Source organism: Camelina sativa, chromosome 7 (assembly GCF_030686135.1).
Source record: "Camelina sativa cultivar CO46 ecotype springtype chromosome 7, ASM3068613v1".
NCBI lineage: Eukaryota > Viridiplantae > Streptophyta > Magnoliopsida > Brassicales > Brassicaceae > Camelina > Camelina sativa.
In genome coordinates, this window is record NC_141886.1 from 11110805 (window position 1) to 11254983 (window position 144179).

A 144179-nucleotide genomic window follows, 5' to 3' on the forward strand; every position below is an offset into this window, starting at 1 on the left:
TTTTAGTGTCAAAATGTGTGACAATCCAGTGCAGTTAACTAATTGTAAGAGTTCGAGAGGAATTTGGAGTGTTTAGACAACAATTATACCCATTTTGTCCCAAAACAGGCTAAACCTGAGAAAACATTGATTTAAAGTAGTAAACAGCTATGCTACTGTTTCTAGGGTGAAAATATGCAACAATCTAATGCGTTTGATTAATTATAAGAGTTCGGGTTTAATTTGGAGTGTTTAGACAACACTTATACCTATTTTGTTCCAAAACAGGCTTAAAACGAGAAAACATGCTAAAACCGCGAAAACATTGATTAAAAGCAGGAAACAGCTTTGTTTGTTATTCTGGGGTCAACATGTGTGACAATCGAATGCATTTGACTAATTGTCAGAGTTCGGGATGAATTTGGAGTGTTTAGACAACAATTATAACCATTTTGTCCCGAAACAGGCTAAACCCGAGAAAACATTGATTTAAAGCAGTAAACAGCTATGTTAAACTTTCTAGGGTGAAAATATGTAACAATCTAATGCGTTTGACTAATTATAAGAGTTTGGGTTTAATTTGGAGTGTTTAGACAACACTTATACCTATTTTGTTCCAAAATAGGCTTAAAACGAGAAAATAGGTTAAAACCGCGAAATCATTGATTAAAAGCAGTAAACAGCTTTGTTTGTGTTTCTGGGGTAAACATGTGTGACAATCGAATGCATTTGACTAATTGTAAGAGTTCGGGATGAATTTGGAGTGTTTAGACAACAATTATACCCATTTTGTCCCGAAACAGGCTAAACCCGAGAAAACATTGATTTAAAGCAGTAAACAGCTTTGTTACTGTTCCTAGGGTCAAAATATGTGATAATCTAATGCATTTGACAAATTAAAAGAGCTCAGGATGAATTTGGAGTGTTTAGACAACACTTATACCCATTTTGTCCCAAAACAGGCTAAACCTGAGAAAACATTGATTTAAAGTAGTAAACAGCTATGTTACTGTTTCTAGGGTAAAAATATGCAACAATCTAATGCGTTTGATTAATTATAAGAGTTCGGGTTTAATTGGAGTGTTTAGACAACACTTATACCTATTTCGTTCCAAAACAGGCTTAAAACGAGAAAACAGGCTAAAACCTCGAAAACATTGATTAAAAGCAGGAAACAACTTTGTTTATGTTTCTGGGGTCAACATGTGTGACAATCGAATGCATTTGACTAATTGTAAGAGTTCGGGATGAATTTGGTATTGATCTAAGGGAAGAAGGACATGAGATCAAGGCCGGCCGTACGAGTGTCCGTACAAACGGCCGTACAAGTGTCCGTACAGCCAAGATCAATAGGCCATGGACCGGTTAGCAAAATAAAGAAGAGGCTTGGGGTTGTTAAGGCCCAAGGAGAAGAAGGATCGAGAAGATGGAGGATAAATATCTAAGTGAAGAGAAGAGTCACATGTTTACCTTGGTGTGCAAGTGGTAGGCGAGTCAACCAAGGGAAGGGCAGGTCGCTTTCACCATTAATAAGGACCAAGACATGCCCACACAAGTCTCTATCCTCCTTCCTTTGTATCTAACGGCTATATGCCCCTTGTCTCTCTATATTAAGCCATGTAACAAACCTAAGAATAAGCCAATTAAGTCTTTTTGAATATACATTCTCTTTTACCTCTTATTCTCTCATTTCTCTCCATTCTACTCTTGTTCATTCCGCAATCGTAACATGGTATCAGAGCCAGGTTGTTGTTTTTGACAAACTGACCCTTATTCTCTATTCTTTGTTCCAAAATCTCAACTCTTGTTCGCTATTCTATTGTGCTATTTCACTATTACCTGCCGGACAAACGGTTTACCCAACGGTCCATAACATTTGGCCATGGAAAACAACAAGCCGCTTGTCTTGCCTACAGTTCTCAAAGGAGGAAACTACCTCTTATGGTCAAGGACCACCAAAACCGCACTATGTGGCCGCGGACTTTGGAGCCATATCGAAGGAAGCACGGTTCTAAAGAAAGCCACAGAAGACGGTGGAAAAGAAACCACCAAAGAAGAAGGAGAGGAGGCCAAACCTGATGAAGAGGCCAAATGGTTTCATGAAGATCAAACTGTCCTCTCTATACTCCAGAACTCACTTGAAGGCCCCATACTCGAAGCATACTCATATTGCGAGACGGCAAGGGAACTATGGGAGACCCTCAAAAATGTCTTTGGCAATGTCTCCAACCTCACTCGAGTCTTTGAAGTTAGGAAGGCTATCAACGACTTGAGCCAAGAAGACATGGAGTTTAACAAACATTTTGGCAAGTTCAGGTCACTTTGGGCCGAATTCGAAATGCTTAGGCCAAACACCATGGACCCGGCGGTTCTTAATGAGCGAAGGGAACAAGACAAAGTTTTTGCCCTGCTCCTCACACTCAACCCCACCTTCAACGACCTCATAAAACACATCCTAAGATCGGATAAGCTCCCTAGCCTAGATGACGTGTGTTCGCAGATCCAAAAGGAGCAAGGCTCTCTTGGTCTCTTCAGTGGTAAGGGGGAGCTCATTACGGCTAATAAAGGAGTGTACAAGCAGGAGGACAGAAGGTCTAAGGGAGGATGTGAGCATTGCAAGAGGAAGAGCCACACCAAAGAAAAATGCTGGTTTCTCCACCCACACTTACGGCCAAGTCACAACCATACAACCAAGGACCCAAGGGCTAACCTAACTCACTCCAAAGAAGAACAAGGCCAGGCCGGTGCATCTAAGAGTGGAGAGGAGACAATGTCCGGGGAGTATGTGAAGAAATCTGACTTGGAAGCCTTCATCAAGTCTTTGGCCCTTAAAGAGTCTGGTAAAACTTTCTTAACCCTTAAACCTAATAGTTCACTTGTTGTTGATTCGGGTGCATCACATCACATGATTAGCAATTCGAATCTTCTAAACAATATTGAACCGGTTAAGGGTAATGTTATGATAGCTAATGGAGATAAAATCCCAATTCAAGGGATTGGTAACCTTAGACTATTTAATAAAGAGTCCAAGGCGTTTTATATGCCAAAGTTCACCTCTAACCTTTTGTCGGTAAAAAGGACTACTAATGATCTGAATTGCTATGCTATATTTGGGCCTAATGATGTTTACTTTCAGGATATTGAGACTGGAAAACTGATTGGTGAAGGTGGAACCAAAGATGACCTTTATATTCTTCAAGAGAGTTCACCAAGCTCACCTAAATCATGTTCCCTTAGTTCTTATCTTGGTGTTTCTTTTAATGTGTTGTGGCATGCTAGACTAGGACACCCTCACTCTAGAGCTCTTGAGTTGATGATACCTAATGCTATGTTTGATCATTCTAGTTGTGAAGCTTGTATTCTTGGGAAGCATTGTAAAACTGTTTTCTCTAAGTCTACTACCTTTTATGAAAATTGTTTTGACTTGGTTCATTCAGATGTTTGGACCTCCCCATGTGTCTCTAGAGACAATAATAGATATTTTGTGACCTTTATTGATGAAAAGTCCAAGTATACATGGGTTACATTGCTTCCATCTAAGGATCGTGTGATTGATGCCTTTACAAACTTTCAGAATTATGTTACTAATCAATTTAATGCTAAGATTAAAGTGTTTAGAACAGATAATGGAGGTGAGTACACAAGTAATAGGTTCAAAGAACATCTAGCTAAACATGGCATTATCCATCAAACAAGTTGCCCATACACACCTCAACAAAATGGTGTGGCCGAAAGGAAAAACCGACATCTCATGGAAGTGGCTAAATCAATGATGTTTCACACCAATGTACCTAAGAGATACTGGGGAGATGCAGTGATGATGGCTTGCTATCTCATAAACAGGATTCCAACTAAGATCTTGGAAGACCGATCACCATTTGAGGTATTGAACAAATTTAAACCATCCATTAGTTATTTGAAAGTGTTTGGGTGTGTTTGTTTTGTCTTAGTACCCGGTGAGATGAGGAACAAGTTAGAGGCTAAGAGTACCAAGTGTATGTTCCTTGGTTACTCCACCACACAAAAGGGCTACAAATGCTTTGACCCCATCCAACATCGCACATTTGTCTCCCGTGATGTCAAATTCCTTGAAGGATAAGGCTACTTCGACAAAAGAGATTGGGCCGACCTTGAAGACTTGGCCACTCCAACTAATAAAGCTACCAGTCTCAAGTTCCTCCTCGACCACCTTGGAGTTTCATCAGGCCTGCCTCATGTTGTGACCCAGGATACTTCACCTGACTTATCTGACCGGACCGGCCCACCCGCACCATCTCAGCCGCCGCCTATGGCCGAACGTCCTAGTGATCAAACGGACATTGTGGTTCCGGAGCCGGAGGGGGAGAACAGCACGGTACACGAGGAACCATCAGAGGCACAAGTCGAATCAGTGGCCACTAATCCGTCTCCAGCTCAGTTGCGTCGGAGTACGCGGGTTCGGACACATCCATCCACTTGGAAGGACAAACGCGTCTACTATAACCATCAAGCCATAGCTCACCCAATACAAGCTGTGTGTTCACTTGCTAACCTACCGGTTGATCATCAAGCGTTTCTTGGAAAGATAGATGAACATTCTATACCAAACACTTATGATGAAGCAAAAGAAAGCAAAGTATGGCTTGGAGCGATAGACGATGAAGTTGAGGCCATGACACGCAACCACACTTGGGATGAAGCTGACCTTCCACCAGGAAAGAGAGCCGTAAGCTCCAAATGGGTGTTCACAATCAAGTACTTGAGCAATGGAAACATTGAACGATACAAGGCTCGACTTGTAGCTCGCGGTTTCACTCAAACATACGGCCAAGACTACAAAGACACATTCGCACCAGTAGCCAAACTTCACACGGTAAGGGTAGTTCTCTCCTTGGCTACTAACCTAGCTTGGGAGTTGTGGCAGATGGATGTCAAAAATGCCTTCTTACAAGGAGAGTTGAAAGAAGAGGTGTACATGACGCCACCACCGGGCCTTGAAAACACCATTGCTCCGGGAAAGGTACTAAGACTAAGAAAGGCTATCTCTGGCCTAAAGCAATCCCCAAGAGCCTGGTATCACAAGCTGAGCACTACACTCATAGAATATGGGTTTAGAAAGTCTCAGTCGGATACCACTCTCTTCACTCTTCAAAGCGACAAAGGTATAGTGGTTGTTCTTATCTATGTAGATGATCTTATCATCTCTGGAGACAACCAAGGAGGTATTAAGGATATAAAGACACATTTAAATTCAGTATTTGATATCAAAGACCTTGGTGAACTTAAGTACTTCCTTGGAATCGAAGTATGTCGCTCTCCGGAGGGCTTATTTCTTTCACAAAGGAAGTACACTCTTGATTTACTTTGTGAAACAGGAAAACTAGGAGCTAAACCAGTAGACACTCCACTTCCAGATGGATACCAGGTCGAACGAAAGGGGGAGAGAAGGGATCCATTATATGAAGATCCTTCTCGCTATCGCCGTCTAGTAGGTAAGCTAATATACTTGACACTTACTCGACCTGATATATGCTTTGCTGTGAATCAGGTCAGCCAGTACATGAATGCCCCTACAACATTCCACTGGAGCATTTTGGAGAGGATCCTTCATTACCTCAAGAAGAGTCCTGGCCAAGGCATATGGATGGGCATGAACTCCAACACCGATCTTGTGGGATATTGTGACGCAGATTGGGCCGGTGATAGGACAGATAGGCGATCTACGACTGGCTACTGCACATTCATAGGAGGGAACCTAGTGGCTTGGAAAACCAAGAAGCAAAAAGTAGTGTCGATGTCAAGTGCCGAATCAGAATACCGAGCAATGAGGAAGCTAACTACCGAACTCACATGGCTCAAGGCATTACTAGAAGATTTAGGCATCAAGTCATCAACACCAATTCCTATGCATTGTGACAATGAAGCTGCTATACACATAGCCACAAACTCAGTGTTCCATGAAAGAACCAAACACATTGAGTTGGATTGTCACAAGGTCCGAGAAAAGATTGAAGAGGGTGTCACGCTCCCATACCACACACCAAGTGTAGATCAGCTCGCCGACATCTTTACCAAGGCTGCAAGGCGCCAAGTTTGTGATCACATTTACAACAAACTTGGACTTGTGGACTTAACACAACCTTGATCTCTAGTCCTCCACCCATGACCATCACACTCTTTTTCCCTCAAGAAAGTTTTGTCCCATGAGGTTTTCTATTCTTGAGGTTTTTAACGAGGTGATGGCTATGGGCCGCCAAGCTTAGCTGTTATACTAAGCTAAGCTTGAGGGGGAGTATTGATCTAAGGGAAGAAGGACATGAGATCAAGGTCGGCCTTACGAGTGTCCGTACAAATGGCCGTACAAGTGTCCGTACAGCCAAGATCAATAGGCCATGGACCGGTTAGCAAAATAAAGAAGAGGCTTGGGGTTGTTAAGGCCCAAGGAGAAGAAGGATCGAGAAGATGGAGGATAAATATCTAAGTGAAGAGAAGAGTCACATGTTTACCTTGGTGTGCAAGTGGTAGGCGAGTCAACCAAGGGAAGGGCAGGTCGCTTTCACCATTAATAAGGACCAAGACATGCCCACACAAGTCTCTATCCTCCTTCCTTTGTATCTAACGGCTATATGCCCTTTGTCTCTCTATATTAAGCCATGTAACAAACCTAAGAATAAGCCAATTAAGTCTTTTTGAATATACATTCTCTTTTACCTCTTATTCTCTCATTTCTCTCCATTCTACTCTTGTTCATTCCGCAATCCTAACATTTGGAGTGTTTAGACAACAATTATAACTATTTTGTCCCGTAACAGGCTAAACCCGAGAAAACATTGATTTAAAGCAGTAAACAGCTTTGTTACTGTTCCTAGAGTCAAAATATGTAACAATCTAATGCGTTTGACTAATTATAAGAGTTTGGGTTTAATTTGGAGTGTTTAGACAACACTTATACCTATTTTGTTCCAAAATAGGCTTAAAACGAGAAAACAGGCTAAAACCGAGAAAACATTAATTCGAAGCAGTAAACAGTTTTGTTTGTGTTTCTAGTGTCAAAATGTGTGACAATCCAATGCATTTAACTAATTGTAAGAGTTCGGGTTGAATTTGGAGTGTTTAGACAACACTTATACCTATTTTGTTCCAAAACAGGCATAAAACGAGAAAACAGGCTAACACTGAGAAAACATTAATTCGAAGCAGTAAACAGCTTTGTTTGTGTTTTTAGTGTCAAAATGTGTGACAATCCAGTGCAGTTAACTAATTGTAAGAGTTCGAGAGGAATTTGGAGTGTTTAGACAACAATTATACCCATTTTGTCGCAAAACAGGCTAAACCTGAGAAAACATTGATTAAAAGTAGTAAACAGCTATGCTACTGTTTCTAGGGTGAAAATATGCAACAATCTAATGCGTTTGATTAATTATAAGAGTTCGGGTTTAATTTGGAGTGTTTAGACAACACTTATACCTATTTTGTTCCAAAACAGGCTTAAAACGAGAAAACAGGCTAAAACCGCGAAAACATTGATTAAAAGCAGGAAACAGCTTTGTTTGTGTTTCTGGGGTCAACATGTGTGACAATCGAATGCATTTGACTAATTGTAAGAGTTCGGGATGAATATGGAGTGTTTAGAGAACAATTATAACCATTTTGTCCCGAAACAGGCTAAACCCGAGAAAACATTGATTTAAAGCAGTAAACAGCTATGTTAAACTTTCTAGGGTGAAAATATGTAACAATCTAATGCGTTTGACTAATTATAAGAGTTTGGGTTTAATTTGGAGTGTTTAGACAACACTTATACCTATTTTGTTCCAAAATAGGCTTAAAACGAGAAAACAGGTTAAAACCGCGAAAACATTGATTAAAAGCAGTAAACAGCTTTGTTTGTGTTCTGGGGTAAACATGTGTGACAATCGAATGCATTTGACTAATTGTAAGAGTTCGGGATGAATTTGGAGTGTTTAGACAACAATTATACCCATTTTGTCCCGAAACAGGCTAAACCCGAGAAAACATTGATTTAAAGCAGTAAACAGCTTTGTTACTGTTCCTAGGGTCAAAATACGTAATAATCCAATGCATTTGACTAATTGTAAGAGCTCAGGATGAATTTGGAGTGTTTAGACAACACTTATACCCATTTTGTCCCAAAAAAAGCTAAACCTGAGAAAACATTGATTTAAAGTAGTAAACAGCTATGTTACTGTTTCTAGGGTAAAAATATGCAACAATCTAATGCGTTTGATTAATTATAAGAGTTCGGGTTTAATTTGGAGTGTTTAGACAACACTTATACCTATTTTGTTCCAAAACAAGCTTAAAACGAGAAAACATGCTAAAACCGCGAAAACATTGATTAAAAGCAGGAAACAGCTTTGATTGTGTTTCTGGGGTAAACATGTGTGACAATCGAATGCATTTGACTAATTGTAAGAGTTCGGGATGAATTTGGAGTGTTTAGACAACAATTATACCCATTTTGTCCCGAAACAGCCTAACCCGAGAAAACATTGATTTAAAGCAGTAAACAGCTTTGTTATTGTTCCTAGGGTCAAAATATGTAATAATCCAATGCATTTGACTAATTGTAAGAGTTCGGGATGAATTTGGAGTGTTTAGACAACACTTATACCTATTTTGTTCCAAAATAGGCTTAAAACGAGAAAACAGGCTAAAACCGAGAAAACATTAATTCGAAGCAGTAAACAGTTTTGTTTGTGTTTCTAGTGTCAAAATGTGTGACAATCCAATGCATTTAACTAATTGTAAGAGTTCGGGTTAAATTTGGAGTGTTTAGACAACACTTATACCTATTTTGTTCCAAAACAGGCATAAAACGAGAAAACAGGCTAACACCGAGAAAATATTAATTCGAAGCAGTAAACAGCTTTGTTTGTGTTTTTAGTGTCAAAATGTGTGACAATCCAGTGCAGTTAACTAATTGTAAGAGTTCGAGAGGAATTTGGAGTGTTTAGACAACAATTATACCCATTTTGTCCCAAAACAGGCTAAACCTAAGAAAACATTGATTTAAAGTAGTAAACAGCTATGCTACTGTTTCTAGGGTGAAAATATGCAACAATCTAATGCGTTTGATTAATTATAAGAGTTCGGGTTTAATTTGGAGTGTTTAGACAACACTTATACCTATTTTGTTCCAAAACAGGCTTAAAACGACAAAACAGGCTAAAACCGCGAAAACATTGATTAAAAGCAGGAAACAGCTTTGTTTGTGTTTCTGGGGTCAACATGTGTGACAATCGAATGCATTTGACTAATTGTAAGAGTTCGGGATGAATTTGGAGTGTTTAGACAACAATTATACCCATTTTGTCCCGAAACAGGCTAAACCCGAGAAAACATTGATTTAAAGCATTAAACAGCTTTGTTATTGTTCCTAGGGTCAAAATATGTAATAATCCAATGCATTTGACTAATTGTAAGAGCTCAGGGTGAATTTGGAGTGTTTAGACAGCACTTATAACTATTTTGTCCCGAAACAGGCTAAACCCGAGAAAACATTGATTTAAAGCAGTAAACAGCTATGTTACTCTTTCTAGGGTGAAAATATGTATCAATCTAATGCGTTTGACTAATTATAAGAGTTTGGGATTAATTTGGAGTGTTTAGACAACACTTATACCTATTTTGTTCCAAAATAGGCTTAAAACGAGAAAACAGGCTAAAACCGCGAAAACATTGATTAAAAGCAGTAAACAGCTTTGTTTGTGTTTCTGGGGTAAACATGTGTGACAATCGAATGCATTTGACTAATTGTAAGAGTTCGGGATGAATTTGGAGTGTTTAGACAACAATTATACCCATTTTGTCCCGAAACAGGCTAAACCCGAGAAAACATTGATTTAAAGCAGTAAACAGCTATGTTACTCTTTCTAGGGTGAAAATATGCAACAATCTAATGCGTTTGACTAATTATAAGAGTTCGGGTTTTGGAGTGTTTAGACAACACTTATACCTATTTTGTTCCAAAATAGGCTTAAAACTAAAAAACAGGCTAAAACCGAGAAAACATTAATTCGAAGCAGAAAACTATGAGAACTCACACACACACACCATCCGTACCACACCGTCCGTACAAGCACTGTCCGTACGACCAATGCGAGATGGGTCGTCCGTACAACCAATGCAAGATGAGTTGAATTTGGAGTGTTTTGACAACACTTATACCTATTTTGTTCCAAAACAGGCATAAAACGAGAAAACAGGCTAACACTGAGAAAACATTAATTCGAAGCAGTAAACAGCTTTGTTTGTGTTTTTACTGTCAAAATGTGTGACAATCCAGTGCAGTTCACTAATTGTAAGAGTTCGAGAGGAATTTTGAGTGTTTAGACAACAATTATACCCATTTTGTCCCAAAACAGGCTAAACCTAAGAAAACATTGATTTAAAGTAGTAAACAGCTATGCTACTGTTTCTAGGGTGAAAATATGCAACAATCTAATGCGTTTGATTAATTATAAGAGTTCGGGTTTAATTTGGAGTGTTTAGACAACACTTATACCTATTTTGTTCCAAAACAGGCTTAACACGAGAAAACAGGCTAAAACCGTGAAAACATTGATTAAAAGCAGGAAACAGCTTTGATTGTGTTTCTGGGGTAAACATGTGTGACAATCGAATGCATTTGACTAATTGTAAGAGTTCGGGATGAATTTGGAGTGTTTAGACAACAATTATACCCATTTTGTCCCGAAACAGGCTAAACCCGAGAAAACATTGATTTAAAGCAGTAAACAGCTTTGTTATTGTTCCTAGGGTCAAAATATGTAATAATCCAATGCATTTGACTAATTGTAAGAGCTCAGGATGAATTTGGAGTGTTTAGACAGCACTTATAACTATTTTGTCCCGAAACAGGCTAAACCCGAGAAAACATTGATTTAAAGCAGTAAACAGCTATGTTACTCTTTCTAGGGTGAAAATATGTATCAATCTAATGCGTTTGACTAATTATAAGAGTTTGGGATTAATTTGGAGTGTTTAGACAACACTTATACCTATTTTGTTCCAAAATAGGCTTAAAACTAGAAAACAGGCTAAACCCGAGAAAACATTAATTCGAAGCAGAAAACTATGAGAACTCACACACACACACCATCCGTACCACACCGTCCGTACAAGCACTGTCCGTACGACCAATGCGAGATGGGTCGTCCGTACAACCAATGCAAGATGGGTTGAATTTGGAGTGTTTAGACAACACTTATACCTATTTTGTTCCAAAACAGGCATAAAACGAGAAAACAGGCTAACACTGAGAAAACATTAATTAGAAGCAATAAACAGCTTTGTTTGTGTTTTTAGTGTCAAAATGTGTGACAATCCAGTGCAGTTAACTAATTGTAAGAGTTCGAGAGGAATTTGGAGTGTTTAGACAACAATTATACCCATTTTGTCCCAAAACAAGCTAAACCTGAGAAAACATTGATTTAAAGTAGTAAACAGCTATGCTACTGTTTCTAGGGTGAAAATATGCAACAATCTAATGCGTTTGATTAATTATAAGAGTTCGGGTTTAATTTGGAGTGTTTAGACAACACTTATACCTATTTTGTTCCAAAACAGGCTTAAAACGAGAAAACAGGCTAAAACCGCAAAAACATTGATTAAAAGCAGGAAACAGCTTTGTTTGTGTTTCTGGGGTCAACATGTGTGACAATCGAATGCATTTGACTAATTGTAAGAGTTCGGGATGAATTTGGAATGTTTAGACAACAATTATAACCATTTTGTCCCGAAACAGGCTAAACCCGAGAAAACATTGATTTAAAGCAGTAAACAGCTATGTTACTCTTTCTAGGGTAAAAAAATGTAGCAATCTAATGCGTTTGACTAATTATAAGAGTTTGGGTTTAATTAGGAGTGTTTAGACCACACTTATACCTATTTTGTTCCAAAATAGGCTGAAAACGAGAAAACAGGCTAAAACCGCAAAAACATTGATTAAAAGCAGGAAACAGCTTTGTTTGTGTTTCTGGGGTCAACATGTGTGACAATCGAATGCATTTGACTAATTGTAAGAGTTCGGGATGAATTTGGAGTGTTTAGACAACAATTATAACCATTTTGTCCCGAAACAGGCTAAACCCGAGAAAACATTGATTTAAAGCAGTAAACAGCAATGTTAAACTTTCTAGGGTGAAAATATGTAACAATTTAATGCATTTGACTAATTATAAGAGTTTGGGTTTAATTTGGAGTGTTTAGACAACACTTATACCTATTTTGTTCCAAAACAGGCTTAAAACGAGAAAACAGGTTAAAACCGCGAAAACATTGATTAAAAGCAGTAAACAGCTTTGTTTGTGTTCTGGGGTAAACATGTGTGACAATCGAATGCATTTGACTAATTGTAAGAGTTCGGGATGAATTTGGAGTGTTTAGACAACAATTATACCCATTTTGTCCCGAAACAGGCTAAACCCGAGAAAACATTGATTTAAAGCAGTAAACAGCTTTGTTACTGTTCCTAGGGTCAAAATATGTAATAATCCAATGCATTTGACTAATTGTAAGAGCTCAGGATGAATTTGGAGTGTTTAGACAACACTTATACCCATTTTGTCCCAAAACAGGCTAAACCTGAGAAAACATTGATTTAAAGTAGTAAACAGCTATGTTACTGTTTCTAGGGTAAAAATATGCAACAATCTAATGCGTTTGATTAATTATAAGAGTTCGGGTTTAATTTGGAGTGTTTAGACAACACTTATACCTGTTTTGTTCCAAAACAGGCTTAAAACGAGAAAACAGGCTAAAACCGCGAAAACATTGATTAAAAGCAGGAAACAGCTTTGATTGTGTTTCTGGGGTAAACATGTGTGACAATCGAATGCATTTGACTAATTGTAAGAGTTCGGGATGAATTTGGAGTGTTTAGACAACAATTATACCCATTTTGTCCCGAAACAGGCTAAACCCGAGAAAACATTGATTTAAAGCAGTAAACAGCTTTGTTATTGTTCCTAGGGTCAAAATATGTAATAATCCAATGCATTTGACTAATTGTAAGAGCTCAGGATGAATTTGGAGTGTTTAGACAGCACTTATAACTATTTTGTCCCGAAACAGGCTAAACCCGAGAAAACATTGATTTAAAGCAGTAAACAGCTATGTTACTCTTTCTAGGGTGAAAAGATGTATCAATCTAATGCGTTTGACTAATTATAAGAGTTTGGGATTAATTTGGAGTGTTTAGACAACACTTATACCTATTTTGTTCCAAAATAGGCTTAAAACGAGAAAACAGGCTAAAACCGCGAAAACATTGATTTAAAGCAGTAAACAGCTTTGTTTGTGTTTCAGGAGTAAACATGTGTGACAATCGAATGCATTTGACTAATTGTAAGAGTTCGGGATGAATTTGGAGTGTTTAGACAACAATTATACCCATTTTGTCCCTAAACAGGCTAAACCCGAGAAAACATTGATTTAAAGCAGTAAACAGCTTTGTTACTGTTCCTAGGGTCAAAATATGTAATAATCCAATGCATTTGACTAATTGTAAGATCTCAGGATGAATTTGGAGTGTTTAGACAACAGTTATACCTATTTTGTTCCAAAATAGGCTTAAAACGAGAAAACAGGCTAAAACCGAGAAAACATTAATTCGAAGCAGTAAACAGTTTTGTTTGTGTTTCTAGTGTCAAAATGTGTGACAATCCAATGCATTTAACTAATTGTAAGAGTTCGGGTTAAATTTGGAGTGTTTAGACAACACTTATACCTATTTTGTTCTAAAACAGGCATAAAACGAGAAAACAGGCTAACACCGAGAAAATATTATTTCGAAGCAGTAAACAGCTTTGTTTGTGTTTTGGGTGTCAAAATGTTTGACAATCCAGTGCAGTTAACTAATTGTAAGAGTTCGGGAGGAATTTGGAGTGTTTAGACAACAATTATACCCATTTTGTCCCAAAACAAGCTAAAACCGAGAAAACATTGATTTAAAGCAGTAAACAGCTATGTTACTCTTTCTAGGGTGAAAATATGCAACAATCTAATGCGTTTGACTAATTATAAGAGTTCGGGTTTAATTTGGAGTGTTTAGACAACACTTATACCTATTTTGTTCCAAAATAAGCTTAAAACTAGAAAACAGGCTAAACCCGAGAAAACATTAATTCGAAGCAGAAAACTATGAGAACTCACACACACACACCATCCGTACCACACCGTCCGTACAAGCACTGTCCGTACGACCAATGCGAGATGGGTCGTCCGTACAACCAATGCAAGATGGGTTGAATTTGGAGTGTTTAGACAACACTTATACCTATTTTGTTCCAAAACAGGCATAAAACGAGAAAACAGGCTAACACTGAGAAAACATTAATTCGAAGCAGTAAACAGCTTTGTTTGTTTTTTTAGTGTCAAAATGTGTGACAATCCAGTGCAGTTAACTAATTGTAAGAGTTCGAGAGGAATTTGGAGTGTTTAGACAACAATTATACCCATTTTGTCCCAAAACAGGCTAAACCTAAGAAAACATTGATTTAAAGTAGTAAACAGCTATGCTACTGTCTCTAGGGTGAAAATATGCAACAATCTAATGCGTTTGATTAATTATAAGAGTTCGGGTTTAATTTGGAGTGTTTAGACAACACTTATACCTATTTTGTTCCAAAACAGGCTTAAAACCAGAAAACAGGCTAAAACCGCAAAAACATTGATTAAAAGCAGGAAACAGCTTTGTTTGTGTTTCTGGGGTCAACATGTGTGACAATCGAATGCATTTGACTAATTGTAAGAGTTCGGGATCAATTTGGAGTGTTTAGACAACAATTATAACCATTTTGTCCCGAAACAGGCTAAACCCGAGAAAACATTGATTTAAAGCAGTAAACAGCTATGTTACTCTTTCTAGGGTAAAAAAATGTAGCAATCTAATGCGTTTGACTAATTATAAGAGTCTGGGTTTAATTTGGAGTGTTTAGACAACACTTATACCTATTTTGTTCCAAAATAGGCTTAAAACGAGAAAACAGGCTAAAACCGCGAAAACATTGATTAAAAGCAGGAAACAGCTTTGTTTGTGTTTCTGGGGTAAACATGTGTGACAATCGAATGCATTTGACTAATTGTAAGAGTTCGGGATGAATTTGGAGTGTTTAGACAACAATTATACCCATTTTGTCCCGAAACAGGCTAAACCCGAGAAAACATTGATTTAAAGCAGTAAACAGCTATGTTACTCTTTCTAGGGTAAAAAAATGTAGCAATCTAATGCGTTTGACTAATTATAAGAGTTTGGGTTTAATTTGGAGTGTTTAGACAACACTTATACCTATTTTGTTCCAAAATAGGCTTAAAACGAGAAAACAGGCTAAAACCGAGAAAACATTAATTCGAAGCAGTAAACAGTTTTGTTTGTGTTTCTAGTGTCAAAATGTGTGACAATCCAATGCATTTAACTAATTGTAAGAGTTCGGGTTGAATTTGGAGTGTTTAGACAACACTTATACCTATTTTGTTCTAAAACAGGCATAAAACGAGAAAACAGGCTAACACCGAGAAAACATTAATTCGAAGCAGTAAACAGCTTTGTTTGTGTTTTTAGTGTCAAAATGTGTGACAATCCAGTGCAGTTAACTAATTGTAAGAGTTCGAGAGGAATTTGGAGTGTTTAGACAACAATTATACCCATTTTGTCCCAAAACAGGCTAAACCTAAGAAAACATTGATTTAAAGTAGTAAACAGCTATGCTACTGTCTCTAGGGTGAAAATATGCAACAATCTAATGCGTTTGATTAATTATAAGAGTTCGGGTTTAATTTGGAGTGTTTAGACAACACTTATACCTATTTTGTTCCAAAACAGGCTTAAAACGAGAAAACAGGCTAAAACCGCAAAAACATTGATTAAAAGCAGGAAACAGCTTTGTTTGTGTTTCTGGGGTCAACATGTGTGACAATCGAATGCATTTGACTAATTGTAAGAGTTCGGGATGAATTTGGAGTGTTTAGACAACAATTATAACCATTTTGTCCCGAAACAGGCTAAACCCGAGAAAACATTGATTTAAAGCAGTAAACAGCTATGTTAGTCTTTCTAGGGTAAAAAAATGTAGCAATCTAATGCGTTTGACTAATTATAAGAGTTTGGGTTTAATTTGGAGTCTTTAGACAACACTTATACCTATTTTGTTCCAAAATAGGCTTAAAACGAGAAAACAGGCTAAAACCGCGAAAACATTGATTAAAAGCAGGAAACAGCTTTGTTTGTGTTTCTGGGGTAAACATGTGTGACAATCGAATGCATTTGACTAATTGTAAGAGTTCGGGATGAATTTGGAGTGTTTAGACAACAATTATACCCATTTTGTCCCGAAACAGGCTAAACCCGAGAAAACATTGATTTAAAGCAGTAAACAGCTTTGTTACTGTTCCTAGGGTCAAAATATGTAGTAATCCAATGCATTTGACTAATTGTAAGATCTCAGGATGAATTTGGAGTGTTTAGACAACACTTATACCTATTTTGTTCCAAAATAGGCTTAAAACGAGAAAACAGGCTAAAACCGAGAAAACATTAATTCGAAGCAGTAAACAGTTTTGTTTGTGTTTCTAGTGTCAAAATGTGTGACAATCCAATGCATTTAACTAATTGTAAGAGTTCGGGTTAAATTTGGAGTGTTTAGACAACACTTATACCTATTTTGTTCCAAAACAGGCATAAAACGAGAAAACAGGCTAACACCGAGAAAATATTATTTCGAAGCAGTAAACAGCTTTGTTTGTGTTTTGGGTGTCAAAATGTTTGACAATCCAGTGCAGTTAACTAATTGTAAGAGTTCGGGAGGAATTTGGAGTGTTTAGACAACAATTATACCCATTTTGTCCCAAAACAAGCTAAAACCAAGAAAACATTGATTTAAAGCAGTAAACAGCTATGTTACTCTTTCTAGGGTGAAAATATGCAACAATCAAATGCGTTTGACTAATTATAAGAGTTCGGGTTTAATTTGGAGTGTTTAGACAACACTTATACCTATTTTGTTCCAAAACAGTCTTAAAACGAGAAAACATGCTAAAACCGCGAAAACATTGATTAAAAGCAGGAAACAGCTTTGTTTGTGTTTCTGGAGTCAACATGTGTGACAATCGAATGCATTTGACTAATTGTAAGAGTTCGGGATGAATTTGGAGTGTTTAGACAACAATTATACCCATTTTGTCCCGAAACAGGCTAAACCCGAGAAAACATTGATTTAAAGCAGTAAACAGCTTTGTTACTGTTCCTAGGGTCAAAATATGTAATAATCCAATGCATTTGACTAATTGTAAGATCTCAGGATGAATTTGGAGTGTTTAGACAACACTTATACCTATTTTGTTCCAAAATAGGCTTAAAACGAGAAAACAGGCTAAAACCGAGAAAACATTAATTCGAAGCAGTAAACAGTTTTGTTTGTGTTTCTAGTGTCAAAATGTGTGACAATCCAATGCATTTAACTAATTGTAAGAGTTCGGGTTAAATTTGGAGTGTTTAGACAACACTTATACCTATTTTGTTCCAAAACAGGCATAAAACGAGAAAACAGGCTAACACCGAGAAAATATTATTTCGAAGCAGTAAACAGCTTTGTTTGTGTTTTGGGTGTCAAAATGTTTGACAATACAGTGCAGTTAACTAATTGTAAGAGTTCGGGAGGAATTTGGAGTGTTTAGACAACAATTATACCCATTTTGTCCCAAAACAAGCTAAAACCAAGAAAACATTGATTTAAAGCAGTAAACAGCTATGTTACTCTTTCTAGGGTGAAAATATGCAACAATCAAATGCGTTTGACTAATTATAAGAGTTCGGGTTTAATTTGGAGTGTTTAGACAACACTTATACCTATTTTGTTCCAAAATAAGCTTAAAACTAGAAAACAGGCTAAACCCGAGAAAACATTAATTCGAAGCAGAAAACTATGAGAACTCACACACACACACCATCCGTACCACACCGTCCGTACAAGCACTGTCCGAACGACCAATGCGAGATGGGTCGTCCGTACAACCAATGCAAGATGGGTTGAATTTGGAGTGTTTAGACAACACTTATACCTATTTTGTTCCAAAACAGGCATAAAACGAGAAAACAGGCTAACACTGAGAAAACATTAATTCGAGGCAGTAAACAGCTTTGTTTGTGTTTTTAGTGTCAAAATGTGTGACAATCCAGTGCAGTTAACTAATTGTAAGAGTTCGAGAGGAATTTGGAGTGTTTAGACAACAATTATACCCATTTTGTCCCAAAACAGGCTAAACCTAAGAAAACATTGATTTAAAGTAGTAAACAGCTATGCTACTGTCTCTAGGGTGAAAATATGCAACAATCTAATGCGTTTGATTAATTATAAGAGTTCGGGTTTAATTTGGAGTGTTTAGACAACACTTATACCTATTTTGTTCCAAAACAGGCTTAAAACGAGAAAACAGGCTAAAACCGCAAAAACATTGATTAAAAGCAGGAAACAGCTTTGTTTGTGTTTCTGGGGTCAACATGTGTGACAATCGAATGCATTTGACTAATTGTAAGAGTTCGGGATGAATTTGGAGTGTTTAGACAACAATTATAACCATTTTGTCCCGAAACAGGCTAAACCCGAGAAAACATTGATTTAAAGCAGTAAACAGCTATGTTACTCTTTCTAGGGTAAAAAAATGTAGCAATCTAATGCGTTTGACTAATTATAAGAGTTTGGGTTTAATTTGGAGTGTTTAGACAACACTTATACCTATTTTGTTCCAAAATAGGCTTAAAACGAGAAAACAGGCTAAAACCGCGAAAACATTGATTAAAAGCAGGAAACAGCTTTGTTTGTGTTTCTGGGGTAAACATGTGTGACAATCGAATGCATTTGACTAATTGTAAGAGTTCGGGATGAATTTGGAGTGTTTAGACAACAATTATACCCATTTTGTCCCGAAACAGGCTAAACCCGAGAAAACATTGATTTAAAGCAGTAAACAGCTTTGTTACTGTTCCTAGGGTCAAAATATGTAATAATCCAATGCATTTGACTAGTTGTAAGATCTCAGGATGAATTTGGAGTGTTTAGACAACACTTATACCTATTTTGTTCCAAAATAGGCTTAAAACGAGAAAACAGGCTAAAACCGAGAAAACATTAATTCGAAGCAGTAAACAGTTTTGTTTGTGTTTCTAGTGTCAAAATGTGTGACAATCCAATGCATTTAACTAATTGTAAGAGTTCGGGTTAAATTTGGAGTGTTTAGACAACACTTATACCTATTTTGTTCCAAAACAGGCATAAAACGAGAAAACAGGCTAACACCGAGAAAATATTATTTCGAAGCAGTAAACAGCTTTGTTTGTGTTTTGGGTGTCAAAATGTTTGACAATCCAGTGCAGTTAACTAATTGTAAGAGTTCGGGAGGAATTTGGAGTGTTTAGACAACAATTATACCCATTTTGTCCCAAAACAAGCTAAAACCAAGAAAACATTGATTTAAAGCAGTAAACAGCTATGTTACTCTTTCTAGGGTGAAAATATGCAACAATCAAATGCGTTTGACTAATTATAAGAGTTCGGGTTTAATTTGGAGTGTTTAGACAACACTTATACCTATTTTGTTCCAAAATAAGCTTAAAACTAGAAAACAGGCTAAACCCGAGAAAACATTAATTCGAAGCAGAAAACTATGAGAACTCACACACACACACCATCCGTACCACACCGTCCGTACAAGCACTGTCCGTACGACCAATGCGAGATGGGTCGTCCGTACAACCAATGCAAGATGGGTTGAATTTGGAGTGTTTAGACAACACTTATACCTATTTTGTTCCAAAACAGGCAAAAAACGAGAAAACAGGCTAACACTGAGAAAACATTAATTCGAGGCAGTAAACAGCTTTGTTTGTGTTTTTAGTGTCAAAATGTGTGACAATCCAGTGCAGTTAACTAATTGTAAGAGTTCGAGAGGAATTTGGAGTGTTTAGACAACAATTATACCCATTTTGTCCCAAAACAGGCTAAACCTAAGAAAACATTGATTTAAAGTAGTAAACAGCTATGCTACTGTCTCTAGGGTGAAAATATGCAACAATCTAATGCGTTTGATTAATTATAAGAGTTCGGGTTTAATTTGGAGTGTTTAGACAACACTTATACCTATTTTGTTCCAAAACAGGCTTAAAACGAGAAAACAGGCTAAAACCGCAAAAACATTGATTAAAAGCAGGAAACAGCTTTGTTTGTGTTTCTGGGGTCAACATGTGTGACAATCGAATGCATTTGACTAATTGTAAGAGTTCGGGATGAATTTGGAGTGTTTAGACAACAATTATAACCATTTTGTCCCGAAACAGGCTAAACCCGAGAAAACATTGATTTAAAGCAGTAAACAGCTATGTTACTCTTTCTAGGGTAAAAAAATGTAGCAATCTAATGCGTTTGACTAATTATAAGAGTTTGGGTTTAATTTGGAGTGTTTAGACAACACTTATACCTATTTTGTTCCAAAATAGGCTTAAAACGAGAAAACAGGCTAAAACCGCGAAAACATTGATTAAAAGCAGGAAATAGCTTTGTTTGTGTTTCTGGGGTAAACATGTGTGACAATCGAATGCATTTGACTAATTGTAAGAGTTCGGGATGAATTTGGAGTGTTTAGACAACAATTATACCCATTTTGTCCCGAAACAGGCTAAACCCGAGAAAACATTGATTTAAAGCAGTAAACAGCTTTGTTACTGTTCCTAGGGTCAAAATATGTAGTAATCCAATGCATTTGACTAATTGTAAGATCTCAGGATGAATTTGGAGTGTTTAGACAACACTTATACCTATTTTGTTCCAAAATAGGTTTAAAACGAGAAAACAGGCTAAAACCGAGAAAACATTAATTCGAAGCAGTAAACAGTTTTGTTTGTGTTTCTAGTGTCAAAATGTGTGACAATCCAATGCATTTAACTAATTGTAAGAGTTCGGGTTAAATTTGGAGTGTTTAGACAACACTTATACCTATTTTGTTCCAAAACAGGCATAAAACGAGAAAACAGGCTAACACCGAGAAAATATTATTTCGAAGCAGTAAACAGCTTTGTTTGTGTTTTGGGTGTCAAAATGTTTGACAATCCAGTGCAGTTAACTAATTGTAAGAGTTCGGGAGGAATTTGGAGTGTTTAGACAACAATTATACCCATTTTGTCCCAAAACAAGCTAAAACCAAGAAAACATTGATTTAAAGCAGTAAACAGCTATGTTACTCTTTCTAGGGTGAAAATATGCAACAAACAAATGCGTTTGACTAATTATAAGAGTTCGGGTTTAATTTGGAGTGTTTAGACAACACTTATACCTATTTTGTTCCAAAATAAGCTTAAAACTAGAAAACAGGCTAAACCCGAGAAAACATTAATTCGAAGCAGAAAACTATGAGAACTCACACACACACACCATCCGTACCACACCGTCCGTACAAGCACTGTCCGTACGACCAATGCGAGATGGGTCGTCCGTACAACCAATGCAAGATGGGTTGAATTTGGAGTGTTTAGACAACACTTATACCTATTTTGTTCCAAAACAGGCATAAAACGAGAAAACAGGCTAACACTGAGAAAACATTAATTCGAAGCAGTAAACAGCTTTGTTTGTGTTTTTAGTGTCAAAATGTGTGACAATCCAGTGCAGTTAACTAATTGTAAGAGTTCGAGAGGAATTTGGAGTGTTTAGACAACAATTATACCCATTTTGTCCCAAAACAGGCTAAACCTAAGAAAACATTGATTTAAAGTAGTAAACAGCTATGCTACTGTCTCTAGGGTGAAAATATGCAACAATCTAATGCGTTTGATTAATTATAAGAGTTCGGGTTTAATTTGGAGTGTTTAGACAACACTTATACCTATTTTGTTCCAAAACAGGCTTAAAACGAGAAACCAGGCTAAAACCGCAAAAACATTGATTAAAAGCAGGAAACAGCTTTGTTTGTGTTTCTGGGGTCAACATGTGTGACAATCGAATGCATTTGACTAATTGTAAGAGTTCGGGATGAATTTGGAGTGTTTAGACAACAATTATAACCATTTTGTCCCGAAACAGGCTAAACCCGAGAAAACATTGATTTAAAGCAGTAAACAGCTATGTTACTCTTTCTAGGGTAAAAAAATGTAGCAATCTAATGCGTTTGACTAATTATAAGAGTTTGGGTTTAATTTGGAGTGTTTAGACAACACTTATACCTATTTTGTTCCAAAATAGGCTTAAAACGAGAAAACAGGCTAAAACCGCGAAAACATTGATTAAAAGCAGGAAACAGCTTTGATTGTGTTTCTGGGGTAAACATGTGTGACAATCGAATGCATTTGACTAATTGTAAGAGTTCGGGATGAATTTGGAGTGTTTAGACAACAATTATACCCATTTTGTCCCGAAACAGGCTAAACCCGAGAAAACATTGATTTAAAGCAGTAAACAGCTTTGTTACTGTTCCTAGGGTCAAAATATGTAATAATCCAATGCATTTGACTAATTGTAAGAGCTCAGGATGAATTTGGAGTGTTTAGACAGCACTTATAACTATTTTGTCCCGAAACAGGCTAAACCCGAGAAAACATTGATTTAAAGCAGTAAACAGCTATGTTACTCTTTCTAGGGTGAAAAGATGTATCAATCTAATGCGTTTGACTAATTATAAGAGTTTGGGATTAATTTGGAGTGTTTAGACAACACTTATACCTATTTTGTTCCAAAATAGGCTTAAAACGAGAAAACAGGCTAAAACCGCGAAAACATTGATTAAAAGCAGTAAACAGCTTTGTTTGTGTTTCTGGGGTAAACATGTGTGACAATCGAATGCATTTGACTAATTGTAAGAGTTCGGGATGAATTTGGAGTGTTTAGACAACAATTATACCCATTTTGTCCCGAAACAGGCTAAACCCGAGAAAACATTGATTTAAAGCAGTAAACAGCTTTGTTACTGTTCCTAGGGTCAAAATATGTAATAATCCAATGCATTTGACTAATTGTAAGATCTCAGGATGAATTTGGAGTGTTTAGACAACACTTATACCTATTTTGTTCCAAAATAGGCTTAAAACGAGAAAACAGGCTAAAACCGAGAAAACATTAATTCGAAGCAGTAAACAGTTTTGTTTGTGTTTCTAGTGTCAAAATGTGTGACAATCCAATGCATTTAACTAATTGTAAGAGTTCGGGTTAAATTTGGAGTGTTTAGACAACACTTATACCTATTTTGTTCCAAAACAGGCATAAAACGAGAAAACAGGCTAACACCGAGAAAATATTATTTCGAAGCAGTAAACAGCTTTGTTTGTGTTTTGGGTGTCAAAATGTTTGACAATCCAGTGCAGTTAACTAATTGTAAGAGTTTGGGAGGAATTTGGAGTGTTTAGACAACAATTATACCCATTTTGTCCCAAAACAAGCTAAAACCAAGAAAACATTGATTTAAAGCAGTAAACAGCTATGTTACTCTTTCTAGGGTGAAAATATGCAACAATCAAATGCGTTTGACTAATTATAAGAGTTCGGGTTTAATTTGGAGTGTTTAGACAACACTTATACCTATTTTGTTCCAAAATAAGCTTAAAACTAGAAAACAGGCTAAACCCGAGAAAACATTAATTCGAAGCAGAAAACTATGAGAACTCACACACACACACCATCCGTACCACACCGTCCGTACAAGCACTGTCCGTACGACCAATGCGAGATGGGTCGTCCGTACAACCAATGCAAGATGGGTTGAATTTGGAGTGTTTAGACAACACTTATACCTATTTTGTTCCAAAACAGGCATAAAACGAGAAAACAGGCTAACACTGAGAAAACATTAATTCGAGGCAGTAAACAGCTTTGTTTGTGTTTTTAGTGTCAAAATGTGTGACAATCCAGTGCAGTTAACTAATTGTAAGAGTTCGAGAGGAATTTGGAGTGTTTAGACAACAATTATACCCATTTTGTCCCAAAACAGGCTAAACCTAAGAAAACATTGATTTAAAGTAGTAAACAGCTATGCTACTGTCTCTAGGGTGAAAATATGCAACAATCTAATGCGTTTGATTAATTGTAAGAGTTCGGGTTAAATTTGGAGTGTTTAGACAACACTTATACCTATTTTGTTCCAAAACAGGCATAAAACGAGAAAACAGGCTAACACCGAGAAAATATTATTTCGAAGCAGTAAACAGCTTTGTTTGTGTTTTGGGTGTCAAAATGTTTGACAATCCAGTGCAGTTAACTAATTGTAAGAGTTTGGGAGGAATTTGGAGTGTTTAGACAACAATTATACCCATTTTGTCCCAAAACAAGCTAAAACCAAGAAAACATTGATTTAAAGCAGTAAACAGCTATGTTACTCTTTCTAGGGTGAAAATATGCAACAATCAAATGCGTTTGACTAATTATAAGAGTTCGGGTTTAATTTGGAGTGTTTAGACAACACTTATACCTATTTTGTTCCAAAATAAGCTTAAAACTAGAAAACAGGCTAAACCCGAGAAAACATTAATTCGAAGCAGAAAACTATGAGAACTCACACACACACACCATCCGTACCACACCGTCCGTACAAGCACTGTCCGTACGACCAATGCGAGATGGGTCGTCCGTACAACCAATGCAAGATGGGTTGAATTTGGAGTGTTTAGACAACACTTATACCTATTTTGTTCCAAAACAGGCATAAAACGAGAAAACAGGCTAACACTGAGAAAACATTAATTCGAGGCAGTAAACAGCTTTGTTTGTGTTTTTAGTGTCAAAATGTGTGACAATCCAGTGCAGTTAACTAATTGTAAGAGTTCGAGAGGAATTTGGAGTGTTTAGACAACAATTATACCCATTTTGTCCCAAAACAGGCTAAACCTAAGAAAACATTGATTTAAAGTAGTAAACAGCTATGTTACTCTTTCTAGGGTGAAAAGATGTATCAATCTAATGCGTTTGACTAATTATAAGAGTTCGGGTTTAATTTGGAGTGTTTAGACAACACTTATACCTATTTTGTTCCAAAATAAGCTTAAAACTAGAAAACAGGCTAAACCCGAGAAAACATTAATTCGAAGCAGAAAACTATGAGAACTCACACACACACACCATCCGTACCACACCGTCCGTACAAGCACTGTCCGTACGACCAATGCGAGATGGGTTGAATTTGGAGTGTTTAGACAACACTTATACCTATTTTGTTCCAAAACAGGCATAAAACGAGAAAACAGGCTAACACTGAGAAAACATTAATTCGAAGCAGTAAACAGCTTTGTTTGTGTTTTTAGTGTCAAAATGTGTGACAATCCAGTGCAGTTAACTAATTGTAAGAGTTCGAGAGGAATTTGGAGTGTTTAGACAACAATTATACCCATTTTGTCCCAAAACAGGCTAAACCTAAGAAAACATTGATTTAAAGTAGTAAACAGCTATGCTACTGTCTCTAGGGTGAAAATATGCAACAATCTAATGCGTTTGATTAATTATAAGAGTTCGGGTTTAATTTGGAGTGTTTAGACAACACTTATACCTATTTTGTTCCAAAACAGGCTTAAAACGAGAAAACAGGCTAAAACCGCAAAAACATTGATTAAAAGCAGGAAACAGCTTTGTTTGTGTTTCTGGGGTCAACATGTGTGACCATCGAATGCATTTGACTAATTGTAAGAGTTCGGGATGAATTTGGAGTGTTTAGACAACAATTATAACCATTTTGTCCCGAAACAGGCTAAACCCGAGAAAACATTGATTTAAAGCAGTAAACAGCTATGTTACTCTTTCTAGGGTAAAAAAATGTAGCAATCTAATGCGTTTGACTAATTATAAGAGTTTGGGTTTAATTTGGAGTGTTTAGACAACACTTATACCTATTTTGTTCCAAAATAGGCTTAAAACAAGAAAACAGGCTAAAACCGCGAAAACATTGATTAAAAGCAGGAAACAGCTTTGATTGTGTTTCTGGGGTAAACATGTGTGACAATCGAATGCATTTGACTAATTGTAAGAGTTCGGGATGAATTTGGAGTGTTTAGACAACAATTATACCCATTTTGTCCAGAAACAGGCTAAACCCGAGAAAACATTGATTTAAAGCAGTAAACAGCTTTGTTACTGTTCCTAGGGTCAAAATATGTAATAATCCAATGCATTTGACTAATTGTAAGAGCTCAGGATGAATTTGGAGTGTTTAGACAGCACTTATAACTATTTTGTCCCGAAACAGGCTAAACCCGAGAAAACATTGATTTAAAGCAGTAAACAGCTATGTTACTCTTTCTAGGGTGAAAAGATGTATCAATCTAATGCGTTTGACTAATTATAAGAGTTTGGGATTAATTTGGAGTGTTTAGACAACACTTATACCTATTTTGTTCTAAAATAGGCTTAAAACGAGAAAACAGGCTAAAACCGCGAAAACATTGATTAAAAGCAGTAAACAGCTTTGTTTGTGTTTCTGGGGTAAACATGTGTGACAATCGAATGCATTTGACTAATTGTAAGAGTTCGGGATGAATTTGGAGTGTTTAGACAACAATTATACCCATTTTGTCCCGAAACAGGCTAAACCCGAGAAAACATTGATTTAAAGCAGTAAACAGCTTTGTTACTGTTCCTAGGGTCAAAATATGTAATAATCCAATGCATTTGACTAATTGTAAGATCTCAGGATGAATTTGGAGTGTTTAGACAACACTTATACCTATTTTGTTCCAAAATAGGCTTAAAACGAGAAAACAGGCTAAAACCGAGAAAACATTAATTCGAAGCAGTAAACAGTTTTGTTTGTGTTTCTAGTGTCAAAATGTGTGACAATCCAATGCATTTAACTAATTGTAAGAGTTCGGGTTAAATTTGGAGTGTTTAGACAACACTTATACCTATTTTGTTCCAAAACAGGCATAAAACGAGAAAACAGGCTAACACCGAGAAAATATTATTTCGAAGCAGTAAACAGCTTTGTTTGTGTTTTGGGTGTCAAAATGTTTGACAATCCAGTGCAGTTAACTAATTGTAAGAGTTTGGGAGGAATTTGGAGTGTTTAGACAACAATTATACCCATTTTGTCCCAAAACAAGCTAAAACCAAGAAAACATTGATTTAAAGCAGTAAACAGCTATGTTACTCTTTCTAGGGTGAAAATATGCAACAATCAAATGCGTTTGACTAATTATAAGAGTTCGGGTTTAATTTGGAGTGTTTAGACAACACTTATACCTATTTTGTTCCAAAATAAGCTTAAAACTAGAAAACAGGCTAAACCCGAGAAAACATTAATTCGAAGCAGAAAACTATGAGAACTCACACACACACACCATCCGTACCACACCGTCCGTACAAGCACTGTCCGTACGACCAATGCAAGATGGGTCGTCCGTACAACCAATGCAAGATGGGTTGAATTTGGAGTGTTTAGACAACACTTATACCTATTTTGTTCCAAAACAGGCATAAAACGAGAAAACAGGCTAACACTGAGAAAACATTAATTCGAGGCAGTAAACAGCTTTGTTTGTGTTTTTAGTGTCAAAATGTGTGACAATCCAGTGCAGTTAACTAATTGTAAGAGTTCGAGAGGAATTTGGAGTGTTTAGACAACAATTATACCCATTTTGTCCCAAAACAGGCTAAACCTAAGAAAACATTGATTTAAAGTAGTAAACAGCTATGCTACTGTCTCTAGGGTGAAAATATGCAACAATCTAATGCGTTTGATTAATTATAAGAGTTCGGGTTTAATTTGGAGTGTTTAGACAACACTTATACCTATTTTGTTCCAAAACAGGCTTAAAACGAGAAAACAGGCTAAAACCGCAAAAACATTGATTAAAAGCAGGAAACAGCTTTGTTTGTGTTTCTGGGGTCAACATGTGTGACAATCGAATGCATTTGACTAATTGTAAGAGTTCGGGATGAATTTGGAGTGTTTAGACAACAATTATAACCATTTTGTCCCGAAACAGGCTAAACCCGAGAAAACATTGATTTAAAGCAGTAAACAGCTATGTTACTCTTTCTAGGGTAAAAAAATGTAGCAATCTAATGCGTTTGACTAATTATAAGAGTTTGGGTTTAATTTGGAGTGTTTAGACAACACTTATACCTATTTTGTTCCAAAATAGGCTTAAAACAAGAAAACAGGCTAAAACCGCGAAAACATTGATTAAAAGCAGGAAACAGCTTTGATTGTGTTTCTGGGGTAAACATGTGTGACAATCGAATGCATTTGACTAATTGTAAGAGTTCAGGATGAATTTGGAGTGTTTAGACAACAATTATACCCATTTTGTCCCGAAACAGGCTAAACCCGAGAAAACATTGATTTAAAGCAGTAAACAGCTTTGTTACTGTTCCTAGGGTCAAAATATGTAATAATCCAATGCATTTGACTAATTGTAAGAGCTCAGGATGAATTTGGAGTGTTTAGACAGCACTTATAACTATTTTGTCCCGAAACAGGCTAAACCCGAGAAAACATTGATTTAAAGCAGTAAACAGCTATGTTACTCTTTCTAGGGTGAAAAGATGTATCAATCTAATGCGTTTGACTAATTATAAGAGTTTGGGATTAATTTGGAGTGTTTAGACAACACTTATACCTATTTTGTTCCAAAATAGGCTTAAAACGAGAAAACAGGCTAAAACCGCGAAAACATTGATTAAAAGCAGTAAACAGCTTTGTTTGTGTTTCTGGGGTAAACATGTGTGACAATCGAATGCATTTGACTAATTGTAAGAGTTCGGGATGAATTTGGAGTGTTTAGACAACAATTATACCCATTTTGTCCCGAAACAGGCTAAACCCGAGAAAACATTGATTTAAAGCAGTAAACAGCTTTGTTACTGTTCCTAGGGTCAAAATATGTAATAATCCAATGCATTTGACTAATTGTAAGATCTCAGGATGAATTTGGAGTGTTTAGACAACACTTATACCTATTTTGTTCCAAAATAGGCTTAAAACGAGAAAACAGGCTAAAACCGAGAAAACATTAATTCGAAGCAGTAAACAGTTTTGGTTGTGTTTCTAGTGTCAAAATGTGTGACAATCCAATGCATTTAACTAATTGTAAGAGTTCGGGTTAAATTTGGAGTGTTTAGACAACACTTATACCTATTTTGTTCCAAAACAGGCATAAAACGAGAAAACAGGCTAACACCGAGAAAATATTATTTCGAAGCAGTAAACAGCTTTGTTTGTGTTTTGGGTGTCAAAATGTTTGACAATCCAGTGCAGTTAACTAATTGTAAGAGTTTGGGAGGAATTTGGAGTGTTTAGACAACAATTATACCCATTTTGTCCCAAAACAAGCTAAAACCAAGAAAACATTGATTTAAAGCAGTAAACAGCTATGTTACTCTTTCTAGGGTGAAAATATGCAACAATCAAATGCGTTTGACTAATTATAAGAGTTCGGGTTTAATTTGGAGTGTTTAGACAACACTTATACCTATTTTGTTCCAAAATAAGCTTAAAACTAGAAAACAGGCTAAACCCGAGAAAACATTAATTCGAAGCAGAAAACTATGAGAACTCACACACACACACCATCCGTACCACATCGTCCGTACAAGCACTGTCCGTACGACCAATGCGAGATGGGTCGTCCGTACAACCAATGCAAGATGGGTTGAATTTGGAGTGTTTAGACAACACTTATACCTATTTTGTTCCAAAACAGGCATAAAACGAGAAAACAGGCTAACACTGAGAAAACATTAATTCGAGGCAGTAAACAGCTTTGTTTGTGTTTTTAGTGTCAAAATGTGTGACAATCCAGTGCAGTTAACTAATTGTAAGAGTTCGAGAGGAATTTGGAGTGTTTAGACAACAATTATACCCATTTTGACCCAAAACAGGGTAAACCTAAGAAAACATTGATTTAACGTAGTAAACAGCTATGCTACTGTCTCTAGGGTGAAAATATGCAACAATCTAATGCGTTTGATTAATTATAAGAGTTCGGGTTTAATTTGGAGTGTTTAGACAACACTTATACCTATTTTGTTCCAAAATAGGCTTAAAACGAGAAAACAGGCTAAAACCGCAAAAACATTGATTAAAAGCAGGAAACAGCTTTGTTTGTGTTTCTGGGGTCAACATGTGTGACAATCGAATGCATTTGACTAATTGTAAGAGTTCGGGATGAATTTGGAGTGTTTAGACAACAATTATAACCATTTTGTCCCGAAACAGGCTAAACCCGAGAAAACATCGATTTAAAGCAGTAAACAGCTATGTTACTCTTTCTAGGGTAAAAAAATGTAGCAATCTAATGCGTTTGACTAATTATAAGAGTTTGGGTTTAATTTGGAGTGTTTAGACAACACTTATACCTATTTTGTTCCAAAATAGGCTTAAAACGAGAAAACAGGCTAAAACAGCGAAAACATTGATTAAAAGCAGGAAACAGCTTTGATTGTATTTCTGGGGTAAACATGTGTGACAATCGAATGCATTTGACTAATTGTAAGAGTTCGGGATGAATTTGGAGTGTTTAGACAACAATTATACCCATTTTGTCCCGAAACAGGCTAAACCCGAGAAAACATTGATTTAAAGCAGTAAACAGCTTTGTTACTGTTCCTAGGGTCAAAATATGTAATAATCCAATGCATTTGACTAATTGTAAGAGCTTAGGATGAATTTGGAGTGTTTAGACAGCACTTATAACTATTTTGTCCCGAAACAGGCTAAACCCGAGAAAACATTGATTTAAAGCAGTAAACAGCTATGTTACTCTTTCTAGGGTGAAAAGATGTATCAATCTAATGCGTTTGACTAATTATAAGAGTTTGGGATTAATTTGGAGTGTTTAGACAACACTTATACCTATTTTGTTCTAAAATAGGCTTAAAACGAGAAAACAGGCTAAAACCGCGAAAACATTGATTAAAAGCAGTAAACAGCTTTGTTTGTGTTTCTGGGGTAAACATGTGTGACAATCGAATGCATTTGACTAATTGTAAGAGTTCGGGATGAATTTGGAGTGTTTAGACAACAATTATACCCATTTTGTCCCGAAACAGGCTAAACCCGAGAAAACATTGATTTAAAGCAGTAAACAGCTTTGTTACTGTTCCTAGGGTCAAAATATGTAATAATCCAATGCATTTGACTAATTGTAAGATCTCAGGATGAATTTGGAGTGTTTAGACAACACTTATACCTATTTTGTTCCAAAATAGGCTTAAAACGAGAAAACAGGCTAAAACCGAGAAAACATTAATTCGAAGCAGTAAACAGTTTTGTTTGTGTTTCTAGTGTCAAAATGTGTGACAATCCAATGCATTTAACTAATTGTAAGAGTTCGGGTTAAATTTGGAGTGTTTAGACAACACTTATACCTATTTTGTTCCAAAACAGGCATAAAACGAGAAAACAGGCTAACACCGAGAAAATATTATTTCGAAGCAGTAAACAGCTTTGTTTGTGTTTTGGGTGTCAAAATGTTTGACAATCCAGTGCAGTTAACTAATTGTAAGAGTTCGGGAGTGATTTGGAGTGTTTAGACAACAATTATACCCATTTTGTCCCAAAACAAGCTAAAACCAAGAAAACATTGATTTAAAGCAGTAAACAGCTATGTTACTCTTTCTAGGGTGAAAATATGCAACAATCAAATGCGTTTGACTAATTATAAGAGTTCGGGTTTAATTTGGAGTGTTTAGACAACACTTATACCTATTTTGTTCCAAAATAAGCTTAAAACTAGAAAACAGGCTAAACCCGAGAAAACATTAATTCGAAGCAGAAAACTATGAGAACTCACACACACACACCATCCGTACCACACCGTCCGTACAAGCACTGTCCGTACGACCAATGCGAGATGGGTCGTCCGTACAACCAATGCAAGATGGGTTGAATTTGGAGTGTTTAGACAACACTTATACCTATTTTGTTCCAAAACAGGCATAAAACGAGAAAACAGGCTAACACTGAGAAAACATTAATTCGAGGCAGTAAACAGCTTTGTTTGTGTTTTTAGTGTCAAAATGTGTGACAATCCAGTGCAGTTAACTAATTGTAAGAGTTCGAGAGGAATTTGGAGTGTTTAGACAACAATTATACCCATTTTGTCCCAAAACAGGCTAAACCTAAGAAAACATTGATTTAAAGTAGTAAACAGCTATGCTACTGTCTCTAGGGTGAAAATATGCAACAATCTAATGCTTTTGATTAATTATAAGAGTTCGGGTTTAATTTGGAGTGTTTAGACAACACTTATACCTATTTTGTTCCAAAACAGGCTTAAAACGAGAAAACAGGCTAAAACCGCAAAAACATTGATTAAAAGCAGGAAACAGCTTTGTTTGTGTTTCTGGGGTCAACATGTGTGACAATCGAATGCATTTGACTAATTGTAAGAGTTCGGGATGAATTTGGAGTGTTTAGACAACAATTATAACCATTTTGTCCCGAAACAGGCTAAACCCGAGAAAACATTGATTTAAAGCAATAAACAGCTATGTTACTCTTTCTAGGGTAAAAAATGTAGCAATCTAATGCGTTTGACTAATTATAAGAGTTTGGGTTTAATTTGGAGTGTTTAGACAACACTTATACCTATTTTGTTCCAAAATAGGCTTAGAACGAGAAAACAGGCTAAAACCGCGAAAACATTGATTAAAAGCAGGAAACAGCTTTGTTTGTGTTTCTGGGGTAAACATGTGTGACAATCGAATGCATTTGACTAATTGTAAGAGTTCGGGATGAATTTGGAGTGTTTAGACAACAATTATACCCATTTTGTCCCGAAACAGGCTAAACCCGAGAAAACATTGATTTAAAGCAGTAAACAGCTTTGTTACTGTTCCTAGGGTCAAAATATGTAATAATCCAATGCATTTGACTAATTGTAAGATCTCAGGATGAATTTGGAGTGTTTAGACAACACTTATACCTATTTTGTTCCAAAATAGGCTTAAAACGAGAAAACAGGCTAAAACCGAGAAAACATTAATTCGAAGCAGTAAACAGTTTTGTTTGTGTTTCTAGTGTCAAAATGTGTGACAATCCAATGCATTTAACTAATTGTAAGAGTTCGGGTTAAATTTGGAGTGTTTAGACAACACTTATACCTATTTTGTTCCAAAACAGGCATAAAACGAGAAAACAGGCTAACACCGAGAAAATATTATTTTGAAGCAGTAAACAGCTTTGTTTGTGTTTTGGGTGTCAAAATGTTTGACAATCCAGTGCAGTTAACTAATTGTAAGAGTTCGGGAGGAATTTGGAGTGTTTAGACAACAATTATACCCATTTTGTCCCAAAACAAGCTAAAACCAAGAAAACATTGATTTAAAGCAGTAAACAGCTATGTTACTCTTTCTAGGGTGAAAATATGCAACAATCAAATGCGTTTGACTAATTATAAGAGTTCGGGTTTAATTTGGAGTGTTTAGACAACACTTATACCTATTTTGTTCCAAAATAAGCTTAAAACTAGAAAACAGGCTAAACCCGAGAAAACATTAATTCGAAGCAGAAAACTATGAGAACTCACACACACACACCATCCGTACCACACCGTCCGTACAAGCACTGTCCGTACGACCAATGCGAGATGGGTCGTCCGTACAACCAATGCAAGATGGGTTGAATTTGGAGTGTTTAGACAACACTTATACCTATTTTGTTCCAAAACAGGCATAAAACGAGAAAACAGGCTAACACTGAGAAAACATTAATTCGAGGCAGTAAACAGCTTTGTTTGTGTTTTTAGTGTCAAAATGTGTGACAATCCAGTGCAGTCAACTAATTGTAAGAGTTCGAGAGGAATTTGGAGTGTTTAGACAACAATTATACCCATTTTGTCCCAAAACAGGCTAAACCTAAGAAAACATTGATTTAAAGTAGTAAACAGCTATGCTACTGTCTCTAGGGTGAAAATATGCAACAATCTAATGCGTTTGATTAATTATAAGAGTTCGGGTTTAATTTGGAGTGTTTAGACAACACTTATACCTATTTTGTTCCAAAATAGGCTTAAAACGAGAAAACAGGCTAAAACCGAGAAAACATTAATTCGAAGCAGTAAACTGTTTTGTTTGTGTTTCTAGTGTCAAAATGTGTGACAATCCAATGCATTTAACTAATTGTAAGAGTTCGGGTTAAATTTGGAGTGTTTAGACAACACTTATACCTATTTTGTTCCAAAACAGGCATAAAACGAGAAAACAGGCTAACACCGAGAAAATATTATTTCGAAGCAGTAAACAGCTTTGTTTGTGTTTTGGGTGTCAAAATGTTTGACAATCCAGTGCAGTTAACTAATTGTAAGAGTTCAGGAGGAATTTGGAGTGTTTAGACAACAATTATACCCATTTTGTCCCAAAACAAGCTAAAACCAAGAAAACATTGATTTAAAGCAGTAAACAGCTATGTTACTCTTTCTAGGGTGAAAATATGCAACAATCAAATGCGTTTGACTAATTATAAGAGTTCGGGTTTAATTTGGAGTGTTTAGACAACACTTATACCTATTTTGTTCCAAAATAAGCTTAAAACTAGAAAACAGGCTAAACCCGAGAAAACATTAATTCGAAGCAGAAAACTATGAGAACTCACACACACACACCATCCGTACCACACCGTCCGTACAAGCACTGTCCGTACGACCAATGCGAGATGGGTCGTCCGTACAACCAATGCAAGATGGGTTGAATTTGGAGTGTTTAGACAACACTTATACCTATTTTGTTCTAAAACAGGCATAAAACGAGAAAACAGGCTAACACTGAGAAAACATTAATTCGAGGCAGGAAACAGCTTTGTTTGTGTTTCTGGGGTCAACATGTGTGACAATCGAATGCATTTGACTAATTGTAAGAGTTCGGGATGAATTTGGAGTGTTTAGACAACAATTATAACCATTTTGTCCCGAAACAGGCTAAACCCGAGAAAACATTGATTTAAAGCAGTAAACAGCTATGTTACTCTTTCTAGGGTAAAAAAATGTAGCAATCTAATGCGTTTGACTAATTATAAGAGTTTGGGTTTAATTTGGAGTGTTTAGACAACACTTATACCTATTTTGTTCCAAAATAGGCTTAAAACGAGAAAACAGGCTAAAACCGCGAAAACATTGATTAAAAGCAGGAAACAGCTTTGATTGTGTTTCTGGGGTAAACATGTGTGACAATCGAATGCATTTGACTAATTGTAAGAGTTCGGGATGAATTTGGAGTGTTTAGACAACAATTATACCCATTTTGTCCCGAAACAGGCTAAACCCGAGAAAACATTGATTTAAAGCAGTAAACAGCTTTGTTATTGTTCCTAGGGTCAAAATATGTAATAATCCAATGCATTTGACTAATTGTAAGAGCTCAGGATGAATTTGGAGTGTTTAGACAGCACTTATAACTATTTTGTCCCGAAACAGGCTAAACCCGAGAAAACATTGATTTAAAGCAGTAAACAGCTATGTTACTCTTTCTAGGGTGAAAAGATGTATCAATCTAATGCGTTTGACTAATTATAAGAGTTTGGGATTAATTTGGAGTGTTTAGACAACACTTATACCTATTTTGTTCCAAATTAGGCTTAAAACGAGAAAACAGGCTAAAACCGCGAAAACATTGATTTAAAGCAGTAAACAGCTTTGTTTGTGTTTTTGGAGTAAACATGTGTGACAATCGAATGCATTTGACTAATTGTAAGAGTTCGGGATGAATTTGGAGTGTTTAGACAACAATTATACCCATTTTGTCCCGAAACAGGCTAAACCCGAGAAAACATTGATTTAAAGCAGTAAACAGCTTTGTTACTGTTCCTAGGGTCAAAATATGTAATAATCCAATGCATTTGACTAATTGTAAGATCTCAGGATGAATTTGGAGTGTTTAGACAACACTTATACCTATTTTGTTCCAAAATAGGCTTAAAACGAGAAAACAGGCTAAAACCGAGAAAACATTAATTCGAAGCAGTAAACAGTTTTGTTTGTGTTTCTAGTGTCAAAATGTGTGACAATCCAATGCATTTAACTAATTGTAAGAGTTCGGGTTAAATTTGGAGTGTTTAGACAACACTTATACCTATTTTGTTCCAAAACAGGCATAAAACGAGAAAACAGGCTAACACCGAGAAAATATTATTTCGAAGCAGTAAACAGCTTTGTTTGTGTTTTGGGTGTCAAAATGTTTGACAATCCAGTGCAGTTAACTAATTGTAAGAGTTCGGGAGGAATTTGGAGTGTTTAGACAACAATTATACCCATTTTGTCCCAAAACAAGCTAAAACCAAGAAAACATTGATTTAAAGCAGTAAACAGCTATGTTACTCTTTCTAGGGTGAAAATATGCAACAATCAAATGCGTTTGACTAATTATAAGAGTTCGGGTTTAATTTGGAGTGTTTAGACAACACTTATACCTATTTTGTTCCAAAATAAGCTTAAAACTAGAAAACAGGCTAAACCCGAGAAAACATTAATTCGAAGCAGAAAACTATGAGAACTCACACACACACACCATCCGTACCACACCGTCCGTACAAGCACTGTCCGTACGACCAATGCGAGATGGGTCGTCCGTACAACCAATGCAAGATGGGTTGAATTTGGAGTGTTTAGACAACACTTATACCTATTTTGTTCCAAAACAGGCATAAAACGAGAAAACAGGCTAACACTGAGAAAACATTAATTCGAGGCAGTAAACAGCTTTGTTTGTGTTTTTAGTGTCAAAATGTGTGACAATCCAGTGCAGTCAACTAATTGTAAGAGTTCGAGAGGAATTTGGAGTGTTTAGACAACAATTATACCCATTTTGTCCCAAAACAGGCTAAACCTAAGAAAACATTGATTTAAAGTAGTAAACAGCTATGCTACTGTCTCTAGGGTGAAAATATGCAACAATCTAATGCGTTTGATTAATTATAAGAGTTCGAGTTTAATTTGGAGTGTTTAGACAACACTTATACCTATTTTGTTCCAAAATAGGCTTAAAACGAGAAAACAGGCTAAAACCGAGAAAACATTAATTCGAAGCAGTAAACAGTTTTGTTTGTGTTTCTAGTGTCAAAATGTGTGACAATCCAATGCATTTAACTAATTGTAAGAGTTCGGGTTAAATTTGGAGTGTTTAGACAACACTTATACCTATTTTGTTCCAAAACAGGCATAAAACGAGAAAACAGGCTAACACCGAGAAAATATTATTTCGAAGCAGTAAACAGCTTTGTTTGTGTTTTGGGTGTCAAAATGTTTGACAATCCAGTGCAGTTAACTAATTGTAAGAGGTCAGGAGGAATTTGGAGTGTTTAGACAACAATTATACCCATTTTGTCCCAAAACAAGCTAAAACCAAGAAAACATTGATTTAAAGCAGTAAACAGCTATGTTACTCTTTCTAGGGTGAAAATATGCAACAATCAAATGCGTTTGACTAATTATAAGAGTTCGGGTTTAATTTGGAGTGTTTAGACAACACTTATACCTATTTTGTTCCAAAATAAGCTTAAAACTAGAAAACAGGCTAAACCCGAGAAAACATTAATTCGAAGCAGAAAACTATGAGAACTCACACACACACACCATCCGTACCACACCGTCCGTACAAGCACTGTCCGTACGACCAATGCGAGATGGGTCGTCCGTACAACCAATGCAAGATGGGTTGAATTTGGAGTGTTTAGACAACACTTATACCTATTTTGTTCTAAAACAGGCATAAAACGAGAAAACAGGCTAACACTGAGAAAACATTAATTCGAGGCAGGAAACAGCTTTGTTTGTGTTTCTGGGGTCAACATGTGTGACAATCGAATGCATTTGACTAATTGTAAGAGTTCGGGATGAATTTGGAGTGTTTAGACAACAATTATAACCATTTTGTCCCGAAACAGGCTAAACCCGAGAAAACATTGATTTAAAGCAGTAAACAGCTATGTTACTCTTTCTAGGGTAAAAAAATGTAGCAATCTAATGCGTTTGACTAATTATAAGAGTTTGGGTTTAATTTGGAGTGTTTAGACAACACTTATACCTATTTTGTTCCAAAATAGGCTTAAAACGAGAAAACAGGCTAAAACCGCGAAAACATTGATTAAAAGCAGGAAACAGCTTTGATTGTGTTTCTGGGGTAAACATGTGTGACAATCGAATGCATTTGACTAATTGTAAGAGTTCGGGATGAATTTGGAGTGTTTAGACAACAATTATACCCATTTTGTCCCGAAACAGGCTAAACCCGAGAAAACATTGATTTAAAGCAGTAAACAGCTTTGTTATTGTTCCTAGGGTCAAAATATGTAATAATCCAATGCATTTGACTAATTGTAAGAGCTCAGGATGAATTTGGAGTGTTTAGACAGCACTTATAACTATTTTGTCCCGAAACAGGCTAAACCCGAGAAAACATTGATTTAAAGCAGTAAACAGCTATGTTACTCTTTCTAGGGTGAAAAGATGTATCAATCTAATGCGTTTGACTAATTATAAGAGTTTGGGATTAATTTGGAGTGTTTAGACAACACTTATACCTATTTTGTTCCAAATTAGGCTTAAAACGAGAAAACAGGCTAAAACCGCGAAAACATTGATTTAAAGCAGTAAACAGCTTTGTTTGTGTTTTTGGAGTAAACATGTGTGACAATCGAATGCATTTGACTAATTGTAAGAGTTCGGGATGAATTTGGAGTGTTTAGACAACAATTATACCCATTTTGTCCCGAAACAGGCTAAACCCGAGAAAACATTGATTTAAAGCAGTAAACAGCTTTGTTACTGTTCCTAGGGTCAAAATATGTAATAATCCAATGCATTTGACTAATTGTAAGATCTCAGGATGAATTTGGAGTGTTTAGACAACACTTATACCTATTTTGTTCCAAAATAGGCTTAAAACGAGAAAACAGGCTAAAACCGAGAAAACATTAATTCGAAGCAGTAAACAGTTTTGTTTGTGTTTCTAGTGTCAAAATGTGTGACAATCCAATGCATTTAACTAATTGTAAGAGTTCGGGTTAAATTTGGAGTGTTTAGACAACACTTATACCTATTTTGTTCCAAAACAGGCATAAAACGAGAAAACAGGCTAACACCGAGAAAATTTTATTTCGAAGCAGTAAACAGCTTTGTTTGTGTTTTGGGTGTCAAAATGTTTGACAATCCAGTGTAGTTAACTAATTGTAAGAGTTCGGGAGGAATTTGGAGTGTTTAGACAACAATTATACCCATTTTGTCCCAAAACAAGCTAAAACCAAGAAAACATTGATTTAAAGCAGTAAACAGCTATGTTACTCTTTCTAGGGTGAAAATATGCAACAATCAAATGCGTTTGACTAATTATAAGAGTTCGGGTTTAATTTGGAGTGTTTAGACAACACTTATACCTATTTTGTTCCAAAATAAGCTTAAAACTAGAAAACAGGCTAAACCCGAGAAAACATTAATTCGAAGCAGAAAACTATGAGAACTCACACACACACACCATCCGTACCACATCGTCCGTACAAGCACTGTCCGTACGACCAATGCTAGATGGGTCGTCCGTACAACCAATGCAAGATGGGTTGAATTTGGAGTGTTTAGACAACACTTATACCTATTTTGTTCCAAAACAGGCATAAAACGAGAAAACAGGCTAACACTGAGAAAACATTAATTCGAGGCAGTAAACAGTTTTGTTTGTGTTTTTAGTGTCAAAATGTGTGACAATCCAGTGCAGTTAACTAATTGTAAGAGTTCGAGAGGAATTTGGAGTGTTTAGACAACAATTATACCCATTTTGTCCCAAAACAGGCTAAACCTAAGAAAACATTGATTTAAAGTAGTAAACAGCTATGCTACTGTCTCTAGGGTGAAAATATGCAACAATCTAATGCGTTTGATTAATTATAAGAGTTCGGGTTTAATTTGGAGTGTTTAGACAACACTTATACCTATTTTGTTCCAAAACAGGCTTAAAACGAGAAAACAGGCTAAAACCGCAAAAACATTGATTAAAAGCAGGAAACAGCTTTGTTTGTGTTTCTGGGGTCAACATGTGTGACAATCGAATGCATTTGACTAATTGTAAGAGTTCGGGATGAATTTGGAGTGTTTAGACAACAATTATAACCATTTTGTCCCGAAACAGGCTAAACCCGAGAAAACATTGATTTAAAGCAGTAAACAGCTATGTTACTCTTTCTAGGGTAAAAAAATGTAGCAATCTAATGCGTTTGACTAATTATAAGAGTTTGGGTTTAATTTGGAGTGTTTAGACAACACTTATACCTATTTTGTTCCAAAATAGGCTTAAAACGAGAAAACAGGCTAAAACCGCGAAAACATTGATTAAAAGCAGGAAACAGCTTTGATTGTGTTTCTGGGGTAAACATGTGTGACAATCGAATGCATTTGACTAATTGTAAGAGTTCGGGATGAATTTGGAGTGTTTAGACAACAATTATACCCATTTTGTCCCGAAACAGGCTAAACCCGAGAAAACATTGATTTAAAGCAGTAAACAGCTTTGTTATTGTTCCTAGGGTCAAAATATGTAATAATCCAATGCATTTGACTAATTGTAAGAGCTCAGGATGAATTTGGAGTGTTTAGACAGCACTTATAACTATTTTGTCCCGAAACAGGCTAAACCCGAGAAAACATTGATTTAAAGCAGTAAACAGCTATGTTACTCTTTCTAGGGTGAAAAGATGTATCAATCTAATGCGTTTGACTAATTATAAGAGTTTGGGATTAATTTGGAGTGTTTAGACAACACTTATACCTATTTTGTTCCAAATTAGGCTTAAAACGAGAAAACAGGCTAAAACCGCGAAAACATTGATTTAAAGCAGTAAACAGCTTTGTTTGTGTTTCTGGAGTAAACATGTGTGACAATCGAATGCATTTGACTAATTGTAAGAGTTCGGGATGAATTTGGAGTGTTTAGACAACAATTATACCCATTTTGTCCCGAAACAGGCTAAACCCGAGAAAACATTGATTTAAAGCAGTAAACAGCTTTGTTACTGTTCCTAGGGTCAAAATATGTAATAATCCAATGCATTTGACTAATTGTAAGATCTCAGGATGAATTTGGAGTGTTTAGACAACACTTATACCTATTTTGTTCCAAAATAGGCTTAAAACGAGAAAACAGGCTAAAACCGAGAAAACATTAATTCGAAGCAGTAAACAGTTTTGTTTGTGTTTCTAGTGTCAAAATGTGTGACAATCCAATGCATTTAACTAATTGTAAGAGTTCGGGTTAAATTTGGAGTGTTTAGACAACACTTATACCTATTTTGTTCCAAAACAGGCATAAAACGAGAAAACAGGCTAACACCGAGAAAATATTATTTCGAAGCAGTAAACAGCTTTGTTTGTGTTTTGGGTGTCAAAATGTTTGACAATCCAGTGTAGTTAACTAATTGTAAGAGTTCGGGAGGAATTTGGAGTGTTTAGACAACAATTATACCCATTTTGTCCCAAAACAAGCTAAAACCAAGAAAACATTGATTTAAAGCAGTAAACAGCTATGTTACTCTTTCTAGGGTGAAAATATGCAACAATCAAATGCGTTTGACTAATTATAAGAGTTCGGGTTTAATTTGGAGTGTTTAGACAACACTTATACCTATTTTGTTCCAAAATAAGCTTAAAACTAGAAAACATGCTAAACCCGAGAAAACATTAATTCGAAGCAGAAAACTATGAGAACTCACACACACACACCATCCGTACCACATCGTCCGTACAAGCACTGTCCGTAGGACCAATGCGAGATGGGTCGTCCGTACAACCAATGCAAGATGGGTTGAATTTGGAGTGTTTAGACAACACTTATACCTATTTTGTTCCAAAACAGGCATAAAACGAGAAAACAGGCTAACACTGAGAAAACATTAATTCGAGGCAGTAAACAGCTTTGTTTGTGTTTTTAGTGTCAAAATGTGTGACAATCCAGTGCAGTTAACTAATTGTAAGAGTTCGAGAGGAATTTGGAGTGTTTAGACAACAATTATACCCATTTTGTCCCAAAACAGGCTAAACCTAAGAAAACATTGATTTAAAGTAGTAAACAGCTATGCTACTGTCTCTAGGGTGAAAATATGCAACAATCTAATGCGTTTGATTAATTATAAGAGTTCGGGTTTAATTTGGAGTGTTTAGAAAACACTTATACCTATTTTGTTCCAAAACAGGCTTAAAACGAGAAAATAGGCTAAAACCGCAAAAACATTGATTAAAAGCAGGAAACAGCTTTGTTTGTGTTTCTGGGGTCAAGATGTGTGACAATCGAATGCATTTGACTAATTGTAAGAGTTCGGGATGAATTTGGAGTGTTTAGACAACAATTATAACCATTTTGTCCCGAAACAGGCTAAACCCGAGAAAACATTGATTTAAAGCAGTAAACAGCTATGTTACTCTTTCTAGGGTAAAAAAATGTAGCAATCTAATGCGTTTGACTAATTATAAGAGTTTGGGTTTAATTTGGAGTGTTTAGACAACACTTATACCTATTTTGTTCCAAAATAGGCTTAAAACGAGAAAACAGGCTAAAACCGCGAAAACATTGATTAAAAGCAGGAAACAGCTTTGATTGTGTTTCTGGGGTAAACATGTGTGACAATCGAATGCATTTGACTAATTGTAAGAGTTCGGGATGAATTTGGAGTGTTTAGACAACAATTATACCCATTTTGTCCCGAAACAGGCTAAACCCGAGAAAACATTGATTTAAAGCAGTAAACAGCTTTGTTATTGTTCCTAGGGTCAAAATATGTAATAATCCAATGCATTTGACTAATTGTAAGAGCTCAGGATGAATTTGGAGTGTTTAGACAGCACTTATAACTATTTTGTCCCGAAACAGGCTAAACCCGAGAAAACATTGATTTAAAGCAGTAAACAGCTATGTTACTCTTTCTAGGGTGAAAAGATGTATCAATCTAATGCGTTTGACTAATTATAAGAGTTTGGGTTTAATTTGGAGTGTTTAGACAACACTTATACCTATTTTGTTCCAAAATAGGCTTAAAACGAGAAAACAGGCTAAAACCGCGAAAACATTGATTAAAAGCAGGAAACAGCTTTGATTGTGTTTCTGGGGTAAACATGTGTGACAATCGAATGCATTTGACTAATTGTAAGAGTTCGGGATGAATTTGGAGTGTTTAGACAACAATTATACCCATTTTGTCCCGAAACAGGCTAAACCCGAGAAAACATTGATTTAAAGCAGTAAACAGCTTTGTTACTGTTCCTAGGGTCAAAATATGTAATAATCCAATGCATTTGACTAATTGTAAGATCTCAGGATGAATTTGGAGTGTTTAGACAACACTTATACCTATTTTGTTCCAAAATAGGCTTAAAACGAGAAAACAGGCTAAAACCGAGAAAACATTAATTCGAAGCAGTAAACAATTTTGTTTGTGTTTCTAGTGTCAAAATGTGTGACAATCCAATGCATTTAACTAATTGTAAGAGTTCGGGTTAAATTTGGAGTGTTTAGACAACACTTATACCTATTTTGTTCCAAAACAGGCATAAAACGAGAAAACAGGCTAACACCGAGAAAATATTATTTCGAAGCAGTAAACAGCTTTGTTTGTGTTTTGGGTGTCAAAATGTTTGACAATCCAGTGTAGTTAACTAATTGTAAGAGTTCGGGAGGAATTTGGAGTGTTTAGACAACAATTATACCCATTTTGTCCCAAAACAAGCTAAAACCAAGAAAACATTGATTTAAAGCAGTAAACAGCTATGTTACTCTTTCTAGGGTGAAAATATGCAACAATCAAATGCGTTTGACTAATTATAAGAGTTCGGGTTTAATTTGGAGTGTTTAGACAACACTTATACCTATTTTGTTCCAAAATAAGCTTAAAACTAGAAAACAGGCTAAACCCGAGAAAACATTAATTCGAAGCAGAAAACTATGAGAACTCACACACACACACCATCCGTACCACATCGTCCGTACAAGCACTGTCCGTACGACCAATGCGAGATGGGTCGTCCGTACAACCAATGCAAGATGGGTTGAATTTGGAGTGTTTAGACAACACTTATACCTATTTTGTTCCAAAACAGGCATAAAACGAGAAAACAGGCTAACACTGAGAAAACATTAATTCGAGGCAGTAAACAGCTTTGTTTGTGTTTTTAGTGTCAAAATGTGTGACAATCCAGTGCAGTTAACTAATTGTAAGAGTTCGACAGGAATTTGGAGTGTTTAGACAACAATTATACCCATTTTGTCCCAAAACAGGCTAAACCTAAGAAAACATTGATTTAAAGTAGTAAACAGCTATGCTACTGTCTCTAGGGTGAAAATATGCAACAATCTAATGCGTTTGATTAATTATAAGAGTTCGGGTTTAATTTGGAGTGTTTAGACAACACTTATACCTATTTTGTTCCAAAACAGGCTTAAAACGAGAAAACAGGCTAAAACCGCAAAAACATTGATTAAAAGCAGGAAACAGCTTTGTTTGTGTTTCTGGGGTCAACATGTGTGACAATCGAATGCATTTGACTAATTGTAAGAGTTCGGGATGAATTTGGAGTGTTTAGACAACAATTATAACCATTTTGTCCCGAAACAGGCTAAACCCGAGAAAACATTGATTTAAAGCAGTAAACAGCTATGTTACTCTTTCTAGGGTAAAAAAATGTAGCAATCTAATGCGTTTGACTAATTATAAGAGTTTGGGTTTAATTTGGAGTGTTTAGACAACACTTATACCTATTTTGTTCCAAAATAGGCTTAAAACGAGAAAACAGGCTAAAACCGCGAAAACATTGATTAAAAGCAGGAAACAGCTTTGATTGTGTTTCTGGGGTAAACATGTGTGACAATCGAATGCATTTGACTAATTGTAAGAGTTCGGGATGAATTTGGAGTGTTTAGACAACAATTATACCCATTTTGTCCCGAAACAGGCTAAACCCGAGAAAACATTGATTTAAAGCAGTAAACAGCTTTGTTACTGTTCCTAGGGTCAAAATATGTAATAATCCAATGCATTTGACTAATTGTAAGATCTCAGGATGAATTTGGAGTGTTTAGACAACACTTATACCTATTTTATTCCAAAATAGGCTTAAAACGAGAAAACAGGCTAAAACCGAGAAAACATTAATTCGAAGCAGTAAACAGTTTTGTTTGTGTTTCTAGTGTCAAAATGTGTGACAATCCAATGCATTTAACTAATTGTAAGAGTTCGGGTTAAATTTGGAGTGTTTAGACAACACTTATACCTATTTTGTTCCAAAACAGGCATAAAACGAGAAAACAGGCTAACACCGAGAAAATATTATTTCGAAGCAGTAAACAGCTTTGTTTGTGTTTTGGGTGTCAAAATGTTTGACAATCCAGTGCAGTTAACTAATTGTAAGAGTTCGGGAGGAATTTGGAGTGTTTAGACAACAATTATACCCATTTTGTCCCAAAACAAGCTAAAACCAAGAAAACATTGATTTAAAGCAGTAAACATCTATGTTACTCTTTCTAGGGTGAAAATATGCAACAATCAAATGCGTTTGACTAATTATAAGAGTTCGGGTTTAATTTGGAGTGTTTAGACAACACTTATACCTATTTTGTTCCAAAATAAGCTTAAAACTAGAAAACAGGCTAAACCCGAGAAAACATTAATTCGAAGCAGAAAACTATGAGAACTCACACACACACACCATCCGTACCACATCGTCCGTACAAGCACTGTCCGTACGACCAATGCGAGATGGGTCGTCCGTACAACCAATGCAAGATGGGTTGAATTTGGAGTGTTTAGACAACACTTATACCTATTTTGTTCCAAAACAGGCATAAAACGACAAAACAGGCTAACACTGAGAAAACATTAATTCGAAGCAGTAAACAGCTTTGTTTGTGTTTTTAGTGTCAAAATGTGTGACAATCCAGTGCAGTTAACTAATTGTAAGAGTTCGAGAGGAATTTGGAGTGTTTAGACAACAATTATACCCATTTTGACCCAAAACAAGCTAAAACCAAGAAAACATTGATTTAAAGCAGTAAACAGCTATGTTACTCTTTCTAGGGTGAAAATATGCAACAATCAAATGCGTTTGACTAATTATAAGAGTTCGGGTTTAATTTGGAGTGTTTAGACAACACTTATACCTATTTTGTTCCAAACTAAGCTTAAAACTAGAAAACAGGCTAAACCCGAGAAAACATTAATTCGAAGCAGAAAACTATGAGAACTCACACACACACACCATCCGTACCACATCGTCCGTACAAGCACTGTCCGTACGACCAATGCGAGATGGGTCGTCCGTACAACCAATGCAAGATGGGTTGAATTTGGAGTGTTTAGACAACACTTATACCTATTTTGTTCCAAAACAGGCATAAAACGAGAAAACAGGCTAACACTGAGAAAACATTAATTCGAGGCAGTAAACAGCTTTGTTTGTGTTTTTAGTGTCAAAATGTGTGACAATCCAGTGCAGTTAACTAATTGTAAGAGTTCGAGAGGAATTTGGAGTGTTTAGACAACAATTATACCCATTTTGTCCCAAAACAGGCTAAACCTAAGAAAACATTGATTTAAAGTAGTAAACAGCTATGCTACTGTCTCTAGGGTGAAAATATGCAACAATCTAATGCGTTTGATTAATTATAAGAGTTCGGGTTTAATTTGGAGTGTTTAGACAACACTTATACCTATTTTGTTCCAAAACAGGCTTAAAACGAGAAAACAGGCTAAATCCGCAAAAACATTGATTAAAAGCAGGAAACAGCTTTGTTTGTGTTTCTGGGGTCAACATGTGTGACAATCGAATGCATTTGACTAATTGTAAGAGTTCGGGATGAATTTGGAGTGTTTAGACAACAATTATAACCATTTTGTCCCGAAACAGGCTAAACCCGAGAAAACATTGATTTAAAGCAGTAAACAGCTATGTTACTCTTTCTAGGGTAAAAAAATGTAGCAATCTAATGCGTTTGACTAATTATAAGAGTTTGGGTTTAATTTGGAGTGTTTAGACAACACTTATACCTATTTTGTTCCAAAATAGGCTTAAAACGAGAAAACAGGCTAAAACCGCGAAAACATTGATTAAAAGCAGGAAACAGCTTTGATTGTGTTTCTGGGGTAAACATGTGTGACAATCGAATGCATTTGACTAATTGTAAGAGTTCGGGATGAATTTGGAGTGTTTAGACAACAATTATACCCATTTTGTCCCGAAACAGGCTAAACCCGAGAAAACATTGATTTAAAGCAGTAAACAGCTTTGTTATTGTTCCTAGGGTCAAAATATGTAATAATCCAATGCATTTGACTAATTGTAAGAGCTCAGGATGAATTTGGAGTGTTTAGACAGCACTTATAACTATTTTGTCCCGAAACAGGCTAAACCCGAGAAAACATTGATTTAAAGGAGTAAACAGCTATGTTACTCTTTCTAGGGTGAAAAGATGTATCAATCTAATGCGTTTGACTAATTATAAGAGTTTGGGATTAATTTGGAGTGTTTAGACAACACTTATACCTATTTTGTTCCAAATTAGGCTTAAAACGAGAAAACAGGCTAAAACCGCGAAAACATTGATTTAAAGCAGTAAACAGCTTTGTTTGTGTTTCTGGAGTAAACATGTGTGACAATCGAATGCATTTGACTAATTGTAAGAGTTCGGGATGAATTTGGAGTGTTTAGACAACAATTATACCCATTTTGTCCCGAAACAGGCTAAACCCTAGAAAACATTGATTTAAAGCAGTAAACAGCTTTGTTACTGTTCCTAGGGTCAAAATATGTAATAATCCAATGCATTTGACTAATTGTAAGATCTCAGGATGAATTTGGAGTGTTTAGACAACACTTATACCTATTTTGTTCCAAAATAGGCTTAAAACGAGAAAACAGGCTAAAACCGAGAAAACATTAATTCGAAGCAGTAAACAGTTTTGTTTGTGTTTCTAGTGTCAAAATGTGTGACAATCCAATGCATTTAACTAATTGTAAGAGTTCGGGTTAAATTTGGAGTGTTTAGACAACACTTATACCTATTTTGTTCCAAAACAGGCATAAAACGAGAAAACAGGCTAACACCGAGAAAATATTATTTCGAAGCAGTAAACAGCTTTGTTTGTGTTTTGGGTGTCAAAATGTTTGACAATCCAGTGCAGTTAACTAATTGTAAGAGTTCGGGAGGAATTTGGAGTGTTTAGACAACAATTATACCCATTTTGTCCCAAAACAAGCTAAAACCAAGAAAACATTGATTTAAAGCAGTAAACATCTATGTTACTCTTTCTAGGGTGAAAATATGCAACAATCAAATGCGTTTGACTAATTATAAGAGTTCGGGTTTAATTTGGAGTGTTTAGACAACACTTATACCTATTTTGTTCCAAAATAAGCTTAAAACTAGAAAACAGGCTAAACCCGAGAAAACATTAATTCGAAGCAGAAAACTATGAGAACTCACACACACACACCATCCGTACCACACCGTCCGTACAAGCACTGTCCGTACGACCAATGCGAGATGGGTCGTCCGTACAACCAATACAAGATGGGTTGAATTTGGAGTGTTTAGACAACACTTATACCTATTTTGTTCCAAAACAGGCATAAAACGACAAAACATGCTAACACTGAGAAAACATTAATTCGAAGCAGTAAACAGCTTTGTTTGTGTTTTTAGTGTCAAAATGTGTGACAATCCAGTGCAGTTAACTAATTGTAAGAGTTCGAGAGGAATTTGGAGTGTTTAGACAACAATTATACCCATTTTGACCCAAAACAGGCTAAACCTAAGAAAACATTGATTTAAAGTAGTAAACAGCTATGCTACTGTCTCTAGGGTGAAAATATGCAACAATCTAATGCGTTTGATTAATTATAAGAGTTCGGGTTTAATTTGGAGTGTTTAGACAACACTTATACCTATTTTGTTCCAAAACAGGCTTAAAACGAGAAAACAGGCTAAAACCGCAAAAACATTGATTAAAAGCAGGAAACAGCTTTGTTTGTGTTTCTGGGGTCAACATGTGTGACAATCGAATGCATTTGACTAATTGTAAGAGTTCGGGATGAATTTGGAGTGTTTAGACAACAATTATAACCATTTTGTCCCGAAACAGGCTAAACCCGAGAAAACATTGATTTAAAGCAGTAAACAGCTATGTTACTCTTTCTAGGGTAAAAAAATGTAGCAATCTAATGCGTTTGACTAATTATAAGAGTTTGGGTTTAATTTGGAGTGTTTAGACAACACTTATACCTATTTTGTTCCAAAATAGGCTTAAAACGAGAAAACAGGCTAAAACCGCGAAAACATTGATTAAAAGCAGGAAACAGCTTTGTTTGTGTTTCTGGGGTAAACATGTGTGACAATCGAATGCATTTGACTAATTGTAAGAGTTCGGGATGAATTTGGAGTGTTTAGACAACAATTATACCCATTTTGTCCCGAAACAGGCTAAACCCGAGAAAACATTGATTTAAAGCAGTAAACAGCTTTGTTACTGTTCCTAGGGTCAAAATATGTAATAATCCAATGCATTTGACTAATTGTAAGATCTCAGGATGAATTTGGAGTGTTTAGACAACACTTATACCTATTTTGTTCCAAAATAGGCTTAAAACGAGAAAACAGGCTAAAACCGAGAAAACATTAATTCGAAGCAGTAAACAGTTTTGTTTGTGTTTCTAGTGTCAAAATGTGTGACAATCCAATGCATTTAACTAATTGTAAGAGTTCGGGTTAAATTTGGAGTGTTTAGACAACACTTATACCTATTTTGTTCCAAAACAGGCATAAAACGAGAAAACAGGCTAACACCGAGAAAATATTATTTCGAAGCAGTAAACAGCTTTGTTTGTGTTTTGGGTGTCAAAATGTGTGACAATCCAGTGCAGTTAACTAATTGTAAGAGTTCGGGAGGAATTTGGAGTGTTTAGACAACAATTATACCCATTTTGTCCCAAAACAAGCTAAAACCAAGAAAACATTGATTTAAAGCAGTAAACAGCTATGTTACTCTTTCTTGGGTGAAAATATGCAACAATCAAATGCGTTTCACTAATTATAAGAGTTCGGGTTTAATTTGGAGTGTTTAGACAACACTTATACCTATTTTGTTCCAAAATAGGCTTAAAACTAGAAAACAGGCTAAACCCGAGAAAACATTAATTCGAAGCAGAAAACTATGAGAACTCACACACACACACCATCCGTACCACACCGTCCGTACAAGCACTGTCCGTACGACCAATGCGAGATGGGTCGTCCGTACAACCAATGCAAGATGGGTTGAATTTGGAGTGTTTAGACAACACTTATACCTATTTTGTTCCAAAACAGGCATAAAACGAGAAAACAGGCTAACACTGAGAAAACATTAATTCGAAGCAGTAAACAGCTTTGTTTGTGTTTTTAGTGTCAAAATGTGTGACAATCCAGTGCAGTTAACTAATTGTAAGAGTTCGAGAGGAATTTGGAGTGTTTAGACAACAATTATACCCATTTTGTCCCCAAAACAGGCTAAACCTAAGAAAACATTGATTTAAAGTAGTAAACAGCTATGCTACTGTCTCTAGGGTGAAAATATGCAACAATCTAATGCGTTTGATTAATTATAAGAGTTCGGGTTTAATTTGGAGTGTTTAGACAACACTTATACCTATTTTGTTCCAAAACAGGCTTAAAACGAGAAAACAGGCTAAAACCGCAAAAACATTGATTAAAAGCAGGAAACAGCTTTGTTTGTGTTTCTGGGGTCAAGATGTGTGACAATCGAATGCATTTGACTAATTGTAAGAGTTCGGGATGAATTTGGAGTGTTTAGACAACAATTATAACCATTTTGTCCCGAAACAGGCTAAACCCGAGAAAACATTGATTTAAAGCAGTAAACAGCTATGTTACTCTTTCTAGGGTAAAAAAATGTAGCAATCTAATGCATTTGACTAATTATAAGAGTTTGGGTTTAATTTGGAGTGTTTAGACAACACTTATACCTATTTTGTTCCAAAATAGGCTTAAAACGAGAAAACAGGCTAAAACCGCGAAAACATTGATTAAAAGCAGGAAACAGCTTTGTTTGTGTTTCTGGGGTAAACATGTGTGACAATCGAATGCATTTGACTAATTGTAAGAGTTCGGGATGAATTTAGAGTGTTTAGACAACAATTATACCCATTTTGTCCCGAAACAGGCTAAACCCGAGAAAACATTGATTTAAAGCAGTAAACAGCTTTGTTTGTGTTTCTAGTGTCAAAATGTGTGACAATCCAATGCATTTGACTAATTGTAAGAGTTCGGGATGAATTTGGAGTGTTTAGACAACAATTATACCCATTTTGTCCCGAAACAGGCTAAACCCGAAAAAACAGGCTAAAACCGAGAAAACATTAATTCGAAGCAGTAAACAGTTTTGTTTGTGTTTCTAGTGTCAAAATGTGTGACAATCCAATGCATTTAACTAATTGTAAGAGTTCGGGTTAAATTTGGAGTGTTTAGACAACACTTATACCTATTTTGTTCCAAAACAGGCATAAAATGAGAAAACAGGCTAACACCGAGAAAATATTATTTCGAAGCAGTAAACAGCTTTGTTTGTGTTTTGGGTGTCAAAATGTTTGACAATCCAGTGCAGTTAACTAATTGTAAGAGTTCGGGAGGAATTTGGAGTGTTTAGACAACAATTATACCCATTTTGACCCAAAACAAGCTAAAACCAAGAAAACATTGATTTAAAGCAGTAAACAGCTATGTTACTCTTTCTAGGGTGAAAATATGCAACAATCAAATGCGTTTGACTAATTATAAGAGTTCGGGTTTAATTTGGAGTGTTTAGACAACACTTATACCTATTTTGTTCCAAACTAAGCTTAAAACTAGAAAACAGGCTAAACCCGAGAAAACATTAATTCGAAGCAGAAAACTATGAGAACTCACACACACACACCATCCGTACCACATCGTCCGTACAAGCACTGTCCGTACGACCAATGCGAGATGGGTCGTCCGTACAACCAATGCAAGATGGGTTGAATTTGGAGTGTTTAGACAACACTTATACCTATTTTGTTCCAAAACAGGCATAAAACGACAAAACAGGCTAACACTGAGAAAACATTAATTCGAAGCAGTAAACAGCTTTGTTTGTGTTTTTAGTGTCAAAATGTGTGACAATCCAGTGCAGTTAACTAATTGTAAGAGTTCGAGAGGAATTTGGAGTGTTTAGACAACAATTATACCCATTTTGACCCAAAACAGGCTAAACCTAAGAAAACATTGATTTAAAGTAGTAAACAGCTATGCTACTGTCTCTAGGGTGAAAATATGCAACAATCTAATGCGTTTGATTAATTATAAGAGTTCGGGTTTAATTTGGAGTGTTTAGACAACACTTATACCTATTTTGTTCCAAAACAGGCTTAAAACGAGAAAACAGGCTAAAACCGCAAAAACATTGATTAAAAGCAGGAAACAGCTTTGTTTGTGTTTCTGGGGTCAACATGTGTGACAATCGAATGCATTTGACTAATTGTAAGAGTTCGGGATGAATTTGGAGTGTTTAGACAACAATTATAACCATTTTGTCCCGAAACAGGCTAAACCCGAGAAAACATTGATTTAAAGCAGTAAACAGCTATGTTACTCTTTCTAGGGTAAAAAATGTAGCAATCTAATGCATTTGACTAATTATAAGAGTTTGGGTTTAATTTGGAGTGTTTAGACAACACTTATACCTATTTTGTTCCAAAATAGGCTTAAAAAGAGAAAACAGGCTAAAACCGCGAAAACATTGATTAAAAGCAGGAAACAGCTTTGTTTGTGTTTCTGGGGTAAACATGTGTGACAATCGAATGCATTTGACTAATTGTAAGAGTTCGGGATGAATTTAGAGTGTTTAGACAACAATTATACCCATTTTGTCCCGAAACAGGCTAAACCCGAGAAAACATTGATTTAAAGCAGTAAACAGCTTTGTTTGTGTTTCTAGTGTCAAAATGTGTGACAATCCAATGCATTTGACTAATTGTAAGAGTTCGGGATGAATTTGGAGTGTTTAGACAACAATTATACTCATTTTGTCCAGAAACAGGCTAAACCCAAAAAAACATTGATTTAAACAGTGAACTGTTATGTTACTCTTTCTAGGGTCAAAATATGTAACAATCCAATGCATTTAACTAATTATAAGAGTTCGGGTTGAATTTGGAGTGTTTAGACAACACTTATACCTATTTTGTTCCAAATTAGGCTTAAAACGAGAAAACAGGCTAAAACCGCGAAAACATTGATTTAAAGCAGTAAACAGCTTTGTTTGTGTTTCTGGAGTAAACATGTGTGACAATCGAATGCATTTGACTAATTGTAAGAGTTCGGGATGAATTTGGAGTGTTTAGACAACAATTATACCCATTTTGTCCCGAAACAGGCTAAACCCGAGAAAACATTGATTTAAAGCAGTAAACAGCTTTGTTACTGTTCCTAGGGTCAAAATATGTAATAATCCAATGCATTTGACTAATTGTAAGATCTCAGGATGAATTTGGAGTGTTTAGACAACACTTATACCTATTTTGTTCCAAAATAGGCTTAAAACGAGAAAACAGGCTAAAACCGCGAAAACATTGATTAAAAGCAGTAAACAGCTTTGTTTGTGTTTCTGGGGTAAACATGTGTGACAATCAAATGCATTTGACTAATTGTAAGAGTTCGGGATGAATTTGGAGTGTTTAGACAACAATTATACCCATTTTGTCCCGAAACAGGCTAAACTCGAGAAAACATTGATTTAAAGCAGTAAACAGCTTTGTTACTGTTCCTAGGGTCAAAATATGTAATAAATCAATGCATTTGACTAATTGTAAGAGCTCAGGATGAATTTGGAGTGTTTAGACAACACTTATACCTATTTTGGTCCAAAATAGGTTTAAAACGAGAAAATAGGCTAAAACCGAGAAAACGTTAATTCGAAGCAGTAAACAGCTTTTTTGTGTTTTAAGTGTCAAAATGTGTGACAATCCAATGCATTTAACTAATTGTAAGAGTTGGGGAGGAATTTGGAGTGTTTAGACAACAATTATACCCATTTTGTCCCAAAACAAGCTAAAACCAAGAAAACATTGATTTAAAGCAGTAAACAGCTATGTTACTCTTTCTAGGGTGAAAATATGCAACAATCTAATGCGTTTGACTAATTATAAGAGTTCGGGTTTAATTTGGAGTGTTTAGACAACACTTATACCTATTTTGTTCCAAAATAGGCTTAAAACTAGAAAACAGGCTAAACCCGAGAAAACATTAATTCGAAGCAGAAAACTATGAGAACTCACACACACACACCATCCGTACCACACCGTCCGTACAAGCACTGTCCGTACGACCAATGCGAGATGGGTCGTCCGTACAACCAATGCAAGATGGGTTGAATTTGGAGTGTTTAGACAACACTTATACCTATTTTGTTCCAAAACAGGCATAAAACGAGAAAACAGGCTAACACTGAGAAAACATTAATTCGAAGCAGTAAACAGCTTTGTTTGTGTTTTTAGTGCCAAAATGTGTGACAATCCAGTGCAGTTAACTAATTGTAAGAGTTCGAGAGGAATTTGGAGTGTTTAGACAACAATTATACCCATTTTGTCCCAAAACAGGCTAAACCTAAGAAAACATTGATTTAAAGTAGTAAACAGCTATGCTACTGTCTCTAGGGTGAAAATATGCAACAATCTAATGCGTTTGATTAATTATAAGAGTTCGGGTTTAATTTGGAGTGTTTAGACAACACTTATACCTATTTTGTTCCAAAACAGGCTTAAAACGAGAAAACAGGCTAAAACCGCAAAAACATTGATTAAAAGCAGGAAACAGCTTTGTTTGTGTTTCTGGGGTCAACATGTGTGACAATCGAATGCATTTGACTAATTGTAAGAGTTCGGGATGAATTTGGAGTGTTTAGACAACAATTATAACCATTTTGTCCCGAAACAGGCTAAACCCGAGAAAACATTGATTTAAAGCAGTAAACAGCTATGTTACTCTTTCTAGGGTAAAAAATGTAGCAATCTAATGCATTTGACTAATTATAAGAGTTTGGGTTTAATTTGGAGTGTTTAGACAACACTTATACCTATTTTGTTCCAAAATAGGCTTAAAACGAGAAAACAGGCTAAAACCGCGAAAACATTGATTAAAAGCAGGAAACAGCTTTGTTTGTGTTTCTGGGGTAAACATGTGTGACAATCGAATGCATTTGACTAATTGTAAGAGTTCGGGATGAATTTAGAGTGTTTAGACAACAATTATACCCATTTTGTCCCGAAACAGGCTAAACCCGAGAAAACATTGATTTAAAGCAGTAAACAGCTTTGTTTGTGTTTCTAGTGTCAAAATGTGTGACAATCCAATGCATTTGACTAATTGTAAGAGTTCGGGATGAATTTGGAGTGTTTAGACAACAATTATACTCATTTTGTCCCGAAACAGGCTAAACCCGAAAAAACATTGATTTAAACAGTGAACTGCTATGTTACTCTTTCTAGGGTCAAAATATGTAACAATCCAATGCATTTAACTAATTATAAGAGTTCGGGTTGAATTTGGAGTGTTTAGACAACACTTATACCTATTTTGTTCCAAAACAGGCATAAAACGAGAAAAAAGGCTAACACTGAGAAAACATTAATTCGAAGCAGTTAAACAGCTTTGTTTGTGTTTTTAGTGTCAAAATGTGTGACAATCCAGTGCAGTTAACTAATTGTAAGAGTTCGGGAGGAATTTGGAGTGTTTAGACAACAATTATACCCATTTTGTCCCGAAACAGGCTAAACCCGAGAAAACATTTATTTAAAGCAGTAAACAGCTATGTTACTCTTTCTAGGGTGAAAATATGTAACAATCTAATGCGTTTGACTAATTATAAGAGTTTGGGTTTAATTTGGAGTGTTTAGACAACACTTATACCTATTTTGTTCCAAAATAGGCTTAAAACGAGAAAACAGGCTAAAACCGCGAAAACATTGATTAAAAGCAGTAAACAGCTTTGCTTGTGTTTCTGGTGTAAACATGTGTGACAATCAAATGCATTTGACTAATTGTAAGAGTTCGGGATGAATTTGGAGTGTTTAGACAACAATTATACCCATTTTGTCCCGAAACAGGCTAAACTCGAGAAAACATTGATTTAAAGCAGTAAACAGCTTTGTTACTGTTCCTAGGGTCAAAATATGTAATAAATCAATGCATTTGACTAATTGTAAGAGCTCAGGATGAATTTGGAGTGTTTAGACAACACTTATACCTATTTTGGTCCAAAATAGGTTTAAAACGAGAAAATAGGCTAAAACCGAGAAAACGTTAATTCGAAGCAGTAAACAGCTTTTTTGTGTTTTAAGTGTCAAAATGTGTGACAATCCAATGCATTTAACTAATTGTAAGAGTTGGGGATGAATTTGGAGTGTTTAGACAACAATTATACCCATTTTGTCCCGAAACATGCTTAAAACAAGAAAACAGGCTAAAACCGAGAAAACATTAATTCGAAGAAATAAACAGCTTTGTTACTGTTCCTAGGGTCAAAATATGTAATAATCCAATCATTTGACTAATTGTAAGAGCTCGGGATGAATTTGGAGTGTTTAGACAACAATTATACCCATTTTGTCCCGAAACAGGCTAAACCCGAGAAAACATTGATTTAAAGCAGTAAACAGCTTTGTTACTATTTCTAGGGTGAAAATACGCAACAATCTAATGCGTTTGACTAATTATAAGTATTTTGGATTTAATTTGGTGTGTTTAGACAACACTTATACCTATTTGGTTCCAAAACAGGCTTAAAACTAGAAAACAGGCTAAAACCGAGAAAACATTAATTCGAAGCAGAAAACTATGAGAACTCATACACACACACCATCCGTACCACACCGTCCGTACGACCAATGCGAGATGGGTCGTCCGTACAACCAATGCAAGATGGGTTGAATTTGGAGTGTTTAGACAACACTTATACCTATTTTGTTCCAAAACAGGCATAAAACGAGAAAACAGGCTAACACTGAGAAAACATTAATTCGAAGCAGTAAACAGCTTTGTTTGTGTTTTTAGTGTGAAAATGTGTGACAATCCAGTGCAGTTAACTAATTGTAAGAGTTCGAGAGGAATTTGGAGTGTTTAGACAACAATTATACCCATTTTGTCCCAAAACAGGCTAAACCTAAGAAAACATTGATTTAAAGTAGTAAACAGCTATGCTACTGTCTCTAGGGTGAAAATATGCAACAATCTAATGCGTTTGATTAATTATAAGAGTTCGGGTTTATATTGGAGTGTTTAGACAACACTTATACCTATTTTGTTCCAAAACAGGCTTAAAACGAGAAAACAGGCTAAAACCGCAAAAACATTGATTAAAAGCAGGAAACAGCTTTGTTTGTGTTTCTGGGGTCAAGATGTGTGACAATCGAATGCATTTGACTAATTGTAAGAGTTCGGGATGAATTTGGAGTGTTTAGACAACAATTATAACCATTTTGTCCCGAAACAAGCTAAACCCGAGAAAACATTGATTTAAAGCAGTAAACAGCTATGTTACTCTTTCTAGGGTAAAAAATGTAGCAATCTAATGCATTTGACTAATTATAAGAGTTTGGGTTTAATTTGGAGTGTTTAGACAACACTTATACCTATTTTGTTCCAAAATAGGCTTAAAACGAGAAAACAGGCTAACACCGCGAAAACATTGATTAAAAGCAGGAAACAGCTTTGTTTGTGTTTCTGGGGTAAACATGTGTGACAATCGAATGCATTTGACTAATTGTAAGAGTTCGGGATGAATTTAGAGTGTTTAGACAACAATTATACCCATTTTGTCCCGAAACAGGCTAAACCCGAGAAAACATTGATTTAAAGCAGTAAACAGCTTTGTTTGTGTTTCTAGTGTCAAAATGTGTGACAATCCAATGCATTTGACTAATTGTAAGATCTCAGGATGAATTTGGAGTGTTTAGACAACAATTATACCCATTTTGTCCCGAAACAGGCTAAACCCGAGAAAACATTTATTTAAAGCAGTAAACAGCTATGTTACTCTTTCTAGGGTGAAAATATGTAACAATCTAATGCGTTTGACTAATTATAAGAGTTTGGGTTTAATTTGGAGTGTTTAGACAACACTTATACCTATTTTGTTCCAAAATAGGCTTAAAACGAGAAAACAGGCTAAAACCGCGAAAACATTGATTAAAAGCAGTAAACAGCTTTGTTTGTGTTTCTGGGGTAAACATGTGTGACAATCAAATGCATTTGACTAATTGTAAGAGTTCGGGATGAATTTGGAGTGTTTAGACAACAATTATACCCATTTTGTCCCGAAACAGGCTAAACTCGAGAAAACATTGATTTAAAGCAGTAAACAGCTTTGTTACTGTTCCTAGGGTCAAAATATGTAATAATCCAATGCATTTGACTAATTGTAAGAGCTCAGGATGAATTTGGAGTGTTTAGACAACACTTATACCTATTTTGGTCCAAAATAGGCTTAAAACGAGAAAATAGGCTAAAACCGAGAAAACGTTAATTCGAAGCAGTAAACAGCTTTTTTGTGTTTTAAGTGTCAAAATGTGTGACAATCCAATGCATTTAACTAATTGTAAGAGTTGGGGATGAATTTGGAGTGTTTAGACAACAATTATACCCATTTTGTCCCGAAACATGCTTAAAACAAGAAAACAGGCTAAAACCGAGAAAACATTAATTCGAAGAAATAAACAGCTTTGTTACTGTTCCTAGGGTCAAAATATGTAATAATCCAATCATTTGACTAATTGTAAGAGCTCGGGATGAATTTGGAGTGTTTAGACAACAATTATACCCATTTTGTCCCGAAACAGGCTAAACCCGAGAAAACATTGATTTAAAGCAGTAAACAGCTTTGTTACTATTTCTAGGGTGAAAATACGCAACAATCTAATGCGTTTGACTAATTATAAGTATTTTGGATTTAATTAGGTGTGTTTAGACAACACTTATACCTATTTGGTTCCAAAACAGGCTTAAAACTAGAAAACAGGCTAAAACCGAGAAAACATTAATTCGAAGCAGAAAACTATGAGAACTCACACACACACACCATCCGTACCACACCGTCCGTACAAGCACTGTCCGTACGACCAATGCGAGAGGGGTCGTCCGTACAACCAATGCAAGATGGGTTGAATTTGGAGTGTTTAGACAACACTTATACCTATTTTGTTCCAAAACAGGCATAAAACGAGAAAACAGGCTAACACTGAGAAAACATTAATTCGAAGCAGTAAACAGCTTTGTTTGTGTTTTTAGTGTCAAAATGTGTGACAATCCAGTGCAGTTAACTAATTGTAAGAGTTCGAGAGGAATTTGGAGTGTTTAGACAACAATTATACCCATTTTGTCCCAAAACAGGCTAAACCTAAGAAAACATTGATTTAAAGTAGTAAACAGCTATGCTACTGTCTCTAGGGTGAAAATATGCAACAATCTAATGCGTTTGATTAATTATAAGAGTTCGGGTTTAATTTGGAGTGTTTAGACAACACTTATACCTATTTTGTTCCAAAACAGGCTTAAAACGAGAAAACAGGCTAAAACCGCAAAAACATTGATTAAAAGCAGGAAACAGCTTTGTTTGTGTTTCTGGGGTCAACATGTGTGACAATCGAATGCATTTGACTAATTGTAAGAGTTCGGGATGAATTTGGAGTGTTTAGACAACAATTATAACCATTTTGTCCCGAAACAGGCTAAACCCGAGAAAACATTGATTTAAAGCAGTAAACAGCTATGTTACTCTTTCTAGGGTAAAAAATGTAGCAATCTAATGCATTTGACTAATTATAAGAGTTTGGGTTTAATTTGGAGTGTTTAGACAACACTTATACCTATTTTGTTCCAAAATAGGCTTAAAACGAGAAAACAGGCTAAAACCGCGAAAACATTGATTAAAAGCAGGAAACAGCTTTGTTTGTGTTTCTGGGGTAAACATGTGTGACAATCGAATGCATTTGACTAATTGTAAGAGTTCGGGATGAATTTAGAGTGTTTAGACAACAATTATACCCATTTTGTCCCGAAACAGGCTAAACCCGAGAAAACATTGATTTAAAGCAGTAAACAGCTTTGTTTGTGTTTCTAGTGTCAAAATGTGTGACAATCCAATGCATTTGACTAATTGTAAGAGTTCGGGATGAATTTGGAGTGTTTAGACAACAATTATACTCATTTTGTCCCGAAACAGGCTAAACCCGAAAAAACATTGATTTAAACAGTGAACTGCTATGTTACTCTTTCTAGGGTCAAAATATGTAACAATCCAATGCATTTAACTAATTATAAGAGTTCGGGTTGAATTTGGAGTGTTTAGACAACACTTATACCTATTTTGTTCCAAAACAGGCATAAAACGAGAAAAAAGGCTAACACTGAGAAAACATTAATTCGAAGCAGTTAAACAGCTTTGTTTGTGTTTTTAGTGTCAAAATGTGTGACAATTCAGTGCAGTTAACTAATTGTAAGAGTTCGGGAGGAATTTGGAGTGTTTAGACAACAATTATACCCATTTTGTCCCGAAACAGGCTAAACCCGAGAAAACATTTATTTAAAGCAGTAAACAGCTATGTTACTCTTTCTAGGGTGAAAATATGTAACAATCTAATGCGTTTGACTAATTATAAGAGTTTGGGTTTAATTTGGAGTGTTTAGACAACACTTATACCTATTTTGTTCCAAAATAGGCTTAAAACGAGAAAACAGGCTAAAACCGCGAAAACATTGATTAAAAGCAGTAAACAGCTTTGTTTGTGTTTCTGGTGTAAACATGTGTGACAATCAAATGCATTTGACTAATTGTAAGAGTTCGGGATGAATTTGGAGTGTTTAGACAACAATTATACCCATTTTGTCCCGAAACAGGCTAAACTCGAGAAAACATTGATTTAAAGCAGTAAACAGCTTTGTTACTGTTCCTAGGGTCAAAATATGTAATAATCCAATGCATTTGACTAATTGTAAGACCTCAGGATGAATTTGGAGTGTTTAGACAACACTTATACCTATTTTGGTCCAAAATAGGCTTAAAACGAGAAAACAGGCTAAAACCGAGAAAACGTTAATTCGAAGCAGTAAACAGCTTTTTTGTGTTTTAAGTGTCAAAATGTGTGACAATCCAATGCATTTAACTAATTGTAAGAGTTGGGGATGAATTTGGAGTGTTTAGACAACAATTATACCCATTTTGTCCCGAAACATGCTTAAAACAAGAAAACAGGCTAAAACCGAGAAAACATTAATTCGAAGAAATAAACAGCTTTGTTACTGTTCCTAGGGTCAAAATATGTAATAATCCAATCATTTGACTAATTGTAAGAGCTCGGGATGAATTTGGAGTGTTTAGACAACAATTATACCCATTTTGTCCCGAAACAGGCTAAACCCGAGAAAACATTGATTTAAAGCAGTAAACAGCTTTGTTACTATTTCTAGGGTGAAAATACGCAACAATCTAATGCGTTTGACTAATTATAAGTATTTTGGATTTAATTAGGTGTGTTTAGACAACACTTATACCTATTTGGTTCCAAAACAGGCTTAAAACTAGAAAACAGGCTAAAACCGAGAAAACATTAATTCGAAGCAGAAAACTATGAGAACTCACACACACACACCATCCGTACCACACCGTCCGTACAAGCACTGTCCGTACGACCAATGCGAGATGGGTCATCCGTACAACCAATGCAAGATGGGTTGAATTTGGAGTGTTTAGACAACACTTATACCTATTTTGTTCCAAAACAGGCATAAAACGAGAAAACAGGCTAACACTGAGAAAACATTAATTCGAAGCAGTAAACAGCTTTGTTTGTGTTTTTAGTGTCAAAATGTGTGACAATCCAGTGCAGTTAACTAATTATAAGAGTTCGAGAGGAATTTGGAGTGTTTAGACAACAATTATACCCATTTTGTCCCAAAACAGGCTAAACCTAAGAAAACATTGATTTAAAGTAGTAAACAGCTATGCTACTGTCTCTAGGGTGAAAATATGCAACAATCTAATGCGTTTGATTAATTATAAGAGTTCGGGTTTAATTTGGAGTGTTTAGACAACACTTATACCTATTTTGTTCCAAAACAGGCTTAAAACGAGAAAACAGGCTAAAACCGCAAAAACATTGATTAAAAGCAGGAAACAGCTTTGTTTGTGTTTCTGGGGTCAACATGTGTGACAATCGAATGCATTTGACTAATTGTAAGAGTTCGGGATGAATTTGGAGTGTTTAGACAACAATTATAACCATTTTGTCCCGAAACAGGCTAAACCCGAGAAAACATTGATTTAAAGCAGTAAACAGCTATGTTACTCTTTCTAGGGTAAAAAATGTAGCAATCTAATGCATTTGACTAATTATAAGAGTTTGGGTTTAATTTGGAGTGTTTAGACAACACTTATACCTATTTTGTTCCAAAATAGGCTTAAAACGAGAAAACAGGCTAAAACCGCGAAAACATTGATTAAAAGCAGGAAACAGCTTTGTTTGTGTTTCTGGGGTAAACATGTGTGACAATCGAATGCATTTGACTAATTGTAAGAGTTCGGGATGAATTTAGAGTGTTTAGACAACAATTATACCCATTTTGTCCCGAAACAGGCTAAACCCGAGAAAACATTGATTTAAAGCAGTAAACAGCTTTGTTTGTGTTTCTAGTGTCAAAATGTGTGACAATCCAATGCATTTGACTAATTGTAAGAGTTCGGGATGAATTTGGAGTGTTTAGACAACAATTATACTCATTTTGTCCCGAAACAGGCTAAACCCGAAAAAACATTGATTTAAACAGTGAACTGCTATGTTACTCTTTCTAGGGTCAAAATATGTAACAATCCAATGCATTTAACTAATTATAAGAGTTCGGGTTGAATTTGGAGTGTTTAGACAACACTTATACCTATTTTGTTCCAAAACAGGCATAAAACGAGAAAAAAGGCTAACACTGAGAAAACATTAATTCGAAGCAGTTAAACAGCTTTGTTTGTGTTTTTAGTGTCAAAATGTGTGACAATTCAGTGCAGTTAACTAATTGTAAGAGTTCGGGAGGAATTTGGAGTGTTTAGACAACAATTATACCCATTTTGTCCCGAAACAGGCTAAACCCGAGAAAACATTTATTTAAAGCAGTAAACAGCTATGTTACTCTTTCTAGGGTGAAAATATGTAACAATCTAATGCGTTTGACTAATTATAAGAGTTTGGGTTTAATTTGGAGTGTTTAGACAACACTTATACCTATTTTGTTCCAAAATAGGCTTAAAACGAGAAAACAGGCTAAAACCGCGAAAACATTGATTAAAAGCAGTAAACAGCTTTGTTTGTGTTTCTGGTGTAAACATGTGTGACAATCAAATGCATTTGACTAATTGTAAGAGTTCGGGATGAATTTGGAGTGTTTAGACAACAATTATACCCATTTTGTCCCGAAACAGGCTAAACTCGAGAAAACATTGATTTAAAGCAGTAAACAGCTTTGTTACTGTTCCTAGGGTCAAAATATGTAATAATCCAATGCATTTGACTAATTGTAAGACCTCAGGATGAATTTGGAGTGTTTAGACAACACTTATACCTATTTTGGTCCAAAATAGGCTTAAAACGAGAAAACAGGCTAAAACCGAGAAAACGTTAATTCGAAGCAGTAAACAGCTTTTTTGTGTTTTAAGTGTCAAAATGTGTGACAATCCAATGCATTTAACTAATTGTAAGAGTTGGGGATGAATTTGGAGTGTTTAGACAACAATTATACCCATTTTGTCCCGAAACATGCTTAAAACAAGAAAACAGGCTAAAACCGAGAAAACATTAATTCGAAGAAATAAACAGCTTTGTTACTGTTCCTAGGGTCAAAATATGTAATAATCCAATCATTTGACTAATTGTAAGAGCTCGGGATGAATTTGGAGTGTTTAGACAACAATTATACCCATTTTGTCCCGAAACAGGCTAAACCCGAGAAAACATTGATTTAAAGCAGTAAACAGCTTTGTTACTATTTCTAGGGTGAAAATACGCAACAATCTAATGCGTTTGACTAATTATAAGTATTTTGGATTTAATTAGGTGTGTTTAGACAACACTTATACCTATTTGGTTCCAAAACAGGCTTAAAACTAGAAAACAGGCTAAAACCGAGAAAACATTAATTCGAAGCAGAAAACTATGAGAACTCACACACACACACCATCCGTACCACACCGTCCGTACAAGCACTGTCCGTACGACCAATGCGAGATGGGTCATCCGTACAACCAATGCAAGATGGGTTGAATTTGGAGTGTTTAGACAACACTTATACCTATTTTGTTCCAAAACAGGCATAAAACGAGAAAACAGGCTAACACTGAGAAAACATTAATTCGAAGCAGTAAACAGCTTTGTTTGTGTTTTTAGTGTCAAAATGTGTGACAATCCAGTGCAGTTAACTAATTATAAGAGTTCGAGAGGAATTTGGAGTGTTTAGACAACAATTATACCCATTTTGTCCCAAAACAGGCTAAACCTAAGAAAACATTGATTTAAAGTAGTAAACAGCTATGCTACTGTCTCTAGGGTGAAAATATGCAACAATCTAATGCGTTTGATTAATTATAAGAGTTCGGGTTTAATTTGGAGTGTTTAGACAACACTTATACCTATTTTGTTCCAAAACAGGCTTAAAACGAGAAAACAGGCTAAAACCGCAAAAACATTGATTAAAAGCAGGAAACAGCTTTGTTTGTGTTTCTGGGGTCAACATGTGTGACAATCGAATGCATTTGACTAATTGTAAGAGTTCGGGATGAATTTGGAGTGTTTAGACAACAATTATAACCATTTTGTCCCGAAACAGGCTAAACCCGAGAAAACATTGATTTAAAGCAGTAAACAGCTATGTTACTCTTTCTAGGGTAAAAAATGTAGCAATCTAATGCATTTGACTAATTATAAGAGTTTGGGTTTAATTTGGAGTGTTTAGACAACACTTATACCTATTTTGTTCCAAAATAGGCTTAAAACGAGAAAACAGGCTAAAACCGCGAAAACATTGATTAAAAGCAGGAAACAGCTTTGTTTGTGTTTCTGGGGTAAACATGTGTGACAATCGAATGCATTTGACTAATTGTAAGAGTTCGGGATGAATTTAGAGTGTTTAGACAACAATTATACCCATTTTGTCCCGAAACAGGCTAAACCCGAGAAAACATTGATTTAAAGCAGTAAACAGCTTTGTTTGTGTTTCTAGTGTCAAAATGTGTGACAATCCAATGCATTTGACTAATTGTAAGAGTTCGGGATGAATTTGGAGTGTTTAGACAACAATTATACTCATTTTGTCCCGAAACAGGCTAAACCCGAAAAAACATTGATTTAAACAGTGAACTGCTATGTTACTCTTTCTAGGGTCAAAATATGTAACAATCCAATGCATTTAACTAATTATAAGAGTTCGGGTTGAATTTGGAGTGTTTAGACAACACTTATACCTATTTTGTTCCAAAACAGGCATAAAACGAGAAAAAAGGCTAACACTGAGAAAACATTAATTCGAAGCAGTTAAACAGCTTTGTTTGTGTTTTTAGTGTCAAAATGTGTGACAATCCAGTGCAGTTAACTAATTGTAAGAGTTCGGGAGGAATTTGGAGTGTTTAGACAACAATTATACCCATTTTGTCCCGAAACAGGCTAAACCCGAGAAAACATTTATTTAAAGCAGTAAACAGCTATGTTACTCTTTCTAGGGTGAAAATATGTAACAATCTAATGCGTTTGACTAATTATAAGAGTTTGGGTTTAATTTGGAGTGTTTAGACAACACTTATACCTATTTTGTTCCAAAATAGGCTTAAAACGAGAAAACAGGCTAAAACCGCGAAAACATTGATTAAAAGCAGTAAACAGCTTTGTTTGTGTTTCTGGTGTAAACATGTGTGACAATCAAATGCATTTGACTAATTGTAAGAGTTCGGGATGAATTTGGAGTGTTTAGACAACAATTATACCCATTTTGTCCCGAAACAGGCTAAACTCGAGAAAACATTGATTTAAAGCAGTAAACAGCTTTGTTACTGTTCCTAGGGTCAAAATATGTAATAATCCAATGCATTTGACTAATTGTAAGACCTCAGGATGAATTTGGAGTGTTTAGACAACACTTATACCTATTTTGGTCCAAAATAGGCTTAAAACGAGAAAACAGGCTAAAACCGAGAAAACGTTTATTCGAAGCAGTAAACAGCTTTTTTGTGTTTTAAGTGTCAAAATGTGTGACAATCCAATGCATTTAACTAATTGTAAGAGTTGGGGATGAATTTGGAGTGTTTAGACAACAATTATACCCATTTTGTCCCGAAACATGCTTAAAACAAGAAAACAGGCTAAAACCAAGAAAACATTAATTCGAAGAAATAAACAGCTTTGTTACTGTTCCTAGGGTCAAAATATGTAATAATCCAATCATTTGACTAATTGTAAGAGCTCGGGATGAATTTGGAGTGTTTAGACAACAATTATACCCATTTTGTCCCGAAACAGGCTAAACCCGAGAAAACATTGATTTAAAGCAGTAAACAGCTTTGTTACTATTTCTAGGGTGAAAATACGCAACAATCTAATGTGTTTGACTAATTATAAGTATTTTGGATTTAATTTGGTGTGTTTAGACAACACTTATACCTATTTGGTTCCAAAACAGGCTTAAAACAAGAAAACAGGCTAAAACCGAGAAAACATTAATTCGAAGCAGAAAACTATGAGAACTCACACACACACACCATCCGTACCACACCGTCCGTACAAGCACTGTCCGTACGACCAATGCGAGATGGGTCGTCCATACAACCAATGCAAGATGGGTTGAATTTGGAGTGTTTAGACAACACTTATACCTATTTTGTTCCAAAACATGCATAAAACGAGAAAACAGGCTAACACTGAGAAAACATTAATTCGAAGCAGTAAACAGCTTTGTTTGTGTTTTTAGTGTCAAAATGTGTGACAATCCAGTGCAGTTAACTAATTGTAAGAGTTCGAGAGGAATTTGGAGTGTTTAGACAACAATTATACCCATTTTGTCCCAAAACAGGCTAAACCAAAGAAAACATTGATTTATAGTAGTAAACAGCTATGCTACTGTCTCTAGGGTGAAAATATGCAACAATCTAATGCGTTTGATTAATTATAAGAGTTCGGGTTTAATTTGGAGTGTTTAGACAACACTTATACCTATTTTGTTCCAAAACAGGCTTAAAACGAGAAAACAGGCTAAAACCGCAAAAACATTGATTAAAAGCAGGAAACAGCTTTGTTTGTGTTTCTGGGGTCAACATGTGTGACAATCGAATGCATTTGACTAATTGTAAGAGTTCGGGATGAATTTGGAGTGTTTAGACAACAATTATAACCATTTTGTCCCGAAACAGGCTAAACCCGAGAAAACATTGATTTAAAGCAGTAAACAGCTATGTTACTCTTTCTAGGGTAAAAAATGTAGCAATCTAATGCATTTGACTAATTATAAGAGTTTGGGTTTAATTTGGAGTGTTTAGACAACACTTATACCTATTTTGTTCCAAAATAGGCTTAAAACGAGAAAACAGGCTAAAACCGCGAAAACATTGATTAAAAGCAGGAAACAGCTTTGTTTGTGTTTCTGGGGTAAACATGTGTGACAATCGAATGCATTTGACTAATTGTAAGAGTTCGGGATGAATTTAGAGTGTTTAGACAACAATTATACCCATTTTGTCCCGAAACAGGCTAAACCCGAGAAAACATTGATTTAAAGCAGTAAACAGCTTTGTTTGTGTTTCTAGTGTCAAAATGTGTGACAATCCAATGCATTTGACTAATTGTAAGAGTTCGGGATGAATTTGGAGTGTTTAGACAACAATTATACTCATTTTGTCCCGAAACAGGCTAAACCCGAAAAAACATTGATTTAAACAGTGAACTGCTATGTTACTCTTTCTAGGGTGAAAATATGTAACAATCCAATGCATTTAACTAATTATAAGAGTTCGGGTTGAATTTGGAGTGTTTAGACAACACTTATACCTATTTTGTTCCAAAACAGGCATAAAACGAGAAAAAAGGCTAACACTGAGAAAACATTAATTCGAAGCAGTAAAACAGCTTTGTTTGTGTTTCTGGGGTAAACATGTGTGACAATCAAATGCATTTGACTAATTGTAAGAGTTCGGGATGAATTTGGAGTGTTTAGACAACAATTATACCCATTTTGTCCCGAAACAGGCTAAACTCGAGAAAACATTGATTTAAAGCAGTAAACAGCTTTGTTACTGTTCCTAGGGTCAAAATATGTAATAATGCAATGCATTTGACTAATTGTAAGAGCTCAGGATGAATTTGGAGTGTTTAGACAACACTTATACCTATTTTGGTCCAAAATAGGCTTAAAACGAGAAAACAGGCTAAAACCGAGAAAACGTTAATTCGAAGCAGTAAACAGCTTTTTTGTGTTTTAAGTGTCAAAATGTGTGACAATCCAATGTATTTAACTAATTGTAAGAGTTCGGGATGAATTTGGAGTGTTTAGACAACAATTATACCCATTTTGTCCCGAAACATGCTTAAAACAAGAAACAGGCTAAAACCGAGAAAACATTAATTCGAAGAAATAAACAGCTTTGTTACTGTTCCTAGGGTCAAAATATGTAATAATCCAATCATTTGACTAATTGTAAGAGCTCGGGATGAATTTGGAGTGTTTAGACAACAATTATACCCATTTTGTCCCGAAACAGGCTAAACCCGAGAAAACATTGATTTAAAGCAGTAAACAGCTTTGTTACTATTTCTAGGGTGAAAATACGCAACAATCTAATGTGTTTGACTAATTATAAGTATTTTGGATTTAATTTGGTGTGTTTAGACAACACTTATACCTATTTGGTTCCAAAACAGGCTTAAAACAAGAAAACAGGCTAAAACCGAGAAAACATTAATTCGAAGCAGAAAACTATGAGAACTCACACACACACACCATCCGTACCACACCGTCCGTACAAGCACTGTCCGTACGACCAATGCGAGATGGGTCGTCCATACAACCAATGCAAGATGGGTTGAATTTGGAGTGTTTAGACAACACTTATACCTATTTTGTTCCAAAACATGCATAAAACGAGAAAACAGGCTAACACTGAGAAAACATTAATTCGAAGCAGTAAACAGCTTTGTTTGTGTTTTTAGTGTCAAAATGTGTGACAATCCAGTGCAGTTAACTAATTGTAAGAGTTCGAGAGGAATTTGGAGTGTTTAGACAACAATTATACCCATTTTGTCCCAAAACAGGCTAAACCTAAGAAAACATTGATTTATAGTAGTAAAAAGCTATGCTACTGTCTCTAGGGTGAAAATATGCAACAATCTAATGCGTTTGATTAATTATAAGAGTTCGGGTTTAATTTGGAGTGTTTAGACAACACTTATACCTATTTTGTTCCAAAACAGGCTTAAAACGAGAAAACAGGCTAAAACCGCAAAAACATTGATTAAAAGCAGGAAACAGCTTTGTTTGTGTTTCTGGGGTCAACATGTGTGACAATCGAATGCATTTGACTAATTGTAAGAGTTCGGGATGAATTTGGAGTGTTTAGACAACAATTATAACCATTTTGTCCCGAAACAGGCTAAACCCGAGAAAACATTGATTTAAAGCAGTAAACAGCTATGTTACTCTTTCTAGGGTAAAAAATGTAGCAATCTAATGCATTTGACTAATTATAAGAGTTTGGGTTTAATTTGGAGTGTTTAGACAACACTTATACCTATTTTGTTCCAAAATAGGCTTAAAACGAGAAAACAGGCTAAAACCGCGAAAACATTGATTAAAAGCAGGAAACAGCTTTGTTTGTGTTTCTGGGGTAAACATGTGTGACAATCGAATGCATTTGACTAATTGTAAGAGTTCGGGATGAATTTAGAGTGTTTAGACAACAATTATACCCATTTTGTCCCGAAACAGGCTAAACCCGAGAAAACATTGATTTAAAGCAGTAAACAGCTTTGTTTGTGTTTCTAGTGTCAAAATGTGTGACAATCCAATGCATTTGACTAATTGTAAGAGTTCGGGATGAATTTGGAGTGTTTAGACAACAATTATACTCATTTTGTCCCGAAACAGGCTAAACCCGAAAAAACATTGATTTAAACAGTGAACTGCTATGTTACTCTTTCTAGGGTGAAAATATGTAACAATCCAATGCATTTAACTAATTATAAGAGTTCGGGTTGAATTTGGAGTGTTTAGACAACACTTATACCTATTTTGTTCCAAAACAGGCATAAAACGAGAAAAAAGGCTAACACTGAGAAAACATTAATTCGAAGCAGTAAAACAGCTTTGTTTGTGTTTCTGGGGTAAACATGTGTGACAATCAAATGCATTTGACTAATTGTAAGAGTTCGGGATGAATTTGGAGTGTTTAGACAACAATTATACCCATTTTGTCCCGAAACAGGCTAAACTCGAGAAAACATTGATTTAAAGCAGTAAACAGCTTTGTTACTGTTCCTAGGGTCAAAATATGTAATAATCCAATGCATTTGACTAATTGTAAGAGCTCAGGATGAATTTGGAGTGTTTAGACAACACTTATACCTATTTTGGTCCAAAATAGGCTTAAAACGAGAAAACAGGCTAAAACCGAGAAAACGTTAATTCGAAGCAGTAAACAGCTTTTTTGTGTTTTAAGTGTCAAAATGTGTGACAATCCAATGTATTTAACTAATTGTAAGAGTTCGGGATGAATTTGGAGTGTTTAGACAACAATTATACCCATTTTGTCCCGAAACATGCTTAAAACAAGAAACAGGCTAAAACCGAAAAAACATTAATTCGAAGAAATAAACAGCTTTGTTACTGTTCCTAGGGTCAAAATATGTAATAATCCAATCATTTGACTAATTGTAAGAGCTCGGGATGAATTTGGAGTGTTTAGACAACAATTATACCCATTTTGTCCCGAAACAGGCTAAACCCGAGAAAACATTGATTTAAAGCAGTAAACAGCTTTGTTACTATTTCTAGGGTGAAAATACGCAACAATCTAATGTGTTTGACTAATTATAAGTATTTTGGATTTAATTTGGTGTGTTTAGACAACACTTATACCTATTTGGTTCCAAAACAGGCTTAAAACAAGAAAACAGGCTAAAACCGAGAAAACATTAATTCGAAGCAGTAAACAGCTTTGTTTGTGTTTCTAATGTCAAAATGTGTGACAATCCAATGCATTTGACTAATTGTAAGAGTTCGGGATGAATTTGGAGTGTTTAGACAACAATTATACCCATTTTGTCCCGAAACAGGCTAAACCCGAAAAAACATTGATTTAAACAGTGAACTGCTATGTTACTCTTTCTAGGGTCAAAATATGTAACAATCCAATGCATTTAACTAATTATAAGAGTTCGGGTTGAATTTGGAGTGTTTAGACAACACTTATACCTATTTTGTTCCAAAACAGGCATAAAACGAGAAAAAAGGCTAACACTGAGAAAACATTAATTCGAAGCAGTAAAACAGCTTTGTTTGTGTTTTTAGTGTCAAAATGTGTGACAATCCAGTGCAGTTAACTAATTGTAAGAGTTCGGGAGGAATTTGGAGTGTTTAGACAACAATTATACCCATTTTGTCCCGAAACAGGCTAAACCCGAGAAAACATTTATTTAAAGCAGTAAACAGCTATGTTACTCTTTCTAGGGTGAAAATATGTAACAATCTAATGCGTTTGACTAATTATAAGAGTTTGGGTTTAATTTGGAGTGTTTAGACAACACTTATACCTATTTTGTTCCAAAATAGGCTTAAAACGAGAAAACAGGCTAAAACCGCGAAAACATTGATTAAAAGCAGTAAACAGCTTTGTTTGTGTTTCTGGGGTAAACATGTGTGACAATCGAATGCATTTGACTAATTGTAAGAGTTCGGGATGAATTTAGAGTGTTTAGACAACAATTATACCCATTTTGTCCCGAAACAGGCTAAACCCGAGAAAACATTGATTTAAAGCAGTAAACAGCTTTGTTACTGTTCCTAGGGTCAAAATATGTAATAATCCAATGCATTTGACTAATTGTAAGAGCTCAGGATGAATTTGGAGTGTTTAGACAATACTTATACCCATTTTGTCCCAAAACAGGCTAAACCTGAGAAAACATTGATTTAAAGTAGTAAACAGTTATGTTACTGTTTCTAGGGTGAAAATATGCAACAATCTAATGCGTTTGATTAATTATAAGAGTTCGGGTTTAATTTGGAGTGTTTAGACAACACTTATACCTATTTTGTTCCAAAACTGTCTTAAAACGAGAAAACAGGCTAAAACCGCGAAAACATTGATTAAAAGCAGGAAACAGCTTTGTTTGTGTTTCTGGGGTCAACATGTGTGACAATCGAATGCATTTGACTAATTGTAAGAGTTCGGGATGAATTTGGAGTGTTTAGACAACAATTATAACCATTTTGTCCCGAAACAGGCTAAACCCGAGAAAACATTGATTTAAAGCAGGAAACAGCTATGTTACTCTTTCTAGGGTGAAAATATGTAACAATCTAATGCGTTTGACTAATTATAAGAGTTTGGGTTTAATTTGGAGTGTTTAGACAACACTTATACCTATTTTGTTCCAAAATAGGCTTAAAACGAGAAAACAGGCTAAAACCGCGAAAACATTGATTAAAAGCAGTAAACAGCTTTGTTTGTGTTTCTGGGGTAAACATGTGTGACAATCGAATGCATTTGACTAATTGTAAGAGTTCGGGATGAATTTGGAGTGTTTAGACAACAATTATACCCATTTTGTCCCGAAACAGGCTAAACTCGAGAAAACATTGATTTAAAGCAGTAAACAGCTTTGTTACTGTTCCTAGGGTCAAAATATGTAGTAATCCAATGCATTTAACTAATTGTAAGAGCTCAGGATGAATTTGGAGTGTTTAGACAATACTTATACCCATTTTGTCCCAAAACAGGCTAAACCTGAGAAAACATTGATTTAAAGTAGTAAACAGTTATGTTACTGTTTCTAGGGTGAAAATATGCAACAATCTAATGCGTTTGATTAATTATAAGAGTTCGGGTTTAATTTGGAGTGTTTAGACAACACTTATACCTATTTTGTTCCAAAACAGGCTTAAAACGAGAAAACAGGCTAAAACCGCGAAAACATTGATTAAAAGCAGGAAACAGCTTTGTTTGTCTTTCTGGGGTCAACATGTGTGACAATCGAATGCATTTGACTAATTGTAAGAGTTCGGGATGAATTTGGAGTGTTTAGACAACAATTATAACCATTTTGTCCCGAAACAGGCTAAACCCGAGAAAACATTGATTTAAAGCAGGAAACAGCTATGTTACTCTTTCTAGGGTGAAAATATGTAACAATCTAATGCGTTTGACTAATTATAAGAGTTTGGGTTTAATTTGGAGTGTTTAGACAACACTTATACCTATTTTGTTCCAAAATAGGCTTAAAACGAGAAAACAGGCTAAAACCGCGAAAACATTGATTAAAAGCAATAAACAGCTTTGTTTGTGTTTCTGGGGTAAACATGTGTGACAATCGAATGCATTTGACTAATTGTAAGAGTTCGGGATGAATTTGGAGTGTTTAGACAACAATTATACCCATTTTGTCCCGAAACAGGCTAAACTCGAGAAAACATTGATTTAAAGCAGTAAACAGCTTTGTTACTGTTCCTAGGGTCAAAATATGTAATAATCCAATGCATTTGACTAATTGTAAGAGCTCAGGATGAATTTGGAGTGTTTAGACAACACTTATACCTATTTTGTTCCAAAATAGGCTTAAAACGAGAAAACAGGCTAAAACCGAGAAAACGTTAATTCGAAGCAGTAAACAGCTTTTTTGTGTTTTAAGTGTCAAAATGTGTGACAATCCAATGCATTTAACTAATTGTAAGAGTTCGGGATGAATTTGGAGTGCTTAGACAACAATTATACCCATTTTGTCCCGAAACAGGCTTAAAACAAGAAAACAGGCTAAAACCGAGAAAACATTAATTCGAAGAAATATACAGCTTTGTTACTGTTCCTAGGGTCAAAATATGTAATAATCCAATCATTTGACTAATTGTAAGAGCTCGGGATGAATTTGGAGTGTTTAGACAACAATTATACCCATTTTGTCCCGAAACAGGCTAAACCTGAGAAAACATTGATTTAAAGCAGTAAACAGCATTATTACTATTTCTAGGGTGAAAATATGCAACAATCTAATGTGTTTGACTAATTATAAGTATTTTGGGTTTAATTTGGTGTGTTTAGACAACACTTATACCTATTTGGTTCTAAAACAGGCTTAAAACAAGAAAACAGGCTAAAACCGAGAAAACATTAATTCGAAGCAGTAAACAGATTTGTTTGTGTTTCTAGTGTCAAAATGTGTGACAATCCAATGCATTTGACTAATTGTAAGAGTTCGGGATGAATTTGGAGTGTTTAGACAACAATTATACCCATTTTGTCCCGAAACAGGCTAAACCCGAGAAAACATTTATTTAAAGCAGTAAACAGCTATGTTACTCTTTCTAGGGTGAAAATATGTAACAATCTAATGCGTTTGACTAATTATAAGAGTTCGGGTTTAATTTGGAGTCTTTAGACAACACTGATACCTATTTTGTTCCAAAACAGGCTTAAAACGAGAAAAAAGGCTAACACCGAGAAAACATTAATTCGAAGCATTAAACAGCTTTGATTATGTTTTTAGTGTCAAAATGTGTGACAATCGAGTGCAGTTAACTAATTGTAAGAGTTCGGGAGGAATTTGGAGTGTTTAGACAACAATTATACCCATTTTGTCCCGAAACAGGCTAAACTCGAGAAAACATTGATTTAAAGCAGTAAACAGCTATGTTACTCTTTCTAGGGTGAAAATATGCAACAATCTAATGCGTTTGATTAATTATAAGAGTTCGGGTTTAATTTGGAATGTTTAGACAACACTTATACCTATTTTGTTCCAAAACAGGATTAAAACGAGAAAACAGGCTAAAACCGCGAAAACATTGATTAAAAGCAGTAAACAGCTTTGCTTATGTTTCTGGGGTCAACATGTGTGACAATCGAATGCATTTGACTAATTGTAAGAGTTCGGGATGAATTTGGAGTGTTTAGACAACAATTATACCCATATTGTCCCGAAACAGGCTAAACCCGAGAAAACATTGATTTAAAGCAGTAAACAGCTATGTTACACTTTCTAGGGTGAAAATATGTAACAATCTAATGCGTTTGTCTAATTATAAGAGTTCGGCTTTAATTTGGAGTGTTTAGACAACACTTATACCTATTTTGTTCCAAAACAGGCTTAAAACGAGAAAAAAGGCTAACACCGAGAAAACATTAATTCGAAGCATTAAACAGCTTTGATTATGTTTTTAGTGTCAAAATGTGTGACAATCGAGTGCAGTTAACTAATTGTAAGAGTTCGGGAGGAATTTGGAGTGTTTAGACAACAATTATACCCATTTTGTCCCGAAACAGGCTAAACTCGAGAAAACATTGATTTAAAGCAGTAAACAGCTATGTTACTCTTTCTAGGGTGAAAATATGCAACAATCTAATGCGTTTGATTAATTATAAGAGTTCGGGTTTAATTTGGAATGTTTAGACAACACTTATACCTATTTTGTTCCAAAACAGGATTAAAACGAGAAAACAGGCTAAAACCGCGAAAACATTGATTAAAAGCAGTAAACAGCTTTGCTTATGTTTCTGGGGTCAACATGTGTGACAATCGAATGCATTTGACTAATTGTAAGAGTTCGGGATGAATTTGGAGTGTTTAGACAACAATTATACCCATATTGTCCCGAAACAGGCTAAACCCGAGAAAACATTGATTTAAAGCAGTAAACAGCTATGTTACACTTTCTAGGGTGAAAATATGTAACAATCTAATGCGTTTGTCTAATTATAAGAGTTCGGCTTTAATTTGGAGTGTTTAGGCTTAAAACAAGAAAACAGGCTAAAACCGAGAAAACATTAATTCGAAGCAGTAAACAGCTTTGTTACTGTTCCTAGGGTCAAAATATGAAATAAACCAATGCATTTGACTAATTGTAAGAGTTCGAGATGAATTTGGAGTGTTTAGACAACAATTATACGCATTTTGTCCCGAAACAGGCTAAACCCGAAAAAACATTGATTTAAAGCAGTAAACTTCTATCTTACTCTTTCTAGGGTCAAAAAAATGTAACAATCCAATGCATTTGACTAATTATAAGAGTTCGGGTTGAATTTGGAGTGTTTAGACAACACTTATACCTATTTTGTTCCAAAACAGGCATAAAACGAGAAAACAGGCTAACACCGAGAAAACATTAATTCGAAGCAGTAAACAGCTTTGTTTGTGTTTTTAGTGTCAAAATGTTTGACAATCCAGTGCAGTTAACTAATTGTAAGAGTTCGGGATGAATTTGGAGTGTTTAGACAACAATTATACCCATTTTGTCCCAAAACAAGCTAAAACCGAGAAAACATTGATTTAAAGCAGTAAACAGCTATGTTACTCTTTCTAAGGTGAAAATATGCAACAGTCTAATGCGTTTGACTAATTATAATAGTTCGGGTTTAATTTGGAGTGTTTAGACAACACTTATACCTATTTTGTTCCAAAATAGGCTTAAAACGAGAAAATATGCTATAACCGAGAAAACATTTATTCGAAGCAGAAAACTATGAGAACTCACACACACACACCATCCGTACCACACCGTCCGTACAAGCACTGTCCGTACGACCAATGCGAGAGGGGTCGTCCGTACAACCAATGCAAGATGGGCTGTCCGTACACGTTAGAGGATTAGCGAGTCCAGTCCACAAGTTGAAGTCTCCAACGGTCACAAAGCCACTAGAACCTTCCTCCATTTAGCCGTTGTCGAGATTACACAAGTGGGAAGCAAAGAGAAGTCAAATAAGAGTCACATGTGTGTTTAAGGAGACATGTCACTTTCAGTCATGTAACTTGTGCATAGAATCTGTAGAGAATATTCTACTTGTATAGCCTATAATTAGTTTGTATCTAGGATCCATATCAAGTAAGAAGTTACTTTCTTCTTCTACACTTCTCTCTCTATTCGATTTACACTCTCTTACTCTCCTACTCTCTCACTAAACCCAAAACCGCAAACCCTCTTATACCTCTTCGTCTTTGAATCTAAAGCTTACATGGTATCAGAGCCTTGTTGTTCCTAACTACAAATCCTTCACTCATAACAAACTTCCGCTCTATCTCTTCTATTCGCTTTCATTACAATCTCAAAAGTTGATTCTCTTTATCCGTTGGGTAATACTATTGACCGGCGGATAAAACTCTATGGAAGGCACAAAGACCTTGATTGTTCCAGTTACTCTCAAAGGACAGAACTACTTGTTGTGGGCAAGGACCACAAAGACGACACTATGCGGCCGAGGGCTTTGGACACATATTACCATGAGTGCGGCTCCCAAAGAAGAGCCTAGCAAAGACGGCAAAGAAGCGGTCACAAGCGGTGAAGACAAATGGTTTTAAGAAGACTAGAGTGTGCTCGCCATCATCCAGAACTCCCTTGATGCTGCAATACTCGAAGCCTACTCATATTGCGAGACGGCTAAAGATCTATGGGACACATTACAAAATGTGTTCAGTAACACTACCAATTTAAACCGAGTATTTGAGATCAAGAGGGCCATCAACAACCTAAACCAAGAAGACATGGAGTTCACCAAACACTTTGGAAAGTTTAGGTCTCTTTGGATTGAGCTTGAGATGCTCAGGCCAGCCACACTCGATCTGGCCATACTGAATGAAAGGCGGGAGCAAGACAAGGTGTTCAGACTCCTCCTTACACTAAACCCTTCGTACAATGACCTCATCAAACACCATTTGAGGTCAGACAAGCTTCCTAGCCTAGAGGACGTGTGTAGCCAAATTCAAAAGGAGCATGGCTCCATGGGGCTGTTTGGAAGCAAGGGGGAGCTTGTAACCGCTAACAAGGCTGAAGTAGCGACCGCAAACAAGGGCTACTATCGAGGTGAAAACAAGAACCCGCCAGTGTGCAATCATTGCAAGAAGCCTGGTCATTTCAAGAATCAGTGCTGGATTCTCCACCCACATCTTCGAGCTAACCGGTCGATGAATAACCGTGGAGCACCAAGAGCACATCAAGCAACCGTGGAACCGCCGAGTACCGAGCCAAACCAGTGAGCCTCAGATGTGAACGGAACCGCCCTGGCCGCCAACTCTGACCTAGTGAGGAAGTCTGATCTCAATGCTCTCATTAAGGCCCTCAATGAGAACTCCGGTAACTCCTATCTTGCTTTAAATCAAACTAAACCGCTTATCGTTGATTCCGGAGCTTCGCATCATATGATTAGTGATTCTAGGCCAATTTAGTGAAATTAAACCGGCCATTGGAAATGTGATCATAGCTAATGGTGAGAAAGTACCAGTTAAGGGAATTGGTGACTTAAAATTGTTTAATAAGACTACTAAAGCGTTTTACATGCCTAGTTTTACCTCAAATCTTTTATCTGTTAAGAGAGTCACTACCGATTTAAACTGTTATGCTATATTTGGTCCTAACAATGTGCATTTCCAGGATATTGAGACTAGCCAAGTTCTTGGACAAGGAGTCTCTAAGGATGACTTATATGTTCTTGAAGACTTAAATCTATCTACTTCTACTGCTTCTTGTTTTAGTTCAATTTCTATTAAAGCAAACAATGTTATTTGGCATGCTAGATGAAACTGACTATTTCTGTGGGTGGTGAATGAATGATGTATGGAATGATGATTTATGAATGAATGGATGTCAGGGTGTTTCAATTCCCCTTATGCAGTTGCAGTATAAGAGGTGTCAATCCTATCTGAGTGATTGTGAACAATTAAGATGTGCATATGAGTCTAAGTCAAGCCAATTGTAAAGATTGTTTGACACTAACAATCCTAAAATAAAAATGCAAAGTGCAGAAAGCAAACTACAAGAACTAAGAACTAAATGCAAATGAAACAGAATGATTATAGTAGCAAGAACAGAAATAGAAACTATGTTAATGAACTAATGCAAGACAAGTAATGAACAGAAAACTAAGTGAATGCAAGAGAAATGAAACAGGAATGAAACAAGAGATAAGACAGGACAACTACAAAGCATGAACACAAATTCTGGGGACGAACTCGAGCAACACTCGACCGAGTGTAGGTCGAGTACACGGTCGAGCTAGACTAAACGTGAAAACAGAGCAACACAATAAAAACAGAGCAATGCAAAAACGAATCAAACAACAAGCAAGCAATGATATTTAGACTAAGATATTAATAAACAAAGAAGGCCTTGAGGAGGGATTCATGGGCTGAACTAATCATTGTGGTTATCTAACTTGGTCAACAAATCTCAAGCAAACTTTGAGCTGATCTCTAGACATACTATTCTAAGACATGTTTAATCCACTCTCATGGCAAGAAACAATCAAACCTATGCATTTCTAGACTTGTTCTCACAAAGTAAAGAATCTACACAAGCAGGCATTAAGCAATACTTCTCAAACCAAACAAGACTTCTAATCTCTTAGCAAGCCTAATGGTAAGCTCTAGATCTACCCTTATCTATGCTCCTTAAACATTGGTGTGATGCTAAGATGCTTGAAATCAAACCCTACCTTCTCAGATATAGGATCAGCATTAAGAACATCTAGCCTAGAAGAGATCTACAACAATCAAGCTTGACCAAATCAAATAAACCACAAGATCAACCCAGCCTAACCCATCCTCAAGGTCCTAAGCAAACTACTCACAAGAACACATGGTGAAATAAGTCAAAAACCCAGAAAATATTGAAACTTGCATCATTAGAAAGATGAAACAGAGATCTACAATATTGATGAAGAAATAAAACTCGAAATCTTAATATCTTGAAAGTTATGAAACCAACAAAATACAAGAATCTAGTCTTTCTTTCTTAAACAAGTACAAAATCTAAAAATAAAAGAAAGTGCAAAAGGAATAAATCTAAAAAAGGTAAAAACTAGGTTTTAGACTCTCTAAAAAGCTGGACTCTTTGGTGGCTGCAGGTACAAGGGCTTTATATAGGAGATGAGGTGGAAGCCCTAAAAATACAAAAAGTCAAAGCAGTCAACGGCTCGGTCAACTCGACCAGTGCTCGGTCGAGTGGCTGGTCGAGCTGGCTTCTCTCGTGCATTCTCCACTCGGTCGAGTCCTTCTCAGCACACGGTCGAGTGTCTGGTCGAGTGTGCGGTCGAGTTGGACTCTGGACCTTGATTCTTCATCCTTAACTCTCTTGTTTTCTCCTCAGGATTGCTTCACATCTCCTCAGCATTGCTTCCATACTCCTTAAGCTCCAAAATCACCTGTTTATGCATGAAAAGATGCAAATGCAATGCAACTATACTCCAATGCATGATTAGTCCTAAAGCTACACAATAATGGCCTAAATGGATAGCAAAAGATGCAAAAGTTGTGAATAAACTAAGGGAAAACAAGGTAAAATATATGAACATCAACACCCCCAAACTTAGTCTTTGCTTTCCCTCAAGCAAATAATCAAGACAAAAGAAGGTAGGTGAGGTTTGAAAGTGGGATCTCAGCTCCTAAAGCTTGCAAATAGACTATCTAGAATCAATGTCCAAGTTACTAGTACTATGATGCAAGTTGAATGAGCTATACTTAAAGACTTTAGACAAGCATATCACAACCTTTATTGATTTGAGCCTTAGACATCCACATGCATTCAAATCAACCATTTCCTTTAACATTCATTAATCAAGAACATGAATCAATTCTATGCAATGCTTAAACTCATTTGGCTTGGAAATAAAGGCTTTGAGACAATGATGGTCTCTTTTAGAGTAGGGCTTATCAATATCAAGGTTCTCTCATGAAAATGGATTAAGCTTTTGAAACAAGAACTTTTTCAAGTATCTACTTATGAATGAATGAATGATGCAATCAAACAAACAAACATAAGTATGAATGATCAGAATGTAATGCAAGGTGTTTCAATTCCCTTATGATGTTGTAGCATAAAGGATGTCAATCCATAAAGAGTGTGATATGTAAGCAGTCAAGATGTGATCAATGCATTCAAGTTAAGCCAAATATCAAGTTGATTTGTTTCTAACAACCTAATGACAATAATGAAATGCAATGAACTAAGGCAACTTAAGACAATACTAATGCTGAATTAAACTGTAGAACAAGTGCAATAAACAAGACTAAGCAGAATTAACTAATAAGCAGAAGAAAACATGAACAGAACAATGCATAAGCAAGAAAGTAAAATGGAGGTCGAGTTGACAAGTGAATGAACAGAAACAGAGCAAATAATGAAAACAGGGCAAACAGCAAGCAATTAACAATACTTAAACAGGGAAATCAATAAACAAAGAAAATCCTAAGGATGGATTCATGGGATGGACTCAAGCTATTGCTATCTAAATTGGTCAACAAACCTCAATCAACAATGAGCTATCTCTAGACAATGATCTTCTAATACATGTTAATCCATTCTCATGACAATAACAATCAAGCCAAGATACTTCTTAGACCTAGTTCTCACTAGCTATTACATATCAAAGCAAGCATTAAAACCCAGATCATCAATGTCAAAAATCACTTTAAACATCTAATCTCTTAGCATGCTTCATGATAATCTCTAGCATTAACCTTATCTAACAACTTAGACACTGGTGTGATGCTAAGAAGCTTAAGATCAATCCTTACCCTCTCAGTATAAGAATAGCATAGAGCATATCTAATCTAGAAGAGATATATAACAATCAAGCTTGACCAATCTAAACAACCATAACCTTTACCCAGCCTAATCCATCCCTAAGATCCTAAGCCACTAATAAGATCTAGAAATCATCATGAAGAACACAAACCCAGAAATTAATGAAACTATCATGATTAGAAAGATGAGATTAAGATGAACAATATTGAACAAAGAAGTGAAAGCAAATATTCAACAGATTCAAAGTTATGAAGGTTACAAATCTATGAAAATCTAGAGAAAAGATAAGAGATGATGCAATAAAGTAAAAGAAGCTAAAAATGGCAAAAACTAGGTTATGAGGTGTCTACATGGTCTCTAGGGTCTCTCCCTCTTAGGCCACAAGTGCCAGTACAAATATATATAGTAAGGAGAGAGAAGCCCTAGTTAGCTAGAGGACAAAACAGAAAGGCGGCGGTCAGCTCGACCATGTGCTCGGTCGAGTGCATGGTCGAGTGGTTGGTCTGTCACGTAGCTTGAGTCTTCGATCTGGGATGATATCCATTCAGTAAAATCGGGATAACTCTTGCACTACACCTCTGATTTCCTTTAAACTACCGGCATTAGAAAGTTAACTCAATTTCCTACAACTCTTATGAAGGATGCGGAAGCTGAATCGCAATGGAAGATCTTCATTTGGATCGATCTTTGAGAATCTCGTTATGAATCCGACCGAGTACTCGACCATGTGCCTGCTCGAGTGTTGTGGTCGAGTTGCCTTGCGAATCCACTTCCTGATACTTTCAGTGCTCTTGTTTAGATCCAGAAATAACACCAAGTCCTTCCTTACCCTTTTAGAGCTCCATAACACCTAATAATACTCCAAATGCACAAAAATATGCAATGCATGCTTCTAAACATCCTAAGTGCATATTTGGACATAAATGGCTATAAAACCTAAGGAATCATTTCTATATGATGCAAAACATGAACTAAACAAGGCCTTAAATATGGTAAAATATAGTAACATCAACACCCCCAAACTTAGTCTTTGCTTGCGCTCAAGCAAATAAACATGACATAAGTAGGAAGGTGAGGTTTGAAAGTGGGATCTTAGAACCTAACAACTTACTAATGAGCTACCTAGAATCAATGTCCAAGTTACTAGTACTATGATGCAAGGTGAATGAGCTGTACTTAAAAACTTTAGACAGACCTATCACAACCTCTACTGATTCAAGCCTTAGATATCCACATGCATTCAGATCAATCATTTCCTTTAACATTCATTAAGCAAGAACATGAATCAGATTGTGCAATGTTTAAACTCATTTGGCTTGGAGATAAAGGTTTAAAGACAAGGATGGTTTCTCTTTAGAGTGGAGCCCATTAAGTCAAGGTTCTCTCATAAAAATAGATTGAGGTTTAGAAGAAGGCTAAAGATAAGAACTAATAGACACATAGAAGAACAAAACCTTGTCTACCCAAAGGCACCCAAAGTGTTTGATCCTAACATTCTAATCCCAAATGGTCCTAATTCTACCCTTTGTCTTCTTCTCTTCTCAAGTACCCTTTTTCTCTTTTTGTTTTTAAGCCTTAGGAGAGGTTTCTTATTTGAATCAACTAGTGGAATGGGGACTTCTTTCTAATTGATATGGTTCCCTTTTCTTCTTAATCTTTAAGACATAAGAGCTTTTTGCTAGACTCTTCTTTTCTTTTTTTCTTTTCTTTGGTTAGAACCATCTTCAACAATCTTTATACTTCCCGTTCTTTCACTAGAGCTTAAATTCTCCTAAACATATTCCCCTCCTAAAGACTCTAACCTTTTCTTTCCTTTTTTTTTTTTTCCTTTTTTTTTTCTTTTCTTTTCTTTTCTTTTTTCAAAACAACCAAATCCCTAACCCAACAATTAAACCACCTAGTCCTATCTAGTTTGAAAATTGCAAACTAGAACTACACAAGGCTTTACTCTTGTCAGCTCAAACCTAACACTTTCTACCAAGCTCAATCCCAAAAAGGCCTCACACACTCAAGAATAAACATGGCTTGAAAGAAGGGTTGGTTAAGGGTAGGAGTATTGATCTAGGCCATGAGATAAAGGCTGTCCGTACGGCTGTCCGTACAAGCGTCCATACGGTCTACTGTCTTGGCCCTTAAGTTATGGTTCGGTCCAAGTAATAAGAGGAAGAGGCCTTGATAACATTGGAGCCCAAAGGGGAGAAAGATCTAGAAGAGAGGCTACCAAAATATCTTATGGGAGAAGTCACATGCTTACCTTGGGAGCGAGTCAACGAGCCAACCAAGGGAAGGAGATGTCGCTTTCCCTCATTAATACTTGTACTATCAGCTCTCTCTCCTTCCCTTTGTATGCCTAATGGCTATATGCTCTATGTCTACCTATATATGTCCATGTAAACAACAAAAGAAATAACTAATTAAGTCTTTTATCCTATACTCTCACTTCTTATTCAATTCTCTTCATTCTACATTATACATTCCGCAATTCTAACATGGTATCAGAGCCAGGTTCTCGTTCTTGACAAACCAACTCAATCTCTATTCTCTATTCTTTGTTCTTGTTGTTCGCTTTCGATTCTATCTTGATCCCTTTCTGTTTATCCGTTGGTCAACATCTTTACCCAGCGGTCCATAGTACTCGGCCATGGAGAACACCAAACCTCTTGTTCTACCAACTGTCCTCAAGGGAGGAAACTACCTTCTGTGGTCAAGAACCACTAAGACCGCGCTGTGTGGCCGCGGACTCTGGAGCCACATCGAAGGTGGAAGAGCTCCAAAGAAAGTCGCTCAAGAAGATGGAAAAGAACCCATCAAAGAAGATGAAAAAGAGGCTAAGCTTCAAGAAGAAGCTAAATGGTTCCAAGAAGACCAAACTGTCCTCTCCATACTTAAAAACTCTCTTGAAGCTCCCATACTAGAAGCCTATTCTTATTGCGAAACGGCCAGTGAACTATGGGAGACTCTTAAGAACGTTTTCGGAAATATCTCCAATCTCACTCGAGTCTTTGAAGTCAAGAAGGCTATCAACAACCTGAATCAAGAAGATATGGAGTTCAACAAACATTTTGGGAAGTTTAGCTCACTATGGGCTGAATTTGAGATGCTCCAGCCAAACACCATGGACCCGGCCATACTCAACGAGAGAAGGGAACAAGACAAGGTCTTCGCCCTGCTCCTCACCCTCAACCCTACCTTCAACGACCTCATAAAGCACATCCTAAGGTCAGACAAGCTCCCAAGCCTTGATGATGTGTGTGCACAAATACAAAAAGAACAAGGCTCTCTCGGCTTGTTTAGCGGTAAGGGGAAGCTGGTCATGGCCAACAAAGGAGTCTTCAAGCAAGAGGATCGGAAACCAAAGGGAGGATGTGAGCATTGTAAGAGGAAGAACCACACTAAGGAGAAATGTTGGTTTCTACACCCTCACTTGCGCCAAAGTCACCATCACAAAGATCCGAGAGCCAACGTGACTCACACCAAGGACGAACAAGTCCAGACCGGCAGTTCCTCGAAGAACGGTGAAGAGGCGGCTTCCGGAGACTATGTGAGGAAATCTGACTTGGAGGCCTTCTTCAAGTCCTTGGCTCTCAAGGAGTCAAGTGGTAAAACTTTTTCTACCCTAAAGCTTAATAACTCCCTAGTAGTAGATTCGGGTGCCTCTCACCATATGATTAGTAACTCAAATTTGCTAAATAATATAGAACCAACTAAGGGAAATGTTGTTATTGCTAATGGTGATAAAATACCAATTCAAGGCATAGGAAACTTAAAATTGTTTAACAAAGAGTCTAAGGCGTTTTATATGCCTAAGTTTACTTCAAATCTTTTGTCGGTTAAGAGAGCTACAAATGATCTAAATTGCTATGCTATATTTGGGCCTAATGATGTTTACTTTCAAGATATTGAGACTGGAAACCTAATTGGTGAAGGTGGAACCAAAGATGACCTTTATATTCTTGAAGATAGTTCACCAAGTTCACCAAAATCTGTTTCTTTTAGTTCTTGTCTTGGAATTTCTTTGAATGCAATGTGGCATGCTAGGCTAGGTCATCCTCACTCTAGGGCCCTTGAATTAATGATTCCTAATGTTTCTTTTGATCACTCTAGTTGTGAGGCTTGTATACTTGGAAAACATTGTAAAACTGTTTTCTCTAAGTCTACTACATGTTATGAAAACTGCTTTGACTTAGTTCATTCAGATGTTTGGACCTCTCCATGTGTCTCTAGGGATAATAACAAGTATTTTGTGACATTTATAGATGAAAAATCAAAATATACTTGGGTAACCTTACTTCCCTCCAAGGACCGTGTGATTGATGCTTTTATAAACTTTCAAAGCTATGTGACCAATCAGTTTAATGCTAAGATTAAAGTGTTTAGAACAGACAATGGAGGTGAGTATACAAGCAATCGATTCAAAGAACACCTAGCAAAGCATGGCATTATACATCAAACAAGTTGTCCCTACACTCCTCAACAAAATGGTGTAGCCGAAAGAAAGAACCGACACTTGATGGAAGTTGCGAGATCAATGATGTTTCACACTAATGTTCCAAGGAGATATTGGGGAGATGCAGTACTGACAGCCTGCTATCTAATCAACCGAACTCCAACGAAGATATTGGATGATAAATCGCCTTTTGAGGTACTAAACCAATTTAAACCATCACTTAGTCACCTAAAGGTGTTTGGATGTGTCTGTTTTGTGTTAGTACCAGGTGAGCTAAGGAACAAACTGGAAGCAAAAAGCACCAAGTGTATGTTCCTTGGTTACTCCATCACTCAAAAAGGCTACAAGTGTTTTGATCCGGTCAACAACCGCACCTATGTCTCTCGCGGTGTCAAGTTTCTTGAAGACCAAGGCTACTTTGACAAGAAGGATTGGGCCGACTTGAGAGATTTGGCGACGCCTATGGATCAGTCAGCGGGTCTCAAGTTCCTCCTCGATCATCTTGGAGTCGCCCCCACTCAGCCGTCTCAACTGTCCCAGGATTCTACACCTGACTCACGTACCGGCCCGTCGTTGCCCGAACGGTCCGACATACCGGTTGATGTTGTGGCTCCGGAGCCGGAGGGGGAGAACAGTAGGCTAGATGAACCTGAGGTGGAAGCTGCTGTGTCTGGGGAACCAATATCGACTGAGCCAGCTCCAGACCCACAACCGGTTTTCCAGCCGCGTCGGAGCACACGCGTTCGGTCACATCCGTCTACTTGGAAGGACAAATGCGTCTACTACAAAAACCAAGCTATGGCACATCCCATACAAGCTGTCTGTTCTCTTACACACCTCCCAGCTGATCATCAAGTGTTCCTTGGGAAGCTAGATGCACAACCGATACCAAACACTTATGAGGAAGCGAAAGCAAGCAAAGAATGGCTTGGAGCGGTAGACGATGAAGTTGACGCCATGATACGTAATCACACATGGGATGAAACTGACCTACCAGTAGGGAAAAAGGCAGTGAGCTCAAAGTGGGTCTTCACAATCAAACACCTCAGTAACGGAGACATCGAGAGATACAAGGCACGGTTAGTGGCCCGTGGCTTCACACAAACATACGGCCAGGACTACAAAGACACATTCGCACCAATGGCAAAGCTTCATACGGTGAGAGTAGTCTTATCCTTAGCTACGAACCTATCTTGGGAGTTATGGCAGATGGATGTCAAAAACGTCTTCCTACAAGGAGAATTAAAGGAAGAAGTTTACATGACACCACCACCGGGTCTTGAAGACATGATTGCTCCGGGAAAGCTATTGAGACTAAGGAAAGCTATATATGGTTTAAAGCAATCACCACGAGCTTGGTATCACAAGTTCAGCACCACACTCATTGGATATGGCTTTAAGAGAACTCACTCGGACAACTCTTTTTACTCGTCAAAGTGATAAAGCTATAGTGGTTGTGCTCGTTTATGTAGATGACCTTATCATCTCTGGAGACGACCATGAAGGTATAAAAGATATCAAAACTCATTTAAACTTTGTGTTTGATATAAAAGACCTCGGTGAGCTTAAGTACTTTCTTGGGATTGAAGTGTGTCGTTCTCCGGAAGGCTTATTCCTTTCCCAACGAAAGTACACCCTTGATTTACTTTGTGAAAAAGGAAAGTTAGGAGCTAAACCGGTTGACACTCCACTCCCTGATGGCTACCAAGTTGAACGAAAGGGGGAGAGGAATGATCCTCCATACGATGACCCCTCTCGCTATCGTCGTCTTGTGGGTAAGCTTATCTATCTAACACTTACTCGACCTGAAATTTGCTATGCTGTGAATCAGGTTAGCCAGTACATGAAAGCTCCAACAACATACCACTGGAACATCTTGGAAAGAATACTTCACTACCTCAAGAAGAGTCCAGGCCAAGGCCTATGGATGGGCAAGAATGACAACACCGACCTTGTGGGATATTGTGACGCAGATTGGGCTGGTGATAGGACTGATAGACGGTCTACAACGGGCTACTGCACCTTCATAGGAGGCAACCTAATTACGTGGAAGACCAAGAAGCAAAAGGTAGTGTCGATGTCCAGCGCTGAGTCCAAATATAGAGCGATGCGGAAGCTAACTACCAAGCTTACTTGGCTCAAGGCGTTATTAGAAGAACTAGGCATCAATCCATCAACACCAATACCTATGCACTGTGACAATGAAGCAGCCATTCACATAGCCACAAACTCGGTGTTCCATGAAAGAACGAAGCACATTGAGTTGGACTGCCACAAGGTTCGCGAGAAGATTGAAGAAGGAGTTACACTCCCATATCACACACCAAGTGTAGACCAACTCGCTGATATCTTCACCAAGGCCGCCTGTCGTAAAGTTTGTGATCACATTCACAACAAGCTTGGACTGGTGGACTTGACACACCCTTGATCGAGTCCTCTACCCATGACCACCACACTCTTTTTTTCTCAAGGGAGTTTTGTCCCATGTGGTTTTCTACTTTGAGGTTCTTAACGAGGTGGTGGCTTATGGGGTTCCAAGCTTAACCGTTCACTTGGTTAAGCTTGAGGGGGAGTATTGATCTAGGCCATGAGATCAAGGCTGTCCGTACAAGCGTCCGTACGGTCTACTGTCTTGGCCCTTAAGTTATGGTTCGGTCCAAGTAATAAGAGGAAGAGGCCTTGATAACATTGGAGCCCAAAGGGGAGAAAGATCTAGAAGAGAGGCTACCAAAATATCTTATGGGAGAACTCACATGCTTACCTTGGGAGCGAGTCAACGAGCCAACCAAGGGAAGGAGATGTCGCTTTCCCTCATTAATACTTGTACTATCAGCTCTCTCTCCTTCCCTTTGTATGCCTAACGACTATATGCTCTATGTCTACCTATATATGTCCATGTAAACAACAAAAGAAATAACTAATTAAGTCTTTTATCCTATACTCTCACTTCTTATTCAATTCTCTTCATTCTACATTATACATTCCGCAATTCTAACAAGGAGAAACTGATTTAAAAGTGAAATCAGCTATTTGGATCAACAAGAGTGGTAAAAAGGAAAAAGATGATCCAAATATGTGTATGGTATCCATGAGTTTAAAACAATTCACAACCAGATAATTACAACTTAATATTAGGTTCTTATAAGTAGGAAATGACATCAAATCACAACATGCTTCCATTTAGATCAAAATGCAATATAGGAATTCAAGGCTTGGTTCAATCTTATGTTTCTAGCTCACTCAACTAGCATAAAAGTACTATTAACTTGGGCATTGATCCTAGTCTAGCTAATTTAAACAAGTTAAAAGGCTGAACTCATCATAGATCCCTAATGCAAATATGAAACAGTCCTACATGAAACATATTAACAAGATCCTAATATGCAATGCAAACTACATGAACACTCTTTTTTTTTGTAAAGATTTTTGCAAAAAATTTCAAATTTTTAGGTTTTTCTATGCCATAGATGAAATACAAGTACTAACATGATTATGCTAAAAATTTGAAATAAGAAAACAAAACACAACATCAAATGTCATCTCAAACCCTCCCCCAAACTTAAATTACACAGTCCCTTGTGTAAGAAAAATTTGGAAAAAGATTTAAGAATCAAGAAACAACACAAAAACAAAAAATGCAGTGTTATATACAAATATAGAGTTGGAGTATTACTTGGGATGGGATAAGGGTGGGATTCATTTGATATCCACCAAGTGCTTAAAGGACCTCCATGCTACCTGACCAACCATAACACTAAAGAAAACAAGATCAAAATAACAAGAAACTTAAAACCAATATGTACTAGGATACCTTTGGGACTTCCTCCCAAGTGAGCTTGTTTAAAGTCTCTAAGCTTGACTTTGCATACTTCTTATGCTTTGGAAGGGTTATAGAGAGGTGATGAAGTCCCCTCTGTTCTTAAAGATTCCATTGCTCCTCTTATTCCTGGGTCAATGCTAAAAGAGCTGTGTCTGCTAATAATACTCAGACCTTGTCTTGCTTTCTTTGGAGAGGAACTTCTCACTCTACCATGAAGCTTCTTGATTTGCCCCCTTATGTCCTCATCCTTAGTTGTTAAATCCCTCACTGAATCATGTAGAATGTTGATAGTTATAAGCTTAGACAGACCATTGAAGGAAGGATTTCTTGGCTCTTGTTGTTGATGAAGCTTGGGGATGAAGTCTGGGCATTTTGGGTGACTTGGTACCACTCGGTCGAGTGACTTAAGGTGCTCGGTCGAGTGGCAGGTTGAGTGGTAGGTCGAGTGGAAGGTCGGGTGACCTAAAATCTCTGTTTCTACCCCATTCACACCCTGAAAGATTTCAGACTCAGTTTCATGACCTTTCTTTTCAATCCTGAAGGTCTGCCCATCAATAGTTGGCTTCTTCTGCTCAAGCTTTTTAACTTGTGGCTTCTCTTTCATTTCAACATCTTGTAACAAAGGTTCATAACTCAAGACCATCAATGCCTTCTTATCAATAGAAGCCTTGTACTTTTTCAGCATTTGCTCTTTAAACCGTCCTGGAAATGGCAAAGGTGGCTGATAGGGAGGAGGAATGAACCGAACCGGCTTGCTAGATTCTTGAGCAATGACTCGATCAGGCACTCGACCGTGTGCATGGTCGAGTGTATGGTCGAGTGGTGTCTCAAGCTCAGTTCTCTTATCATTCTGCACCTCTGGTTGAAGAAAATCCTCCCTATCTTGGTTGTAACTGTCCTCAGTGAGCTTTGTTGGTAGTTCTTTGAGAGAGATAGCTTGGGCAGTGGCATACTATTTTAGATTGTCAATTGATGTCCCATTGAGTTGTCTAGAAGAAGAAGATTCACTCGTGCTCTCAAGGTGAAGGATTCTGCAAGTTAAAGCTTCAATCTTGATATTAAGGGCACCATATGTGGAGTCTATCTTGTTTTTCATCTCTGTGAGCTTAGTATTTTTTTCCATATCTCCAATAGCTTGGCCTTGTAGCAGTTGTTGAAGCATACTCTTCATCTCTTGATCTAGAGCAGGAGCTTGTTGGAGTTGTTGTGGAGGATAGACTTGAACCATAAACTTCTCATCATCACAAACAACAGGGACTTGCTTTTGTTGGGTTAGAAGTAGTTTATCTAGCTTCTCATCTAAGACTTGTAGTTCCTTTATATGCCCTTCCTCATAAGCAACACCTTCCCTTAAGCTTCTATCATATTCCTCACTGTAATTGCCATTGGACTGAGCAAAGTTCTCTACTAAGTCCAAACCTTCATCTAAATCTTTATTCATGAAGCTTCCATTGGAGGCTGTGTCTAGGAGCATCCTGATCTTGGGAAGAACACCTCTATACAAAGTACACAACAAATATTCCCTGCTGAATCCATGATGTGGGCATTGTCTCTGGTAGCCTTTGAAGCGCTCCCATGCTTCACTGAAAGATTCACCATTTTGTTGGAGAAATCCTGAAATGGCATTCCTCAAATGTGCAGTCCTTGAGCTAGTGAAGTATTTTGCAAGGAAGACTTTCTTACAATCAACCCAAGAGGTGATTTTTCCAGAATGTAGAGTCTTCTCCCACTGATGTGCTTTATCTCCTAGAGAAAAAGGAAACAACCTCAACTTCAAGGCATCCTCACTAACTCCATTGATATTGGTAAGGCTACAAAGCCTATCAAACTCATCAAGATGTGCAAGGGGATCTTCACTAGGCAGTCCATAAAATCTGTTGCTCTGAACCATTGAGATCAAACTAGTCTTGATTGTGAAGGTTGTGTTGTGGACAGGAGGAGGCACTATCCCATATCTCTGAGTATGAGTAGTGGGAGCATCACTATTACCAATCTTCCTTCTCCTTGGAGGTTTAATCTGATCCTGTTGTAGTTCCATTTCCACCTCTTCTTCTGTTTTTTTGAGACTCTGAACAGGTGCTCGACCAGGTGCTCGAACAAGCACTCGACCGTTTGCATTGAGGTACTCGGCCGAGTGCCTAGTCGAGTGGTACCTGAGAATGAAAACACAACACCAGAACAAGAGAGAGGTGAGTAATAGAATCAAAAGTAACATAGCTTAATCTTGAAACAATGAAATCTCGACTGGAACATATAAACACCCTAATGGCAACGGCGCCAATTGAAACAAGAACTTTTTCAAGTATCTACTTATGAATGAATGAATGATGCAATCAAACAAACAAACATAAGTATGAATGATCAGAATGTTATGCAAGGTGTTTCAATTCCCTTATGATGTTGTAGCATAAAGGATGTCAATCCATAAAGAGTGTGATATGTAAGCAGTCAAGATGTGATCAATGCATTCAAGTTAAGCCAAATATCAAGTTGATTTGTTTCTAACAATCTAATGACAATAATGAAATGCAATAAACTAAGGCAACTTAAGACAATACTAATGCTGAATTAAACTGTAGAAAAAGTGCAATAAACAAGACAAAGCAGAATTAACTAATAAGCAGAAGAAAACATGAACAGAACAATGCATAAGCAATAAAGTAAAATGGAGCTCGACCTAGCACTCGGTCGAGTGCATGGTCGAGTTGACAAGCGAATGAACAGAAACAGAGCAAATAATGAAAACAGAGCAAACAGCAAGCAATTAACAATACTTAAACAGGGAAATCAATAAACAAAGAAAATCCTAAGGATGGATTCATGGGATGGACTCACGCTATGGCTATCTAAATTGGTCAACAAACCTCAATCAACAATGAGCTATCTCTAGACAATGATCTTCTAATACATGTTAATCCATTCTCATGACAATAACAATCAAGCCAAGATACTTCTTAGACCTAGTTCTCACTAGCTATTACATATCAAAGCAAGCATTAAAACCCAGATCATCAATGTCAAAAATCACTTTAAACATCTAATCTCTTAGCATGCTTCATGATAATCTCTAGCATTAACCTTATCTAACAACTTAGACACTGGTGTGATGCTAAGAAGCTTAAGATCTATCCTTACCCTCTCAGTATAAGAATAGCATAGAGCATATCTAATCTAGAAGAGATATATAACAATCAAGCTTGACCAATCTAAACAACCATAACCTTTACCCAGCCTAATCCATCCCTAAGATCCTAAGCCACTAATAGGATCTAAAAATCATCATGAAGAACACAAACCCAGAAATTAATGAAACTATCATGATTAGAAAGATGAGATTAAGATGAACAATATTGAACAAAGAAGTGAAAGCAAATATTCAACAGATTCAAAGTAATGAAGGTTACAAATCTATGAAAATCTAGAGAAAAGATAAGAGATGATGCAATAAAGTAAAAGAAGCTAAAAATGGCAAAAACTAGGTTATGAGGTGTCTACATGGTCTCCAGGGTCTCTCCCTCTTCGGCCACAAGTGCCAGTACACATATATATAGTAAGGAGAGAGAAGCCCTAGTTAGCTAGAGGACAAAACAGAAAGGCGGCGGTCAGCTCGACCATGTGCTCGGTCGAGTGCATGGTCGAGTGGTTGGTCCGTCACGTAGCTTGAGTCTTCGATCTGGGATGATAACCGTTCAGTAAAATCGGGATAACTCTTGCACTACACCTCTGATTTCCTTTAAACTACCGGCATTAGAAATTTAACTCAATTTCCTACAACTCTTATGAAGGATGTGGAAGCTGAATCGCAATGGAAGATCTTCATTTGGATCGATCTTTGAGAATCTCGTTATGAATCCGACCGAGTACTCGACCATGTGCCTGCTCGAGTGCTGTGGTCGAGTTGCCGTACGAATCCACTTCCTGATACTTTCAGTCCTCTTGTTTAGATCCAGAAATAACACCAAGTCCTTCCTTACCCTTTTAGAGCTCCATAACACCTAATAATACTCCAAATGCACAAAAATATGCAATACATGCTTCTAAACATCCTAAGTGCATATTTGGACATAAATGGCTATAAAACCTAAGGAATCATTTCTATATGATGCAAAACATGAACTAAACAAGGCCTTAAATATGGTAAAATATAGTAACATCAGTTTTAGAAGAATGCTAAAGGTAAGAACACCTAGACACATACAAGAATAAAACCTTGTCTACCCAAAGGCTCCCAAAGTGTTTTATCCTAGCAATCTATACCCGAATGATCCTAGTTCTACCCTTTATCTTCTTCTTTTCTTTTTTCACCCTTTTCTCTTTTGGTTTTCAAGTTTTAGGAGATGTTTCTTATTTGATCATTCTAGTGGGATGGGGGATTCTTACTTATTTGCTATGGTTCTCTTTTCTTCTTATTCTTAAGACATATAAGCACTTTGCTAGACTTTCCTTTTCTTTTCTTTAATTAGAACCATTCTCAACTTTTTTTACTTCCCATCCTTTCACTAGACTTTTACTTAAACACATTCTCCTCTTAAAGACTCTACCCTCTTTTCTTTCTCTTTTTCCTCTTTTCTTTTCATAACAGCCAAGTCCCAAACCCAACAAGTGAACCACCTAGTCCTATCTAGTTTGAAAAATGCAAACTAGAACTACACAAGGCTTTACTCTTGTCAGTTCAAACCTAACACTTTCTACCAAGCTCAATCCCAAAAATAGGCCTCACACACACAAGAATAAACATAGCTTGAAAGAAGGTTTGGTTTAGGGGTAGGGGAACTGATTCTTAATGAGGAAATCAGCTACTTGGATCAACAAGAGTGGTAAAAAGGAAGAAGATGATCCAAATATGTATATAGTATCCATGAGTTTAAAGCAGTGCACACATTGATAATTGAAAGTCAATATTAGGTTCTTATAAATAGGAAATGGTTTCAAATCTCAACATGCTTCAATTTAGACCAAATGCAATGTAGGAATTCAAGGCTTGGTTCAATCTTATGCTTCTAACCACTCAACTAGCATCAAAGTACTATTAACTTGGGCATTGATCCTAGTCTAGTGAATAAACAAGCTAACAAGGGAATACTCATCATAGATCCCTAATGTAAATACTATACAATCCTACATGAAACATGCTAAACAAGATCCTAATATGCAATGCAAACTACATGAACACTCTTTTTTTTTATAAAGAATTTTGCAAAAAATTTCAAATTTTTAGGGTTTTTCTATGCCTTAGATGCTATGCAAGTATTAACATGATGATGCTAAAAATTTGAAATAAGAAAACAAAACACAACATCAAATGCTATCTCAAACCCTCCCCCAAACTTAAATCACACAGTCCCTGTGTGAAAGAAATTTGATTGAGGATTCAGGATTAAAAACAAATCACAAAACACAATGTCAAATGCATTGATATTTACAAGTGAAGGTGATAGTGGTACCTTAGGGATTGTGGAAGTAGTTGTCCACATCCATCTGCATGCTGTCATAGGAGTAGTTGGGGTCTTGTTGATGACTTGGAGGTGGAGATTGGGGCAGCTCGACGATGGGAATCGACCGAGACTCGGTCGAGTACGTGCTCGAGTGGGGGGGTCGAGCTGGCTGCCGAGTCTTCTTTTCCTCTTCTATCTGGCCTCCCTTGCTTCCCTGATCATGAAAATACCAAAACAAAAATCAAAATACCAAAAACCTTAAACAATATGTACATGGATACCTTAGGGACTTCCTCCCTAGTGAGCTTGTTTAGAGTCACTAAGCTTGACTTTTGATGCCTGTTCAGGCTTGGTTTGGATTCCAAGGAGTTGATGAAATCCCCCCTGGTTCTATTTGATAACCTTGGTGCTGTTTCTTGATCACTACCTCCTTACCATTTGAGCTTTGATTCTTCTTAAACTTGAGTCTTGGTCTTGCCTTCTTCAAAGACCTCTTGTTGAGCTGAACTTGAAGATCCTTCACCAGATCAGTCAGCTCTTGAACTGAACCCTTAAGATGTTGAACTGATTCCTCATGAGATGTGACCTTAGCTGTTGAAGTCTCTTCTTCTCTCAAAACCCCAAAATCAGCCTTATCTTCAATCTTAAATGGTTGACCTCCAATGGTTGGTAGGTTAGATGGATTTGTAATATCAAAGTTCATGGTCAAACCTTCAGATATGTTCAACCTTATCAGCCCCTCCTTAACATCAATGATTGCTCCTGCTGTGGCAAGGAATGGTCTCCCAAGCAAGATTGGATCCTCTACCTCCTTATCCATCTTTATTATGATGAAATCAGTGGGAATTCTTGCCTTGCCTATCTTGACTAGGAGGCTCTCCAATTTACCAACTACATCTTTGTGTGAACCATCAGCTAGACTTATGTAGAGATTGCTTGGCTTGAATTCAGTGTGTCCAAGCTTTTCTGCTATAGAGTAGGGCATGACACTAACAGATGCTCCAAGATCACACAAGCATTTGTTGATGTGAAGGTAGATGATGGAGCAAGGTAGATTGAATGGACCTGGATCTTCAAGTTTTGTTGGTACAATAGCTGTCCCAATCTCTTCTTGATCTCTCCTGTTTTGATTCTGAGCTTTCTGCTTGGATATGTCAAGTAACATGCCTTTGTAGAGAGGATATGGGGCATATTGTTCCAAAGCTGGTCCTCTCTCCTCTTCCTTCTCTTCAATGACAACCTCCTGTTGAATGGCCCTCACTTCCTTCTTTTCAATCACAATCTCTTCCTTCAAAGCCATGACTTCTTCCTTCTCAATGACTTCCCCTTGTTGTCAAGCTAACTCCTTCTCTTGTTGCAAAGCCAACTTTTCCCTTTTCTCAATAATTTCTCTGATTTCTTTCAGCTTTTGTGCTTTGAAACGTCCTGGGAATGGTAGAGGTGGTTTATAAGCAGGAGGAATGTACTTAGCTGGCTTAACAGCTTCTGGGACATCAGCTCTACTGGAAACTCGATCAGTCAGTCGATCGTGTGTGTGTTCGAGTGGGGGGTCGAGTTCTTTGTCAACTTCAGCTTTTTTTGCACAATCTTCACTTTGAGCTTCAAGAAATGACCAATCCTCCTCAGTGTTAACTTCACTGTCCTCAGTGACAACTGCCTCATTGAGATGAATGGCCTTAGCAGTGCATTCCCTTGGGTGTTGAAGTTGGTTTTGTGTAGGAGAGGAAGTAGAAGCCATGCAACTCTCCATGTTCGTGATTGTAGAGCTCAATCTCTCCAACTGGTTATTCAGTCCAGCAGAATAAGAATTCAACGTTTGGTGCAGCTCAGCAAACTGCCTTGCTTCCTCAATCTGCTTAGTGGCTTGCCCAAGCAACAGTTGTTGCATCATAGCTCTTAAGTCAGGTTCTTGAGCTTGTGAGGTCTGGAACCATGGAGAGGGATACAATTCAGCCTGGTATACTGGTTGATGTTGCATGGGTATGTAATTGAACATACTGTTGTGGTACATCATTACTGACTCGAACAGGTACTCGGTCGAGCACAGGCTCGAGTTGAAGGTCGGGCTGACTGAGATGAGAAGACAAATGTATTTGGGTTGTGACTCGATCAGGTACTCGATCAGCACTCGGTCGAGTGCTAGCTCGAGTTGATGGTCGAGTTGGTACCTGAAACTCAACACAGACAAGAAGAAGAAGAATCAAGATTAGTAGTGATCAAGGTAGCAATATAACTTAATCTTAGACTAATAATGATCCTAAATGTCACAAAACACACTCAAATGGGAAACTGCGCCAAATTGAAACTGACTATTTCTGTGGGTGGTGAATGAATGATGTATGGAATGATGATTTATGAAAGAATGGATGTCAGGGTGTTTCAATTCCCCTTATGCAGTTGCAGTATAAGAGGTGTCAATCCTATATGAGTGATTGTGAGCAATTAAGATGTGTATAAGAATCTAAGTCAAGCCAGATGTAAAGGATGTTTGTCACTAAGAAAGCAAACTACAAGAACTAAGAACTAAATGCAAATGAAACAGAATGATTATAGTAGCAAGAACAGAAATAGAAACTATGTTAATGAACTAATGCAAGACAAGTAATGAACAGAAAACTAAGTGAATGCAAGGGAAATGAAACAGGAATGAAACAAGAGATAAGACATGACAACTACAAAGCATGAACACAAATTCTCGGGACGAACTCGAGCAGCACTCGACCGAGTGTAGGTCGAGTACAGGGTCGAGCTAGACTAAACGTGAAAACAGAGCAACACAATAAATACAGAGCAATGCAAAAACGAATCAAACAACAAGCAAGCAATGATATTTAGACTAAGATCTTAATAAACAAAGAAGGCCTTGAGGAGGGATTCATGGGCTGAACTAATCATTGTGGTTATCTAACTTGGTCAACAAATCTCAAGCAAACTTTGAGCTGATCTCTAGACATACTATTCTAAGACATGTTTAATCCACTCTCATGGCAAGAAACAATCAAACCTATGCATTTCTAGACTTGTTCTCACAAAGTAAAGAATCTACACAAGCAGGCATTAAGCAATACATCTCAAACCAAACAAGACTTCTAATCTCTTAGCAAGCCTAATGGTAAGCTCTAGATCTAGCCTTATCTATGCTCCTTAAACATTGGTGTGATGCTAAGATGCTTGAAATCAAACCCTACCTTCTCAGATATAGGATCAGCATTAAGAACATCGAGCCTAGAAGAGATCTACAACAATCAAGCTTGACCAAATCAAATAAACCACAAGATCAACCCAGCCTAACCCATCCTCAAGGTCCTAAGCAAACTACTCACAAGAACACATGGTGAAATAAGTCAAAAACCCAGAAAATATTGAAACTTGCATCATTAGAAAGATGAAACAGAGATCTACAATATTGATAAAGAAATAAAACTCGAAATCTTAATATCATGAAAGTTATGAAACCAACAAAATACAAGAATCTAGTCTTTCTTTCTTAAACAAGTACAAAATCTAAAAATAAAAGAAAGTGCAAAAGGAATAAATCTAAAAAAGGTAAAAACTAGGTTTTAGACTCTCTAAAAAGCTGGACTCTTTGGTGGCTGCAGGTACAAGGGCTTTATATAGGAGATGAGGTGGAAGCCCTAAAAATACAAAAAGTCAAAGCAGTCAACGACTCGGTCAACTCGACCAGTGCTCGGTCGAGTGGCTGGTCGAGCTGGCTTCTCTCGTGCATTCTCCACTTGGTCGAGTCCTTCTCAGCACACGGTCGAGTGTCTGGTCGAGTGTGCGGTGGAGTTGGACTCTGGACCTTGATTCTTCAGCCTTAATTCTCTTGTTTTCTCCTCAGGATTGCTTCACTTCTCCTCAGCATTGCTTCCATGCTCCTTAAGCTCCAAAATCACCTGTTTATGCATGAAAAGATGCAAATGCAATGCAACTATACCCTAATGCATGATTAGTCCTAAAGCTACACAATAATGGCCTAAATGGATAGCAAAAGATGCAAAAGTTGTGAATAAACTAAGGGAAAACAAGGTAAAATATATGAACATCACTAGACTAGGACATCCTCACTCTCGGGCTCTAGAGTTAATATTTCCAAGTTTTCTTTCAAGAATGATGAATGTGAGGCTTGTATCCTTGGTAAACATTGCAAATCTGTTTTCCCTAGGTCATTGACTATTTATGATAAGTGTTTTGATCTTGTTCATTCTGATGTTTGGACCTCTCCATGTTTATCTAGAGAAAATTAGAAATATTTTGTTACTTTTATTGATGAAAAATCTAAGTATACTTGGCTAACTTTGCTTCCATCTAAAGATAGAGTTCTTGAAGCTTTTATGAATTTTCAAAATTATGTGACTAACCACTATAATGCAAAGATTAAGATTTTGAGATCAGATAATGGTGGGGAATATACAAGCCATCCTTTCAAACAACATCTCACCAAACATGGCATAATTCACCAAACAAGTTGCCCTTACACCCCACAACAAAACGGTGTAGCTGAGAGGAAAAATAGGCATCTCATGGAAGTCGCAAGATCCATGATGTTTCACACCAATGATGTCTCTCCATTTGAGGTATTAAACAAAAAAAAACCCACCGTTGATCATTTACGTGTGTTTGGGTGCACTTGTTTTGTTTTAAAACCAGGTGAATTGCGAGACAAACTCGATGCCAAAAGTACCAAAAGTATGTTTCTTGGCTATTCTACAACCCAAAAGGCTATAAATGCTATGATCCTGAGTCTAGACGTGTCCTGGTGTCTCGAGACGTGAAGTTTGTAGAAACCCATGGGTATTATGACCAGAAAAATTGGGACAACCTTCGCGACCTGTCTACATCTCCATCCGACCGCGCCAAGAATCTCCGGATCATACTTGAACGACTAAGTGTTGGCAACGATCCGGCCAATCAAAATCCAGCCAGGCCAAACACTTCAGGAGAGTCTCATTTACCTAAGGAAGCTGCACCAAGTCAATCTCCTGCTGCTGAACCAGACACTAATCCGATAGCTGCAACTCCTACCGATGAAAATACTGTACAACAAGTTGAAACTGAGGTGAAATATGAGGAAGAAATCACACCAACCGAAGCTGGAGATGGACGACAATGATGGCCATGAGGAAGTCATACCACTACGAAGAAGCCAGCGTCTCAAGTTTGATCCGACTAACTGGAAGAACAATCGAGTGTACTATAACAACATGGCCGTTGCACATCCTATTCAAGCGGTGTGCACTCTTGCGCATTTCCCTATGGACCACCAAGCCTTCCTTGGCCAAATTGATAAGCATTGGATTCCACAAATATATGATGAGGCTAAGGAACACAAGGTATGGTGGCCATGGAGAAAAACCACACATGGGATGAAGCCGACTTACCCAAAGGAAAGAAGGCGGTCACCTCACGATGGATCTTCACAATTAAATACAAGAGTGATGGGGAGATTGAACGCCATAAGGCCCGCCTTGTTGCACGTGGGTTTACACAAACCTATGGGGAGGACTATCTTGATACGTTTGCTCCGGTGGTCAAACTACACACAGTTCGAGTTGTCCTATCTTTGGCCACCAACTTGGATTGGGAGCTTTGGCAAATGGACGTTAAGAATGCGTTCTTACAAGGCGAACTGGAAGATGAGGTTTACATGAGGCCACCACCCGGCCTAGAAGACACCATTGGACCTGGAAAACTCTTTAATCTCAACAAGGCCATATATGGTTTAAAACAATCTCCAAGAGCATGGTACCACAAACTAAGCACTACATTGCTTGGGAAAGGCTTCCGCAAATCAGAAGCTGATCACACCCTCTTCACACTACCAAGTGATAAAGGTATTGTAGTCTTTCTAGTATATGTTGATGATATCATCATATCTGGAAGTGACAAGGTAGGGATTCAAGACACCAAAGATTTCCTTAAATCAGTATTTGATATTAAAGACCTTGGAGATAGAGGTATATAGGACTAATGAGGGATTATTCTTATCACAAAGAAAATATGCACTTGATCTCTTCGCTGAAGCAGGAAAACTTGGTTCAAAGGCTGTGACAACACCACTTGAAGAAAACTATAAAGCAGGAGGAAAGGGGGAGCTTGGGGCGGCTCCATTTGAAGATGTCACATGATATAGGCGGCTAGTAGGTAAGCTTATATACCTTACTATTACTCGACCTGACATTTGTTTTGCTGTGAACCAGGCTAGCCAGCATATGCAAAACCCAACTGTACATCATTGGAACATGGTGAACCGGATCCTCAAATACATCAAAGGTGCACCAGGACAAGGAATCTGGATGGGACACAATGAGAACACGAACTGGTAGGATATTGTGATGCTGATTACGCCGGCGACCGCGAAGACCGTCGATCAACAACCAGATATTGCACATTCCTAGGGGGCAATCTTGTCACATGGAAAAGCAAGAAACAAAAGGTGGTATCACTTTCAAGTGCTGAAGCTGAGTATAGGGTCATGAGGAAACTGACTACCGAACTGATGTGGCTTAAAGCTCTACTGAAGGATCTTGGAGTTGAATCACCAAAACCTATCACTATGCATTGTGATAATGAGGCGGCCATACACATAGCCACTAACTCTGTGTTTCATGAACGGACAAAACACATTGAGGTCGATTTTCATAAGGTCCGCGAACAAATTCAACTTGGGGTCACTCTCCCTTGTCACACCAAAAGCTCTGAACAGCTCGCTGACATTCTCACCAAGGCAGATAGTCCACAAGTGTGTGAGTATATCCATTCTAAACTTGGTCTTATAGACCTCACTCGACCATGAGTACCCTCACATGGCACCTACACTCTTTTTCCCTTAAGTATAGTTTTTCCCAAGTGGTTTTCTATAGTAAGGTTTTTAATGAGGTAGGTGTTCGTGATCTTCAAGCTTTATCGACAATAAGTCGCTTAAGCTTGAGGGGGATTATGAGAACACACACACACACACCATCCGTACAAGCACTGTTCGTACAACCAATGCGAGATGGGTCGTCCGTACAACCAATGCAAGATGGGCCGTCCGTACACGTTAGAGGATTAGCGAGTCCAGTCCACAAGTTGAAGTCTCAAACGGTCACAAAGCCACTAGAACCATCCTCCATTTAGCCGTTGTCGAGATTACACAAGTGGGAAGCAAAGAGAAGTCAAATAAGAGTCACATGTGTGTTTAAGGAGACATGTCACTTTCAGTCATGTAACTTGTGCATAGAATCTGTAGAGAATATTCTACTTGTATATCCTATAATTAGTTTGTATCTAGGATCCATATCAAGTAAGAAGTTACTTTCTTCTTCTACACTTCTCTCTATTCAATTTACACTCTCTTACTCTCCTACTCTCTCAATAAACCCAAAACCGCAAACCCTTTTATACCTCTTCGTCTTTGAATCAAAAGCTTACAAAAACAGCTTTGTGTGTGTTTCTAGTGTCAAAATGTGTGACAATCGAATGCATTTGACTAATTGTAAGAGTTCGGGATGAATTTGGAGTGTTTAGACAACAATTATACCCATTTTGTCCCGAAACAGGCTAAACCCGAGAAAACATTGATTTAAAGCAGTAAACAGCAATGTTACTCTTTCTAGGGTGAAAATATGTAACAATCTAATGCGTTTGAATAATTATAAGAGTTCGGGTTTAATTTGGAGTGTTTAGACAACACTTATACCTATTTTGTTCCAAAATAGGCTTAAAACGAGAAAACAGGCTAAAACCGAGAAAACATTAACTCGAAGCAGTAAACAGCTTTGTTTGTGTTTCTAGTGTCAAAATGTGTGACAATCCAATGCATTTAACTATTTGTAAGAGTTAGGGAGGAATTTGGAGTGTTTACACAACAATTATACCCATTTTGTCCCAAAACAGGCTAAAACCGAGAAAACATTGATTTAAAGCAGTAAACAGTTATGTTACTCTTTCTAGGGTGAAAATATGCAACAATCTAATGCGTTTGACTATTTATAAGAGTTCGGGTTTAATTTGGAGTGTTTAGACAACACTTATACCTATTTTGTTCCAAAATAGGCTTAAAACAAGAAAATTGGCTAAAATCGAGAAAACATTAATTCGAAGCAGAAAAAAGCTTTGTTTGTGTTTCTAGTGTAAAAATGTGTGACAATCCAATGCATTTAACTAATTGTAAGAGTTCGGGATGAATTTGGAGTGTTTAGACAACAATTATACCTATTTTGTCCCGAAACAGGCTAAACCCGAGAAAACATTGATTTAAAGCAGTAAACAGCTATGTTACTCTTTCTAGGGTGAAAATATGTAACAATCTAATGCGTTTGAATAATTATAAGAGTTCGGGTTTAATTTGGAGTGTTTAGACAACACTTATACCTATTTTGTTCTAAAATAGGCTTAAAACGAGAAAACAGGCTAAAACCGAGTAAACATTAATTCGAAGTAGTAAACAGATTTGTTTGTGTTTCTCGTGTAAAAATGTGTGAGAATCCAATGCATTTAACTATTTGTAAGAGTTCGGATGGAATTTGGAGTGTTTAGACAACAATTATACCCATTTTGTCCCAAAACAGGCTAAAACAGAGAAAACATTGATTTAAAGCAGTAAACAGCTATGTTACTCTTTCTAGGGTGAAAATATGTAACAATCTAATGCGTTTGAATAATTATAAGAGTTCGGGTTTAATTTGGAGTGTTTAGACAACACTTATACCTATTTTGTTCCAAAATAGGCTTAAAACGAGAAAACAGGCTAAAACCGAGAAAACATTAACTCGAAGCAGTAAACAGCTTTGTTTGTGTTTCTAGTGTCAAAATGTGTGACAATCCAATGCATTTAACTATTTGTAAGAGTTCGGGAGGAATTTGGAGTGTTTACACAACAATTATACCCATTTTGTCCCAAAACAGGCTAAAACCGAGAAAACATTGATTTAAAGCAGTAAACAGTTATGTTACTCTTTCTAGGGTGAAAATATGCAACAATCTAATGCGTTTGACTATTTATAAGAGTTCGGGTTTAATTTGGAGTGTTTAGACAACACTTATACCTATTTTGTTCCAAAATAGGCTTAAAACAAGAAAACAGACTAAAATCGAGAAAACATTAATTCGAAGCAGAAAAAAGCTTTGTTTGTGTTTCTAGTGTAAAAATGTGTGACAATCCAATGCATTTAACTAATTGTAAGAGTTCGGGATGAATTTGGAGTGTTTAGACAACAATTATACCTATTTTGTCCCGAAACAGGCTAAACCCGAGAAAACATTGATTTAAAGCAGTAAACAGCTATGTTACTCTTTCTAGGGTGAAAATATGTAACAATCTAATGCGTTTGAATAATTATAAGAGTTCGGGTTTAATTTGGAGTGTTTAGACAACACTTTTACCTATTTTGTTCCAAAATAGGCTTAAAACGAGAAAACAGGCTATAACGGCGAAAACATTGATGAAAAGCAGTAAACAGCTTTGTTTTTGTTTCTGGGGTTAACATGTGTGACAATCGGATGCATTTGACTAATTGTAAGAGTTCGGGATGAATTTGGAGTGTTTAGACAACAATTATACCCATTTTGTCCCGAAACAGGCTAAACCCGAGAAAACATTGATTTAAAGCAGTAAACAGCTATGTTACTCTTTCTAGGGTGAAAATATGCAACAATCTAATGCGTTTGACTAATTATAAGAGTTCGGGTTTAATTTGGAGTGTTTAGACAACACTTACACCTATGTTGTTCCAAACCAGGCTTAAAACGAGAAAACAGGCTAAAACCGCAAAAACATTGATTAAAAGCAGTAAACAGCTTTGTTTGTGTTTCTGGGGTCAACATGTGTGACAATCGAATGCATTTGACTAATGGTAAGAGTTCGGGATGAATTTGGAGTGTTTAGACAACAATTATACTCATTTTGTCCCGAAACAGGCTAAACCCGAGAAAACATTGATTTAAAGCAGTAAACAGCAATGTTACTCTTTCTAGGGTGAAAATATGTAACAATCTAATGCGTTTGAATAATTATAAGAGTTCGGGTTTAATTTGGAGTGTTTAGACAACACTTATACCTATTTTGTTCTAAAATAGGCTTAAAACGAGAAAACAGGCTAAAACTGAGTAAACATTAATTCGAAGTAGTAAACAGATTTGTTTGTGTTTCTCGTGTAAAAATGTGTGAGAATCCAATGCATTTAACTATTTGTAAGAGTTCGGAAGGAATTTGGAGTGTTTAGACAACAATTATACCCATTTTGTCCCAAAACAGGCTAAAACAGAGAAAACATTGATTTAAAGCAGTAAACAGCTATGTTACTCTTTCTAGGGTGAAAATATGTAACAATCTAATGCGTTTGAATAATTATAAGAGTTCGGGTTTAATTTGGAGTGTTTAGACAACGCTTATACCTATTTTGTTCCAAAACATGCATAAAACGAGAAAACAGGCTAAAACCGAGTAAACATTAATTCGAAGTAGTAAACAGATTTGTTTGTGTTTCTCGTGTAAAAATGTGTGAGAATCAAATGCATTTAACTATTTGTAAGAGTTCGGAAGGAATTTGGAGTGTTTAGACAACAATTATACCCATTTTGTCCCAAAACAGGCTAAAACAGAGAAAACATTGATTTAAAGCAGTAAACAGCTATGTTACTCTTTCTAGGGTGAAAATATGTAACAATCTAATGCGTTTGAATAATTATAAGAGTTCGGGTTTAATTTGGAGTGTTTAGACAACACTTTTACCTATTTTGTTCCAAAATAGGCTTAAAACGAGAAAACAGGCTATAACGGCGAAAACATTAATGAAAAGCAGTAAACAGCTTTGTTTGTGTTTCTGGGGTTAACATTTGTGACAATCGGATGCATTTGACTAATTGTAAGAGTTCGGGATGAATTTGGAGTGTTTAGACAACAATTATACCCATTTTGTCCCGAAACAGGCTAAACCCGAGAAAACATTGATTTAAAGCAGTAAACAGCTATGTTACTCTTTCTAGGGTGAAAATATGTAACAATCTAATGCGTTTGAATAATTATAAGAGTTCGGGTTTAATTTGGAGTGTTTAGACAACACTTATACCTATTTTGTTCCAAAACATGCATAAAACGAGAAAACAGGCTAAAACCGAGTAAACATTAATTCGAAGTAGTAAACAGATTTGTTTGTGTTTCTCGTGTAAAAATGTGTGAGAATCCAATGCATTTAACTATTTGTAAGAGTTCGGAAGGAATTTGGAGTGTTTAGACAACAATTATACCCAGTTTGTCCCAAAACAGGCTAAAACAGAGAAAACATTGATTTAAAGCAGTAAACAGCTATGTTACTCTTTCTAGGGTGAAATTATGCAACAATCTAATGCGTTTGACTAATAATAAGAGTTCGGGTTTAATTTGGAGTGTTTAGACAACACTTATACCTATTTTGTTCCAAACCAGGCTTAAAACGAGAAAACAGGCTAAAACTGCGAAAACATTGATTAAAAGCAGTAAACAGCTTTGTTTGTGTTTCTGGGGTCAACATGTGTGACAATCGAATGCATTTGACTAATTGTAAGCGTTCGGGATGAATTTGGAGAGTTTAGACAACAATTATACTCATTTTGTCCCGAAACAGGCTAAACCCGAGGAAACATTGATTTAAAGCAGTAAACAGCTATGTTACTCTTTCTAGGGTGAAAATATGCAACAATCTAATGCGTTTGACTAATTATAAGAGTTCGGGTTTAATTTGGAGTGTTTAGACAACACTTACACCTATGTTGTTCCAAACTAGGCTTAAAACGAGAAAACAGGCTAAAACCGCAAAAACATTGATTAAAAGCAGTAAACAGCTTTGTTTGTGTTTCTGGGGTCAACATGTGTGACAATCGAATGCATTTGACTAATGGTAAGAGTTCGGGATGAATTTGGAGTGTTTAGACAACAATTATACCCATTTTGTCCCGAAACAGGCTAAACCCGAGAAAACATTGATTTAAAGCAGTAAACAGCAATGTTACTCTTTCTAGGGTGAAAATATGTAACAATCTAATGCGTTTGAATAATTATAAGAGTTCGGGTTTAATTTGGAGTGTTTAGACAACACTTATACCTATTTTGTTCTAAAATAGGCTTAAAACGAGAAAACAGGCTAAAACTGAGTAAACATTAATTCGAAGTAGTAAACAGATTTGTTTGTGTTTCTCGTGTAAAAATGTGTGAGAATCCAATGCATTTAACTATTTGTAAGAGTTCGGAAGGAATTTGGAGTGTTTAGACAACAATTATACCCATTTTGTCCCAAAACAGGCTAAAACAGAGAAAACATTGATTTAAAGCAGTAAACAGCTATGTTACTCTTTCTAGGGTGAAAATATGTAACAATCTAATGCGTTTGAATAATTATAAGAGTTCGGGATGAATTTGGAGTGTTTAGACAACAATTATACCCATTTTGTCCCGAAACAGGCTAAACCCGAGAAAACATTGATTTAAAGCAGTAAACAGCTATGTTACTCTTTCTAGGGTGAAAATATGTAACAATCTAATGCGTTTGAATAATTATAAGAGTTCGGGTTTAATTTGGAGTGTTTAGACAACACTTATACCTATTTTGTTCCAAAATATTGTTCCAAAATAGGCTTAAAACGAGAAAACAGGCTAAAACCGAGAAAACATTAACTCGAAGCAGTAAACAGCTTTGTTTGTGTTTCTAGTGTCAAAATGTGTGACAATCCAATGCATTTAACTATTTGTAAGAGTTCGGGAGGAATTTGGAGTGTTTACACAACAATTATACCCATTTTGTCCCAAAACAGGCTAAAACCGAGAAAACATTGATTTAAAGCAGTAAACAGCTATGTTACTCTTTCTAGGGTGAAATTATGCAACAATCTAATGCGTTTGACTAATAATAAGAGTTCGGGTTTAATTTGGAGTGTTTAGACAACACTTATACCTATTTTGTTCCAAACCAGGCTTAAAACGAGAAAACAGGCTAAAACTGCGAAAACATTGATTAAAAGCAGTAAACAGCTTTGTTTGTGTTTCTGGGGTCAACATGTGTGACAATCGAATGCATTTGACTAATTGTAAGCGTTCGGGATGAATTTGGAGAGTTTAGACAACAATTATACTCATTTTGTCCCGAAACAGGCTAAACCCGAGGAAACAGGCTAAAACCGAGTAAACATTAATTCGAAGTAGTAAACAGATTTGTTTGTGTTTCTCGTGTAAAAATGTGTGAGAATCCAATGCATTTAACTATTTGTAAGAGTTCGGAAGGAATTTGGAGTGTTTAGACAACAATTATACCCAGTTTGTCCCAAAACAGGCTAAAACAGAGAAAACATTGATTTAAAGCAGTAAACAGCTATGTTACTCTTTCTAGGGTGAAATTATGCAACAATCTAATGCGTTTGACTAATAATAAGAGTTCGGGTTTAATTTGGAGTGTTTAGACAACACTTATACCTATTTTGTTCCAAACCAGGCTTAAAACGAGAAAACAGGCTAAAACTGCGAAAACATTGATTAAAAGCAGTAAACAGCTTTGTTTGTGTTTCTGGGGTCAACATGTGTGACAATCGAATGCATTTGACTAATTGTAAGCGTTCGGGATGAATTTGGAGAGTTTAGACAACAATTATACTCATTTTGTCCCGAAACAGGCTAAACCCGAGGAAACATTGATTTAAAGCAGTAAACAGCTATGTTACTCTTTCTAGGGTGAAAATATGCAACAATCTAATGCGTTTGACTAATTATAAGAGTTCGGGTTTAATTTGGAGTGTTTAGACAACACTTACACCTATGTTGTTCCAAACCAGGCTTAAAACGAGAAAACAGGCTAAAACCGCAAAAACATTGATTAAAAGCAGTAAACAGCTTTGTTTGTGTTTCTGGGGTCAACATGTGTGACAATCGAATGCATTTGACTAATGGTAAGAGTTCGGGATGAATTTGGAGTGTTTAGACAACAATTATACCCATTTTGTCCCGAAACAGGCTAAACCCGAGAAAACATTGATTTAAAGCAGTAAACAGCATTGTTACTCTTTCTAGGGTGAAAATATGTAACAATCTAATGCGTTTGAATAATTATAAGAGTTCGGGTTTAATTTGGAGTGTTTAGACAACACTTATACCTATTTTGTTCTAAAATAGGCTTAAAACGAGAAAACAGGCTAAAACTGAGTAAACATTAATTCGAAGTAGTAAACAGATTTGTTTGTGTTTCTCGTGTAAAAATGTGTGAGAATCCAATGCATTTAACTATTTGTAAGAGTTCGGAAGGAATTTGGAGTGTTTAGACAACAATTATACCCATTTTGTCCCAAAACAGGCTAAAACAGAGAAAACATTGATTTAAAGCAGTAAACAGCTATGTTTCTCTTTCTAGGGTGAAAATATGTAACAATCTAATGCGTTTGAATAATTATAAGAGTTCGGGTTTAATTTGGAGTGTTTAGACAACGCTTATACCTATTTTGTTCCAAAACATGCATAAAACGAGAAAACAGGCTAAAACCGAGTAAACATTAATTCGAAGTAGTAAACAGATTTGTTTGTGTTTCTCGTGTAAAAATGTGTGAGAATCAAATGCATTTAACTATTTGTAAGAGTTCGGAAGGAATTTGGAGTGTTTAGACAACAATTATACCCATTTTGTCCCAAAACAGGCTAAAACAGAGAAAACATTGATTTAAAGCAGTAAACAGTTATGTTACTCTTTCTAGGGTGAAAATATGCAACAATCTAATGCGTTTGACTATTTATAAGAGTTCGGGTTTAATTTGGAGTGTTTAGACAACACTTTTACCTATTTTGTTCCAAAATAGGCTTAAAACGAGAAAACAGGCTATAACGGCGAAAACATTGATGAAAAGCAGTAAACAGCTTTGTTTGTGTTTCTGGGGTTAACATTTGTGACAATCGGATGCATTTGACTAATTGTAAGAGTTCGGGATGAATTTGGAGTGTTTAGACAACAATTATACCCATTTTGTCCCGAAACAGGCTAAACCCGAGAAAACATTGATTTAAAGCAGTAAACAGCTATGTTACTCTTTCTAGGGTGAAAATATGTAACAATCTAATGCGTTTGAATAATTATAAGAGTTCGGGTTTAATTTGGAGTGTTTAGACAACACTTATACCTATTTTGTTCCAAAATATTGTTCCAAAATAGGCTTAAAACGAGAAAACAGGCTAAAACCGAGAAAACATTAACTCGAAGCAGTAAACAGCTTTGTTTGTGTTTCTAGTGTCAAAATGTGTGACAATCCAATGCATTTAACTATTTGTAAGAGTTCGGGAGGACTTTGGAGTGTTTACACAACAATTATACCCATTTTGTCCCAAAACAGGCTAAAACAGAGAAAACATTGATTTAAAGCAGTAAACAGCTATGTTACTCTTTCTAGGGTGAAATTATGCAACAATCTAATGCGTTTGACTAATAATAAGAGTTCGGGTTTAATTTGGAGTGTTTAGACAACACTTATACCTATTTTGTTCCAAACCAGGCTTAAAACGAGAAAACAGGCTAAAACTGCGAAAACATTGATTAAAAGCAGTAAACAGCTTTGTTTGTGTTTCTGGGGTCAACATGTGTGACAATCGAATGCATTTGACTAATTGTAAGCGTTCGGGATGAATTTGGAGAGTTTAGACAACAGTTATACTCATTTTGTCCCGAAACAGGCTAAACCCGAGGAAACATTGATTTAAAGCAGTAAACAGCTATGTTACTCTTTCTAGGGTGAAAATATGCAACAATCTAATGCGTTTGACTAATTATAAGAGTTCGGGTTTAATTTGGAGTGTTTAGACAACACTTACACCTATGTTGTTCCAAACCAGGCTTAAAACGAGAAAACAGGCTAAAACCGCAAAAACATTGATTAAAAGCAGTAAACAGCTTTGTTTGTGTTTCTGGGGTCAACATGTGTGACAATCGAATGCATTTGACTAATGGTAAGAGTTCGGGATGAATTTGGAGTGTTTAGACAACAATTATACCCATTTTGTCCCGAAACAGGCTAAACCCGAGAAAACATTGATTTAAAGCAGTAAACAGCAATGTTACTCTTTCTAGGGTGAAAATATGTAACAATCTAATGCGTTTGAATAATTATAAGAGTTCGGGTTTAATTTGGAGTGTTTAGACAACACTTATACCTATTTTGTTCTAAAATAGGCTTAAAACGAGAAAACAGGCTAAAACTGAGTAAACATTAATTCGAAGTAGTAAACAGATTTGTTTGTGTTTCTCGTGTAAAAATGTGTGAGAATCCAATGCATTTAACTATTTGTAAGAGTTCGGAAGGAATTTGGAGTGTTTAGACAACAATTATACCCATTTTGTCCCGAAACAGGCTAAACCCAAGAAAACATTGATTTAAAGCAGTAAACAGCTATGTTACTCTTTCTAGGGTGAAAATATGTAACAATCTAATGCGTTTGAATAATTATAAGAGTTCGGGTTTAATTTGGAGTGTTTAGACAACGCTTATACCTATTTTGTTCCAAAACATGCATAAAACGAGAAAACAGGCTAAAACCGAGTAAACATTAATTCGAAGTAGTAAACAGATTTGTTTGTGTTTCTCGTGTAAAAATGTGTGAGAATCAAATGCATTTAACTATTTGTAAGAGTTCGGAAGGAATTTGGAGTGTTTAGACAACAATTATACCCATTTTGTCCCAAAACAGGCTAAAACAGAGAAAACATTGATTTAAAGCAGTAAACAGCTATGTTACTCTTTCTAGGGTGAAAATATGTAACAATCTAATGCGTTTGAATAATTATAAGAGTTCGGGTTTAATTTGGAGTGTTTAGACAACGCTTATACCTATTTTGTTCCAAAACATGCATAAAACGAGAAAACAGGCTAAAACCGAGTAAACATTAATTCGAAGTAGTAAACAGATTTGTTTGTGTTTCTCGTGTAAAAATGTGTGAGAATCAAATGCATTTAACTATTTGTAAGAGTTCGGAAGGAATTTGGAGTGTTTAGACAACAATTATACCCATTTTGTCCCAAAACAGGCTAAAACAGAGAAAACATTGATTTAAAGCAGTAAACAGTTATGTTACTCTTTCTAGGGTGAAAATATGCAACAATCTAATGCGTTTGACTATTTATAAGAGTTCGGGTTTAATTTGGAGTGTTTAGACAACACTTTTACCTATTTTGTTCCAAAATAGGCTTAAAACGAGAAAACAGGCTATAACGGCGAAAACATTGATGAAAAGCAGTAAACAGCTTTGTTTGTGTTTCTGGGGTTAACATTTGTGACAATCGGATGCATTTGACTAATTGTAAGAGTTCGGGATGAATTTGGAGTGTTTAGACAACAATTATACCCATTTTGTCCCGAAACAGGCTAAACCCGAGAAAACATTGATTTAAAGCAGTAAACAGCTATGTTACTCTTTCTAGGGTGAAAATATGTAACAATCTAATGCGTTTGAATAATTATAAGAGTTCGGGTTTAATTTGGAGTGTTTAGACAACACTTATACCTATTTTGTTCCAAAATATTGTTCCAAAATAGGCTTAAAACGAGAAAACAGGCTAAAACCGAGAAAACATTAACTCGAAGCAGTAAACAGCTTTGTTTGTGTTTCTAGTGTCAAAATGTGTGACAATCCAATGCATTTAACTATTTGTAAGAGTTCGGGAGGACTTTGGAGTGTTTACACAACAATTATACCCATTTTGTCCCAAAACAGGCTAAAACAGAGAAAACATTGATTTAAAGCAGTAAACAGCTATGTTACTCTTTCTAGGGTGAAATTATGCAACAATCTAATGCGTTTGACTAATAATAAGAGTTCGGGTTTAATTTGGAGTGTTTAGACAACACTTATACCTATTTTGTTCCAAACCAGGCTTAAAACGAGAAAACAGGCTAAAACTGCGAAAACATTGATTAAAAGCAGTAAACAGCTTTGTTTGTGTTTCTGGGGTCAACATGTGTGACAATCGAATGCATTTGACTAATTGTAAGCGTTCGGGATGAATTTGGAGAGTTTAGACAACAGTTATACTCATTTTGTCCCGAAACAGGCTAAACCCGAGGAAACATTGATTTAAAGCAGTAAACAGCTATGTTACTCTTTCTAGGGTGAAAATATGCAACAATCTAATGCGTTTGACTAATTATAAGAGTTCGGGTTTAATTTGGAGTGTTTAGACAACACTTACACCTATGTTGTTCCAAACCAGGCTTAAAACGAGAAAACAGGCTAAAACCGCAAAAACATTGATTAAAAGCAGTAAACAGCTTTGTTTGTGTTTCTGGGGTCAACATGTGTGACAATCGAATGCATTTGACTAATGGTAAGAGTTCGGGATGAATTTGGAGTGTTTAGACAACAATTATACCCATTTTGTCCCGAAACAGGCTAAACCCGAGAAAACATTGATTTAAAGCAGTAAACAGCAATGTTACTCTTTCTAGGGTGAAAATATGTAACAATCTAATGCGTTTGAATAATTATAAGAGTTCGGGTTTAATTTGGAGTGTTTAGACAACACTTATACCTATTTTGTTCTAAAATAGGCTTAAAACGAGAAAACAGGCTAAAACTGAGTAAACATTAATTCGAAGTAGTAAACAGATTTGTTTGTGTTTCTCGTGTAAAAATGTGTGAGAATCCAATGCATTTAACTATTTGTAAGAGTTCGGAAGGAATTTGGAGTGTTTAGACAACAATTATACCCATTTTGTCCCGAAACAGGCTAAACCCAAGAAAACATTGATTTAAAGCAGTAAACAGCTATGTTACTCTTTCTAGGGTGAAAATATGTAACAATCTAATGCGTTTGAATAATTATAAGAGTTCGGGTTTAATTTGGAGTGTTTAGACAACGCTTATACCTATTTTGTTCCAAAACATGCATAAAACGAGAAAACAGGCTAAAACCGAGTAAACATTAATTCGAAGTAGTAAACAGATTTGTTTGTGTTTCTCGTGTAAAAATGTGTGAGAATCAAATGCATTTAACTATTTGTAAGAGTTCGGAAGGAATTTGGAGTGTTTAGACAACAATTATACCCATTTTGTCCCAAAACAGGCTAAAACAGAGAAAACATTGATTTAAAGCAGTAAACAGCTATGTTACTCTTTCTAGGGTGAAAATATGTAACAATCTAATGCGTTTGAATAATTATAAGAGTTCGGGTTTAATTTGGAGTGTTTAGACAACGCTTATACCTATTTTGTTCCAAAACATGCATAAAACGAGAAAACAGGCTAAAACCGAGTAAACATTAATTCGAAGTAGTAAACAGATTTGTTTGTGTTTCTCGTGTAAAAATGTGTGAGAATCAAATGCATTTAACTATTTGTAAGAGTTCGGAAGGAATTTGGAGTGTTTAGACAACAATTATACCCATTTTGTCCCAAAACAGGCTAAAACAGAGAAAACATTGATTTAAAGCAGTAAACAGTTATGTTACTCTTTCTAGGGTGAAAATATGCAACAATCTAATGCGTTTGACTATTTATAAGAGTTCGGGTTTAATTTGGAGTGTTTAGACAACACTTTTACCTATTTTGTTCCAAAATAGGCTTAAAACGAGAAAACAGGCTATAACGGCGAAAACATTGATGAAAAGCAGTAAACAGCTTTGTTTGTGTTTCTGGGGTTAACATTTGTGACAATCGGATGCATTTGACTAATTGTAAGAGTTCGGGATGAATTTGGAGTGTTTAGACAACAATTATACCCATTTTGTCCCGAAACAGGCTAAACCCGAGAAAACATTGATTTAAAGCAGTAAACAGCTATGTTACTCTTTCTAGGGTGAAAATATGTAACAATCTAATGCGTTTGAATAATTATAAGAGTTCGGGTTTAATTTGGAGTGTTTAGACAACACTTATATCTATTTTGTTCCAAAATAGGCTTAAAACGAGAAAACAGGCTAAAACCGAGAAAACATTAACTCGAAGCAGTAAACAGCTTTGTTTGTGTTTCTAGTGTCAAAATGTGTGACAATCCAATGCATTTAACTATTTGTAAGAGTTCGGGAGGAATTTGGAGTGTTTACACAACAATTATACCCATTTTGTCCCAAAACAGGCTAAAACCGAGAAAACATTGATTTAAAGCAGTAAACAGTTATGTTACTCTTTCTAGGGTGAAAATATGCAACAATCTAATGCGTTTGACTATTTATAAGAGTTCGGGTTTAATTTGGAGTGTTTAGACAACACTTATACCTATTTTGTTCCAAAATAGGCTTAAAACAAGATAACAGACTAAAATCGAGAAAACATTAATTCGAAGCAGAAAAAAGCTTTGTTTGTGTTTCTAGTGTAAAAATGTGTGACAATCCAATGCATTTAACTAATTGTAAGAGTTCGGGATGAATTTGGAGTGTTTAGACAACAATTATACCTATTTTGTCCCGAAACAGGCTAAACCCGAGAAAACATTGATTTAAAGCAGTAAACAGCTATGTTACTCTTTCTAGGGTGAAAATATGTAACAATCTAATGCGTTTGAATAATTATAAGAGTTCGGGTTTAATTTGGAGTGTTTAGACAACACTTTTACCTATTTTGTTCCAAAATAGGCTTAAAACGAGAAAACAGGCTATAACGGCGAAAACATTGATGAAAAGCAGTAAACAGCTTTGTTTGTGTTTCTGGGGTTAACATTTGTGACAATCGGATGCATTTGACTAATTGTAAGAGTTCGGGATGAATTTGGAGTGTTTAGACAACAATTATACCCATTTTGTCCCGAAACAGGCTAAACCCGAGAAAACATTGATTTAAAGCAGTAAACAGCTATGTTACTCTTTTTAGGGTGAAAATATGTAACAATCTAATGCGTTTGAATAATTATAAGAGTTCGGGTTTAATTTGGAGTGTTTAGACAACACTTATACCTATTTTGTTCCAAAATAGGCTTAAAACGAGAAAACAGGCTAAAACCGAGTAAACATTAATTCGAAGTAGTAAACAGATTTGTTTGTGTTTCTCGTGTAAAAATGTGTGAGAATCCAATGCATTTAACTATTTGTAAGAGTTCGGAAGGAATTTGGAGTGTTTAGACAACAATTATACCCATTTTGTCCCAAAACAGGCTAAAACAGAGAAAACATTGATTTAAAGCAGTAAACAGCTATGTTACTCTTTCTAGGGTGAAAATATGAAACAATCTAATGCGTTTGAATAATTATAAGAGTTCGGGTTTAATTTGGAGTGTTTAGACAACGCTTATACCTATTTTGTTCCAAAACATGCATAAAACGAGAAAACAGGCTAAAACCGAGTAAACATTAATTCGAAGTAGTAAACAGATTTGTTTGTGTTTCTCGTGTAAAAATGTGTGAGAATCCAATTCATTTAACTATTTGTAAGAGTTCGGAAGGAATTTGGAGTGTTTAGACAACAATTATACCCATTTTGTCCCAAAACAGGCTAAAACAGAGAAAACATTGATTTAAAGCAGTAAACAGCTATGTTACTCTTTCTAGGGTGAAAATATGTAACAATCTAATGCGTTTGAATAATTATAAGAGTTCGGGTTTAATTTGGAGTGTTTAGACAACACTTATACCTATTTTGTTCCAAAATAGGCTTAAAACGAGAAAACAGGCTAAAACCGAGAAAACATTAACTCGAAGCAGTAAACAGCTTTGTTTGTGTTTCTAGTGTCAAAATGTGTGACAATCCAATGCATTTAACTATTTGTAAGAGTTCGGGAGGAATTTGGAGTGTTTACACAACAATTATACCCATTTTGTCCCAAAACAGGCTAAAACCGAGAAAACATTGATTTAAAGCAGTAAACAGTTATGTTACTCTTTCTAGGGTGAAAATATGCAACAATCTAATGCGTTTGACTATTTATAAGAGTTCGGGTTTAATTTGGAGTGTTTAGACAACACTTATACCTATTTTGTTCCAAAATAGGCTTAAAACAAGAAAACAGACTAAAATCGAGAAAACATTAATTCGAAGCAGAAAAAAGCTTTGTTTGTGTTTCTAGTGTAAAAATGTGTGACAATCCAATGCATTTAACTAATTGTAAGAGTTCGGGATGAATTTGGAGTGTTTAGACAACAATTATACCTATTTTGTCCCGAAACAGGCTAAACCCGAGAAAACATTGATTTAAAGCAGTAAACAGCTATGTTACTCTTTCTAGGGTGAAAATATGTAACAATCTAATGCGTTTGAATAATTATAAGAGTTCGGGTTTAATTTGGAGTGTTTAGACAACACTTTTACCTATTTTGTTCCAAAATAGGCTTAAAACGAGAAAACAGGCTATAACGGCGAAAACATTGATGAAAAGCAGTAAACAGCTTTGTTTGTGTTTCTGGGGTTAACATTTGTGACAATCGGATGCATTTGACTAATTGTAAGAGTTCGGGATGAATTTGGAGTGTTTAGACAACAATTATACCCATTTTGTCCCGAAACAGGCTAAACCCGAGAAAACATTGATTTAAAGCAGTAAACAGCTATGTTACTCTTTCTAGGGTGAAAATATGTAACAATCTAATGCGTTTGAATAATTATAAGAGTTCGGGTTTAATTTGGAGTGTTTAGACAACACTTATACCTATTTTGTTCTAAAATAGGCTTAAAACGAGAAAACAGGCTAAAACCGAGTAAACATTAATTCGAAGTAGTAAACAGATTTGTTTGTGTTTCTCGTGTAAAAATGTGTGAGAATCCAATGCATTTAACTATTTGTAAGAGTTCGGAAGGAATTTGGAGTGTTTAGACAACAATTATACCCATTTTGTCCCAAAACAGGCTAAAACAGAGAAAACATTGATTTAAAGCAGTAAACAGCTATGTTACTCTTTCTAGGGTGAAAATATGAAACAATCTAATGCGTTTGAATAATTATAAGAGTTCGGGTTTAATTTGGAGTGTTTAGACAACGCTTATAGCTATTTTGTTCCAAAACATGCATAAAACGAGAAAACAGGCTAAAACCGAGTAAACATTAATTCGAAGTAGTAAACAGATTTGTTTGTGTTTCTCGTGTAAACATGTGTGAGAATCCAATGCATTTAACTATTTGTAAGAGTTCGGAAGGAATTTGGAGTGTTTAGACAACAATTATACCCAGTTTGTCCCAAAACAGGCTAAAACAGAGAAAACATTGATTTAAAGCAGTAAACAGCTATGTTACTCTTTCTAGGGTAAAATTATGCAACAATCTAATGCGTTTGACTAATAATAAGAGTTCGGGTTTAATTTCGAGTGTTTAGACAACACTTATACCTATTTTGTTCCAAACCAGGCTTAAAACGAGAAAACAGGCTAAAACTGCGAAAACATTGATTAAAAGCAGTAAACAGCTTTGTTTGTGTTTCTGGGGTCAACATGTGTGACAATCGAATGCATTTGACTAATTGTAAGAGTTCGGGATGAATTTGGAGAGTTTAGACAACAATTATACTCATTTTGTCCCGAAACAGGCTAAACCCGAGGAAACATTGATTTAAAGCAGTAAACAGCTATGTTACTCTTTCTAGGGTGAAAATATGCAACAATCTAATGCGTTTGACTAATTATAAGAGTTCGGGTTTAATTTGGAGTGTTTAGACAACACTTACACCTATGTTGTTCCAAACCAGGCTTAAAACGAGAAAACAGGCTAAAACCGCAAAAACATTGATTAAAAGCAGTAAACAGCTTTGTTTGTGTTTCTGGGGTCAACATGTGTGACAATCGAATGCATTTGACTAATTGTAAGAGTTCGGGATGAATTTGGAGTGTTTAGACAACAATTATACCCATTTTGTCCCGAAACAGGCTAAACCCGAGAAAACATTGATTTAAAGCAGTAAACAGCAATGTTACTCTTTCTAGGGTGAAAATATGTAACAATCTAATGCGTTTGAATAATTATAAGAGTTCGGGTTTAATTCGGAGTGTTTAGACAACACTTATACCTATTTTGTTCTAAAATAGGCTTAAAACGAGAAAACAGGCTAAAACCGAGTAAACATTAATTCGAAGTAGTAAACAGATTTGTTTGTGTTTCTCGTGTAAAAATGTGTGAGAATCCAATGCATTTAACTATTTGTAAGAGTTCGGAAGGAATTTGGAGTGTTTAGACAACAATTATACCCATTTTGTCCCAAAACAGGCTAAAACAGAGAAAACATTGATTTAAAGCAGTAAACAGCTATAATACTCTTTCTAGGGTGAAAATATGTAACAATCTAATGCGTTTGAATAATTATAAGAGTTCGGGTTTAATTTGGAGTGTTTAGACAACGCTTATACCTATTTTGTTCCAAAACATGCATAAAACGAGAAAACAGGCTAAAACCGAGTAAACATTAATTCGAAGTAGTAAACAGATTTGTTTGTGTTTCTCGTGTAAAAATGTGTGAGAATCAAATGCATTTAACTATTTGTAAGAGTTCGGAAGGAATTTGGAGTGTTTAGACAACAATTATACCCATTTTGTCCCAAAACAGGCTAAAACAGAGAAAACATTGATTTAAAGCAGTAAACAGCTATGTTACTCTTTCTAGGGTGAAATTATGCAACAATCTAATGCGTTTGACTAATTATAAGAGTTCGGGTTTAATTTGGAGTGTTTAGACAACGCTTATACCTATTTTGTTCCAAAACATGCATAAAACGAGAAAACAGGCTAAAACCGAGTAAACATTAATTCGAAGTAGTAAACAGATTTGTTTGTGTTTCTCGTGTAAAAATGTGTGAGAATCCAATGCATTTAACTATTTGTAAGAGTTCGGAAGGAATTTGGAGTGTTTAGACAACAATTATACCCATTTTGTCCCAAAACAGGCTAAAACAGAGAAAACATTGATTTAAAGCAGTAAACAGCTATGTTACTCTTTCTAGGGTGAAAATATGTAACAATCTAATGCGTTTGAATAATTATAAGAGTTCGGGTTTAATTTGGAGTGTTTAGACAACACTTATACCTATTTTGTTCCAAAATAGGCTTAAAACGAGAAAACAGGCTAAAACCGAGAAAACATTAACTCGAAGCAGTAAACAGCTTTGTTTGTGTTTCTAGTGTCAAAATGTGTGACAATCCAATGCATTTAACTATTTGTAAGAGTTCGGGAGGAATTTGGAGTGTTTACACAACAATTATACCCATTTTGTCCCAAAACAGGCTAAAACCGAGAAAACATTGATTTAAAGCAGTAAACAGTTATGTTACTCTTTCTAGGGTGAAAATATGCAACAATCTAATGCGTTTGACTATTTATAAGAGTTCGGGTTTAATTTGGAGTGTTTAGACAACACTTATACCTATTTTGTTCCAAAATAGGCTTAAAACAAGAAAACAGACTAAAATCGAGAAAACATTAATTCGAAGCAGAAAAAAGCTTTGTTTGTGTTTCTAGTGTAAAAATGTGTGACAATCCAATGCATTTAACTAATTGTAAGAGTTCGGGATGAATTTGGAGTGTTTAGACAACAATTATACCTATTTTGTCCCGAAACAGGCTAAACCCGAGAAAACATTGATTTAAAGCAGTAAACAGCTATGTTACTCTTTCTAGGGTGAAAATATGTAACAATCTAATGCGTTTGAATAATTATAAGAGTTCGGGTTTAATTTGGAGTGTTTAGACAACACTTTTACCTATTTTGTTCCAAAATAGGCTTAAAACGAGAAAACAGGCTATAACGGCGAAAACATTGATGAAAAGCAGTAAACAGCTTTATTTGTGTTTCTGGGGTTAACATTTGTGACAATCGGATGCATTTGACTAATTGTAAGAGTTCGGGATGAATTTGGAGTGTTTAGACAACAATTATACCCATTTTGTCCCGAAACAGGCTAAACCCGAGAAAACATTGATTTAAAGCAGTAAACAGCTATGTTACTCTTTCTAGGGTGAAAATATGTAACAATCTAATGCGTTTGAATAATTATAAGAGTTCGGGTTTAATTTGGAGTGTTTAGACAACACTTATACCTATTTTGTTCTAAAATAGGCTTAAAACGAGAAAACAGGCTAAAACCGAGTAAACATTAATTCGAAGTAGTAAACAGATTTGTTTGTGTTTCTCGTGTAAAAATGTGTGAGAATCCAATGCATTTAACTATTTGTAAGAGTTCGGAAGGAATTTGGAGTGTTTAGACAACAATTATACCCAGTTTGTCCCAAAACAGGCTAAAACAGAGAAAACATTGATTTAAAGCAGTAAACAGCTATGTTACTCTTTCTAGGGTGAAAATATGAAACAATCTAATGCGTTTGAATAATTATAAGAGTTCGGGTTTAATTTGGAGTGTTTAGACAACGCTTATACCTATTTTGTTCCAAAACATGCATAAAACGAGAAAACAGGCTAAAACCGAGTAAACATTAATTCGAAGTAGTAAACAGATTTGTTTGTGTTTCTCGTGTAAAAATGTGTGAGAATCCAATGCATTTAACTATTTGTAAGAGTTCGGAAGGAATTTGGAGTGTTTAGACAACAATTATACCCAGTTTGTCCCAAAACAGGCTAAAACAGAGAAAACATTGATTTAAAGCAGTAAACAGCTATGTTACTCTTTCTAGGGTAAAATTATGCAACAATCTAATGCGTTTGACTAATAATAAGAGTTCGGGTTTAATTTGGAGTGTTTAGACAACACTTATACCTATTTTGTTCCAAACCAGGCTTAAAACGAGAAAACAGGCTAAAACTGCGAAAACATTGATTAAAAGCAGTAAACAGCTTTGTTTGTGTTTCTGGGGTCAACATGTGTGACAATCGAATGCATTTGACTAATTGTAAGAGTTCGGGATGAATTTGGAGAGTTTAGACAACAATTATACTCATTTTGTCCCGAAACAGGCTAAACCCGAGGAAACATTGATTTAAAGCAGTAAACAGCTATGTTACTCTTTCTAGGGTGAAAATATGCAACAATCTAATGCGTTTGACTAATTATAAGAGTTCGGGTTTAATTTGGAGTGTTTAGACAACACTTACACCTATGTTGTTCCAAACCAGGCTTAAAACGAGAAAACAGGCTAAAACCGCAAAAACATTGATTAAAAGCAGTAAACAGCTTTGTTTGTGTTTCTGGGGTCAACATGTGTGACAATCGAATGCATTTGACTAATTGTAAGAGTTCGGGATGAATTTGGAGTGTTTAGACAACAATTATACCCATTTTGTCCCGAAACAGGCTAAACCCGAGAAAACATTGATTTAAAGCAGTAAACAGCAATGTTACTCTTTCTAGGGTGAAAATATGTAACAATCTAATGCGTTTGAATAATTATAAGAGTTCGGGTTTAATTTGGAGTGTTTAGACAACACTTATACCTATTTTGTTCTAAAATAGGCTTAAAACGAGAAAACAGGCTAAAACCGAGTAAACATTAATTCGAAGTAGTAAACAGATTTGTTTGTGTTTCTCGTGTAAAAATGTGTGAGAATCCAATGCATTTAACTATTTGTAAGAGTTCGGAAGGAATTTGGAGTGTTTAGACAACAATTATACCCATTTTGTCCCAAAACAGGCTAAAACAGAGAAAACATTGATTTAAAGCAGTAAACAGCTATAATACTCTTTCTAGGGTGAAAATATGTAACAATCTAATGCGTTTGAATAATTATAAGAGTTCGGGTTTAATTTGGAGTGTTTAGACAACGCTTATACCTATTTTGTTCCAAAACATGCATAAAACGAGAAAACAGGCTAAAACCGAGTAAACATTAATTCGAAGTAGTAAACAGATTTGTTTGTGTTTCTCGTGTAAAAATGTGTGAGAATCAAATGCATTTAACTATTTGTAAGAGTTCGGAAGGAATTTGGAGTGTTTAGACAACAATTATACCCATTTTGTCCCAAAACAGGCTAAAACAGAGAAAACATTGATTTAAAGCAGTAAACAGCTATGTTACTCTTTCTAGGGTGAAATTATGCAACAATCTAATGCGTTTGACTACTTATAAGAGTTCGGGTTTAATTTGGAGTGTTTAGACAACACTTACACCTATGTTGTTCAAAAACAGGCTTAAAACGAGAAAACAGGCTAAAACCGCGAAAACATAGATTAAAAGCAGTAAACAGCTTTGTTTGTGTTTCTGGGGTCAACATGTGTGACAATCGAATGCATTTGACTAATTGTAAGAGTTCGGGATGAATTTGGAGAGTTTAGACAACAATTATACTCATTTTGTCCCGAAACAGGCTAAACCCGAGAAAACATTGATTTAAAGCAGTAAACAGCTATGTTACTCTTTCTAGGGTGAAAATATGCAACAATCTAATGCGTTTGACTAATTATAAGAGTTCGGGTTTAATTTGGAGTGTTTAGACAACACTTACACCTATGTTGTTCCAAACCAGGCTTAAAACGAGAAAACAGGCTAAAACCGCAAAAACATTGATTAAAAGCAGTATACAGCTTTGTTTGTGTTTCTGGGGTCAACATGTGTGACAATCGAATGCATTTGACTAATTGTAAGAGTTCGGGATGAATTTGGAGAGTTTAGACAACAATTATACTCATTTTGTCCCGAAACAGGCTAAGCCCGAGGAAACATTGATTTAAAGCAGTAAACAGCTATGTTACTCTTTCTACGGTGAAAATATGCAACAATCTAATGCGTTTGACTAATTATAAGATTTCGGGTTTAATTTGGAGTGTTTAGACAACACTTACACCTATGTTGTTCAAAAACAGGCTTAAAACGAGAAAACAGGCTAAAACCGCAAAAACATTGATTAAAAGCAGTAAACAGCTTTGTTTATGTTTTTGGGGTCAACATGTGTGACAATCGAATGCATTTGACTAATTGTAAGAGTTTGGGATGAATTTGGAGTGTTTAGACAACAATTATACCCATTTTGTCCCGAAACAGGCTAAACCCGAGAAAACATTGATTTAAAGCAGTAAACAGCTATGTTACTCTTTCTAGGGTGAAAATATGTAATATTCTAATGCGTTTGAATAATTATAAGAGTTCGGGTTTAATTTGGAGTGTTTAGACAACGCTTATACCTATTTTGTTCCAAAACATGCATAAAACGAGAAAACAGGCTAAAACCGAGTAAACATTAATTCGAAGTAGTAAACACATTTGTTTGTGTTTCTCGTGTAAAACTGTGTGAGAATCCAATGCATTTAACTATTTGTAAGAGTTCGGAAGGAATTTGGAGTGTTTAGACAACAATTATACCCAGTTTGTCCCAAAACAGGCTAAAACAGAGAAAACATTGATTTAAAGCAGTAAACAGCTATGTTACTCTTTCTAGGGTAAAATTATGCAACAATCTAATGCGTTTGACTAATAATAAGAGTTCGGGTTTAATTTGGAGTGTTTAGACAACACTTATACCTATTTTGTTCCAAACCAGGCTTAAAACGAGAAAACAGGCTAAAACTGCGAAAACATTGATTAAAAGCAGTAAACAGCTTTGTTTATGTTTCTGGGGTCAACATGTGTGACAATCGAATGCATTTGACTAATTGTAAGAGTTCGGGATGAATTTGGAGAGTTTAGACAACAATTATACTCATTTTGTCCCGAAACAGGCTAAACCCGAGGAAACATTGATTTAAAGCAGTAAACAGCTATGTTACTCTTTCTAGGGTGAAAATATGCAACAATCTAATGCGTTTGACTAATTATAAGAGTTCGGGTTTAATTTGGAGTGTTTAGACAACACTTACACCTATGTTGTTCCAAACCAGGCTTAAAACGAGAAAACAGGCTAAAACCGCAAAAACATTGATTAAAATCAGTAAACAGCTTTGTTTGTGTTTCTGGGGTCAACATGTGTGACAATCGAATGCATTTGACTAATTGTAAGAGTTCGGGATGAATTTGGAGTGTTTAGACAACAATTATACCCATTTTGTCCCGAAACAGGCTAAACCCGAGAAAACATTGATTTAAAGCAGTAAACAGCAATGTTACTCTTTCTAGGGTGAAAATATGTAACAATCTAATGCGTTTTAATAATTATAAAAGTTCGGGTTTAATTTGGAGTGTTTAGACAACACTTATACCTATTTTGTTCTAAAATAGGCTTAAAACGAGAAAACAGGCTAAAACCGAGTAAACATTAATTCGAAGTAGTAAACAGATTTGTTTGTGTTTCTCGTGTAAAAATGTGTGAGAATCCAATGCATTTAACTATTTGTAAGAGTTCGGAAGGAATTTGGAGTGTTTAGACAACAATTATACCCATTTTGTCCCAAAACAGGCTAAAACAGAGAAAACATTGATTTAAAGCAGTAAACAGCTATAATACTCTTTCTAGGGTGAAAATATGTAACAATCTAATGCGTTTGAATAATTATAAGAGTTCGGGTTTAATTTGGAGTGTTTAGACAACGCTTATACCTATTTTGTTCCAAAACATGCATAAAACGAGAAAACAGGCTAAAACCGAGTAAACATTAATTCGAAGTAGTAAACAGATTTGTTTGTGTTTCTCGTGTAAAAATGTGTGAGAATCAAATGCATTTAACTATTTGTAAGAGTTCGGAAGGAATTTGGAGTGTTTAGACAACAATTATACCCATTTTGTCCCAAAACAGGCTAAAACAGAGAAAACATTGATTTAAAGCAGTAAACAGCTATGTTACTCTTTCTAGGGTGAAATTATGCAACAATCTAATGCGTTTGACTAATTATAAGAGTTCGGGTTTAATTTGGAGTGTTTAGACAACACTTACACCTATGTTGTTCAAAAACAGGCTTAAAACGAGAAAACAGGCTAAAACCGCGAAAACATAGATTAAAAGCAGTAAACAGCTTTGTTTGTGTTTCTGGGGTCAACATGTGTGACAATCGAATGCATTTGACTAATTGTAAGAGTTCGGGATGAATTTGGAGAGTTTAGACAACAATTATACTCATTTTGTCCCGAAACAGGCTAAACCCGAGAAAACATTGATTTAAAGCAGTAAACAGCTATGTTACTCTTTCTAGGGTGAAAATATGCAACAATCTAATGCGTTTGACTAATTATAAGAGTTCGGGTTTAATTTGGAGTGTTTAGACAACACTTACACCTATGTTGTTCAAAACCAGGCTTAAAACGAGAAAACAGGCTAAAACCGCAAAAACATTGATTAAAAGCAGTATACAGCTTTGTTTGTGTTTCTGGGGTCAACATGTGTGACAATCGAATGCATTTGACTAATTGTAAGAGTTCGGGATGAATTTGGAGAGTTTAGACAACAATTATACTCATTTTGTCCCGAAACAGGCTAAACCCGAGGAAACATTGATTTAAAGCAGTAAACAGCTATGTTACTCTTTCTACGGTGAAAATATGCAACAATCTAATGCGTTTGACGAATTATAAGATTTCGGGTTTAATTTGGAGTGTTTAGACAACACTTACACCTATGTTGTTCAAAAACAGGCTTAAAACGAGAAAACAGGCTAAAACCGCAAAAACATTGATTAAAAGCAGTAAACAGCTTTGTTTATGTTTTTGGGGTCAACATGTGTGACAATCGAATGCATTTGACTAATTGTAAGAGTTTGGGATGAATTTGGAGTGTTTAGACAACAATTATACCCATTTTGTCCCGAAACAGGCTAAACCCGAGAAAACATTGATTTAAAGCAGTAAACAGCTATGTTACTCTTTCTAGGGTGAAAATATGTAATATTCTAATGCGTTTGAATAATTATAAGAGTTCGGGTTTAATTTGGAGTGTTTAGACAACGCTTATACCTATTTTGTTCCAAAACATGCATAAAACGAGAAAACAGGCTAAAACCGAGTAAACATTAATTCGAAGTGGTAAACAGATTTGTTTGTGTTTCTCGTGTAAAAATGTGTGAGAATCCAATGCATTTAACTATTTGTAAGAGTTCGGAAGGAATTTGGAGTGTTTAGACAACAATTATACCCAGTTTGTCCCAAAACAGGCTAAAACAGAGAAAACATTGATTTAAAGCAGTAAACAGCTATGTTACTCTTTCTAGGGTGAAATTATGCAACAATCTAATGCGTTTGACTAATAATAAGAGTTCGGGTTTAATTTGGAGTGTTTAGACAACACTTATACCTATTTTGTTCCATACCAGGCTTAAAACGAGAAAACAGGCTAAAACTGCGAAAACATTGATTAAAAGCAGTAAACAGCTTTGTTTGTGTTTCTGGGGTCAACATGTGTGACAATCGAATGCATTTGAATAATTGTAAGAGTTCGGGATGAATTTGGAGAGTTTAGACAACAATTATACTCATTTTGTCCCGAAACAGGCTAAACCCGAGGAAACATTGATTTAAAGCAGTAAACAGCTATGTTACTCTTTCTAGGGTGAAAATATGCAACAATCTAATGCGTTTGACTAATTATAAGAGTTCGGGTTTAATTTGGAGTGTTTAGACAACACTTACACCTATGTTGTTCCAAACCAGGCTTAAAACGAGAAAACAGGCTAAAACCGCAAAAACATTGATTAAAAGCAGTAAACAGCTTTGTTTGTGTTTCTGGGGTCAACATGTGTGACAATCGAATGCATTTGACTAATTGTAAGAGTTCGGGATGAATTTGGAGTGTTTAGACAACAATTATACCCATTTTGTCCCGAAACAGGCTAAACCCGAGAAAACATTGATTTAAAGCAGTAAACAGCAATGTTACTCTTTCTAGGGTGAAAATATGTAACAATCTAATGCGTTTGAATAATTATAAAAGTTCGGGTTTAATTTGGAGTGTTTAGACAACACTTATACCTATTTTGTTCTAAAATAGGCTTAAAACGAGAAAACAGGCTAAAACCGAGTAAACATTAATTCGAAGTAGTAAACAGATTTGTTTGTGTTTCTCGTGTAAAAATGTGTGAGAATCCAATGCATTTAACTATTTGTAAGAGTTCGGAAGGAATTTGGAGTGTTTAGACAACAATTATACCCATTTTGTCCCAAAACAGGCTAAAACAGAGAAAACATTGATTTAAAGCAGTAAACAGCTATGTTACTCTTTCTAGGGTGAAAATATGTAACAATCTAATGCGTTTGAATAATTATAAGAGTTCGGGTTTAATTTGGAGTGTTTAGACAACGCTTATACCTATTTTGTTCCAAAACATGCATAAAACGAGAAAACAGGCTAAAACCGAGTAAACATTAATTCGAAGTAGTAAACAGATTTGTTTGTGTTTCTCGTGTAAAAATGTGTGAGAATCCAATGCATTTAACTATTTGTAAGAGTTCGGAAGGAATTTGGAGTGTTTAGACAACAATTATACCCAGTTTGTCCCAAAACAGGCTAAAACAGAGAAAACATTGATTTAAAGCAGTAAACAGCTATGTTACTCTTTCTAGGGTGAAATTATGCAACAATCTAATGCGTTTGACTAATAATAAGAGTTCGGGTTTAATTTGGAGTGTTTAGACAACACTTATACCTATTTTGTTCCATACCAGGCTTAAAACGAGAAAACAGGCTAAAACTGCGAAAACATTGATTAAAAGCAGTAAACAGCTTTGTTTGTGTTTCTGGGGTCAACATGTGTGACAATCGAATGCATTTGAATAATTGTAAGAGTTCGGGATGAATTTGGAGAGTTTAGACAACAATTATACTCATTTTGTCCCGAAACAGGCTAAACCCGAGGAAACATTGATTTAAAGCAGTAACAGCTATGTTACTCTTTCTAGGGTGAAAATATGCAACAATCTAATGCGTTTGACTAATTATAAGAGTTCGGGTTTAATTTGGAGTGTTTAGACAACACTTACACCTATGTTGTTCCAAACCAGGCTTAAAACGAGAAAACAGGCTAAAACCGCAAAAACATTGATTAAAAGCAGTAAACAGCTTTGTTTGTGTTTCTGGGGTCAACATGTGTGACAATCGAATGCATTTGACTAATTGTAAGAGTTCGGGATGAATTTGGAGTGTTTAGACAACAATTATACCCATTTTGTCCCGAAACAGGCTAAACCCGAGAAAACATTGATTTAAAGCAGTAAACAGCAATGTTACTCTTTCTAGGGTGAAAATATGTAACAATCTAATGCGTTTGAATAATTATAAGAGTTCGGGTTTAATTTGGAGTGTTTAGACAACACTTATACCTATTTTGTTCTAAAATAGGCTTAAAACGAGAAAACAGGCTAAAACCGAGTAAACATTAATTCGAAGTAGTAAACAGATTTGTTTGTGTTTCTCGTGTAAAAATGTGTGAGAATCCAATGCATTTAACTATTTGTAAGAGTTCGGAAGGAATTTGGAGTGTTTAGACAACAATTATACCCATTTTGTCCCAAAACAGGCTAAAACAGAGAAAACATTGATTTAAAGCAGTAAACAGCTATGTTACTCTTTCTAGGGTGAAAATATGTAACAATCTAATGCGTTTGAATAAGTATAAGAGTTCGGGTTTAATTTGGAGTGTTTAGACAACGCTTATACCTATTTTGTTCCAAAACATGCATAAAACGAGAAAACAGGCTAAAACCGAGTAAACATTAATTCGAAGTAGTAAACAGATTTGTTTGTGTTTCTCGTGTAAAAATGTGTGAGAATCCAATGCATTTAACTATTTGTAAGAGTTCGGAAGGAATTTGGAGTGTTTAGACAACAATTATACCCAGTTTGTCCCAAAACAGGCTAAAACAGAGAAAACATTGATTTAAAGCAGTAAACAGCTATGTTACTCTTTCTAGGGTGAAATTATGCAACAATCTAATGCGTTTGACTAATAATAAGAGTTCGGGTTTAATTTGGAGTGTTTAGACAACACTTATACCTATTTTGTTCCAAACCAGGCTTAAAACGAGAAAACAGGCTAAAACTGCGAAAACATTGATTAAAAGCAGTAAACAGCTTTGTTTGTGTTTCTGGGGTCAACATGTGTGACAATCGAATGCATTTGACTAATTGTAAGAGTTCGGGATGAATTTGGAGAGTTTAGACAACAATTATACTCATTTTGTCCCGAAACAGGCTAAACCCGAGGAAACATTGATTTAAAGCAGTAAACAGCTATGTTACTCTTTCTAGGGTGAAAATATGCAACAATCTAATGCGTTTGACTAATTATAAGAGTTCGGGTTTAATTTGGAGTGTTTAGACAACACTTACACCTATGTTGTTCCAAACCAGGCTTAAAACGAGAAAACAGGCTAAAACCGCAAAAACATTGATTAAAAGCAGTAAACAGCTTTGTTTGTCTTTCTGGGGTCAACATGTGTGACAATCGAATGCATTTGACTAATTGTAAGAGTTCGGGATGAATTTGGAGTGTTTAGACAACAATTATACCCATTTTGTCCCGAAACAGGCTAAACCCGAGAAAACATTGATTTAAAGCAGTAAACAGCAATGTTACTCTTTCTAGGGTGAAAATATATAACAATCTAATGCGTTTGACTAATAATTAGAGTTCGGGTTTAATTTGGAGTGTTTAGACAACACTTATACCTATTTTGTTCCAAACCAGGCTTAAAACGAGAAAACAGGCTAAAACTGCGAAAACATTGATTTAAAGCAGTAAACAGCTTTGTTTATGTTTTTGGGGTCAACATGTGTGACAATCGAATGCATTTAACTATTTGTAAGAGTTCGGGATGAATTTGGAGAGTTTAGACAACAATTATACTCATTTTGTCCCGAAACAGGCTAAACCCGAGGAAACATTGATTTAAAGCAGTAAACAGCTATGTTACTCTTTCTAGGGTGAAAATATGCAACAATCTAATGCGTTTGACTAATTATAAGATTTCGGGTTTAATTTGGAGTGTTTAGACAACACTTATACCTATTTTGTTCTAAAATAGGCTTAAAACGAGAAAACAGGCTAAAACCGAGTAAACATTAATTCGAAGTAGTAAACAGATTTGTTTGTGTTTCTCGTGTAAAAATGTGTGAGAATCCAATGCATTTAACTATTTGTAAGAGTTCGGAAGGAATTTGGAGTGTTTAGACAACAATTATACCCATTTTGTCCCAAAACAGGCTAAAACAGAGAAAACATTGATTTAAAGCAGTAAACAGCTATGTTACTCTTTCTAGGGTGAAAATATGTAACAATCTAATGCGTTTGAATAATTATAAGAGTTCGGGTTTAATTTGGAGTGTTTAGACAACGCTTATACCTATTTTGTTCCAAAACATGCATAAAACGAGAAAACAGGCTAAAACCGAGTAAACATTAATTCGAAGTAGTAAACAGATTTGTTTGTGTTTCTCGTGTAAAAATGTGGGAGAATCCAATGCATTTAACTATTTGTAAGAGTTCGGAAGGAATTTGGAGTGTTTAGACAACAATTATACCCAGTTTGTCCCAAAACAGGCTAAAACAGAGAAAACATTGATTTAAAGCAGTAAACAGCTATGTTACTCTTTCTAGGGTGAAATTATGCAACAATCTAATGCGTTTGACTAATAATAAGAGTTCGGGTTTAATTTGGAGTGTTTAGACAACACTTATACCTATTTTGTTCCATACCAGGCTCAAAACGAGAAAACAGGCTAAAACTGCGAAAACATTGATTAAAAGCAGTAAACAGCTTTGTTTGTGTTTCTGGGGTCAACATGTGTGACAATCGAATGCATTTGAATAATTGTAAGAGTTCGGGATGAATTTGGAGAGTTTAGACAACAATTATACTCATTTTGTCCCGAAACAGGCTAAACCCGAGGAAACATTGATTTAAAGCAGTAAACAGCTATGTTACTCTTTCTAGGGTGAAAATATGCAACAATCTAATGCGTTTGACTAATTATAAGAGTTCGGGTTTAATTTGGAGTGTTTAGACAACACTTACACCTATGTTGTTCCAAACCAGGCTTAAAACGAGAAAACAGGCTAAAACCGCAAAAACATTGATTAAAAGCAGTAAACAGCTTTGTTTGTGTTTCTGGGGTCAACATGTGTGACAATCGAATGCATTTGACTAATTGTAAGAGTTCGGGATGAATTTGGAGTGTTTAGACAACAATTATACCCATTTTGTCCCGAAACAGGCTAAACCCGAGAAAACATTGATTTAAAGCAGTAAACAGCAATGTTACTCTTTCTAGGGTGAAAATATGTAACAATCTAATGCGTTTGAATAATTATAAGAGTTCGGGTTTAATTTGGAGTGTTTAGACAACACTTATACCTATTTTGTTCTAAAATAGGCTTAAAACGAGAAAACAGGCTAAAACCGAGTAAACATTAATTCGAAGTAGTAAACAGATTTGTTTGTGTTTCTCGTGTAAAAATGTGTGAGAATCCAATGCATTTAACTATTTGTAAGAGTTCGGAAGGAATTTGGAGTGTTTAGACAACAATTATACCCATTTTGTCCCAAAACAGGCTAAAACAGAGAAAACATTGATTTAAAGTAGTAAACAGCTATGTTACTCTTTCTAGGATGAAAATATGTAACAATCTAATGCGTTTGAATAAGTATAAGAGTTCGGGTTTAATTTGGAGTGTTTAGACAACGCTTATACCTATTTTGTTCCAAAACATGCATAAAACGAGAAAACAGGCTAAAACCGAGTAAACATTAATTCGAAGTAGTAAACAGATTTGTTTGTGTTTCTCGTGTAAAAATGTGTGAGAATCCAATGCATTTAACTATTTGTAAGAGTTCGGAAGGAATTTGGAGTGTTTAGACAACAATTATACCCAGTTTGTCCCAAAACAGGCTAAAACAGAGAAAACATTGATTTAAAGCAGTAAACAGCTATGTTACTCTTTCTAGGGTGAAATTATGCAACAATCTAATGCGTTTGACTAATAATAAGAGTTCGGGTTTAATTTGGAGTGTTTAAACAACACTTATACCTATTTTGTTCCAAACCAGGCTTAAAACGAGAAAACAGGCTAAAACTGCGAAAACATTGATTAAAAGCAGTAAACAGCTTTGTTTGTGTTTCTGGGGTCAACATGTGTGACAATCGAATGCATTTGACTAATTGTAAGAGTTCGGGATGAATTTGGAGAGTTTAGACAACAATTATACTCATTTTGTCCCGAAACAGGCTAAACCCGAGGAAACATTGATTTAAAGCAGTAAACAGCTATGTTACTCTTTCTAGGGTGAAAATATGCAACAATCTAATGCGTTTGACTAATTATAAGAGTTCGGGTTTAATTTGGAGTGTTTAGACAACACTTACACCTATGTTGTTCCAAACCAGGCTTAAAACGAGAAAACAGGCTAAAACCGCAAAAACATTGATTAAAAGCAGTAAACAGCTTTGTTTGTGTTTCTGGGGTCAACATGTGTGACAATCGAATGCATTTGACTAATTGTAAGAGTTCGGGATGAATTTAGAGTGTTTAGACAACAATTATACCCATTTTGTCCCGAAACAGGCTAAACCCGAGAAAACATTGATTTAAAGCAGTAAACAGCAATGTTACTCTTTCTAGGGTGAAAATATGTAACAATCTAATGCGTTTGAATAATTATAAGAGTTCGGGTTTAATTTGGAGTGTTTAGACAACACTTATACCTATTTTGTTCTAAAATAGGCTTAAAACGAGAAAACAGGCTAAAACCGAGTAAACATTAATTCGAAGTAGTAAACAGATTTGTTTGTGTTTCTCGTGTAAAAATGTGTGAGAATCCAATGCATTTAACTATTTGTAAGAGTTCGGAAGGAATTTGGAGTGTTTAGACAACAATTATACCCATTTTGTCCCAAAACAGGCTAAAACAGAGAAAACATTGATTTAAAGCAGTAAACAGCTATGTTACTCTTTCTAGGGTGAAAATATATAACAATCTAATGCGTTTGACTAATAATTAGAGTTCGGGTTTAATTTGGAGTGTTTAGACAACACTTATACCTATTTTGTTCCAAACCAGGCTTAAAACGAGAAAACAGGCTAAAACTGCGAAAACATTGATTTAAAGCAGTAAACAGCTTTGTTTATGTTTTTGGGGTCAACATGTGTGACAATCGAATGCATTTAACTATTTGTAAGAGTTCGGGATGAATTTGGAGAGTTTAGACAACAATTATACTCATTTTGTCCCGAAACAGGCTAAACCCGAGGAAACATTGATTTAAAGCAGTAAACAGCTATGTTACTCTTTCTAGGGTGAAAATATGCAACAATCTAATGCGTTTGACTAATTATAAGATTTCGGGTTTAATTTGGAGTGTTTAGACAACACTTATACCTATTTTGTTCCAAAACATGCATAAAACGAGAAAACAGGCTAAAACCGAGTAAACATTAATTCGAAGTAGTAAACAGATTTGTTTGTGTTTCTCGTGTAAAAATGTGTGAGAATCAAACGCATTTAACTATTTGTAAGAGTTCGGAAGGAATTTGGAGTGTTTAGACAACAATTATACCCATTTTGTCCCAAAACAGGCTAAAACAGAGAAAACATTGATTTAAAGCAGTAAACAGCTATGTTACTCTTTCTAGGGTGAAAATATGTAACAATCTAATGCGTTTGAATAATTATAAGAGTTCGGGTTTAATTTGGAGTGTTTAGACAACGCTTATACCTATTTTGTTCCAAAACATGCATAAAACGAGAAAACAGGCTAAAACCGAGTAAACATTAATTCGAAGTAGTAAACAGATTTGTTTGTGTTTCTCGTGTAAAAATGTGTGAGAATCCAATGCATTTAACTATTTGTAAGAGTTCGGAAGGAATTTGGAGTGTTTAGACAACAATTATACCCAGTTTGTCCCAAAACATGCTAAAACAGAGAAAACATTGATTAAAAGCAGTAAACAGCTTTGTTTGTCTTTCTGGGGTCAACATGTGTGACAATTGAATGCATTTGACTAATTGTAAGAGTTCGGGATGAATTTGGAGTGTTTAGACAACAATTATACCCATTTTGTCCCGAAACAGGCTAAACCCGAGAAAACATTGATTTAAAGCAGTAAACAGCAATGTTACTCTTTCTAGGGTGAAAATATATAACAATCTAATGCGTTTGACTAATAATTAGAGTTCGGGTTTAATTTGGAGTGTTTAGACAACACTTATACCTATTTTGTTCCAAACCAGGCTTAAAACGAGAAAACAGGCTAAAACTGCGAAAACATTGATTTAAAGCAGTAAACAGCTTTGTTTATGTTTTTGGGGTCAACATGTGTGACAATCGAATGCATTTAACTATTTGTAAGAGTTCGGGATGAATTTGGAGAGTTTAGACAACAATTATACTCATTTTGTCCCGAAACAGGCTAAACCCGAGGAAACATTGATTTAAAGCAGTAAACAGCTATGTTACTCTTTCTAGGGTGAAAATATGCAACAATCTAATGCGTTTGACTAATTATAAGATTTCGGGTTTAATTTGGAGTGTTTAGACAACACTTATACCTATTTTGTTCCAAAACATGCATAAAACGAGAAAACAGGCTAAAACCGAGTAAACATTAATTCGAAGTAGTAAACAGATTTGTTTGTGTTTCTCGTGTAAAAATGTGTGAGAATCAAACGCATTTAACTATTTGTAAGAGTTCGGAAGGAATTTGGAGTGTTTAGACAACAATTATACCCATTTTGTCCCAAAACAGGCTAAAACAGAGAAAACATTGATTTAAAGCAGTAAACAGCTATGTTACTCTTTCTAGGGTGAAAATATGTAACAATCTAATGCGTTTGAATAATTATAAGAGTTCGGGTTTAATTTGGAGTGTTTAGACAACGCTTATACCTATTTTGTTCCAAAACATGCATAAAACGAGAAAACAGGCTAAAACCGAGTAAACATTAATTCGAAGTAGTAAACAGATTTGTTTGTGTTTCTCGTGTAAAAATGTGTGAGAATCCAATGCATTTAACTATTTGTAAGAGTTCGGAAGGAATTTGGAGTGTTTAGACAACAATTATACCCAGTTTGTCCCAAAACAGGCTAAAACAGAGAAAACATTGATTTAAAGCAGTAAACAGCTATGTTACTCTTTCTAGGGTGAAATTATGCAACAATCTAATGCGTTTGACTAATAATAAGAGTTCGGGTTTAATTTGGAGTGTTTAGACAACACTTATACCTATTTTGTTCCAAACCAGGCTTAAAACGAGAAAACAGGCTAAAACTGCGAAAACATTGATTAAAAGCAGTAAACAGCTTTGTTTGTGTTTCTGGGGTCAACATGTGTGACAATCGAATGCATTTGACTAATTGTAAGAGTTCGGGATGAATTTGGAGAGTTTAGACAACAATTATACTCATTTTGTCCCGAAACAGGCTAAACCCGAGGAAACATTGATTTAAAGCAGTAAACAGCTATGTTACTCTTTCTAGGGTGAAAATATGCAACAATCTAATGCGTTTGACTAATTATAAGAGTTCGGGTTTAATTTGGAGTGTTTAGACAACACTTACACCTATGTTGTTCCAAACCAGGCTTAAAACGAGAAAACAGGCTAAAACCGCAAAAACATTGATTAAAAGCTGTAAACAGCTTTGTTTGTGTTTCTGGGGTCAACATGTGTGACAATCGAATGCATTTGACTAATTGTAAGAGTTCGGGATGAATTTGGAGTGTTTAGACAACAATTATACCCATTTTGTCCCGAAACAGGCTAAACCCGAGAAAACATTGATTTAAAGCAGTAAACAGCAATGTTACTCTTTCTAGGGTGAAAATATATAACAATCTAATGCGTTTGACTAATAATAAGAGTTCGGGTTTAATTTAGAGTGTTTAGACAACACTTATACCTATTTTGTTCCAAACCAGGCTTAAAACGAGAAAACAGGCTAAAACTGCGAAAACATTGATTAAAAGCAGTAAACAGCTATGTTACTCTTTCTAGGGTGAAAATATATAACAATCTAATGCGTTTGACTAATAATAAGAGTTCGGGTTTAATTTGGAGTGTTTGGACAACACTTACACCTATGTTGTTCCAAACCAGGCTTAAAACGAGAAAACAGGCTAAAACCGCAAAAACATTGATTAAAAGCAGTAAACAGCTTTGTTTGTGTTTCTGGGGTCAACATGTGTGACAATCGAATGCATTTGACTAATTGTAAGAGTTCGGGATGAATTTGGAGTGTTTAGACAACAATTATACCCATTTTGTCCCGAAACAGGCTAAACCCGAGAAAACATTGATTTAAAGCAGTAAACAGCAATGTTACTCTTTCTAGGGTGAAAATATGTAACAATCTAATGCGTTTGAATAATTATAAGAGTTCGGGTTTAATTTGGAGTGTTTAGACAACACTTATACCTATTTTGTTCTAAAATAGGCTTAAAACGAGAAAACAGGCTAAAACCGAGTAAACATTAATTCGAAGTAGTAAACAGATTTGTTTGTGTTTCTCATGTAAAAATGTGTGAGAATCCAATGCATTTAACAATTTGTAAGAGTTCGGAAGGAATTTGGAGTGTTTAGACAACAATTATACCCATTTTGTCCCAAAACAGGCTAAAACAGAGAAAACATTGATTTAAAGCAGTAAACAGCTATGTTACTCTTTCTAGGGTGAAAATATGTAACAATCTAATGCGTTTGAATAATTATAAGAGTTCGGGTTTAATTTGGAGTGTTTAGACAACGCTTATACCTATTTTGTTCCAAAACATGCATAAAACGAGAAAACAGGCTAAAACCGAGTAAACATTAATTCGAAGTAGTAAACAGATTTGTTTGTGTTTCTCGTGTAAAAATGTGTGAGAATCCAATGCATTTAACTATTTGTAAGAGTTCGGAAGGAATTTGGAGTGTTTAGACAACAATTATACCCAGTTTGTCCCAAAACAGGCTAAAACAGAGAAAACATTGATTTAAAGCAGTAAACAGCTATGTTACTCTTTCTAGGGTGAAATTATGCAACAATATAATGCGTTTGACTAATAATAAGAGTTCGGGTTTAATTTGGAGTGTTTAGACAACACTTATACCTATTTTGTTCCAAACCAGGCTTAAAACGAGAAAACAGGCTAAAACTGCGAAAACATTGATTAAAAGCAGTAAACAGCTTTGTTTGTGTTTCTGGGGTCAACATGTGTGACAATCGAATGCATTTGACTAATTGTAAGAGTTCGGGATGAATTTGGAGAGTTTAGACAACAATTATACTCATTTTGTCCCGAAACAGGCTAAACCCGAGGAAACATTGATTTAAAGCAGTAAACAGCTATGTTACTCTTTCTAGGGTGAAAATATGCAACAATCTAATGTGTTTGACTAATTATAAGAGTTCGGGTTTAATTTGGAGTGTTTAGACAACACTTACACCTATGTTGTTCCAAACCAGGCTTAAAACGAGAAAACAGGCTAAAACCGCAAAAACATTGATTAAAAGCAGTAAACAGCTTTGTTTGTGTTTCTGGGGTCAACATGTGTGACAATCGAATGCATTTGACTAATTGTAAGAGTTCGGGATGAATTTGGAGTGTTTAGACAACAATTATACCCATTTTGTCCCGAAACAGGCTAAACCCGAGAAAACATTGATTTAAAGCAGTAAACAGCAATGTTACTCTTTCTAGGGTGAAAATATATAACAATCTAATGCGTTTGACTAATAATAAGAGTTCGGGTTTAATTTGGAGTGTTTAGACAACACTTATACCTATTTTGTTCCAAACCAGGCTTAAAACGAGAAAACAGGCTAAAACTGCGAAAACATTGATTAAAAGCAGTAAACAGCTTTGTTTATGTTTTTGGGGTCAACATGTGTGACAATCGAATGCATTTAACTATTTGTAAGAGTTCGGGATGAATTTGGAGAGTTTAGACAACAATTATACTCATTTTGTCCCGAAACAGGCTAAACCCGAGGAAACATTGATTTAAAGCAGTAAACAGCTATGTTACTCTTTCTAGGGTGAAAATATGCAACAATCTAATGCGTTTGACTAATTATAAGATTTCGGGTTTAATTTGGAGTGTTTAGACAACACTTATACCTATTTTGTTCCAAAACATGCATAAAACGAGAAAACAGGCTAAAACCGAGTAAACATTAATTCGAAGTAGTAAACAGATTTGTTTGTGTTTCTCGTGTAAGAATGTGTGAGAATCAAATGCATTTAACTATTTGTAAGAGTTCGGAAGGAATTTGGAGTGTTTAGACAACAATTATACCCATTTTGTCCCAAAACAGGCTAAAACAGAGAAAACATTGATTTAAAGCAGTAAACAGCTATGTTACTCTTTCTAGGGTGAAAATATGTAACAATCTAATGCGTTTGAATAATTATAAGAGTTCGGGTTTAATTTGGAGTGTTTAGACAACGCTTATACCTATTTTGTTCCAAAACATGCATAAAACGAGAAAACAGGCTAAAACCGAGTAAACATTAATTCGAAGTAGTAAACAGATTTGTTTGCGTTTCTCGTGTAAAAATGTGTGAGAATCCAATGCATTTAACGATTTGTAAGAGTTCGGAAGGAATTTGGAGTGTTTAGACAACAATTATACCCAGTTTGTCCCAAAACAGGCTAAAACAGAGAAAACATTGATTTAAAGCAGTAAACAGCTATGTTACTCTTTCTAGGGTGAAATTATGCAACAATCTAATGCGTCTGACTAATAATAAGAGTTCGGGTTTAATTTGGAGTGTTTAGACAACACTTATACCTATTTTGTTCCAAACCAGGCTTAAAACGAGAAAACAGGCTAAAACTGCGAAAACATTGATTAAAAGCAGTAAACAGCTTTGTTTGTGTTTCTGGGGTCAACATGTGTGACAATCAAATGCATTTGACTAATTGTAAGAGTTCGGGATGAATTTGGAGAGTTTAGACAACAATTATACTCATTTTGTCCCGAAACAGGCTAAACCCGAGGAAACATTGATTTAAAGCAGTAAACAGCTATGTTACTCTTTCTAGGGTGAAAATATGCAACAATCTAATGCGTTTTACTAATTATAAGAGTTCGGGTTTAATTTGGAGTGTTTAGACAACACTTACACCTATGTTGTTCCAAACCAGGCTTAAAACGAGAAAACAGGCTAAAACCGCAAAAACATTGATTAAAAGCAGTAAACAGCTTTGTTTGTGTTTCTGGGGTCAACATGTGTGACAATCGAATGCATTTGACTAATTGTAAGAGTTCGGGATGAATTTGGAGTGTTTAGACAACAATTATACCCATTTTGTCCCGAAACAGGCTAAACCCGAGAAAACATTGATTTAAAGCAGTAAACAGCAATGTTACTCTTTCTAGGGTGAAAATATGTAACAATCTAATGCGTTTGAATAATTATAAGAGTTCGGGTTTAATTTGGAGTGTTTAGACAACACTTATACCTATTTTGTTCTAAAATAGGCTTAAAACGAGAAAACAGGCTAAAACCGAGTAAACATTAATTCGAAGTAGTAAACAGATTTGTTTGTGTTTCTCGTGTAAAAATGTGTGAGAATCCAATGCATTTAACTATTTGTAAGAGTTCGGAAGGAATTTGGAGTGTTTAGACAACAATTATACCCATTTTGTCCCAAAACAGGCTAAAACAGAGGAAACATTGATTTAAAGCAGTAAACAGCTATAATACTCTTTCTAGGGTGAAAATATGTAACAATCTAATGCGTTTGAATAATTATAAGTGTTCGGGTTTAATTTGGAGTGTTTAGACAACGCTTATACCTATTTTGTTCCAAAACATGCATAAAACGAGAAAACAGGCTAAAACCGAGTAAACATTAATTCGAAGTAGTAAACAGATTTGTTTGTGTTTCTCGTGTAAAAATGTGTGAGAATCAAATGCATTTAACTATTTGTAAGAGTTCGGAAGGAATTTGGAGTGTTTAGACAACAATTATACCCATTTTGTCCCAAAACAGGCTAAAACAGAGAAAACATTGATTTAAAGCAGTAAACAGCTATGTTACTCTTTCTAGGGTGAAAATATGTAACAATCTAATGCGTTTGAATAATTATAAGAGTTCGGGTTTAATTTGGAGTGTTTAGACAACGCTTATACCTATTTTGTTCCAAAACATGCATAAAACGAGAAAACAGGCTAAAACCGAGTAAACATTAATTCGAAGTAGTAAACAGATTTGTTTGTGTTTCTCGTGTAAAAATGTGTGAGAATCCAATGCATTTAACTATTTGTAAGAGTTCGGAAGGAATTTGGAGTGTTTAGACAACAATTATACCCAGTTTGTCCCAAAACAGGCTAAAACAGAGAAAACATTGATTTAAAGCAGTAAACAGCTATGTTACTCTTTCTAGGGTGAAATTATGCAACAATCTAATGCGTTTGACTAATAATAAGAGTTCGGGTTTAATTTGGAGTGTTTAGACAACACTTATACCTATTTTGTTCCAAACCAGGCTTAAAACGAGAAAACAGGCTAAAACTGCGAAAACATTGATTAAAAGCAGTAAACAGCTTTGTTTGTGTTTCTGGGGTCAACATGTGTGACAATCGAATGCATTTGACTAATTGTAAGAGTTCGGGATGAATTTGGAGAGTTTAGACAACAATTATACTCATTTTGTCCCGAAACAGGCTAAACCCGAGGAAACATTGATTTAAAGTAGTAAACAGCTATGTTACTCCTTCTAGGGTGAAAATATGCAACAATCTAATGCGTTTGACTAATTATAAGAGTTCGGGTTTAATTTGGAGTGTTTAGACAACACTTACACCTATGTTGTTCCAAACCAGGCTTAAAACGAGAAAACAGGCTAAAACCGCAAAAACATTGATTAAAAGCAGTAAACAGCTTTGTTTGTGTTTCTGGGGTCAACATGTGTGACAATCGAATGCATTTGACTAATTGTAAGAGTTCGGGATGAATTTGGAGTGTTTAGACAACAATTATACCCATTTTGTCCCGAAACAGGCTAAACCCGAGAAAACATTGATTTAAAGCAGTAAACAGCAATGTTACTCTTTCTAGGGTGAAAATATATAACAATCTAATGCGTTTGACTAATAATAAGAGTTCGGGTTTAATTTGGAGTGTTTAGACAACACTTATACCTATTTTGTTCCAAACCAGGCTTAAAACGAGAAAACAGGCTAAAACTGCGAAAACATTGATTAAAAGCAGTAAACAGCTATGTTTATGTTTTTGGGGTCAACATGTGTGACAATCGAATGCATTTAACTATTTGTAAGAGTTCGGGATGAATTTGGAGAGTTTAGACAACAATTATACTCATTTTGTCCCGAAACAGGCTAAACCCGAGGAAACATTGATTTAAAGCAGTAAACAGCTATGTTACTCTTTCTAGGGTGAAAATATGCAACAATCTAATGCGTTTGACTAATTATAAGATTTCGGGTTTAATTTGGAGTGTTTAGACAACACTTATACCTATTTTGTTCCAAAACATGCATAAAACGAGAAAACAGGCTAAAACCGAGTAAACATTAATTCGAAGTAGTAAACAGATTTGTTTGTGTTTCTCGTGTAAAAATGTGTGAGAATCAAATGCATTTAACTATTTGTAAGAGTTCGGAAGGAATTTGGAGTGTTTAGACAACAATTATACCCATTTTGTCCCAAAACAGGCTAAAACAGAGAAAACATTGATTTAAAGCAGTAAACAGCTATGTTACTCTTTCTAGGGTGAAATTATGCAACAATCTAATGCGTTTGACTAATTATAAGAGTTCGGGTTTAATTTGGAGTGTTTAGACAACACTTACACCTATGTTGTTCAAAAACAGGCTTAAAACGAGAAAACAGGCTAAAACCGCGAAAACATAGATTAAAAGCAGTAAACAGCTTTGTTTGTGTTTCTGGGGTCAACATGTGTGACAATCGAATGCATTTGACTAATTGTAAGAGTTCGGGATGAATTTGGAGAGTTTAGACAACAATTATACTCATTTTGTCCCGAAACAGGCTAAACCCGAGAAAACATTGATTTAAAGCAGTAAACAGCTATGTTACTCTTTCTAGGGTGAAAATATGCAACAATCTAATGCGTTTGACTAATTATAAGAGTTCGGGTTTAATTTGGAGTGTTTAGACAACACTTACACCTATGTTGTTCAAAACCAGGCTTAAAACGAGAAAACAGGCTAAAACCGCAAAAACATTGATTAAAATCAGTATACAGCTTTGTTTGTGTTTCTGGGGTCAACATGTGTGAAAATCGAATGCATTTGACTAATTGTAAGAGTTCGGGATGAATTTGGAGAGTTTAGACAACAATTATACTCATTTTGTCCCGAAACAGGCTAAACCCGAGGAAACATTGATTTAAAGCAGTAAACAGCTATGTTACTCTTTCTAGGGTGAAAATATGCAACAATCTAATGCGTTTGACTAATTATAAGATTTCTGGTTTAATTTGGAGTGTTTAGACAACACTTACACCTATGTTGTTCAAAAACAGGCTTAAAACGAGAAAACAGGCTAAAACCGCGAAAACATAGATTAAAAGCAGTAAACAGCTTTGTTTGTGTTTCTGGGGTCAACATGTGTGACAATCGAATGCATTTGACTAATTGTAAGAGTTCGGGATGAATTTGGAGAGTTTAGACAACAATTATACTCATTTTGTCCCGAAACAGGCTAAACCCGAGGAAACATTGATTTAAAGCAGTAAACAGCTATGTTACTCTTTCTAGGGTGAAAATATGCAACAATCTAATGCGTTTGAATAATTATAAGAGTTCGGGTTTAATTTGGAGTGTTTAGACAACGCTTATACCTATTTTGTTCCAAAACATGCATAAAACGAGAAAACAGGCTAAAACCGAGTAAACATTAATTCGAAGTAGTAAACAGATTTGTTTGTGTTTCTCGTGTAAAAATGTGTGAGAATCCAATGCATTTAACTATTTGTAAGAGTTCGGAAGGAATTTGGAGTGTTTAGACAACAATTATACCCAGTTTGTCCCAAAACAGGCTAAAACAGAGAAAACATT

The 144179-nt window shown here is 35.9% G+C and overlaps 1 protein-coding gene and 1 non-coding gene across 2 annotated transcripts; both read left to right on the forward strand.

Moving 5' to 3' along the window:
• Positions 1–1861: 1861 nt before the first annotated feature.
• Positions 1862–78220, forward strand: LOC147941158 (uncharacterized). Its single transcript, XM_087458407.1, has 4 exons — positions 1862–2978; positions 3930–3974; positions 4080–5844; positions 77791–78220. The coding sequence occupies exons 1-4, from the start codon at positions 1862–1864 to the stop codon at positions 78218–78220; spliced, it is 3357 nt and encodes a 1118-aa protein (XP_087314533.1).
• Positions 78221–91560: 13340 nt separating this feature from the next.
• On the forward strand, positions 91561–91666 carry LOC147941159 (small nucleolar RNA R71). Its single transcript, XR_015562963.1, has one exon. It is a non-coding gene; the product is annotated as a small nucleolar RNA R71 (small nucleolar RNA).
• The last annotated feature ends 52513 nt before the right edge of the window (positions 91667–144179 follow it).

What these genes read in the sequence shown, in the direction of transcription:
- LOC147941158 (XM_087458407.1), top strand. Translation starts at nt 1,862, where the DNA reads ATGGAAAACAACAAGCCGCTTGTCTTGCCTACAGTTCTCAAAGGAGGA. An exon ending in AATCCCAATTCAAGGGATTG is followed by an intron (nt 2,979 to 3,929) that starts GTAACCTTAGAC and finishes GTTTTGTCTTAG; the next exon opens with TACCCGGTGAGATGAGGAAC. An exon ending in AGAGGCTAAGAGTACCAAGT is followed by an intron (nt 3,975 to 4,079) that starts GTATGTTCCTTG and finishes TTGAAGGATAAG; the next exon opens with GCTACTTCGACAAAAGAGAT.